Source organism: Megascapheus bottae, chromosome 9, assembly GCF_031878675.1.
Source record: "Megascapheus bottae isolate mThoBot1 chromosome 9, mThoBot2.hap1, whole genome shotgun sequence".
NCBI lineage: Eukaryota > Metazoa > Chordata > Mammalia > Rodentia > Geomyidae > Megascapheus > Megascapheus bottae.
Window position 1 is genome coordinate 13,629,661 of NC_143517.1, and position 144,179 is coordinate 13,773,839.

The 144,179-nt window shown below is 39.0% G+C and overlaps 1 protein-coding gene and 1 pseudogene across 4 annotated transcripts; one reads left to right on the forward strand and one right to left on the reverse strand.

The window, feature by feature from the left end:
• The first annotated feature begins 18,597 nt into the window (after positions 1-18,597).
• Positions 18,598-52,543, forward strand: Ythdf3 (YTH N6-methyladenosine RNA binding protein F3). Of its 4 annotated transcripts, XM_090338877.1 has the most exons (6): positions 18,931-18,960; positions 19,510-19,534; positions 23,587-23,725; positions 26,230-26,315; positions 37,824-39,422; positions 50,275-52,543. In XM_090338877.1, the coding sequence occupies exons 3-6, from the start codon at positions 23,668-23,670 to the stop codon at positions 50,296-50,298; spliced, it is 1,767 nt and encodes a 588-aa protein (XP_090195003.1). In that variant the 5' UTR covers positions 18,931-18,960; positions 19,510-19,534; positions 23,587-23,667; the 3' UTR covers positions 50,299-52,543. The 4 variants fall into 4 exon arrangements, with proteins under 4 accessions (XP_090195004.1, XP_090195003.1, XP_090195006.1 ...); XM_090338878.1 differs by lacking the exon at positions 23,587-23,725 and having other exon boundaries at positions 18,598-18,960; XM_090338880.1 differs by lacking the exons at positions 18,931-18,960; positions 23,587-23,725 and adding an exon at positions 19,319-19,384.
• Positions 52,544-63,605: 11,062 nt separating this feature from the next.
• On the reverse strand, positions 63,606-70,540 carry LOC150058800 (tetratricopeptide repeat protein 12-like; annotated as a pseudogene).
• Between the last annotated feature and the right edge of the window lie 73,639 nt (positions 70,541-144,179).

Below are 144,179 nucleotides of genomic sequence, written 5' to 3' on the forward strand. Positions count from 1 at the left end.
TGCTAATTCCTTCTAAATCCCTTATCTGTGCCCTAGTGTCCCCTTTATCTTACACCTCTGCTTCCTAAAACTCAAAAGCCAGAAAGACAATTCCCCCCTCCTCCTTCACAATCTTTTCTGTAGTCACATTCCTTCCCTAGTACAAACAGAAGAGTATAGCCACTTGTTGAAACTGAAAAACAATCAAGAATCAGGAAGGAAATGTCATGAAAAGACAAGAAGGGATTTGGTTGAAAATTGGTAAAGATTGTAGCATAATGCATTTATAAGGTAAAACTTGGGCTCCTCTTGTGGTTTGAATGTGAAATGTCCCCCAGAGGCTCACATGTTGAAAGGCGTGGTCCCCAGCTGGTGATGCTATTTTGGGAGGTGTTGGAAACCTTTGAAGCCTAGCTGAAGCATTCGGTCAGTGGGGGCTGTCCTTGAGGGCTTATATCTTGCCTTTCTGGTCCCTTCCTATCTGTCTGCTTCTCAGGTCCACGAAATGAGCTGCTCTGCTTAATTCTGACATTTTGACTTACCTCAGGCCCAAAGCAGTAAGCTAGTCTCCATGGAGAGTCTGAGAAGGAGAGCCAAAATTAATCCTTCTTTTAAGTTGTTTATGTCAGATATTTTGTCACAGTAGTGAAAAGCTGACTAGCACAACTGCTGAATAAAATGTTCACATGCCTTGCTAAAAGGCAAGTTTAGGATTATTTGCATATTCTTCCTAAGAGAGTGTAGAAAAGTATAATTAGCATGCTGCTGTACAGAACATCTGCTAGCAGTCTCTTAGGAAGAACTATCGTTGGGTAAGGCCTTACCGGGCTGCAGGCATTAAATACACGCTTCCGAACAACCCTGTGAAATGGGCAGAGATGATTCCACTTGAAAAATGAGGAAAGTGAGGAATTGTTTACTAACTTACTGAAGATGGCAGAGCTGTTGGATAGCTCAGCAGGGATTTGAAGCCAGATGTGGAGTGACAAATTCATATCCTCCATCTTTTTATGATCTCTCATAGAAATCTGGGCTCACGGTTGGTTCAATGTGTTCTTTATATTGTTTCTCACTTTTTATGATTTAAAAACTTCTCCAAAATGCACTTTCTTTAAAGATAACCTGATGTTAGTGAAGTAGTGTCATAAGCTAATTATTCATTTTCTAGGACTGCCCCTACAAGATGCCACCATTTAGATTTAAACAACATGAATCTGGTAGGTCACCCATAGCCTGTAATCATAGCTAATCAGGAGGCTGAGACCTGCCAGACTGGCCAGTAATCTCTTCCAGACTCTATCTCCAAAATAACCAGCAAAAAGCAGGGCAGAGTGCATGGCTCAAGTAGTAGAGTGCCAACTAAGCAATCAAGCTGAGTTAGTGTAAAGCCCTGAGTTTGTCATCTCACAGTTTCACAAAGTAGAAAATCAAAAGCAATGTGTAAGCAGAGACTGCTGTAACTGAAAACTATAGTAGAAAATCTCTCTTGGCTTCTTCCTAGTTGATGATTACTGGTAATCCTTAATTGTTTCAGCCCGCAGCTACCACACAGCAGGCAGCTTCCTATCTCCTGTAGCACCCTTCACTGTGTATTGGTATGCCTTATCCTCTTATATAAACACATTGGATTAAGGCTCACTGTACTTCAGTATGAGCTCACCTTAACCTATCACATCTACAACAAATAAGCTTACACTGGAACTTGAATGAGGCTTCCCCCTTGTGTCCTTAGTGGTGTTAGTAAGGACTGAACCCAGGGCTCTGCATAGGTACTGTAATACTTAGCTACAACCCTAGTCATGGGTTTTTATGTGTCCCTGTTTTTTTTTTACTTGCCAGTCCTGGGGCTTGATCTCAGGGTCTGGACAATGTCCTTGGGCTTTCTCAAGGCTAGTTGCTTGACCACTTGAGTCCCAGCACCACTTCCAGCATTATCTGTGTATGTGGTAGTAGAACCCAGAGCTTTATGCATGGCAGGCAAGCACTCGACCTCTAGGCCATACTCCTGGTCTTCTATGTGTCCTTTTGAGGGAAGCAATTCAACTCATAAGAGGTATGTTCTAAGTACTTAAGAGATTGAACTGTCACAGTTGAAATAGCACTACTACATCGTATATAGTAAGCAAATTCCCAGTGACAAACAACTCATAAAGTGAGAAAACAAACTGTTAGTTAATATGTCATATTTTTCATTATGTATAACCACATGATTTTGGATTTAGCAATTTTTTAAACCTAACTATGCAAGAAGTATATAAAATAATCAAAATATTTGAAGATTATCTCATAATAAATATTATTGGTTTTTTGTTTGTAGACCAGGCACTGGTAGCTTATGTATGTAATACTACTGCTCAGGAGGCTAAGATCCAAGGATTACAGTTCAAAGGCAGCCCAGGCAGTTTTTCGTTTTGTTTTGTGTGTTTTTTGCTCAAGGCTAGCATTCTGTTACTTGAGCCATGGTGCCACTTCCAGATTTTTCTGTTCATGTGGTATTCTGGAATCAAATCAGGACTTGGTGTGTGCTAGGCAAGCACTCTACCACTGAGCCACATTCCCAGCCCCATGAAACTACTCAAACAAGCTACTACCCAGCAAACTACTCAAAAAAGCTGGAAATGGTGCTAAGGCTAAAGTGGTAGAGCACTAGCCTTGAGCACAAAGAGGCTCAGTGACAGCACCCAGACCCTGAGTTCAAGCCCCAGGATCAGCAAAATAATAATAACAATAGCAACAATAATAATAAGTAAAAAAAATAAATAAAGTACATTTGTAAAACTTCATAGAAACCTAGTTTGATGAAGTTCTTTGTTTTGTTTGCTTGTTTGTGTTTTCTGTTTTATCGGTTTGGTTTGCTTTTTGTGGTGCTAGGAATTGAAACTAGGGCTTCATGCGTGCTAGACAAAAACTCTACCACCAGCTACATCCTCAACCCTTTGCAAAATATTTCCGAATGTAGTTTTTCACTTAACCTGAAAGCAATACATTTTCAAACAAACTGGTATGGAAAGTGTTGAATACTAGCACTATGTACAGCTTCTGAAAAGGCAGATGTGGGACCTAGTTTGTCCATTTTTGATTGTTCTAACAAAATAGTTGAGACTAGGTCACTTAGAAAGGGGGGAAAACCCTAAAAACATATTAGCTCACAGTTCTACACATTGGAGTCTGAGGTTCAGTGGCTTCCTCCGATGAGGATCATGTGCTCCTTCAACCCATGTGGACAGTTGAAGAGCAATGAGGTGAACATGAAGAGAGAAAGAAGGCCAGGCTCTTTATGGATACACATCCCGCCATGCTCCAATGAAGATTAGGTTCTGCTGCAAAGATAGTCCAATTCCAAACATGAGTTTCAAAGAGGACAGATCATCATCAAGCCATCATGGAACATGAGCATAGATTTCCTTGGTATAGTCTTGGAGTTCTTTCCCCAGGTATCTTGACACATTTTGATTTTTCTTTTCTTTTTGGTTGGTTGTGGGGCTTGAACTCTGGTCCTGGGTGCTGCTGTACCTGAGCTCTTCAGCTCAAGGCTAGCGCTCTACCACTTGAGCCACCACACCACTTCTGGTTTCCTCATAGACTTGCATGCCCGGGTTGGCTTCGAAGCACATTCCTCAGATCTCAGCCTTCTGTAGCTAGGAATACAAGTATGAGCCACCCCGGCACATTTGGATATTTTATGATACTTACTCTTTGCAAATGTCTTAAAGGGCAGATATAAAACCAAAACACAGATATAGTGAAGAACTAGATCCTGGTCACATGGCTAGTAAATGCTAAACTCAGATTACCAACTCAGGTAGCCCAATTCTAGAGCCACCAGTTCCTGGATCCAAGCCTGTTTTCTTAATTCCATGGCTTCCCTGAACTTGTGAAACCTTCCTTGACAGACTCTATATTGGAATTCTTATCATCCAGGTCTTTCTTATACCATTTCTAAGCAACATAAGCATGTTTATCAGGACAGCATACACTAATATATGACTGCTCCATTGATTTCATGCAAATGATTATCCCCAAGTGTCAGTTATTTCATGTGTAAAAGGAAGATACACTTGCAGGGAGGACTAAGTTAACTGATGGATATAAACAACATAGTGCACATCCCCCGTATGATAAGCACTAATGTTTATAATAGACTCATTTGTAGTATCATGAGATTGATAGGAAAGGATAATTAATCTTCACAGATAAGATTGAAAATGACTTTTCAAGAAAAACAATATTTGGGCCTTTAACAATGGGAAAACAGCCACGGGCTGATGGTCCATGCCTGTAATACTTGCTACTCAAGAGGCTGAGATATGAGGATCACTGTTCAAAGTCAGCTCACACTCAGAAGTCTGTAAGACTCTCATCTCCAATTAGCCACAAGAAAACTAGAAGCAGTGCTATGGCTCAAAGTGGTAGAGCACTAGTGTTGAGCTGAAGAGCTTGGGGACAGCGCCCAGGCCTAAAGTTCAAGCCCCATGATGGAAAAAAAAAAATAGGAAAACAGAGCCTGGAACTCGTGGCTCATGCCTGCAATCCTAGCTAATTAGGAGGCAAATATTTGAGGATCACAGTTTGAAGCCATCCTGAACAGGAAAACAAAAAACAAAACAAAACAAATCACTGTTGATGAGAAAAATTGCTTTATTTTTAAAACATTGTGTACATTAATTATTCTTCAATAATATTAGGCATATAAAGTTCATAAAATGGACCAAAAGACCTATCTTTTTTGAAAAATATGTGTGCTATATTAAACAAATACTGACTAGTTTCAGTGAGCCTAGCACATGTGAAGCATTTGGTAGAGATGGAGGTGAGTGTTGGGGGTGATGGCAGTAAATATAAGATGATCCTTATCCTTTGAAAGATTACATGGTTTCATTATTGTCAGGGACCAGGAAAAAGCACTTGGAAGACTGGCACTTTGTCCTGCTGAGAGACAGCCTCAGAAATGAGGTCCCTCTGCTGGGCTTTGTTTCACAAAGGGCAGCTTCAGGAAGACACATTCTCTCCAACTGTCTTATCTAACGGGAGAAATAAAATTGTCCTCTCCACCCTCACCACCTAGAGATTTCATCAAATAACCTGTCAAGATTAACTACTAGAGAAAGATGCTGAATAACTGTCACTGTCACCATTACAGAATCCATGGATTGGCCCCTCAGGCCCTTTGCCTTCTAAGTCCTCCTGAAAGATGGTCCAGCTTGCAGCCAATTGGCCATTCTGGCCACAAGGAACTGGGGAGCCATGCTTTGGTTTGGAACTGGAAGGACTGCAGCTACCTTCCTGCCTTTCACATCTCCTGCTGGGCAGTAGTTTGCCTCCCAGGGGTCATGCTTCTATGATTCCAGGACAGAGAGCTCTCTTACTCTATGTTCCATTCTTTCTTGGGGCTATCAAGTCATTAGAGTAAGACCAAGAAGATCTCTTTGTCAAACTGCTTCTAGAGTCATTCTGGGAAAATCAACTTCATGAAGTCCTACATTCTGGAATTCCTGCCATTTCCCTTTTCCTATAATATAACCACTGAGTTTCTGCTTCCATGCTCCTTCTCACTATGTCCCCAGAGTCCAGACTTCTCCTCTTCACTGCCCATAAAAGTGCCATCTACCTCCTCCATGCTTCTGAGTTCTTACAGCCCTCTGTCATTTAGCACATAAATTGTATTTTGGGGGGGAAACAAATTTCTTTCCAAAAGGTTGCCTAAAGTTTATTCAGAAAACTGAATGAGTCATCTGGTAGCTCTAGTTTTAACACACTATCATTTATTATTATTCAAAGCCTAAATTTATTATTTTGCACACTGAGTTTATGTTACTTGTCCTGCCTCCAAAGGATGATAATATGAAAAAACATGCTAAAACATTAGTCTAGAAATCATATATGTTACTATCCAACTAAGATAGTTTTTTATGTTTATGTTCACCAATCCTGAGACTTGAACTCTGGGCCTGGGTGCCGTCCCTGAGCTTTGTTTGCTCAAGACTAGCACTCTACTACTTGAGCCACTTCCAGCAATTTCTGAGTTGTTTATTGGAAAGAAGAGTCTCCTGGACTGTCTTGCCCAGCTGGCCTTGAACTGTGATACTCAGATTTCATGTCCCAAGTAGCTAGGATTTTATTTTTGAGGTAGTGTTTTGTTGTGGAGCTCAGATTGATCTCTAATTTATAATCTTCTTGCCGTCAGCCTTCCAAAATACTGGGATTATAGGTCTGTACCTCCATGCTTGATCCATTGAAACATGTTATATGATATGCCTCATGTTAATATATGTGCAGACAGGAAAAAAAAGCCTCCCTTCTCTCTTCTGAAAGTTCTCTGAAATTAACTGACAATAGATGTATTTGTAGGATATAAACATAGAAATTAGCTAATGTGCACAGGGTAAAAAATAATCAAGTACTAGAGTCATACTTAAAGTATGAAAGATCAGATGGTGTGAGCAATGTCCCCAGCCATGGAGAAAGACAGTGGGTTTGGATCCGGAGTGGCTTCATTCGGTTTCTTCCTCTGGTGATTCATGAAATTCCTGGTGAGAGGGTACAAGTATGGTGGATCTGAGGTCATGCTTTCTGACCCCCAATAATAACTAAACCACAGGATCTTTCAGAGGATAGAATCATCTCACATCTACTGCCATCACTCCCAGCACCAATCTACCAAATGCCTCAAATAGGTTGTCACAAAAGCCAGTCAATGTTTGCCTGTCATCTTAGCTACTCAGGAGGCTGAGATCTTAGGATCATAGTTCAAATCCAGCCCTATCTACTTCTCTACAGCTGGGGTTGTTTCTTATCTCCAATTAACACCAAAAATCAGGAAGTGGAGCTGTGGCTCGAGTGGTAGAGTGCTAGCCTTGAGCAAAACAAAGCTAACCCACAGTGCCTAGGCCTTGAGTTTATGCCTCAGTACTGGCACAACAGAAAAAAGAGAGAGAGAAACAAATATTTTTACCAATTGTTAGGTCTTGTGGTCTATTTTAGGAACCTTATATGCCTGATTTTATTGAAAAATATTGAATTGGTATACCCAATGCTAAAAATTGAGCATGTCTTTCTGATTTTTTGTATGATTTATAAAATACTTTCTGCATTCTTACAGTATCAAACTAATTTCTTGTTTATGCTACATTTCAAAAGAATGTCAAAGATTTCCCGTTTGAGGTTTCTAAGTTCAAAGAATTGAATTACTTTTGAAAATATTACTGGATTTCTTCAACATGTCTATTTTAAATTGCTTGCTTTTTTTTTTGTTTTGAGACAAAGTCTCATTTTGTTTTTGAGGCTGGCCTATAAACCCTTGGACTTAAGTATACTCTCAGTCTCAGCCTCCTGAGTAAGGAAAACTATAGGCACTTATCTCTGTACCCAGTTTACTATAGTTCTTAAAAACGATTGTTTGTTGCATATATAAAATTAAGAGAAACACCAACTTTAGTTAATAACATATAGTTAGTTTTTGGGTCTGGGAATGTGGCTTAGTGGTAGAGTGCTTGACTAGCATGCATGAAGCTCTGAGTTTGATTCCTCAGTACTACATAAACAGAAAAAGCTGAAAGTGGCACAGTGGTTCAAATGGTAGAGTACTAGCCTTGAGCAAAAGAAGCTCAGGGAAATGCCCTGAGTTCAAGTCCCAGGACTGGCAAAACAGAACAAAACACCTATCCTTAGCTTTTGACTCTTGGTAAATGTATTGACAAAAAAAAAAATCTTTGTTTTAGATCTTATACTGAGATAAAAAAATGTGTAGGGTGAATTTGCTTTCATAGTTAGGGCTTTTTGTAGAAAACTTCCTTGTTTCAAATAGCTCCTAAGCACAGTACAGAAATCCAACGTGTCTAGCGCAAGAGACTGTATTGTGCACGCAAAGCAAGTGAGTTTAGTTAGATTCCTTCAAACAGAGGTTATAGCGCTGTTGGCCAGGGGGGAGATCAATGTTAAAGAGTCAACCGCTCTACCACTTTGAGCCACAGTGCCACTTCTGGCTTTGTGTTACTTACTTGGAGATAAGTCTTGCAGACATTCCTGCCTCAGCTGGCTTTGAACCACTATCTTCAGATCTCAACCTCCTAAATAGTTAGGATTACATATGTGAGCCACCAGTGCCCAGCATAATTTGTTTGTTTTTATAACCTAATTATTTAAAGAAATATTATGGAAAATTTTTGAATAAATCCCCAGGGACCTATTTCCTCCAGCCTTAGCAATTATTAACTCATAGCCAATTTTGTTTCCTCCTTAATTCCTCAGTCTTGACTCTCCCAGGGATTTGACACAGTGTTACTTTCCTTAGAAGGAGGGGGGCAGGGAAACAAAACAATAGAAAAATAACCCCTGTAGATTACATGAGTCATGTGACATGTGGCCTACTGTTTGTACTGCAGTATAGGCCTAGGTTCTCTGTGTCACATTTCCTGTGGCCTTTGTGGTCAGGCTTGTTCCTAAGAGTAATGGATCCCAGCCTGTGGAGAACAGGTGCATCTTTGGATTTCAAGGATGATCAAAGCCTGGAAGAGCTGGAGAATGAGGACTACTGTAAGGAGGAACCTTAGGAACCAGCTAAAATGGAAAATTGTCCGAAACCTGTTCAAAAATTAATAGTAGACACAGGGCGCTGTGGTCCTATCATGAGCTGTGATTAATCCTGCCACCAAACCCACACTGCATTAACTTTCCTGCTTACTCTGGCCTTTCCTTAAGTACTCAGCTATACATGTAACTGCAGTACCTAAGTGCCTGCAGTAAGAAAGCACACATCTGTTGGATGCGGCTCAGAACTGCTCAAACTTCCAAGTATGTGGGTATACTATATATATTTCAAGGAAGAGCATTGTGTCTGTCAATCTCTCTGGGGAGGTGGGTTGGACTCAGTTTGGAATAGCTGGGATTTGGACAGCTTCTTTAGGATAGATTCCTTGCATACATATCTCCAGTACATACTGTGAAGAAGTCAAGCATCTCCCTGGCTTCCTTTACTAGTTTTCCTTGTTCTTTGTGTTCATTTTTCCTGAGATTTAATCCTAGCATTATAGGAATAGGGATCCCCAGGGAATGAAAGCATTTTTTTGGATTTTTGTTGTTGTTTTTATTTTGTTTTTGTGACAGTCCTGGGGTTTGAATTTAGGGACTGGGTACTGTCCCTGAGCTATTTTTACTCAAGACTAGTGATTTACCACTTAAATCAGAGTTCCACTTCTGACTTTTTCAGTAGTTATAGGTAAGAGTCTCAGGGACTTTTCTGCAGGCTGCCTTTGAACTCAGGCAAAGTAGATAGGATTACAGGTATGAGCAATCAGTACTTGACCATTTTTCTGTCCTTAAAAGTTGGAAGTATTCACCTTTGGAGCAGAGAGGAACACATATCTGGTAGATTTGCTTGACAAGAATCATCTTCCATTTCCATCACTGTATACTAGCAAAATTTCATGAAGGTAACATCTGTATCCATTGTACAAGAAGATGAAGATGAAGAGAGAGGAGGAAAAATGGAGAAGCTGAGCATAAAGAAGCACCCCTGCAATGCAGCACTCAAATGGCTGACACTGAAAGATCAGCAGTTCAGCCTTATCTATCTGAAAACAACAACAAAACAAAACACAAGCCAGTGCCAGTATATAATTCAAGCTACTTGGAAGTCTGAATACTGAAAGACAGAAGTTCAGAGATAGCTTAGGTAGTCCAAGCAGGGCCAGGAGTTTGCCCTAGTGGTTAGAGTGCTTGCCTAGCATGCACGATGACCCGGATTCCATTCCTTGGTACCACATACATAGAAGAAAGCTGGAAGTGCTGCTGAGGCTCAGGTGGTAGAGCTCTAGCCTTGAGAAAGTCCAAGGACAGTGCTCAGGCCCTGAGCTCAAGCCCAGGACTGGCAAAAAAGAAAAGAAAAGTCCAAAATAGCAAGCAAAAAACGGGAGGTGTAACTCAAGTGGTAGAGTGCCAGCCTTGAGCAAGCAAGCCATGTGAGCTCAAGGTCCCAGAGTTCAAGCCCCTGGTACTGGAAAGAAAGAAAGAAGGAAGGAAGGAAGAAAGGAAGGAGGGAGGGAAAGAAGGAAGGAAGGAAAGAAAGAAAAAAGAGAAAGTAGGAACCCAGGGACATGGTAAATTATATAGGACTCTAGGTGCTCACAGGCAGTGACCAAAGGAGGATCATATAAAATAACATTTATCAAGATGAACTTCAGGAAATAGAAAAAAAGAGATCTTTTCCCTCTGCTGTTGTTTTTGTTTTCTTTTTGTTTGTTCATTTATCTGTCTTTGGAAGGGTAAGGGGGCATAGAAATGGAGAGACAGGAAGTGGTGCTGTAGCTCAGTGTGGTAGTATGCTAGCCTTGAAAGAAAGAGCTCAGGGACAGTGCCGGGGTGTGTGTTTAAGTACCACCATGGACTCTCCCCACTAAAAAAAAACAAAACAAAACCACCAAACCACCACAAGAAATGGAGAGACAAAAAGTGGGCAGAGGCAACAGGGTACTCACTGGACACTATGTTGAAAATGAACTGTACACCCTGTGGGTGGAGGCAGGAGGGAAAATCTTGGAGAGAGCAACAGAATGGATGACACTGTCCAAAAAGAAATGTACTGATTACCTAACTTATATAACTGTAACCCCTTTGTATATTACTTTCATAATAACAATTACAACACTTAGAAAAGAATCTAGCTTATACTGGGTTACTCTTTCTCTGTACATATTAAATATTATCATGCCAACTAAAACTAGAATGAGACTTTTTACTGTTATCCTGAATACTGAATTCTGGGGAGGTAAAATAAATACTTTTGTTTCAGTTTGGTGGTGTGGAATTTAAATACAAATAGCTTATTCTTAATCTTTTTCTGTTTTGTGAGTGTAGTGTAGGAGCTCAGTGGAGAACAACAGCCTCTGTTAACTTTTGTTATCATAAAAGACAAGGAAAGACCAAGAAATTGTCACAAATTAGAGGAGGTCAAAGGAACATGATGTTGAAATGTAACACTAGAAAAGAAAAACAGCAGTAGTGAGAAAACTCTGGAGAGCCCAAAAGTCTATAGTTAATAGTATTTAGTATTTTACCATAGTGATTTCCTTGTTTTGATGAAGATATGATGGTTGTGCAAGATGTTATTTAGGGGAAGTTGTATGAGAAGATATATAGAAACTTTCTGTGCTCTTTATGACACTTCTGTAAATCTAAAATTACTTGAAAATAAATATAAATGATATATTTTGTTGTTTGTTTTGTATTGAAATCTAACTCTAGAGTATCTAATTCAGTAAATATGGTCTGTGTCCAGAGAATCTGCATTTGTAATGAGTTCTTAGGAGAAGTTGCTACTAGCCCCAGGGAAACACTGTGAAAAACACTGCTAGAGGGAAACCTAAGACAACATCATGTTTTCTGTTGCCTATTTTCTCTACATTGTACTTATCTATTTAGTAAACAAGAATGAGTGAGAAAGCAGTCATCTTTTCTGTTTCAAAATAGACTTATTTAGTTAATTTTGGCTTTCAGGTCTTTTTCAACTATTAATGACTTTTCCCTAAGTGTTATACAATATTGAAGGATGCTTCCTTTCAAAAACCCCTGATTGAATCAGGTAGGGGAGGAATAGGGAATGTGCAAGCAATGGGGTTAATGTGACTGAAGTATAAACATATACATGTGTGAAATACCACAGTAAAATCTCTTTGAATAGTTATCATACACTAAAAAAAAGAAAGAAAAACAATTGAATGACAGGAATGTAAACCAGGTCTTATTTAGGTTGTGGGTATAAGTGAGAGGGAGAAGGTGAATAAAGAGGGTCAAGGGTCAAGTATAGTCCATACATGGTTAATATGCTTTATGAATATAAGTGAAAATGGACTGATGAAGCCTACGAGGATTGGTTTAGGAAGGGGAAAAAAAGCAAGGAAGGAGCGAATGAGTCTGATTATATGCAAGCATGGGCATGTCAAAATGTAACTCTGTACAAATAAGTGATAAGTGTAGGGGAAGGCAAGGCACCAGAGGCTCATGCCTGTATCCTGTAATCCTAGCTACTCAGGAGGCTGAGATCTGAGGATCACAGTTCAAAGCCAGTCTGGGCAGGAAAGTCTGAGAAATTACTCCAATTATCCACCAGAAAATCGGAAATGGTATGAATCTAGCCTTGAGCTAAAGAGCTTAGGGATAGCACCCATGCTCAGAGTTCTAGCACCATGATTGACAGTAGATGATTGGAACAAGAAGATGTGGTATTTATACACAATGGAATTCTATACTGCTGTCAGAAAGAATGACATTGCCCCATTTGTAAGGAAATGAAAAGAGTTGGAAAAAAATCATATGATGAGAAGTAAGCCAGACCCAAAGGAACATAGGCTCAATGGTTTCCCTCATTTGTAATAATTAGTACACACCTAGGACTCTCCTAGCAGAGGATTACAATAGTTTAAAACCTAGATACATAAGGTCATATAGGAGGAGACTAAATGAAAGGATCTCCAGGATATGAAAACAAGAGCTTTATCTTGTGTGATTGCTGTTCTTAATGTACTATGCTATTTCTCTTTTCTTTTGTTGTCCTTTGATTAATCTCATATTGTTACTGGATATGACTTTGTTAGCTGGCATATTGTATATTACCTTTATTTGTTTATTTGAAATAGGAAAGGCAAGGGGGGGGGGAACAAGCCGAGGGGAGGGCATGGGAGAAGGGTAATGGGGACAAAACATGAGAAGGGGTTTCAATGTATGAGAAGTAATGCACCTACTATCTGGTGAATATAACTGTAACCCCTCTATACATTACAATAAAAAAATTTTTAAAAGCTGGCATGGTGGCTTCTGCCTATAATCCTAGCTACTCAGGAGGCTGAGATCTGAGGATCATGGTTCAGAGCCAGCCTGGGCAATACGAAGCCATGAAATGCTTATTTCCAATTAATCACTAGAAAATGAAAAGTGGGGCTATGGCTCTAGGGTAGGGCAGTAGCCTAGAGCTGAAGAGCTCAGGGACAGCTCCCACGCCCAGGGATAGGGCAGTAGCCTTGAGCTGAAGAGCTCAGGGACAGCACCCAGGCTAGAGTTTAAGCCCCATAAACCCCCTCCCCCCCAAAAAAATATATTTTTAGAAAAAGCTCAGGAGAAGCAACCAGACCTAGACCTAAAGTTCAAGTCCCAAGAGTGGCATGTGTGTGTGCAGGCATGTACACACACACACACACACACACACACAGAGGAAATGGATTGATCAGCTCTTAAATAGAATTTTCCAATGCTTGACTCCTTCCTTTGTTATACAAAGCTAATAAAACATCTGATAATTTTTGGCTAAAATGGTGGTCAAAATTCAAGAAAAAGTTTAAATACTTCTAAACAACATGAACCTATGAAATTACTGTGAACACAGTTCATTAATCACATTTTATTTTACTTCTTCCTTAGTAATAACCTTATTGACTTTTTTTGTTTTGCTAGTCCTAGGGCTTGAACTCAGGGCCAGAATACTGTCTCTGAGCTTCCTCAAGGCTAGTGATCTATTGTTTGTGCCACAGCACAACGTCTGGTGTTTTCTGTGTATGGGGTATTGAGGAATCGAACCCAGGGCTCGTGCATGCTAGGCAAACAATCTACCATCAGGCCAAATTTCTAGCCCTAAACTTCTTGACTTTTAACTCAGAACATGGCCATTTGGAATTCCTTTCCTAGCTTGCCTACCACTGAGTATTAGCAGAAGTGGAGAATGTCTACAAAACATCTTAAAAAAAATAAAACTGATGTGCTTCCCACAGACACACATACCTGACTTTCTGAGTAGAAATGTGATGATGGCTGGAAGTAATGCACCATATTGAACCCTAGGAGCAGCAGACCAAAAGTTAATCATATATAATCCCCTTAGCTTCAGTTGATTTTAGTTACTGTTTTCATTTTAGGGATCATGTAGTATTGTGGCTTAAATCTGTTAGGGAAAAGGATAGATTTAAAAGATGAGAATGACGGCATCTGACCTTAACAGGGCAGATCAAGAGTTATTCAGTAGTGACTTGGAGAGAGTCAGGAGACACCAGGTGTAAGGGGGAAGGAGTCGAGGGACTTAAGTAGGGTCATGGGTAAGTTTAAGGGTTGCAAGTAGCTATCGGGTTCAAAGTGTTTAGTTTATGGTGTAGGCCAGGTACCAGAAACCTATTACTATTATTATTATTATTATTATTATTATTATTATTATTATTTAACTCTGGCCTGGGCGCTATCCCTGAGCTCTTCAGCTCAAGGCTACCACCCTACCCTTGAGCCACAGCCCCACTTCCCATTTTCTAGTGATTGATTGGAGATAGACTCTTATTGCAAGGGCTAGCTGGCTTTGAACCTCAGATCTCAGCCTCCTGAGAAGCTAAGATTGCAGGAGTGAGCCACCACATCCAGCCTTAGAAACCTATTGTTTGAACAAGACTCCTGCTTAGCCAGATGTGTTCTGCTTCAGGAAACTCAAGCACTTGTCATCTGGTTGGAGAGGAGAGGTGTTGGGGAGTGGGCTTGGCAAGTTAGATAAGGATTCTGGGCTGGAGAATTTTAGGAGAAGGGCAGTCAGTGGGCCAAGCTGGAACAAGATTGTCTTCTGAGAACAAAGCAGATTCTCAAAATCTAAAATTTCCCTTGCAGGAATGAAGGAAAAAGAAAGATGGATGGTGAAGAATTTCAAAATAAAGTGAAACTATGTATGAAGCTAACACAAGAATCTAAAGGAAAGCTATTGCTCAACAGGTTGGGGAAGGGAAAGAGAAAGCAATGGAGAGGGTTACTCTCAGCAACATACATACTCGTCTGAAATACCATGTTTCAACTCCTTGTTGAAATTAATGCTCACTAAAATGATATGAATGACTAGAAAGCAAAACAGGCTCTGTGGTAGGGGTATCCCTCTCCATCAAAGTGGAGAGGGATAATATGGTTCAAGTAGTCTGTTTGCATCTTGGAAATAGAAACAAAAATGCAACGGGTTGAAATTGTTTGGAGGACAGGGAGTGGGATAGAAGAAAGTGAAAAGGAGTGAAGTTGCTTGGTATATATTTTATACACACATGGAAATGTCACATGTATGCTAATACAGAAAAGGAGGGATAAAATGTCCCTGGAAGCCTCATGTGTCAAAAGCTTGGCTGTCAGCAGATGGGCTTTTGAGGGGAATTTGGTTCAGGAGGTCTTGAATCATTGTATGGATTGAGGAATTCAAAGCAAAATGAACTGTTAGGCAGTTGGACCCTCTCGGAGGAAATAGGCATTCTGTGACAGGGCTTTGAAGGGTCTACCTTATCCCCAGACCTATTTTGATAACGGGAGCCTGGAGATCTGCCACTATAGAATACCTCGGGACAACCTTTTGTGTGGGAGAAAAACAGACAAATATCTTAAGTTTCTGCTATTTGGAACTTTGATGATACCTGCAGTTAAATTGCATTTTAATGGAAACCATTGTCACCAGAAGTTCTAATGCTACAGAGTAGAACGTCACTGTGTAAGAGCACAGGGATCAGTTGAAGGGGGTCTCCAATCCAGCTGGTTCTGTTTGATTTCAAGCTTTGTACTGTACTGTGTTGACCACAAGGCCAATTTTGTGTACAACCAGGGGCAGAGAACATTCTGCCCATAGACAGTCTAAGTCCTCTGCAAATGATTTGGCACATGGCAAGAGAGACAATCATACTTCTCTTACACTTTTTCTCAGTTACTCACAACCATCTGCCTATACTGATAATTTGAAATGATTGGCTGTTGGCAGAAAAGAGTTTCCTCATCCCTGTGTTTTAGATGCTAGAACAACATTTCCCAAAATATCTTCTTTGAGGTTCTGTATGGAGTACTGCTGTTTGCCATCTGCCCTTCAGCACCTACACACTCAGCTACACAAGCAGTCAGGAGCCAGAGGGTACCCGGACCCACTGGCTTGGAGCAAGTGGGGCGTGTCTCAGGACACCATTGGCTGAAGGTTGTCCCTATTTAATGATGTGACTATGACCGCTCGATCTGTGTTTAGTGAGCATGTTTGTAAAACAAAGATCAGATCTGCACCAAGAGTCTGGTCTCCGGAGTCAGTGTTCCTGGGATTACTCGTGGGCTCTGTCGCCATCTTACCCACCTCATGGATGTCCAAGAAGGACGCCCATAGTTCTGGAGCTAGTTTTAAGGGTTTCCAAAAGATTTATTAGAGGATTGAAGATGTTAGATCAGTAGTAGACTGCCTGCTCCACATACAGAAAACACTGAATTTAAGGGCTGGGAATGTGGCTCAGTGGTGGAGTGCCTGCCTATCATGCATGAAGCCCTGGGTTTGATTCCTTTGTACCACATAAGCAGAAAAGGCTGGAAGTGGCTCTGTGGCTCAAATGATAGAGCACTAACCTTGAGCAAAAGAAGCTCAGGGACAGTACCAAGGCCCTGGGTTCACAAGCCCCAGGACTGGCAAAAACAAAACAAAACAAATCAACAACAATACATTGAATTTGATGCCTGGTATTGGAAAAAAAATCTTAATATTAAATGACTTTCTATCACAGAGCTGTTAGCATTCTACTCCACCACTTTTGACCTCATTGTTAGGAGGAAAGACCATATAAAAAAAGAAAAGAAATTTTGTTGAAGGGCAGGAATGAAAGACACCAGAAGCTTATTTGGACACCATACCATTAGGCAGTATTATTACCATGGCTGGCTATACATTCTGGGGTCAAATTACTTGTGCATAAATCCTGGCTCTCACAGTGACTAATTAGTTGCTATTTGGGCTTATATCTTAGCCCTGCTGTGTGTCAGATTTTATAATAGCACTTATTATCCAAGATGCTGTAAGGATTTGAATGATTATCACTGCGCCTAACATTTAATGAATGCTCAATAGATATGTTTTTATATCATTCCAGGAATCACTTTGCAAAGGATGCCAGATTTAGCTACCTATAGCCACAACTGGTAGAAAGCTTACTCTGTGCCATGAATTTGAGACCTTTTGAAGTCAGGACAGAGCTAAGGCTTAGTTGAATTCAGTGATTTTCAAACTCAGGTTGATTGTGTACCAAATTTATGCTTCCTTGCACAGTTAATGGTATAGTGGTGAGTATAGCCGCTAATTAAGGATAAAAGACAGCCCTGAAAGCTTTCTCCTGTGCATTACCCCTAATGTCTCCCTTTTAGCGCTGTACAAGTAATCTCCAGAAAGCTAAGAAGGTCTGCATGGGAATGAAGGAAAAGGAAATTTGAGAGAATAAAAACAACAGCTGAAAAGGTTATGTGAATAGTGGGAAATTCCAAGGTTCTGCCTGGCCTAGACCTTGTAGCAAAGAATGAATGCGAAGCTAAGGGACAATGTCCAACTAGAACTTAACAAATGCCTCACAGTCGGGTACTGCTGGCTCATGCAGGACTCCTAGCTACTCAGGATTATGAGATCTTCAGATCTCCTTCAAGGCTCTTTTCTCCAATTATCCGACAGAAAAGTGGAAGAGAAGTTGTGGCTCAAATAGCAGAGCACTAGTTTTGAGTCGTAAAGTCAGGGACATTACACAGGCCTCTCTAGATGCTTCAGTGAGTCTAAAATATTGTTACAATGTAATCCAGAAAACGAATTCTACAATTGAGCAATTCTGTATCTTTTAAATTAGTAGTTGACTCGGGATAGCTTTGAAGCATTCAAAGGCCTTATTGAAATTACTTGTTTACATGGAAGGTACACTGCACCACTATGGCAAGCAATTTTATTTTTATTCTTTGCCTTTATCGCAAAAAATGTTAACTAAAAAAGTCACGTTACACCCGACAGGCTGAGATACGAAGATCTGTGTCCAAAGCCAGGCAGGGGAGGAAAGTCCATGAGATGTTTATTCAATTAATTGCCTAAAAAAAAAGCTCAAGAACGTTAGCCTGGAGTGCCCAGGCCCTGAGTTTGAGTTCTAGGATCTCTCTCTACCTCTCAACGTTACAAAACAAAAATACGTTTGTTTTCCTTGGCTTTTGCACCGTTTTTTTCTTTTTAGAGTAACGTTTCTATTTTTCTTTTACTAGAACTTTTAATTTTCCCTCCTTTCCCGGGGTTTACTGACTCCTAAAACGCAAAGGGCGGCAGGGGGGCCAGGGGACAGTAAGAACGTGAGGGCACACATCCCGTGGGGAAGGCTGACTTCAGAGACAGCCCGGGAAGCGTGTCCCCGACCCGCCCGGTGGGCGCCATCGTGCCGGCTCCACGCCCAGCGGCTCTCGCCGCTGCCTGTGAGCGACAGCCCGGCGATGCGAACCCCCAGGCGGCTGAGTCACCAAGCGGCCCACGCAGCCTCGGTCTGCGGGCCTCCAGGAACCCCGGTGAGGCCTGGGACCGGGCTCTGCCATCTCAGCCGACGGTCGCTTCCGGCCCCAGTGAGTGAAGGAAACGGGATCTGACCACCCTTCCAAAGCAGCAGGACCGCGCGGGTCCTAATACCAAAAGCAAGCCGGAGCCCCCAAAGAGCGGGAGCGAGCGCTGAGGGACGCCCACCACCGCGCATGCGCCCCTCCGTCCAGAGGCGCGCGCGCTCTCCCCCTCCCTCCCGCCAGCGTCTCCAGTGACGTGGCGACGCGGGGGCGGCGCTAAGATCTGTGGCGCGAGGGAGGGGGAGGAAGAGCGAGGTGAGCGCGGACGTCAGAGTCGAGAGCGGAAGGTCAGGGAGGCTCGGAGCGGAAGTGAGACTCAGGAGTCTGTCCGCCATTGTGGACCCGAGAAGCGGAGAGCAAGAAGGGGGAAGAGGAACGTGCAAGCGGAAAAGACGGGCCCTTTCCGCCGACTCCCGTGCGCGAGGCCCGCTTTTTTTTTTTTTCCCCTTCTCTCTCTCTCTCTCTCAGCGAACGGCTGCAGAGGCGGCAGCGGGAACAATCATTCGCCGAGGGCGGCAGCCGACTGCTGTGAGTGCACGGGGAGAGGCCCAGGCGGCGGCGGCGGCGGCGGCGGCTCCTCTCGGGTTGCGGTGAAGAATGTCAGCCACTAGCGTGGATCAGGTGAGGGAGCCGAGGCCCCAGGCTCGGCGAAGGCCTGGGCTCCGGAGCTCCACCCTCGAGCGGGGCTCCGGCTCCTCCCCGCCGCCGCTGCCGCCGCTGCCGCTGCCTCCGGCCCCATAACGGTGCCCGCCCGGGAGCGCAAGTTGCCGCGGTCCTGGCGCCGGGGCCGGGCCGGGCCGGGCGGAGCCTGCGCTCTGTCCCTGAGCCCGCGGGCAGGGGGCAGGGAGCCGGGGGCCGGCGGGCGGGCAGGCAGGCAGGCAGGCAGGCAGGGCCCCGCCGGAGGTGGGGAAGCCTCGATCCTGGAATGAGTCTCCAGACGGCTGCTCGGGACTAGGACCCCGATGGACTCGCATACGGAATCCGAAGGGCGGTGGGAGGTTTAACGCTGGAGGTGGTTGGAATATTGGAGGCTGCGGAAGATAGGGTGGGTTTTTACCCCTCCTACGCGGATTGTTTAAAATAACTTGTCTTGGGTAATGTCTTCCATTAACAACAGACTTTTTGTTTTTCTTCTTCCTTCTGTTTACCGCACCCTTCGACTTGCTACAGAGACCTAAAGGACAAGGAAATAAAGGTGAGTTTGGACATATATATATATACACACACACATATATGCACATACATATGTACAAGAGGATGTATACATGCATGTATGTATGTATATATGTATGCATATACATGTACGTATAGTACATTTCAGTGTTGCCCTCATGTTACTCTTCAATTATGTCAAGCTTTTTCCCCCCTCCCTCTTTTTCTTAAGGAAAGTAAGATCCAAAAATCATCCCTCACGGATAAGGCACTCAAAAGTTGGGGGGGGTAGTTTCTGGGTTTGTAGTTACTTTTAGGGAAACCAAAATAGTTAGAAGAAACTGCTTTGTCCGTTGTGTTATTTCAATTCAAGGAGGCATTGAAAATGTCATGGGTTTTTGTTTTTGTTTTTTAATTTTTCAGTTTCTTTGTGTTGTACAACTTCTTTCATAAATATTTGCCCATATGTATCCGTTACGTGTGTTCCTAAAGTGGACATTTTATTTGCCATATCTTGTTTGCCTTGTCACGCCTGGAATTCACATAAAGTCCCTTGTTACATTAATGAAGATCATGCTGTAAAATGCGGATTCCTAAGTCAGTTGCAAGGAGGCCACACAGAAGGGAACTCAACAATCCTATAGTCTTGCTAAATAGCTCTGCTTGCAAGGTGTGACTCAATCCTGCATATTACCGAAGACTGGGAAGGAAGCCATTTATGAGATTTTTCTATTAGGATCATATGATTTACTGTTGAGTACAAGTACTAAACCTATGACATTGTAAAAACATAAATGTAGTTTTTGCCTATTAATATGAACAATGTCAGCTGACTGAAACATGACAGTCATGTGACAGTAACTAGAACAAAAACTGCCTTCTTGGGATAGTGCCAATTAAATAACATTACAGTGTATTGTGTATTTATAAAGTTTTGAAACAGAATTTAAATGACCCTAAATAGATAAGATACTTCCTTTTTAAAAAAAAATTTCAAAAACAGTATTACTTAGAAAGTGAGATGTATAATAGCTTTTTAGATATAAGTTTAACATTTTTCTTGTTTTTTTGAAAAAATTCTTCCTAGAGTTTTACTTAAGAATTGGTGAATTTGAAAAGAAACAGGTTCTCTTTACCCAGATTGATTTCCTTTAATTTTGTACCACATTTTATGTAAGAATTTGCACTTGACAGATACTGTAGCATTTCATAATGCAAAAATTTATTGCACTAATTAAAGATGTTTTCTCTCAATACATACCTATAGAAATTTGAGTATTTCAGTTTTAATTTTGGAGTTTTCTGTAGTCTCAGGGGGGTGTATTACTTTAAAAAAATAATTTGTAAAATTTCCAAATGTAAGAGGGGTGATCCAGTAACTATTTTGCTAGTCTGTCCATAGGAAATATTTAGGTTTGGAGATTTGTTAAATGTGTGGTCATTATTCCCTAGCATAAATTATTTTATCCTAGATCTTTGGGGAAGTGGCACTTTGCAAGGCTATTTGAAATGCTAAGTGTCTTGTGTTACCTGCTCTAAGGTAAGTAAACAAATTCTGTAAAGTACTTGTTTGGTAAGGCCAATAGATAGACTATCAAGAGTGTTCTAATTTCTATGAGTTTGATTTATTATAAGATCATTTCATTTACATATTGACCTAGTGATCTATTTGATTTCACAGACAAAAATTCTCTGTAAATTACATTATATCATGGCTGATATTGCAGGTATAAATTAGTTACAAACTCAATTACATATTAGTAAGTATTTTGGCTCTTTATAAAATATAATTTATCAGTATTTTCTCTCATTTTGTTCGTCATTTGATCCAAGGATAAAATGATGGACTTGGATTTCTTTCTCTTCTCTCTCTTTTTTTTTTTTTTTTTTGCCAGCCCTCGGGCTTGAACTCAGAGCTTGAGCACTATGCTTGAGCTTCTTTTGTTCAAGGCTAGTGCTTACTACTTGAGCCACAGCCTCACTTTGGCCTTTTCTGTGTATGTGGTACTGAGGAATCCAACCCAGGCCTTCATGCATACTAGGCAAGCACTCTACCACTAAGCCACACTCCCAGCCTGGATCTGGATTTCTTAGTGTCTTGAATTCTAATACTTCTTGTAGCTGCTGATTTCCAAGAGAACTTGGACACATTATACCTTCTTATCACAGTTTTCTCTCTAGAAAGTAATAACTAGCCATTAATCCTATTGATAAGAGGATTGTTGTAATTACAGTGGTTTATTGTTTTAATAGCCATTGTAGTTGCTAGATTATTCATTTTCTAAGGTGGGGAAAGGGGGAAGAAGCTACTGGTCTGAGAGTATTAGTAATGAGTTGCTTTAATGTATTAATGCTACAAGTGCACAAATATACATATATATTACTGGTATTTGTATGCCTTTGAAGGAAAAAATTGAATTACAAGGCCAAGTCTGGGCTAGCAGTGACTTAATATAAGTAGCTGTGTATAAATGAGCAAAACTCTGCCTTAGCTGACTTGATGTTCAAGCTAGTGAAATTGTTTTGCAGTATTTCTGGTTACTTTTGTCAAAGCATAGCTATTTTCCTGAATTACAACTTTAGTATTCTTAGTTACAGTCTTGAATTCAAAATTTAGCAAGCTTTTGAAGAATGCATGTCCCTGAGAACATGGCGGCACTTAAAGCTTTGAAAGCATTATCATTTTCAGTTGATTTACTGTAATTTCACAGATGACTGTTTTCTGAATTACCTTCAGCTGACACTCTTGTTTAGTGTCTTTGATTTTTCTTATATCCTTATTTCACGTACTGAAGGAATAAAAACTTTTTTTTGGTCAGTCCTGGGGTTTGAACTCAGGACTTGGGCAATGTCTTTGACTTTTATCAAGGCTAGCGCTCTAGCATTTTAACCACAGCACCACTTCTTGCTTTTTCTGTGTATGTGGTACCAAAGAATCAAACCCAGGACTTCATGCATGCTAGGCAAGCATTCTACCACTAGGCCACACTCTGGCCCCAGAATAAAAAGGTGGGTGGCTTCTTCTTGTTCTGGAGTTTGAACTTAGGGGCTTGAGATTGGTGGGCAGATTTATACTACACGAGCCACAACTCTAACCCTTTTTTCCTGGAGGATTTTGGATCCAGTCCTTTTTGCAATAGTGTTTTGTTGTTTGTCTTGGCCAGTCTGGGCTGATTTTTTTTTTTTTTTTCCCCCTGAGGGATGGGGCCATCTTGTGTTGCTCTGGCTGGCCTGAACTTCAATGCTTCCAATTTCCTTCCAAATACCTGAAAGTGTAGATATGAACCAATGTGCCTCATACTTAAAAAGGAATTTTTTTTCCAATTTTTAAGTTTTGTAATCTTTAGTAATCTTTAAAGGGTTTTCATTTCAGCATATCAGTTTAGATACCCATGTCATCATTATTTTCCACATATTCTTAACTTTTCCATCTGCCCAAGTATCCTAGTTCCATTTTCACATAGGAACATTGTGTATTATGACTATATTTGCCTACCACTAAAAGGAGTTTTTCTGAATTGTCTTAAAGAGTCTTTGCTAAGACAAAAGTATTCTTAAAGTATGATTAAAAATTTAACAAATTATACTTATGTGAAATGTCAGAACTCTATTATACTTGGTAAAGATAATACCAGAAGATAGTTTGAAACTTAGGAGTATTTTTAATGACATTATTAGCCAGTAAAAAGTTTGCTTGCTACAATAAAACTGTGCTGTACCTTTAGTTGTAAGCACTGTGAATGCAAGGGTCACATGCTTTCTTAGGTTTCCATGTCTCCTTTCTCTTGTCCCTTAAGTTTATAATAAGCAGTACTGGAAAAGATAATAATCTTTTTCCTCCTTTTTCCTTCCCCTTCTAACTGAAGGACCATGTACTGCATCATTTTGTACAACCGCACTTTACAATTAAGATTTAATGTTTGAGAAAAGTAGTTGAAAATGCCTTATATTTTGGCAGTGTTGTTTTATCTTCTATCTTCTCCCCCAATAATTTCAGAGCTCTTTGCTATCATTTTAGGCTTCATTTTATTATTAATCCTCACAACATTCCTCTAAGGAAATAGAGGGTATATGGTATTGTCGCTGTTTTTATAGGTGGGAAAACATGATGCACACATCTTTCCTAACTTGATGTAGTCAGGACCAGAGCAAAGAATCACCTGGCTTCTAAGGCCCATGTTCTATCTTGATTTGACTCTGTTTCATAGAGCAGAGGAAACAGGCGAAGAATCATGTAAGTCATCTGTTCTTTTTTCCCCTGAAGAATTTTTACGGATGTGGAACTGGATTGGATTTCATTACTACCTTATATTTTCAGTCTCCAGAACATTAGATTGTCATTAAACGATGTTCAGAAAGTTTTCATATGTCAGTTGAGTTTTGTAAAGAAGGGTATTCTGAAACTCAATGACTAGTTAATTAGTATTTTATTTGAAGTCTGTTAAGTAGGTATTTTTTTAATATCAGCCACATGGAGTCGATAAATTTGAGGATTTAATCTATATATTAGCTCTTTTATAAATATATAGTGTTATTACTGAGGAATTTTTTTTTCTAGTAGTAAAAAGTCCATGCATCACTACTTTTGATATAGGAGTAGTAAAACCAGGAGGAAAGAACATGTATATCAGAATGTCTTGGACAGCAGTGATTAGGCCTGGTTTAAAATAGCACTGGATGTATATCTTAAGGCACCATTTTTATTTTTGTTTTTAGTGGGTTAATACATATTTAAATTCTGGAAGACATGTGTAGCTCAACCCTAGCTCTAATGCAGTCCTTTTCAAATATAATTAAGCTACAGTGGAATCAGGATCAAACTGACTTTCCGTTCAGGTGGCTCCTGAGGGATCATGCAGTATCAAAAGGTCTACTTTGAAGTTCACAGAGTATACCACTGCTCATTGCATGGCAAAGCACTAGGGAGGGGTTGCATATATCTTTGCCAGTGTTAACTACTAATTTTAAATGATGTAAGCTGGTGGCAAAATTAGAGATAGTGAAGATGTTACTACCTTACAGAAGAATACACCACTTAAAACCTTTTACCTTGTGTTTTTTCCCCCCTGTGGCATTGTAATATGCAGCATTAAATATTTAAATATTGAAACTTTTTTTAAAAAAGAGATTGACATTCTTCAAAAATTCAAACTTTTCTCATATTTCAGTAGTAATTTACATAATATTACCATATCCAGTGTAGTAATACTTACCTGCTTTTGTTGTATGGCTTCATGTTGAGTCCTATTTGGATCTTATTTTTAGTGTTATACTATCCAAGAGTACTGAATATTGTCATGAAATACTGAGATGACATGAATAACCTCTGTGAACAGGCTGCTCATCAGAGAGTTAAGAGAGGTTAGGTCACTACTGGAAGTCCCCTGTCTTTGTGATGGATTTGGAATTTCAAACAGGAATCTTGTGTTCTGTGCTCTGAGGTATTCTGAGTATTTAGAGTAACTTTGTAGAGCATTTATAGAAGTGACCTCTAAACAAAATGTGACATTCTAGGTTACTTTTGACTTTTTTTCATGTGTCTCTTAAGAGTATCATGGTTATCTTTGCTATGTTCTTACTGTACTTTCATGTGAGTCTTGCTAACTTGTTAGTCCCTTAGCCTTTGTGCATTCTATGCATTCTAAACACATTCTTCCTGCGTGCTTGTACATTTGATTTAGAAGTATGGTCTTTGTTTTGCTTTTAGAGATAATGTCTTACTATTTGGCATAGTTTTGCCTAGTACTCATTGTAGCTCAGGTTGGACTAAACTTGAGCATTCTGAGTCAACTACTTCCCATGTGCTGGGATTACAGGTATGTACAACCATGTTTGCCTAAAGTGACCTTTTTTTTCCTTGATGCTGGTTTTGAGGCTTGAACTTAGGGCCTGGGCACTGTCCTTGAGCTTTTGTGCTCAAGGCTAGTGCTCTACTACTTTGGGCCACAGGACATTTCTGGCTTTTTGATCATTGGAGATAAGAGTCTCAGACTTTCCCTGTCCAGGCTACCTTTGAATTGCAATCCTCAAGTCTCATCCCCCTGAGTATCCAGCAAGGTACTTTTTATTTAGATGTTTCATCTGTCTGTCTATTTATTTATTTATTTATTTGCCAGTCCTGGGCTTGAGCTCAGGGCCTGAGCACTGTCCTTGGACTTTCTCAAGGCTACCACTTGAGCCACGACACTACTTTCACCTTTTTCTATATTATGTGGTATCGAGGAATGGAACCCAGGCCTTTGTGCATGCTAGGCAAACACACTGCCACTAGGCCAAACTCCCGGCCTATTATTTTGGTGTCTTTAAAGAGAATATTAGCTACATTCTTTGAAGACATTTACTATATCAATTATTTCAAGGCCAGACATGGTAGTATACAACTATAATGTTAGAACTTGGATGCTGAGGCAGTAGAAGTCTGGTGTTTATGACACTTTGAATAGCTGTTTTCAACTCAAATACAGTATTAGGGAACTCTTTCCATCATTATTATGTAACTACAATATTGAAATTGGGTATTTTAAATTTTGAAAGGGGGGGCTTGTGTATATAGCTTATGTTGATATAATCATTGAGTTATATATATCACAGAATTTCTTAGTTTTCTGTGGCAGAAACATGTATTTAAATCAGTAGGTACTTCGTGAAATATAAACTCTTCTTTTTGAGTTGACTTGCAAAAAAAAGCTTAGGTTGTACTGTGACAGTTACTACTACTAATGCAAATATGTTTTTTAGTTTCAGTACAAAACGGTTCGATTCATCAAAAAGATGCTGTAAATGACGATGATTTTGAGCCATACTTAAGTAGCCAGACAAATCAGGTAAGTGTCCTAACGGTTTCAGATTTTTAGGGAGTTAAACTTTTAGTATTCACTTATTTTTCCGCTCATTACTTCAACTGATGAGACTATCCATAAAGTGAATTCATTTAGTATGCTTGCATGTGGATAACAGTTGTGGGTTTATAGGCCAGGAGAATTTTCCTTGGAGATTATAGGTAGCTGAAAGTAGGTTATAAAATATAAATAAATGAAGATGAACATTATTTTTATCTTTGTATATTATGTTTAGACTGTTTTGAACATTGAAATAGATTTTTTTTAGATGGCATAATGGGGGAAGAGAAAGGGAAACGGGAAGGGAGAAATTTTTTTGTTGTTGTTAAGGTAGTATATATTCTTATTTTTTCTTTTGCCTATCCTGAGGGTTAAACTCTGGTCCTAAGCACTGTCCCTTAGCTCCTTTTGCTCAAGACTAGCACTCTGCCACTTGAGTCTCACACTTTCCTGCTGGCCTGGCTGGCTTTGAACCACAATTCTTAGATCTCAGCCTCCTGAATAGCTAGGATTATAGGCATGAGCCACTAGTTCCCAACCGTATTTTCTTTACATGAGGTGTTCCAGTTTGATTTTTGCTGAAAATTACTTCAAGTGGGGTTGAAGCATAGCTCAGTGTTACAACAGTTGCATAGCAGGCACAAGGCTGAGTTCAGACTCTGGTGCTGCCAAGAAAAAACAGGAAGATTGAGCGGAAGGGGGCCAGGAGGTGGTAAGAAAGAGTGACAGAGGTGAGTCTGATCAAGGCACATGGGAAACACCCATGTACAATGAGTTGATGCTCATAAAAAATATAGAGGAAAATTACCACACGTTTTGGGCTGAGGTAATTTCCATGTGGTAGACCACCTGCCTAGCAAGCAAGAAGCTGTGAGTATAATCCTCACTATGACCAAAAATAAAAAAATCCCTGCAGATTCAAATACAGGTTGGAATAGTGTTAAAAATACAATTAAGGGTTGAATACTTCCGTTGTGGTGGTGATGGAGAATGGAGATTCATCAAAGTATTAATAGCTGGTAGTTTTTAGGGGTTTTGAGGGAGGGGTGGGAGAGGACTGCTATGGGACCATTACATCTTTGAGGTATACCCCTAGCCCCTAGTTTGCTTTTTGCTTTATTTTATTTTTTCAATCCTGGAGGTTATATTTAGGGCCAGGTTACTGCCCTTGACAAGCTTTTTTTGAGCAAGGCTAGTGCTCTACTGAAGACATAGCTCCATTTCTGGCTTTTTGCTGATGAATTGGAGATCAGAATTCACAGACTTTCCTGCCGGGTTGGCTTCAAACTCTGCTCCTCAGATTTCAGTCTTTTGAGTAGTTTGGAATACAGGTATGAGACATTTGTGTCTGATTGCCTAGTTTCTTGTTTGTCATTCATGGGGCTTGAAGTCTGGGCCTGAGCTCAAAGCCATTGCTTTAACACTTGAACCACAGAACCACTTCAGGTTTTCTGATGATTAATTGGAGATAAGAATCTCATGGACTTTCCTGCTCAGGCTGGCTTTGAACCTCGATCCTTAGGTCTCAGCCCCCTGAGAAATGAGGATTACAGGTGTGAGCTGCCAGTGCCCGGCTTGCCTAGTGGTTCTAAAATTTTGGATATTGTTTTACTTTAAGTATTGGAAAGCAGAATAATAGTATTGAGTAATGATTTGACAATTTAAACATTGGAAAACAGGATAATGGCATTGGGTATCAGTAAATTATGTATTTCCCTATTGCTAAAAGTACATCATTATTATAGATTTTAAAATCTTTTAATATTAACCAATTTCTTTTTAGAGAATGAAATTTGTTGCTTTTGTCTTAGGCAAAAAAATGATTTGTGGAAAGTACATTGTGAAATTTTTTGTCCTAGACTTTTTTATTTTTTCCAGTCCTGGGGCTTGAACTCAGGGCCTGTTCACTGTTTTTGGGCTTTTCCTCAAGGCTAATGCTCTACCACTTGAGCCACGGCACCATTTCTGTTTTTCTGTGTATGTATTACTGAGGAATCGAACCCAGGGCTTTGTGCATGGTAGGCAAGCACGTTACCAGGCTCCAGGCCCTTTGTCCTAGATTTTTTTAAGGTAGTGAATATTATATTTACAGAGCTTAGCATAGTTAGAGAAAATTTGAACAAAAAGTAGTTTTCAGTGTTTGGATTGTATTATTGCTTTCTGTCTTACAGAAAGCTGTGGTTATGCTCACTTGATCTACCTTTTGGACATTTGTTCAACCACATATTTCTTTCTGCTGTATTATATTCCTAGCATATATTAGAGAGGACTACATAATCCAAAAAATATTAACACTGGTGGCAGAATGTGGAACATTGTAGTCTTGAAGGAATGAAAACGAGTTCTTATTTATGTGCTAAGAGTTATGGAAGATTGCTTCTAAAAAGGTGGGGAAAGATCATTCATTGTAAATGTGGGAATATATATGTGTGTATGTATAAATTTTAAATATTTAGACTCATATAGTAATCTTGGTTAAAGTCTCTTACGTCATTGTTAGCTAATTTTTTTTTTTGAGGTATTCTGATGTTAAGGTATAGTACCTTTTCCTCTTAAAGAATTTTTATGATCATATAAACTTAAGAAATGTATTGAACTAAATAGTTGAGTCTTTTTTAACTGCTTGGCTTCATACTTTATATAAGGAGATACATTTAACATGAATTTGAGTGCTAGTATTCTAAAGGACGATATAATATAAAATTTCTTTTGACTTGTTCAGACTCTTAAGAAATTGTACATGGGCTATAAAAGACATTTGGGAATTACTACCTGAAAGAACTGTCTTATTTTATTTGGTAACAGATTGTTTACATTTCTTCATTATTTGTCACAAGGACTTAAAATGGTTTTTGTCACAAGAAAAGTTTTTGTCAGAAGAGTTTTTGTTATTCTGCACAGGCGTTTCAGGAACTGCCTAGGGGAGACCACAGGAAGGATTCCTTGATTCCATGGGTATGGTAACCCTACGCTTTTTATCTGTGTTTACGTAATACAATTCTTCATCAGATGTGACTTTTCTGTGAAAGAGTTTTTAAAACATGCTAGGAATAATATTTATCTTTGTTTTTTTGTGGTATTAGGGTTGGGACTTTAGGTGTCTTGTACCTGCTAGGCAGGCATTCTCACTTGACTCAGCCTTTTTTTTTTTTTTTTTTTTGGTTTAGTTGTTTTTCAGGTAGCATCTTTCTTTTTGCCTAGTGTTTCCTCAGACTGAACCTCTTGAGATGAGGTTTTGAAAACCTTTTGCTCCTGCTTGCTTTAACCTATAGTCTTCCCATTCCAGAGTAGCTGTGATTACAGATGTGAGCCTCTGCACCCATTATTAGAGCTGTTAATGTGTATTGAGAATTGAAATCAGGGCTTGTACATTGCTGAGCAATTAGTAACACTAAGCTACAGCCCCAGAAAATTGTTTTAAAGATTGTAAAATCCATTACTTTATGAATGAAATCAAATTATGTTTTTATTCATTGTTTTTATTAATGTGGGGTAAATATAAAAGCTTTGTTGTAATATGTACAATTGGAAAAATACATAGTTTTTATTGTAATTGACTTTAAAGAAAGCATTAAGTTTTATTGCAATAGGCCACGTTTTGCCTTCGGGTTTTTAGAAAGTTGTCCTTTCATGGTACCAAAATGTTCAGGAAATCTCATGTTTACAGAGTGGTACAGAATATTGAAAACTGGCTTTGTTATAGAGAAATACTGAAAATTATCAGAAACTTTGGTGACATTATATAAAAACTTTTTTTTTTTTTTTTTTTACCAGTCCTGGGCCTGGAACTCTGGGCCTGAGCACTGTCCTTGGGCTTTCTCAAGGATAACGCTCTATCACTGGAGCCACAGCACCATTTTCTGCTTTTTTCTATGTATGTGGTACTAAGTAATCCATTGCTACCTAGATAAAATATAGAAATAAAAAATGTAACTTTCCCCTTAGAGTTTGGTCTAATAGTAGAGTGCTTGCTTAGCATGCACGAAGACCCAGGTTTGATTCCTTGGTACCACATATATAGAAAAGCTACAAGTGGTGCTGTGGCTCCAGTGGTAGAGCACTAGCCTTGAGGAAAACCCAAGAACAGTGCTCAGGCTCTTAGTTTAAGCCCTAGGTCTGGCAAAGAAGAAAATAAAAAATGTAACTTTCTGAAGAATATTAATAGCAAAGTTTTATATAGCAAGTATTTTAAGTTACCTTATATCTCACATGGTTATTGTTGTATGTTTAAAGGTATGTAAGTATTTAATATGTTTTTTAATGCACTAGATGTAACTGAAGTAATTTTTTCTTTCTTTCTTTTTGGTCAGTCCTAGGGCTTGAACTCAGGGCTTAGGCATGGTCTCGAGCTTCTTTTTGCTTCAGGCTGACACTTTACCACTTGAGTCACAGTGCCACTTCTGACTTTTTTGTTTATGCGGTACTGAGGAATGGAACCCAGGGCTTCATGCATGCTAGGCAAGCACTCTGCCACCAAGCCACATTCCCAGCCCTGAAGTAATTGTTTAATAAAGCAGATTCTGTGAGATATACATTGTTTTTTATATTAAATCTTCATCTGATTGTAAATAATCAACAAAAATAAGTCTTTTGGTAGAAAAGGTATTTAATATCTGGCCATTGATTTAAGTTACTTTATATACTTAGATTTAATTCTTATCAAAGCTACATGTGTGTTAAAGTAAGTTCATGGACTTTCTGATTTTATATACCATATTCTGTGTATTGATTGAGCTGAGGGCATTCAGCATGGTAATCAGACATTCTACGTGGTTACATCCCAGACCCTATAGTTTTCAACTGCTGAGGTGTTTTGTGAGATTGCTTTTTTGTTTTTATAATTTTATTTACTTATTTACTCATTATTTTTGTCAGTCCTCAAGCTTGAACTATGGGCCTGGGCACTGTTCTTGAGCTCTTTTACTCAGGGCTGGAGTTCTACCACTTTGAGCCACTGTGCCACTTCTGGTTTTCTGGTGGTTAACTGGAGATAAGAGTCTAATCCTGGCTTGCCCCTTGGTGGCTCACACCTGTAATCCTAGCTACTCAGAAGGCTGAGATCTGAGGATCAAGGCTCAAAAGCTAACCCCGGGCACAACAAAAGGACCTGAAACTCTTATCTTTAATTAACCTCTGGAAAATGGGAAGTAGGGCTTGGCTCAAGAGTAGGGCAGTAGCCTTGAGCTGAAGAGCTCAGGGACAGGGCCCAGGCGGAGTTCAAGCCCCATGAACCACACAAAAAATAAAAAAAAAAATAAAAAAAAATCTCGTTCTGCCTGGGGTGGATCCTGGCTGTGATCCTCAGATCTTAACCTCTCTTATAGCTAGGCTTACTGACCTGAGCCACCAGCACCCAGCCTGTTTTTGAAATTTTAAATATCAATCAGGTTTTAGATTTTTTCTTTATAGCTTTTCAGAAGGATTTTTAAGAAAAACTCATGGCCTTAGTGGTAGAGTACTTGCCTAGCATGCCTGAAGCTCTGGATTCAATTCCTTAATACCACATAAATGGAAAAAGCTGGAAGTGATGCTGTGGCTCAAGTGATGGAGTGTTAACTTTGAGTAAAAGTTGCTTAGGGATAGTGTCCAGGCCCTGAGTTCAAGCCCCAGGACTAGCAAAAAAAAAAAAAAAAAAAAAGAAGAAGATACCAGCTAAACTGTGATAACATACAAGTTTGGAGAATATAAAGATATTGGTGAAGTTACCTTAGCTATGTTTATTGGAGAATTACGGAGAATTCAGAAAATAGTATTTTAGCTTTCTGTTCTGCCATTCCTTTTTGTGTGTGTGTGCACTATTCCTTTTTTGTGTGTGTATGACTTGATCTTGAGCTCAGGGCCTGGGTACTGTCCTTTAGGGTTTTTGCTCACGGCTAGTGCTCTACCACTTGAGCCATAGCACCATTTCGGGCTTTTTCTATGTTTGTGGTACTAAGGAATCAAACCTCTGTCCTGGTCTTGGTGCATGCTAGGCAAGCACTCTACCACTAGGCCAAACTCCCAACCAACATTTCCTTTTTTATCTTTGTCTTTGTATGTGCTCTATACACAGCACCACTTCCGGCTTTTTACTATGTATGTGGTACCAAGGACTCGAACCTGGATCTTCGTGCATGCTATGTAAGCACTCTACCACTAGAACAAACTCCCGGCCTCTCCTTGGGCTTTTTTTTCCCTCAAGTCTAGAACTCTACCACTTGAGCCACAGCACCACTTCTGCCTTATTTACAACCCCCTCCCCTCCCATGTATGTGATACCAAGGAATTGAACCCAGGTCTTTATACATGCTCAGCAAGCACTCTTACCACTAGGCAAAACTCCCAGCTCTCAAACTATTATTTGAGTTATATTAAAATGCCCTATGGTTAGACTATGATCATGGGATTTTTTTCTGTTCATATTTTCTTTAAAAGAAATTGATCTGTCTGGGGATGGGAGTGTGGCATAGTGGTAAAGTGCTCTGTTTGATTCCTTGGTACTAGATACACAGAAAAGGCCGGATGTAGCACTGTGGCTAAAGTGGCAGAGCATTAGCCTTGAGCAAAAAGTGCCCAAGGACAGTGCCCGTGCCCCACGTTCAAGCCCCAGCACTGGTCAAAAAAGAAAAAAGAAATTGATCTGCACTTACAAGGCTAGTGAACCATTCTTGTACATAAACAAACTCATACCACTTCATAATTGTGTAAATGGCCTTATTGTTTCATCAACAAAAATTTAAATGATCTGATAAAATCACTGTTACAATGGAAAGAATTAAACTTACATCCTGGAGACTATCAAATCCTTCTGTTACTTACGTTTGTAAGGGATGAGATTATACCATATACATTGTGAAAATAATTTGAAGCAAGTTACTTATATAAATACGCCTAGTTTTTTGATGTACTTAGACTGTATTTCCCATTTCTTTTCTTTTTCCTTTTTCCTTTTGATTGGTTACGGGGCTTGAACTCAGTGGGTGCTGTTGTTGAACTCTTTTGCTTGAGGCTGGTGCTCTGCCACTTTGAATCACAGCTCTACTTCTGGTTTTCTGGACAGAAGGGTCTCATAGACTTTCCTGCCTTGGCTGGCTTTGAACTGTGTTTCTCAGATCTCCGTCTACTGAGTAGCCAGGTGTGAGCCGTCAGACCCAACTATATTATGCATTTCTTTTTTTTAATATATTTTTTATTGTAATTAATAAAAGGGTTACATGATATTTGCCAGATAAATGGTGCCTTAATTCCCACACATTGATACCCTTTCACATGTCATGGTCCCCATTTCCCTTCCCCCTCCCCCGCCCCTTATTATGCATTTCTTAAAAGCAGATCATTAAAAAAGTTTTCAAATGGGAAGGAAGAATTTTGATGTGAACGCAGTATACCTACTTTACCTACTTTAGTTCTGCCATTAATAATTGTCATGGGACTGGGAATGTGGCTTATTGGTAAAGTGCTTGCCTAGCATTCATGATTCGATTTTTCAGTACCACATAAACAGACAAGGCCAGAAGTAGCACTGTGGCTTATGTGGCAGAGTACTAGCCTTTAGCAAAAGAAGCTTAGGAATAGTACCTAGACACTGAATTCAAGCCCTAGAACCTGAAAAGGCAACATCAAAAAAGATGTTTTATCACATACTTTTCCATCCTTTTCTGTAATAGTGTTTTTCTTTTCTGTATTGATTATATGTGTATGGGACGGGGTGCTTGCTCATGCTAGTGCTGTACTGGAGCTTGAACTCAAGGCCTGCATGCTGTGCCTTAGCTTTTTCAGTTAATTCTGGTATTCTACCAATTGAGCCACAGCTCTATTTCTGGCTTTTTGCTGGTTAATAGGATAAGACTTTTCTGCCTGGGCTAGCTTAAAACCTTGATACTCAGATCTCAGTCTCCTGAGTCACGAACGTTAGGTGTGAAACACTGGTGCCCCTTTCTTTCTCTTTTCTTTTTTTTCCCTTTTTGTCAGTCATGGGGCTTGAACTCAGGGCCTGGGCGCTGTCCCCCTATTTTTTTTAAATGCATTTCAAAATTAATTTTAGACTTGGTATACTTGCCCCTAAATAGTTGAACATGCATGTCGAACATGCTCCCTCTAGGCTTCTTTTTGTAGATGTCTTTAAATACATTTTTTTTGCACTGGTGGTACTATTGTAGTGGTTTACTTCATATGAATATTGTAAGTGTCCTTTGTATTTCCAGTAATTGAAATCCAGTAGAGATCACGAATATGGCTGGGAGTTTGGCCTATTGGTAGAGTGCTCACTTAGCATGCATGAAAACCTGGGTTTGATTCCTGGTACCACATACGAAGAAAAAGCTGGAAATGGTTATGTGGCTCAAGTGCTAGCTTTGAGAAAACCCAAGGACAGTGCTCAGGCCCTGAGTTCAAGCTCCAGGACTGGCAGAAAAAAAAGAAATCTCTGGAATATGTACAACTTGTTAAATTGTAACATTAATTTACAGGTTTGAAAAATATTTGCAGTAAAATTATTTAATATGAAATGTATTTGAAACGTGATTTTTTTTTCCTTTTGATATTAACAAGTAGCAGATTTAGATTTTTTTGTGTGTGAAAAAAGCGTTTTTTTGCCAGATTCGTTGGTTTAAATGTCGTTTATGAGCCTGGTTCTGGTATCTTCTCACACCTTAGCCCTAGCTACTCAGAAAGCTGACATCTGAGGATCATGGTTCAAAGCCAGCCCAAGCATACACATCTGACTGACTCTTATCTCCCATTAACCAGTGAAAGCCAGACATAGAGGTATGTCTCAAGTGGTGTAGAGAGCCAGCCAACCTTAAGTGAGAGAGCTAAGTAGATACAATAAGGCTTGAGTTCACTAAGGCGGTGTTTAAGACTTAGAGAGTAAGGGAGGGTGAGAGGAAAAGAAGGGAGAAAGGAAAGGAAGAGAGATTGGTAGGAAGAGAGAAAGTACAACCTGGGTCCTGAAGTTACTTTAATTTTAGAGGATATGATCATTTAAAAAATACAGTAGGGCTGGGTTTGGCCTAGTGGTAGAGTGCTTGCTTAGGATGCATGAAGACCTAGGTTCGATTCCTCAGTACCATATACATAGAAAAAAGCTGGAAGAGGTGCTGTGGCTCAAGTGGTAGAGCTCTATCCTCGAGGAAAGCCCAGGGACAGTGTTAAAGATACATTAGTTTTCTCAAATAGAGTAGACTTACAAAATGTAGAATGTGTTCTAAGTATTAATGATGTTGTGTTACATTTATGTTGATGTACAGTTTTTGAGCTCAGTGCTGTACTGCTGTACCACTGAACAGCATCCTCTTTTGGATATATACAAAGCAGCTGCAGAAGAATTCCAAATTGAGTTAAGAATTTTTATTTCTAGGAACTTTATATATTTGTTAAGCAATTACCTTAATGATATTGGCCCTTGTTGGGGCTACTGGTTGTTTTGTTATTAGTAGTAGTAGTAATTACTGTACATCCCTGGGATGTTACCTCCAGGTCTGGCTGCCTTCCCTGAGCTTTTGTTCGAGGCTAGTACTCTACCACATCAGCCATAGCACCATTTCCAATTTTTCTTTGCTTTCTTTCTTTCTCTCTCTCTCTCTCTCTCTTTTTTTTTGGATGGGTCTTGGGGTTTGAACTCTGGGTCTGGGTGTTGTCCCTGAGCTCTTTAGCTCAAGGTTACTGCCCTACCCTTGAACCACAATGCTACTTCCGGTTTATCTTTCATTCTTTAGTGGCTGGCAGGCTTTGAACCGTGATCTCCTCAGATCTCAGCCTCCTGAGTAGCTAGGATTACAGGTATGAGTCACCTGCCCAGCCATTTCTGATTTTTCTGTGATTAATTAGAGATTAGAGTTTCATGGACTTTACCACTGGGTTGGCTTAGAGTCATGCATAATCCTTAGATTCCAGTCATCTGAGTAGATAGGATTATAGGTATGACAGTCTGGTGACCATACTCAGGGCCCTGAGCACTGTCCTTGGGCTTTCTCAAGGCTAATATTCTGTCACTTGAGCCACAGCACCACTTGTGGCTTATTTTTTTCTATGTATGTGGTACCAAGGAATTGAACCCGGGTCTTCATGCATGCTAGGCAAGCACTCTACCATTAGGCCAAACTTCCAGCCCCTCTATAAATTCTTAAAATCTGTCCCTGGCTTAAAGGTCATCCCTGAAACAAATACTGACAAAATTTGTCAGATTTTGTTTTTTTTTACATAGTGAACCATTTGTAAGAACTAGCCTTACAATATTTTATATTTTTACATTGGCTTGTAGCAAATTTGAGTGAGCTTTCAATTGTAGAAGTAATGGTATTGGTGTCTTGACTTGTGGCATATTACTAAATACATAATTAGCATTCAAAGTGAAGTTGAGTCCCAGTAATTCTGGAAAAAATTTAAATGAAGTTATCATTCCTGAATTTATGAACTTGTGATAAGTCCGTTTTCAGTCTTACTGCATAAAGTTTGGGAAGTAGAGAACATTGTAAAAATTCATCTTATCCTGAAGAAGCCAAGATAGGGGACCGGGAGTTTGGCCTAGTGGTAGAGTGCTTGCCTAGCATGCACAAATACTTAGGTTCAATTCCTTGGTACCACATGCATAGAAAAAGCTGGGAGGTGTACTGTGGCTCAAGTAGAGCACTAAGCTGTAGAAAGCCCAAGGACAGTGCTCAGGCCCTGAACTCAAGCTCAGGGCTGGCAAAAACAAACAACAACAACAACAAAAACCCCTAAAACAAAAAAGAAGCCAAGATAAGGATTTTTGTTTTACTTTTCAAAGTAAAGGCAGTAAAACAAAAATCTTGCATCATGCTATAGGCATAATCTTGAATCTTTTTTCTCAAAATTTGTAGCTCTTCATTTTGCTTTTTTCTAGAACATAATTTTTATAGAAACTGGTATTTAGTTTACTGTAACAATATGAGATAACCAAGGGACAGCAAAAGAGATGAGAGATAACATAGTACATTAAGGACAACAATCGTTCATTATGGCTTTTGTTTCTATATCATAGAGGTGGTATTTAGTTTCCTTACTTGACATAGTTCTCAGCTTTAGGTTTTAAATGTATTATTTTAATATATCATGTACTTAAAGCATACTTACTATACCGGGTACCTGTGAAGTGTATGATTATACTTCTTGTAGAAATTTCAGTATTTTAAAATTGTGACAGTGAATTTTCCCCTTCGAACAAAATAATCCCTTTAAGTTCATAGCAGTTTTTTAAAAAATACATTCATTTACAAGTGTTTGTGCTAGTTTATGCCTATAATCCCAGCACTTGGAGGCTTAAGGCAGGAGGATCATGAGTTCAAGGTGAGCCTGAGCTAAATATCAAGACTGTCTCCAAACAACATCAACAACAAAATACTAGTCTACAAACCTTTTTGCAGTTATGATTGTATTTAGATTTTTATATAGTCATAAATACATTTCTTTTTCATTTATTTAAACTTTGATTTGAATCTTGTTTTTTTCTCTCCTTAGTTTATTTCCTACTAATTGTGTTGTTCTGTTTTTCAGAGTAACAGCTATCCACCAATGTCCGATCCATACATGCCTAGTTACTATGCTCCATCCATTGGATTTCCATATTCATTGGGAGAAGCGGCATGGTCCACGGCTGGAGATCAGCCTATGCCATATCTGACAACATATGGACAGATGAGTAATGGAGAGCATCACTATATACCAGATGGTGTTTTTAGTCAACCTGGGGCATTAGGAAATACCCCTCCATTTCTTGGTCAACATGGATTTAACTTTTTTCCTGGTAATGCTGATTTCTCTACATGGGGGACAAGTGGATCTCAGGGACAATCAACACAAAGTTCTGCTTATAGTAGCAGTTATGGCTATCCACCTAGTTCTCTTGGGAGAGCTATTACTGATGGACAGGCTGGATTTGGCAATGATACTTTGAGTAAGGTGCCTGGCATTAGCAGTATTGAGCAAGGCATGACTGGACTGAAAATTGGTGGTGACCTGACAGCTGCAGTGACTAAAACTGTAGGAACAGCCTTGAGCAGCACTGGTATGACTAGCATTGCAACCAATAGTGTCCCCCCAGTTAGCAGTGCAGCACCTAAACCCACCTCCTGGGCTGCCATTGCCAGAAAGCCTGCCAAACCGCAACCGAAACTTAAACCCAAGGGCAATGTGGGAATTGGGGGTCCTGCTGTGCCACCACCTCCTATAAAACACAACATGAATATTGGAACTTGGGATGAAAAGGGGTCAGTGGTCAAGGCTCCACCAACCCAACCAGTTCTGCCTCCTCAAACTATAATCCAGCAGCCTCAGCCATTAATTCAACCACCACCATTGGTGCAAAGCCAACTGCCTCCACAGCAGCCTCAGCCACCACAACCACAGCAGCAACAAGGACCTCAGCCACAGGCCCAGCCTCACCAAGTGCAGCCTCAACAGCAGCCGCTGCAGAATCGCTGGGTAGCTCCTCGGAACAGAGGGGCTGGCTTCAACCAGAACAATGGAGCAGGCAATGAAAACTTTGGTTTAGGTGTAGTTCCTGTCAGTGCTTCACCTTCTAGCTTAGAGGTGCATCCAGTGCTGGAAAAGCTAAAGGCCATAAACAACTATAATCCCAAAGACTTTGATTGGAACCTGAAGAATGGACGTGTGTTTATAATTAAAAGCTACTCTGAGGATGACATACATCGTTCCATTAAGTACTCTATCTGGTGTAGTACTGAGCATGGTAATAAGCGTTTGGATGCAGCTTACCGATCCCTGAATGGTAAAGGCCCACTCTATTTACTCTTCAGTGTGAATGGCAGTGGACATTTTTGTGGAGTGGCTGAAATGAAGTCTGTTGTGGACTATAATGCTTATGCTGGTGTCTGGTCTCAGGATAAGTGGAAGGGCAAATTTGAAGTTAAATGGATCTTTGTCAAAGATGTTCCTAATAACCAGTTAAGGCATATTCGCTTAGAAAACAATGACAACAAACCAGTAACCAATTCAAGGGACACTCAAGAAGTACCCCTAGAAAAAGCAAAGCAAGTGCTTAAAATAATTGCTACTTTCAAGCATACCACCTCAATCTTTGATGACTTTGCACATTATGAGAAGCGTCAAGAAGAGGAGGAAGCCATGCGTAGGGTAAGAAAATAGCAATTTTGTGTGGGTGAGGTCTTCACTTGGAAGGCAATACATTGAGGATATACTTTAATGCCTCTTCATTTTTCATAATGAATTAAAGAATTTAACCAGTTATATTACAAATAAACAACCCTAAAGTCCTGTTTGAGGTCTTTTACCTTGATTTTTGCTTGTTCTTGTTCTTCAAGTGGTATTGGTCATTGAGTCTTAATGATTGGTCAAAGCTAATTGAGTTGTACTTTAACTTTTATGAACTAGCTAGAGATTGTAATCACTAACCTTTTTTTCCCACTGTGGTTCTGGAGATCAAACTCAGGGCTTCCTACCTGCTAAGCAAGAGCCATACCTTCCAGTAGCTGATCTTAAAAATGAGTATCAGGAAGTATATTTAGAATTTGAAATTGAATACTTTTTTTTTTTTTTTTTTTTTTTTGCCAGTCCTGGGCTTGGGCTCAGGGCCTGAGCACTGTCCTTGGACTTTCTCAAGGCTAGCGCTCTACCACTTGAGCCTCAGCACCACTTCCAGCTTTTTTCTATGTATGTGGTACTGAGGAATCAAACCCGGGTCTTTGTGCATGCTAGGCAAGCACTCTACCACCAGGCCAAACTCCCGGCCCAAAATTGAATACTTTTAACGTAAACGTTTGGCTATTCATTTTACCTTTGCAGAATTTACAGGTTACTTACATAGAAGGGAAGTTTTTGTTTTGATGTTATTCCTGTGGTTTAACTTAACTCCAGGCCTGGGCACTGATGCTGAGCTATTTTGCTCAAGAGTAGCCACAGATCCATTCTTGGCTTTTTTAGTGGTTGGTTGTAGAGATTTCAGTCTAATAGACTTTCCTGCCCAAGTTAGCTTTGAACCACAATCCTCAGATCTTAGCCTCCAGAGGTGTTAAGAGTTACAGGCGGGAGCCACTGGTGCACAGCTTAAAAATAGAAGCTTAAATTTTTTAAAATATTTTTTATTGTAGTTAATAGAAGGGTTAGATTATATTCACTAGAGAGAAGGTACATTACTTCACAAATATTGAAGCTTTTTTTTTTTTTTGTAATTTGGTCAACTGGAACACTTGTAAGAAAACACAGTAAGGTAAATTAGATTCAGGAAACATAGACGTTAGAATTAGATTCTACCATTTGGTTTCTCATTTTCTTTTTGTTTTTTGTTACATCAACTCGGGGAAAATTCCCAGAAATTACAAATAGTATTAATTCCTGTGTTGTATTGGCTAGAATTTGATCACAGGAGAAAGACAGACTTGGAATATTCACTGCTCTAATATAATATTTTGCTCTAATAATATTCACTGAACTAAGAAAATTTCAAGTTTGGGGTCAATTTTAGGTGGAAAGAAAATGGCAGGTTTAGATTTTTTCATGGACGGTATATTTAAGTTTTTTTTTTTTCAACCTGGGTGTGGTTGTTCATACTCTTACAGTAGCTAATAGTGAAGCTGAAATCAAGAGAATTGCAGCTTTGAGGCCATTCAGTCACTAAAAGACTGTGGTAGAATACACTTGTCACACTAGTAGGTGACAGGAAGTATAAATGCGAGAATCATGTTCCAGTCTAGCTAGCCCTGGCAAAAGCAAGGCCCTATCAAAAATAGCAAGTGAGAAGAGAGGATGGGGGAGTGCTTCCTAGCAAATATGAGGCTGAGTTCCACCCTCAGTCCTATTAAAATAGCCCCTTTTGAAAAGAGGCAAGGGTAGAATTTGAAGCTTTACAGTAAATGACATTTGCTACTGTGAAAAGTCCTTTGTAGAAATTTAATATTAAAGCAGAAATTATCTGAATGAAATAATGTCCCTCCTTCCTTCCCTTTCTTTCCCTTCTCCCCCCTTCCTGGTATGAGAAAGGTATGCATGTCAAGAAATATTAACTTCCTTCTGCCATGTAACTTTTTGCTTTTCTTTCCTTCCCAATCTGAAAATTTGGTACAATTTAGTAATTTTTTTTTTTTTTTTTTGCTAGTCCTGGGCCTTGATCTCAGGGCCTAAGGTTCTATCCTTGGGCTTTCTTAAGGCTAGCACTCTACCACTGGAGCCACAGCACCACTTCTGGATTCTGTGTATGTGGTTCTGAAGAATCAAACCCAGAGCTTCATGCATGCTAGGACTAGGTTACGCTCCCGATCCAATTTTAGTATTTTAATATGCATTGTTTTAGTAGTTAACTTACTGTGTTTTAGAAGAGTAATTACTAGTGTGTGTGTGTTGTATGTTGGGTTGTGGTACTGAGACTTAAGCCCTTTTTGATGTTTTTGTCATACAAAAACAGCACTTTTCATGGGCTAAAATTCTGCAGTTACTTTTTTTTTTTAACTCTACAGGCTTTTCTAGAGATGCAATATTTTAAAAATGACTTGAGGGCCAGGAGTATGGCCTACTGGTAGAGTGCTTGCCTAGCATGAACAAAGACATAGGTTCAATTACTCAGTATCACATACATAAAAAAGCTATGGCTCAAGTAGTAGAGCTCTTGCCTTGAAAAAGCTCAAGGACAGTGCTCAGGCCCTAAGTTTAAGGCCCAGGACTGCCTCCCCCCTCCCCCCAAAAAAAGGCTTCATTCAGTACATTTTTATAGTTTTGTCAATTCCTTATTCTTGTACTACTAGGTAATATTCACTTGGTCAGTATGCCACAGTTCGATTGTTTCTAGTTTTTATTTTTTATTTTTTGCCAGTCCTGGGCTTGAGCTCAGGGCCTGAGCACTGTCCTTGGACTTTCTCAAGGCTAGAGCTCTACTACTTGAGCCTCAGCACCATTTCTGGCTTTTTTCTGTGTATGTGGTACCGAGAAATTGAACCCAGGTCTTCGTGTATGCTAGGCAAGCACTCTACCACTAGGCCAGACTCCTAGCCCCTAGTTTTTAATTTTTAAAAAAAAAGTTTAAATATAATTTTATTAAGGTGTTGTACAGAGGGGTTACCATTTCATAAGTGTACTTTTGATGGCTATAAGTTTATATATGTGCATATTTTAATTCTATTTTAACGTGTGATTTTTTTGTAACCACCACTTTGGTTAGCATGCAGAACAGTTCCGCTTTCTCCAAACTCTTGTTTTTGTAATGCCTGACTTTTGGGGGCTACTGATATTGTGGTGGAAGGGTGGAGGGAGAGCTTGAACTCAGACCTTGAATACTGTCCCTTAAGATACTTCGTTGAAGGGTAGCACTCTACCACTTGAGCTACCGTCTTTCCTTTGTTTTTTTTTTTTCCTTGAGAGAGCTCTTAAACCATTTTTTATTTCATCATATATTTATGTTTTTATATTTATGTTACCCCATATTTGGAAAAATTTTCTGGCCCAAACTTGCAAATCAAGTAGACTTAATACCTAAGCATTGTTTTTAATTAATCGACTCATAGGTTTTTTGAGGAAGGGGGTCACCTCTGAGGCTTGAGTTTAGGGCCTAGGCACTAGCTTTGAGATAGCCTTACTATCCTTAAGCTTTCTCAAAGCCATAGCTCTTGAGCCACATCACCACTTATGGCTTTTTTTTGTGTAAGTGGTACTGAGGAATGGAACCCAGGGCTTGGGGCACGCTAGGCAAGTACTCTATCACTAAGTCATACTCCCAGTTTTTTTTTTTTAATTCTTTTGTTTCTAATTCTTAAAAGCACTTCTAATTTTATGTTCTTTTTACATAAGAATTCTTTCAAGTTATAATTTTGTTTTATATTTGAAATTGTTTCTGTCTTTGAATTGTTCTGAGATTGTTTCAAGTATTTTATTCAAATATATGAAAATTACATGCTAAAAATCTAAGAAGGAAGATCTATACAAGTACAAACTGGCATGGATTTCTTTTGTAGTTTCAAATATCACTAAACTCTTTACTCTGAAATAGAAGGCCTAATATTCTAATCTTTAGATAAGTAGACAGGATACATCAGATAGCTCCTCCATAGGAGACTTGACTGCAGAAGTAAGGTGGAGAACTTCATTTGTCAAAATAGGAATCAGTCAATTACAACAAAAACAAAAATCCCTGTAATTGATAAGATGGCATTAGTTCCCCTCTCCTTCTCCCTTGGTCATGGGGCTTGAACTCTGAGCCTTGTTATTGTCCCTGAGCAGTTCAACCAGTGCTCTACCACTTCAGCCACAACAATACTTCAGTTTTCTTGTGTTTAAATTGGAGATAAGAGTCTCACATTTGAACCTTGATCCTTAGTTCTCAGCCTCCTGAGTAGCTAGGATTACAGGCATGAGCCACTGGCTCCCAGCTTTAGCATTAGTTTTTGAATGCCTTTGACTAAGACAAGTGTCCATGGAAGCCTAGCTACTCAGGAGCCTGAGATCTGAGGATCATGGTTCAAAGTCAGCTTGGGCAGAAAAGTCCTAGAGACTTCTGTGTCCAGCTAACTAGCAAAAAAGCCAGTGTGGAGCTGTGCCGTAGTAGAACAACAGCTTTGAGTGAAAAAGCTAAGGCCCTGAGTTCAAGGCTCACAACCCTCACCCCCACCCCCACTTACACTCTCGCATAAACACATTTGAAAGTTTCTGTTACCATAAATGAGTTCAAACTATAAATCTCAATAGTTGGGAAAAAGCCTGAGGATTATCAATTCAAGGGTAGCCTAGGCTATATAATGAGTGCAAGGTCCCGAACTAAACAGAACGAGCCTGACTGTTTCATAAAAAAAGAAACAAGCAAAATTGGGGTATGGGTCAGTGGTAGAATGCTTGCCTATCATGTACCTAGATTCAAATCCACACTGTAAAAAAAAAAAGTTAAAAAAAAAAAGGAAAATAAAACAAATGTGGAAGAGAAAAGAAAGCTACTGTAACCAGAAATAGTTTCTGCTTCTGGATTGGTAGGGTTATAAGTAAAATGTGGTAGTGCCTCCGTGCTCATAAGGAGATGGGTTTTTCCTATTACTCCGTAAGTCTTAATATGATTTTATTGGTCACATGGGTTCCCTCTTTGATTAAATACCACTTTTCTACTGGATCATTTGTCTTATTCTATGCACTTATATTGTGTGTGTGTGTGTGTGTGTGTGTGTGTGTGTGTGTGTGTGTGTGTGAGAGAGAGAGAGAGAGAGAGAGAGAGAGAGAGAGAGAGAGAGAGAGAGAGGGAGGGAGGGAGGGGTGGGGGTGAGAGGGAGAGGGAGAGATTTACAGTGTCTAAATTCAGACCTTTGAGCCACAGTGCCATTTCTGCCACTTTTGGTTTTCTAGTGGTTAATTGGAGATAAGAGTCTCACAGTCTTCATTGCCGGGGCTGGCTTTGAACTGCAGTCTGCAGATCTCAGCCTCTTGAGTAGCTAGCATTACAGGTTTGAGCCACTGCACCTGGCAGGATTTCTTTATATTCTTAATATTTTTTATCTATTCAAATAAATTCTTCATGTCTTTTCAGAAATGATAATTTTTTAAGTTTTTCTTGAAAGCATTCCTTGAAGGGTTATTCAAAGTTATGAATCTTTTTTTATAATTAGCATGGTTTGTGTCTTAACTCCAATTAATCACCAGAAAATGGGAAGTGGAGATGTGACTCAAAGTAGTAGAGCACTTGCTTTGAACAAAGGAGCTCAGGGCTAGCACCCTTGAGTTCAAGTCCCATGACTGACCAAAAAAAACCTTAAAGCATATATTTTTCTGTCTTTAACTTACAGGTAAGTTTAAGTATCAGTTCAGAAATATTCTAACTCCTGAATGTTTTCCTCTCTTTTTCCATTTTGTTAATGCAAGTAACATTATATTCATACAAGAAATTGTGTATGAACTTTGATTGACTTTAAGAGCCTTTGTTACCAAGTCTTTTTTTCTTTTTGAAAGTTCTACAAGCATATACCTTGATTCACGTCAACTTGTATCACTGTATATTTGGATACTGCAAGATCTTTTTTAAAAATGTTTTTTTTTTTTTTTTTTTTTTTTTTGCCAGTCCTGGGCTTTGGCTCAGGGCCTGAGCACTGTCCTTGGACTTTCTCAAGGCTAGAGCTCTACCACTTGAGCCTCAGCACCACTTCCGGCTTTTTTTTTGTATGTATGTGGTACCAAGGAATCGAACCCTGGTCTTTGTGCATGCTAGGCAAGCACTTTAACCACTAGGCCAAACTCCCAGCCCCTTAAAAATGTATTTCTTCATTCATTAGATAAGTATTAAGTATTACCAATAGCCACCAAAGATAAATGTCTGTACTTTGTAGAATTCAGTCTGCTTTGGAAGATAAATACATATTTTTTCAGTGTTTTTTTTTCTAGTTTTTATTGTCATTTATTAAATTCTAAATACTGTAAACATTTCATGCCTTTATAAACAAGTACATTTTAATTTTCTAATTCTTCTGGTTGCAGTTTTCTTTAAAATAGCATTACTTAGATCTAGGCAATTGTGGCTGATGTCTGTAATCCTAGCTATTGAGAAGGTTGAGAATTGTGGTTCAGAGCCAGCCAGGGCAGAAAAGTCCATGAGATCCTTATCTCCAATTAACTACCAGAAAACTGAAGTGGAGCTGTGGCTTAAAGTGGTAGAGTGCTAGCCTTGAGCAAAAAAGCTCAGGTCCTGAATTCAAGCCACTTGACCAACCCCCCCCCCCCCCCAAAAAAAAATTTACTGAAATAGGGAAATAATAACTATCAAAACAAAATTATAGCATATATGACCAAATATATACATACATGTGTGGTTTTTGTTATATTTGAGAGCTTCATGCAAGTTATATATTTCTTTAGTTAAGATTTTTAATCATTCAGATTTATAGAAGTTTTGCCAATATAACATAGTAGACTGTATCCTTTATTCAGTTTCCCAGAATACTAGCATATACATGTTGATTGGTACAGTAATTTTCAATTAAATTATAGCCTTTTCCCAGATTTTCTATCTTCCCAGTATTGTCATTCTCTGGATGAAGAAACAGCCTGGCCATTAGCATATCACTTAGATATTTTCTTCTGTCTCTGTGTACTCCCTAATCTATCATAGTTATTCCTTCTTTGATTCTCATTATATCTTTGAAAAGTATGTAATGAATTCAATTTGCCTTTTGGATTTCTTTTCTGCCCTTCTTACTTGGGGTATGGAGTTTGTTGAGAAAGAATATCACAGAAATCAATACTTCTCATTACATGTAATTTCTTAATGTTGATACTAACTTGTTTAAGTTATTGTGTACTATGTTTCTATACATGCCCTCTCTGTATACTCTTATTTCTAGAATTAGTCATTGTAGTTCACATTCAGCAAGTTGAGAATTTAAGTTCCATCTCCTGGAGTCCTTGTTAAAGTATTACTGGGTTTTTTGTTTTTTTTTTCCCTACTCCTGGGACCTGAACTCAGGGTCTGGGCACTGTTTTTAGTAACGCAGTTTGGTCTTGAACTTGATAAAGGTATGCTCCAGTTTGCCCGGTTGCTTCCTTTTTTTGTTCTTTTACTTTCTGAAATACTTTTTATTTTTGATTTGTCCAGTTCTTTCATATTTTTTCTTTCTGATTTCTACCTCTTTCCTTGGATCTTTTCTTGGATTTAATATTCTGCCTTTACAAATATGGAAGTAATTGCTTGCTCCTTTGATTCATGTACAGATTTTTTTTTTCTTTTGCCAGTCTCGGCTTGAACTCAGGGTCTAAATACTGTTCTTGGGTATTCTCAAGAAAGGAATCTCTATGTGCAATCACTGGCGCATAGATTTTAGATCATAATTAGAATTAAGCTGAGAGTTTGTATGTCACAGATAAAAATGTAGATGATATAACTTATCTATAGAGTATATATTCCATCAAAGATTTTTATGTTTGTTTAGTTAAGTTTATATCTCCAAGACCATGTCCATAACCCTGGGTACCCAAATATTGACTCATCGCTCTTGTAGTGTTTGGATCTAAGATCCACATATCAAGGAGACCATGTGCCTTTTCCTTTGGTTTTGACTTACTTTGCTCAACATGACATGCTCTGGTTTCATTGACTTCCCAGCAAATACCATTATTTCATCTTCTCTGTTGGCTGTGTAGAATTCCATTGTATGTATGTACCACATTTTTTTGTATCCATTCATTTGTAGTGGGGCATCTGTGTTTCCATTGCTTGGCTATTGTGAATAGTGCCACTTCTGGCTTTTTCTCTGTATATGGTTATTGAGGGTCTTCGTGCATGCTATGCAAGCACTGTATCACTAGGCCAAACTCCTGGCCCTTCATGTACAGATTTTTAAAACTTGAAAATCACATTTCTAGGCTATAGAAAATGTATGTGTGTTTTATGTGTGGAGGGTGTGTTGTTTGGTCTCATGTATTTGCTTTGCTGATTTTCCTTTTGTTCAGGTGTTCTGTGTTTTCTTCAGCAAATTTCTTATCCTTACTCTAAAACTTTTCTCATTTCCATTGTGATGTTTTGGAGGTATTTAAAAGTGTTTAATCCCCAAGAAGTGAGATATGAACTCAGCATTGTACTTGCTAGGTAATTGTGGTTCCACTAGCATCATTCCCCAGGGCCTTCAAGTGTGATCTTAGATATTTCTTGCTTTTGGCTGGGCTGATTTTGAACCTTGAATCCTTAAATCTGTAATCCTTAATCTCCTGTAAGGTATGTCTTGAGTTTTCAAATATGATTAAGATTTTCTTGCTCATTTTACTTCTAAAGTTTATTTTAAAATGGGTTTTTGGGGCTGAGAGTTTGGCCTAGTAGTAGAGTGCTTGCCTAACACAAAACCTTGGTTTAATTCCTCCATACCACATACACAGAAAAAGCCCAAAGTGGTGCTGTGGTAGAGTGCTAGCCTTGAGAAAGCCCAAGGACAATGCCAGGCCCGGAGGTCAAGACCCGGGGCTGGCAAAAAAGAAAAAAAAGGGGGGGAGTAGGTTTGAAGAAAACTGATTCTTTGGCATTTATGAATACATGGTTTACCATGTATTTACTTTTTTTTTTTTTTTTTTTTTTTTTTGCCAGTCCTGGGGCTTGAGCTCAAAGCTTCAACACTGTCCTTGGACCTGGGCTTTGTGCATGCTAGGCAGGCACTCTACCACTAGGCCATGCTCCTGGCCCCTAGTTTTTGCTGTTGTTGTTGTTCTTTGTCTGTATGCACTGTATGAGAGTTGAATATGCACTTGGAATTACTTGTCATAGTTACTGGTTGATGTTACTAAGTAGTTAAGGAACTAAGAGAAATGTTAAGTTTTCCCATTCTTCAGACAGGTATTTGGGGCCCAATTATCAGTCTTTGGACAGATAGTCTAGGTGATTTTGGTACTTCAGACAGATATTTGGGGCTCGATTATGAGTCTTTGGACAGATAGTCTAGGTGATTTTAGTACTTGTTACTATTTCAGGGCCACAGTTTGACATTGAACAATATGGTACAGGTTACTTAATTTGCTTCATTGGTAATTAAGTATACTAGTCATTGTCAAAAATCATATTTGATTAGTAATAAACATGACATTTTTTTTCTGCCAGTCCTAGAGCTTGATCTGAGGGCCTGGGCACTGTCCTTGGACTTTCTCAAGGCTAGTGCTCTACCACATGAGATATAGTACCACTTCTGGCTTTTTTCTGAGTATTTGGTACCAACAAACCGAACCCAGGGCTTCGTGCATTCTAGGCAAACATTCTACTATAAGACAACTCTCCTGGCCCCAACAACACTTTTTTTGTGTATGCCAGTTCTTGAATTTCAGGGTCTGTGCATTGTCAGTTTTTATGGTAATTAATTGGAGATAATATGAGTCTCACAGACCTTTCCTGTTTTGTGGAGTGATGACTTTGTTAGAATGGCTTGTAATTGTCAATTGTGTCTATATGGTTTTTTTTCTTTTTTTCCTGGTACTTGAACAGGGAGTTTTAACTAGATGAGGTCTTGGATAGCACTCATCTATAATTTGTCTCAGAAAGACTACTACTTTGGTTTGTATTATTCATCTTTAATTGTACATAGGGCTTTCATTTTAACATAATCAGTTTGTGAGAATAATGCATCTTGATCAACGCACCCACTTTTTCCTCCCTCCCTCTCTTTCCCCTCTTTCTTTTTTATTTTTTTATACTGTGAGTTGTTTCATAAGGCTCCAAAACAACCAAGAAACCATCGTAAATTTCCTTTAGCACTTCATCATATTCTATGTTTCCATGTGAAAGGTTCTTTAGTATGTTGAATATGAAAATGAGAAGTGGGCTGGGCACCATGGTTTGTGCCTGTAGATCCTACCTACTCAAGAGGCTGAAATCTGAGGATTGTGGTTCAAACCTAGCCCAGGTACTAAATTCTTATCTCCAGTTAACCACTAGAAAACTGGAAGTGGCCCTGTGGCTCAGGGGTAGGGCAGTAGCCTTGAGCTGAAGAGCTCAGGAACAGTGCCCAGGCCCATAGTTCAAGTCCCAAGACCAAAAAAAAAAAATAGGTGGAAGAAAAATTATGTTTAAGTTTTAATAAATATCAGTTCTTATTTAAATGCATCTATTTACCCTTCATTTACTATCACCTAAGCCAAGTAGCTTCCAAGTGTCTATAATTCATTTGAAGGACTGAAGCACATTATTAGTGTCCTCACTTTAAATCCCTGTGACTGACAGTTGGGTTATGAGAGGGCCTTAACCCTTCTGAGTTAGGCCTTAGTGTTTGTGGGTTTTGTGCTCATTTGCTATGGTACTAAAGTGTGGATTCAGGTCCTTGTACTCGTTCTATTACTTGACTGTGGCGTGCTTTTTAATTTAAAATGTGGAACAAAAGTATGTTGTTGTAATTATTCCGCTATGATATATAGAAATAATAGTAACTGATTATTTAAATTAATATTTGAAGAACTTTGTGTAGAGATAATTTACATTATATGTGCATATAATTTAAATTTTAGCAGATTTTGTTACAATTCTTTCTGTGTTTTTTTTTTTCAGGAGAGAAATAGAAACAAACAATAATCGTATGGAGATGTCCTATTAAAATTACAACACTAATGATGTAGACTCTGGAAATGCCTAATAAGTCAAAGAAGACGTTATTAAAGCTTTTTTTCTGCTTAAGGTGACATCTTTGAACACTTTAACACAAATTGACTCTTCTTGTAATGGTTTTCATCAGCGCATCTGCCCTTATACTCTCACCAAACACACTTGAGAACTGTAACTTTGTCAAGCACTTTCTGTCCTGAAGCTTTTACCAGTATCTGCTGTCTTTTGTAATTATGCATCCTAGCTTAAGGCACAGAAGACTGAATGAATGCAAAGATTCATTAACTCTTTGAATTTGTTAAATACTAACAGTTAACCATTAGAAGTGGTTCAATGATGTAAGAGTCACACTGCTTCAACTTTTTCTTTGTTGTAGTTTTTAAATTGTCAATTTTTAGCTATATGACAGATTAAAAGCAAAATAATCATGCCATATTTAGTCCTGAAGTTCAAGTCTAAATGTTTATGTGGAAAATTATTGTAGTAAACTTCCAATATGGCAAAGCAACCTTAAGCTCTATTTTAGCCAAATGAAACATAATCTGAAATTATATTAGAATGTTTCCCTGTCTTCAAACTGTTTGGTGTAACAATATTGATATGCAGCTTGGTGGATTGCACCAAACAATGCACATTCTTCTTCCCTCCTTTCCCTGATTATATGTACACTGAGAAATGTGCATTTGTCTGAGGAATTATTTTGTTTGCTACCACTTAATGAATCTCAAAAATTTGAGTAAATGTACCTCAGTCTAATCAGACTTTTTATGACCTTTATAACTACATTTAAAACCCTAATTCCTATTTCTGGGTGTTTGCGAGCCTGATTGCTATCATGAAGTAAAAATTTATTACTCTAGGTATTTACTAGTTAAATAAACATAGTTCTTGTTTAGCAAGCATATACAGCTCCTCACCTCTTTTCTCCAGCTTTTGCAGTGTCCTGGCATCTTTAAAGTACTTTGAAAAATATGGCCTTGATCCATGAATTAAATCAGTATCTAAGTGAATGTGTTGATGTTTTATTGATCAGATCTATATAAATGGGAATACAGCATATATCTGGGTATTCTTGTAGTTATCTTTATAACATCTTGTTTTTTTCATTAATTACATATCAACATTAATTTTGTATCTTGAAACAAATTGATTTTGTATAATTGAATGTGTTATGCGTCTGTATTAACTGATTTGATGGCATAAGGTTATAATAATAATGTCCCTTCCCTTATATACTGTTCCAAAAGGAGAAAGCTATGTAGAATGAATGATATGTTAAAGGTGAAAATAGCAATACAGTAGATTTGGATACCTTGCATTACTCCTTTTATGTTTACATCATGTTTAGAAATGTTTTTATTTGCTATGGTCTCTGATTACTTCAGCTCAAAAACCTAGTGACAGATATTTGAAGCTTTCATTTATATAATTTTTTGTACAATATTTTCTTAAAAATGTACAAATACTGTACAATTTCACTAGAATACAGTATTTGTAGATAATTGTAGCTACTTCACAATTATTTGATAGTAGTCCCAGTATAGTTTTATCAATGTTTACTGAAGGGAACATCAAAAATGTTAACAATATAAAATAAAGACTTTCTTCAAGGAAAATTGCACCTATTTTACCTATTTGAGACTAAGCCATGAAATCTTGTAACATGTCTCTTAGCTATTTATAATGAAAATCGGCATTTGGGTATAGTCACCACAGCAATGTTCTATATCCCTAAGATTGTATGATAAGGACATATCAAAGATGACTGTTGTCATTCTGGAAAGTCCTATAAGCGAAAACTGTAAAAGGGTGACCTTGTAGGAAGGAGCTAAGTCCTCTCCCTAAGGTTCTCTTTTTCTTGGTGCTTTATTAGCAACTCTGGATATTTTTATAAAACTAGTTACATTACAAATGGATTCAAACTTGTTTAATTTATATTGGTTTCTATGTAAGAAATGTCATGGAAACACCCAGCAAGCAGACTGACTGCAGTAGACTCAGACCTGTCCAGTGTAGTTAAGAGTCTATGCACGGTGAGGAGTACATCCCAGTGCCTTTAACCTGGATTTCTGATCTTAAGTGGAATGGGTGCAGCATTCCTGTGGAAAAAATAAGATCTTTACAACTGATAAATTTATGGTTTTCTCATTTAAGTTTTCCTCAAAGCACCAACCTTCTCTTCCTTCTTGGTCAGTCGTTCATTGTGTTACAAGATTTTTTTTCTTGTAAATGAAATTATTACAGATTGTCTCCAGAGCACAACTAGTGGAAAGTTGTTTAACTGTGGGGACCAAAAGGGAGAGAGCCTGGGCTCTACAGGAGGAGATATAGAGTCAGGTGTTTGAGTAATCATGATTTAAGACATTAACCCCATAAATTTTTTGCTTAATGTTTTTCAATTTTTGGTTGATTGGTTCTTATTTTAAAGCTACCTTCTGTGGCTGTTTCATTTTGAAAGGCATTATAGTTTGTATATTTAACAGAAAGGGGGGAAAATATAACCAAAATTAGTATTCTTTCTCTATACACATTGGTACTTGAAAATTCCTTTAAAAGACAAAAAAAAAGAAACAACCCACCCCAGCCTTTTTCGTACTTAATTCCTCATTTTGACGTCAGTGATCTTTCTAATTCAAAAGCTGTGTTTTTTTCTGAGTACCATGCATGGGGGTTAAAATATGAAACAGTTTTCAATAGTGAAAAAAAAAGAATCATTTTAAGGCATTTTAATCACTTCAAGTGCATTCTGCATCCTTTGGGGGAAAATAAGTTTGAGAGATTTAAGAGAATTGTGTTTTCATTAAGTTTTGCATATCTTTGTTATGCCATGTAAATTCCCTTTTTCATATAATTAAAGGAAGGTTATGATGGAATGATTAATTCATTTACATCCACTTGTAGCAGTTACATGAGAATTTGAATTTTGTCGTGTTTGGGTTTGTTCATTCCTGTGAATGATGGTACAGTTAGGTGAGCTTTTCTGTTATGGTACCCAAACTCACCATTGGTCCTCTTTTAATCTTTGAGGGTTTCAATAAAAATTGTTCACTCATATCTGTGTTCTTTCTGTTTTATCTGTATAAATTTGTGTATTGGTTTGCTAAAACAAAACATTTTTTGCCTTCTATACTGTGGATTTTTCTGACTGCCATACTTTTTAAATATAAGTAGACTAAAAATTATTTAAATTAAGCTACTTAAGTAGGGAATTAAAGAGAAAAGGGGACATCAGTTTAATACTAAATACCAAACTTAAAGCAAAAGAGCAAAAAGAATACCTGCTTGTTTTTATGTGGTAGAAGGAAGTGAAATCTGTTGTCTGGTAACCAGAACTTCACACTAGGTCTCAAGGAATGTTTTCTAAGATCCCATTAGCATTAAAGTTTATGTCAACAGGACCATGATTTTGGATAGGGCATTGATCTTAACTGAAAAGCATTAATTGAGATGTATATTTTGTTTTTGCCAGTCATGGGGCTTAAACTCAGGGCCTAACCTTGGGCTTTCTCAAGGCTAGAGCTCTACCACTTGAGCCACAGCACCATTTTCAGCTTTTTTCTATGTATGTAGTACCTAGGAATCAAACCTGGGTCTTCCTGCATGGTAGTCAAGCACTCTACCACTAGGCCAAACTGCTGGCTCCCGGAAGCTTATTTTTTAATAGTTTCGTAAAGGGAAAGTTGACAGGTGAATATGCTTAGAGTTGAAGCCATTTGGAATCTGAATCCAGAACTTACATTTCTTTGAGATGTTCCATGTAGTAATTCCTTCTAGAAACTTGTATTTTTTTCTTTTACATTGTATTTTATTTGAAAAACAATGTACAGAAGGTTACCTTTACATAAGTAAGGTAATGAGTATATTTCTTGTTGAACATTGTTTGCCCTCTTCTTCATTTTTCTCCCAATTTACCTCACTTAGCCTTTGTATTTCTTTTTGTTTTAAAGGGTAATTTTATTTTTATTTTAAACGTTACACAATGCTTTGTTCTGTTTTTTAGTACCACATCCAATTGGTGGGATTCTTTTTTTTTTTTTTTGGTGTTGGGGGGGGTCAGTCCTTGGGCTTGAGCTCAAGGCCTGAGCAATGTCCTTGGGCTTTTCAAGGCTAGAGCTCTACCTCTTGAGCCACAGAGCACCATTTCTAGTTTTCTATGTATGTGGTACTGAGGAGTCGAACCCGGTCTTCTTGCGTGCTAGGCAAGCACTCTACCACTAAGCCAAACTCCCAGCCCAGTTTTTGTATTCTTGAAATCAGAAGGTTTACTGAACAATTGAAGCTACCTGTGCTTTCTTGCCAGTGCATAATCTTGATACATATTTCACCTTTCCTGGTGTATTAGTGATAAACAGACCTCTCATGTATCACCTGTATGTGATACTGGTAAGTTAAATCCTTTATAGTAGCTCACCAAATTCAGAATTCATCTGTCCTGCAATTTTAGTTATGTAGCATTTGGGACTAAACATATTAGTACCAGATGAACTAAAAATTGTGTGAATATAATGCAGTATTTTAAAAGGGGTATACTCTCCACTCCTTTCTGCCATCCACTTAGCTCTTCATAGGAGACAAATTGTTGAAGTATCATTTAAAAACTATTTCAGTGGTACCCAGTAGACAATGTTGAAAATGAACTACACAATCTATTAGGAGCCAGTGGGGGAAATAGAGAGTGAAAGTGACATCGATCAACAAGAAATGTACTCATTACCTGACTTATGAAATGGTAACCCCTCTGTATGTCATGTAATAACATTTTATGTTTGTGTGTCAGCTGTGGGGCTTGAACTCGGGGCCTGGGCGTTGTCCCTGAGCTCTTCAGCTCAAGATTACTTCCCTACCCCTTGAGCCACAGTGCCCCTTATGATTTAGTGGTAGTTAATTGTAGATAAGTCTCATGGACTTTAGTGTCTGGGCTGGCTTTGAGCCACAGTTCTCTGATCTCAGCCTCCTAAGTAGCTACGATTATAGGCGTAAGCTACCACACCCCACCATAATAACATTTTTAAAAAAAATTGTGTTTCTTTTATATGAATTAAATTATTTGTGATATTTCAATACAAGCCTATGAAGTAAATACATTGTTCAAGTGGCTGGCACTGTACTACTTAAGCCATCTCTGGTATTTGATGATAATCATCCAGTTGGAGAAGATATTTTAAGGCTGGCATAGAACCTCCCATCTTCCAGGTCTCATAGCCTCCTAACTAGTTGAAATTAGTCCTAGCCACTGTGATTTGACAACTCTACATTTCTGACACATCTCACAATGAAATTAACTCTACTGGAAAAAAATCTTAGAGATGGGTAATATCCATCTTGTACATACCTGTTGTTTGTTGTTAGTGTCCTTAAGGCAATCAAGAAGTTGAAGAACCATGCACTGAAGGTTTTTTCCTGTTCAGAGATTTTTTTAAGATTTATATAAAGTCATAGCTGTATAGAGTATGGCTTATTCTAGCAATTGTGCTGGATCATTGGTGGCTCACACCTGTAATCCTAGCTATTCAGGAGTCTAAGATCTGAAAATTGTGTTTCAAAGCCAATCTGAGTAGACATATACAAGAGATATTTATCTCCATTTAACCAATAAGCCAGATGTGGAGATGTGGCTCAAGTAGTGAAGACTTTACCTTGCTGGGGGAAAGCCAACAGCCGAACAATTGCACAAGGTTCTGAGTCAAGCCCCAGCACTGATAAAAAATGAACACACACAAAGCAATGACAAATGTGTGAAGGTAAGTTTCACAACTAGTATGAATTTTAGTAGCCATGTTTTCTTCAAATAAGTTGAATAGGATTGTCAAGGTTTTATATTCTCTTTGAAAATCCTTTAGAAATTGGTATTTGGAATAGCTTTGCAGAAAAATTAGGTCGTCAAGTGTTTGTTACCCTGTACCCAGCTCCCTCAAATCCTAATGTCTTGCAAGTTTTGGTATCAGTAACTAAATTGCATATATTTCTCTCTCAAGTTTTTACCTACTATCCCATTTCTGATCTAGGATCTCATCTAGAGAACTATGTTATTTTTAATTGTCTTCTTAAATTTATTTTTATTCTAATGATTTGTTGGAATTGTTTCTAATGACCTTGATAATACTACAGTAGTTGAGATACTTCATAGAGCGTTACTTATTTCAAATGGGTTAGTAGTTTTGGAGAGGAAGACCACATAGGTAAGGATCTTTTCATGTCATGCTGAATATATGTACTAGCAACAATAACAGCTCTTGATGTTCAACTTGAGTACTTGGCTGAGGTAGTGTTTGTCAGTTTTCCCCACCATAAAATTTAATATTTTTTGTCAGCTTTTCAGAAAAAAAAGCAAACCCTAGATTGGTTGAGTCTGAAGGCATTTCCAGAGGATTTGGTGCTACGAGGAAGACTCAGACTGAATGTCAACATCACTCAATATACTGAGGTCCAGATGGAATAAAAAGTAGAGGCATTGTTAGCTTCCTGACTACCATGGTGTGAACTACTGAGGTCTGCCTTAGCCTTGCATTCATCATCAACTGAAATCATGTACTATAACCTCTTAAGTTGTTTTTTCATGTATATGATGAGCACTGTATAGCTGGTCATCTGGTCTCAGCTTTCTGGATATACATCTAGCAAGTTCTTTTTTTTCTTCATACAGTACTCCCACTTGAGTGTAGAATTCTACCTCTCATCCTTGGTATTTTTAAAGGAGAATACCAGAATATTCTACTATTCTAGTAGACATACTAGTATTTTTTCTGTTTTGATATGTCTTTTCTAAAACACTCCCCATCACTTTTCCCCACTCTTTTTGGTAACAGAATAGTGGAAACTCGGAGGAAATAGAGGCTCATGCCTACTATTAGATTATTTCTGCTTATATGTGTAGACAGATTTTTTTTTAATTTCTAGTTTTAAATCTTTATTGTCTAGCTCAAACCCTAGGTACATAAGGCCATATAGGATGAGGCCAAATTAATGAACCTCAAAGACATGGAAACAAGAGCTTAATTATGAGTGACTTATTCTTAATGTATGTTTCTCTCTTGTGTTGCCCTTTGGTTAATCTTATATTGTTACAGTATCCCACTTTGTTACCTAGTATATTATGTAGGTGTTTACTTGTTTATTTGAAATAGGACAGGAAAATTGAGGGGAAAGGGTAGGGGGAGGGAAATGGAGACAAAAACATAAGAAGGGATATCAGTATACGAGAATGCATCTATCTGGTGAATATAACTCCTCTAAAATTTAAAAAATATGGGTGGGGGGTGTGGGGGGAAGGGAAACGGGTACCAAGACATGTGAAAGGGTATCAATGTATGTGAATTAATGCACCTTCTATCTGGCAAATATCATGTAACCCTTTTACTAATTACAATAAAAAAATAAAGAAAATAAATTTAAAAAATATTTTAAAAATCTTTTTGTTGTCAAGGTAATGTATAGAGAGGTTACAGTTACATTTGCCAAATAGTAGTAGGTGCATTACTTCTCACATTGATACCCCTTCTCATGTTTTTGTCCCCATTTCCCTTCTCCCATGCCCTCCCCTCATCTTGTTTTCCCCCTTCCCTTTCCTATTTCAAATAAACAAATGTATATACAATATACCAGGTAACAAAGTCAGATCTAGTAACAATATGAGATTAACCAAAGGACAACAAAGAAGAGAAATAACAGCACATTAAGAACAACAATCACACAAGATAAAGTTCTTGTTTTCATAGCCTAGAGATCCTTTTATTTAGTCTCTTCCTATATGACCTTGCGAATCTAGGTTCTGAGCTATTGTAATCCTCTGCTAGATGTGTACTAATTATTACAAATGAGGGAAACCATTGAGCCTATGTTCCTCTGAGTCTGGCTTACTTCACTTAACATGATTTTTTCCAAGTCTTTCCATTTCCTTACAAATGGGGCGATTCCTTACAAATGGCAGCAAAGAATTCCATTGTGTGTAAGTACCACATCTTGATCCAGTCATCAACTGAGGGGCATCTGGGTTGGTTCCATATCTTTGCTATGGTAAGTAGTGCTGCAGTGAGCATCGCGCTAATGGCTTTAGTATGTCCTTGTTTCTGGACATTTGGGTAAATGCCAAGGAGTGGAATTGTTAGGTCATAGGGGAGCTCTATGTTTATAGACAGGAAATATATTAAAGACACTGAAGATGTAGTAATAGCTTAAGTTTTAGGTCATAGAGAAAAGCCCTAAGACCTAAATCTTCCAGGTAGAAACTGATAATCATTCTCTTAAGCCTGAGGAAAAAAAGGCATTTTTCAATAGCATAGTACCTCCTCCCCCCATCCCCTGCATAATTCTGGGGTTGAACTCAGTGCCTGGGCACTGTCCTTGAGCTTTCTCAAGGCTAGCACTGCACCACAGCATAACTTGTGGCTTTTTCTGAGTATGTAGTACTGAGGAATCCAATCTACATGCATGCCAGGCAAGCACTCTACCACTAGGCCACACTCCTGGCCTGGTACCTGTTCTTTTGATGTAATTCATACACACATTTGGCACAGTGCACACAATTCTTGGGTTATAGATACTAGACATTGTGATTAGATAGTAACATGTCGGTCACCTCAGAAATAACCATTTTGTGTTAGATCATTCTAAATCCTTACTAGTGATTTTGTAATATTCATTTGTCCACTTTATCATGTGGTTCATAAAAAGTTGTTCCTATTCCATTGCATCCTTGTACACATTAACCATCATGTCTAATCCTTTAGTCCCTCGTTTTCTTTTTATACTTTGGTAGCTATTTTTATAGTCTATATGTGAGATCAGTTCTGGGTCATCCACATCAAAGTGGGATTAGGCAATGTTTTTATTTCTGTCCCTAAGTTAATGAAAATCTTGGAAAATTTCTGAGGTTAGTGTATAATATACTAGCCAAGAACTTTGGAGGCTGGTAGAAGGTTCACTACTTAATAAGTTTTGAACCTGGATTTAAGTAATAGAAGAAAGACAATAAAACTTATTTTAGAAAGATTAAAGTTAGGGAATACCACTTACTTAGCACAATCCCTGGGTCCATACCAAGCCCTCAAGGCTTAGTTGTTAACTATCCTCTTTTTTTCACGGAGAATTTAAGATCGGTTGATTACCATGGAATATTTCTTTGCTTGTTTGATTGTGTTTCTGGTCATTCAGGAGTTGGTCTGGGCATTGTCCCTGAACTTGTTGGCTCAAGGCTAGCACTCTACCTCTGAGACACAGTGCCACTTCCAGTTTTCTGGTGGTTATTTGGAGATAAGTTTCATGGACTTCCCTATCTGGACTGTCTTCAAACAGCTATCCTCAGATCACAGCCTTCCAAATCACTAGGATTAAAGATATGAGCCCTGCATAGCTAGCTATTGAAGATTTTTTTGTGTGGGTGTGGAGGGGAGAGGTGATTGTTATCCATGTGCATCTTAGAGGCTGTAGTCTAATCAACCCATTTCGTGATTGGTTGACAATGATTCTTAGAGCAGTCACATCCTGAATAAAGTTTCATTAAAGTATCATTTGATGAACTTTTAAAATGTTTTTGGTGGTTATCAGCTATCTCCCTTTTTTTAATTAAAAGATTTTATTAATACTGATCTTTTACATCACATTTCAAATGCCATATTTAACAAACTAGTATTCAAGAAGGTAATCTAAATACAATCACTGGCACATAAATTTTAGAACATATTTAAAATTAAGCTGAGTCTTTGTATGTCATAGATACGTATCAATCTATATAATACAACATGTCTGTAGAATATATATCCCAACATAGATTTTTATGTCTATGTAGTTATATTTCCAAGACTATGTCAATAACCTTGGATACTGGAATACTGAGTCATCTCTCTTGTACTGTTTGGGTCTAATATTCACATATGAAGGAGACCATGCACATTTTGTTCCTTTGGTCTTGCTCAACATGATTTGCTCAGTTTCATCCACTTCCCAGATAATGTCATTATTTTGTCTGTTCAGCCATCTCTTTTCTAAGTAAAGTGTAACAGTGTATCCTGCTAGAGTAGGTGGCAAATTAAAAGGAAAAGAAGCAAAGGAACAAGGATTATGAGAAACCTTCAAGGCTGGGGGGGGGGGAAGACATTTTTACTTTGCTTATTGCAGATATGCCTCAAAGTACATGCCGTTTAAATATGTAAAATAAAAAAAGTTCTTCCTTATGACCTTTTAGATTGCAAGTACTAATGCTCACATGCCACCTCCATATTTTACCAATGAAAATATGCAACTTCAAATGTTAGACTAGTTGGTTTTCATGCATCCATTTTACAGTTAATATGTTCTTAACACTTTAGTTTAGATTTTGCTGGTCCTGAGGTTTGAACTCAGGGCCTGGGTGCTGTCCCTGAGCTTTTTTTGCATAAGGGTAATGCTCTAACACTTGAACTATAACTGTTTCTAACTTTTGGTGATTAATTGGAGATAAGAGTCTCACAGACTTTCCTGCCTGGACTAGCTTCAAAGTGTGATCCTCAGATCTCAGCTGCCTGAATAGTTAGAATAAACAGACATGAACTACTGTTATCCACTGTTATTAACCATTGTTAATATCTTAACCTTAAATGTACTCTTTAGGTCCCAATATATTTCCCTCTTTGCATGAAAAAGGTTGACATTTTTCTGAATATGATGGTGTGTTTATAGGATTCGTAATGACTGCTATATCTCTGCAAATAAATGGGATAAAGATGAAATATTCAAACCATTTAGAAAATGTAATATGCTGACCCTTATATATTTATGGACAATATCTGAAATTGTAAGATGTTTCCTTTATGAAATTTTTGCCTGGTAACAGTCCTGGTATCTAAATATGAAGTCCATAGGAAAGGGAAGGAGGGAAAACAAGATGATTGGGAGGGGGTGGGGGAGGGAAAGAGGGACAAAACATGAGAAAGAGTATCAATGTTCGAGAAATAATGCACTCACTACCTGACAAATATAATTGTAGCCCCTCTATACATTATCTGGACAATAAAGTTAAAACAACGACAACAACAACAACAACAAAAACAAAGCAAAACCCCATGAAGTCACTGAAGCCAGGACGGGTCTTGGCTACTGGCTGCTGAATAATTAAACCATTCCTTTCTTTCTCAAAGCTTGTGTGAACCCTGCCCCACTGCCCTCTAAGTGAAGGAAAACTATCTGAGGAAGAAGTTAAATACTTATCTTGGAGTCAGGTATCCTGGGTTTCCTAGCTAAGTTTGTTTTATTTTAATATCCTATTGCTTCCTAAGCAATATTTTAATGCCATTCATTAAGAACAAAAACAAATGGAATGCATAACAACAGTGTGTAGAATAAGCTACTTTTTAAAGATCATTCTTGAGTTTTGTAGATAACCAGATAAATTTCACAAAAAAAGATTTTTTTTTTGCTAGTCCTGGGGCTTGAACTCAGGGCTTGAGCACTTTCTTTGGTCTTTTTCCTCAAGGCTAGCGCTCTGTCATCACTTGAGCCAGAGCACCATCCTGGCTTTTCTATATATGTGGTACCAAGGAATCAAATCTGGGTCTTCCTGCATGCTAGGCAAGCACTCTACCACTAAGCCAAAGTCCCAACCCACAAAAGGTAAAATCTTTGCAACAACCATTCCAATTTGGAGAAATCATGTCAGGAGGGCACAGGCCCCTATAACTTGAGTTATCTACTGCTATCCAGTAATTTCCGCGCTTTCACTTTCAGATCTACCGTTTTAGGACTTTGGTCTTAGTGGAATCTCCAGGAGATTTGTTATTAATATCAATAATGTCTAATTTGTGAGATTGAAATCATATATATGATTTTAAGATTTTTGAATAACAACAGGTTGTAGTATAGTTGTCAAACTTCAGTCTCAGGACCCCTGTACAATAAGCTATTGATAAACATAAGGAACCTATTCCTTATGTAAATTATCTGTTGCTATGTACTAGTAGATATTCGCAGTTATTATGTAGTTTTTACTTGATACAAAGCAGTGTATGCCCATCTCTGCTTCTACATTCATTGGTTGCACAGTCACATTTTACCCATGCTTCTGAGTGAAAACACCATACGCCTGTGAGTGAATGTAAGTGAGTCTTTAGTATTGTTTCAAATATCTTTAGCTTTTGGTGATGGATAATTTGGTGTTGAGCTCTTTGGTATTTATTCAACTGGACTCTGCCCAGTAACCTGCTGAATACGATTCACTTTGATATTAACAAAAAGATTAAACAAAAGCAAAGCTACAAAAAGACAGCAGAGGGAGCTGTTGAGATTTGATTACATTTTCCATTGTCTTTTCTGGGTGTTTGCTTATTTATTTATTTATTTATTTATTTATTTATTTGTATGTTATGACTCGGGTTTTCCCATCTCAATCATTAATGTGAAGGATAAGCTTTATCGTATAGGGACTTCGAGAGATTGAAAAAAAAAGAGGCTTTCCCTGTCTTCCTCATTTCAACCCCATCCATCACTCTTGTAAAGGTGGTTGATTTAAGAAAAGTGATGATAATTTTATGATTGAAATGACCGTGCCTGAACCACCATGCCTGTCCCTCACTTTTGGCCTCTGGAGACCTCTGCTGGACTTCAGAAATCTTATTATCCTACTGCTTTCAAAGGGCCTTGCTCTGTGCTTTCAATCTGGAGGATTATGAAACCTGAGAGAAGTCTTTTCAAGGAGGAGGATACATTTGAATGGATGTGTGTGTGTGTGTGTGTGTGTATTTGTATGTACTTGTGTGTGGGTGTAGTATATAAATAGGTGGCATTTAGGGGGAGGGAGGTGGTGAAATTGTGTCCCAGGCCTTCTATGTTTTGTTCCTCTTCAAGCCACATTCATGTGTATCAACCACTTCTGCCCCTGATATTTTTTTCCTGTTTAAAAAAAAAACGCGAATCAGTCATTTTTCTCATTCTACCTGATGTCTGCATGCCTCCTAGCTCAGTCTCAGAGTCCTCACTCTAGGTTTGCATCCTGTACTTCAGATGAGTGTGCACACATAATCTCTCCTTACCCCCTCTCTTTCTGCAGGATTTGTTTGAACTCAGCCTTTCCTTGTGCTTGAACTTTCCCTGTTTTTCTTTAGCTTATTTCTCAGGACAGAATGCCCTAATTTTGTTCCAGGCCTGTCTTTGGACCTTATGACTTTCCTACCTAGTTCCTCTGCCTCTCTGGGTTTACAGGCATCTGTTCCAACATGCCTGATATTCTTAAGATCAGATTCTCAGTAACTTTTTTTTGGCTATTTGAAGGGACTTTATTAGCCCGTAGCAACAACCCATAATGTGTGGGCGGGTGTTTGTAAAACAGCACACAGTTATACCATGTCCTTCAAGAATTATTGATGTATTTCATCACAGAGTTGAGGATTTCCATCCCGTGATACGCTTTTAGCTGACTGGCAAACCTGGGCTCAGCTGTGCACAGCTTCCCCAGGACAATGCCTGCGTCCAGCTACATGGATGTCTTCTGTGAGTCACTGGCCCCAGCTTCAGCAGCATTGGCACCAGGTCTGTCTTCAGCAGGGAAGAGGCGGTACTAGGCACCTCCATGCAGTTGCCAAGGCAGAGGGCAACATTGCCCACCAGAACCTCGTCCATTGAGTGAAGTACCTTCACCAGAACGCTGAACTTTTTGTCCAGCCTCATTATTTCCTCCCATGCCTCATGGTAACTGTTGGTTCAGATAGCGAGGATCTTTACTGCAAAAAAGTGATGTGCTCTGGCCTCCTGTCTTCAGGAATTTAATCATTTTTCTTGGGGTCATTCTCGGACATCTAGGAGGGGGTAAGGTGGCCATGGAGCCCACGAATAATCCCAAGAACACAGACTCTGGAGACCAGATTCTCAGTGCAGATCTAATTTTAATGTGCTCACTAAATACAGATCGGGCGGTGACCACCACGTCATCAAATAGGGACATCCTGAATGTGACTTTCAGCCAATGGTGTCCTGAGACACACCCCACTTGCTCCAGGAGGGAGGGGCCAGGCACCCTCTGGCTCTTGACTGCATCATTGAGTGTGTACATGCTGAAGTACAGGTGGCAAGCAGCAGGGTTCCTAGAGCTACCCCACAGTTCCCCCTTTTTCTTTATTTAAGGACACTTTATAATGGAATGTAAGATGGGGCCTAAATGGTGTGCAAAAACCATGGGTCCTGCTGCTGTGGAAATGAGCTTGGTGGGCCAAAGAGGACTAGGGATAGGTGGGTTAAATGGGAATCACAGCCCCCATGTCCTCCCCAGCATGCTCTGAGGAAAGATAATTGTTCATAATCATATCCTGGTCCCGTGCTTGGAAGTGAAGTTTATTACTCTGGGCCTCCACAGTTTGAGGAGAGTGTGGAGGCAGCATTTGTGGCATCCATATCTGGCAGAGCAGTCATCCAGGGTGGTTTTTCTGGATAGGTTGGTGTCCTAGGCTGTACTGGTGAGGTCACATAGGTGGAGGCAGGACTCAGGTCAGCTGGCTGTGGCTGGCGGCAGTGTCACTAAGAGGCCATTTTGTGGTGGCAGGAACTTGTAGATTGCCTGCTCCTGAAATTTGAGAGTTAACAGTTATGTAAAGAAGGTGGATCATGTGCTGTCTGAGAGGGCGGAAGGGTTCCGGGCCTATCTCAGAGGTGGCCTTATTTTACATCACAAACCATAGCCATGCCCTCCAATTGGGCAGCAGGTGCCATCTCAGTTAGGTGCGGACCCAAGAACAGGAGGTGAGCACTGGGCCACGAGTTAGGCCTCCTTTTACAGCATAGATCTCCATTTCCCTGATGTGACATGCTCCACATCTCCCCCTTATTTAGCAGGTGCTTGCCTTACTTGAGAGTGTGCCTGTCTTAGGTTATCCCCCTCTGGGGATCTTACCCCACTACCACTCTAGCTTTTCAGGCAATTCACCTGTAGTGTTGGCAGACACAAATGGAGATTTTAAGTGGGGAGACGGCCAATGTCTGCAAAAGAAACCCTTTTATTCTCTGGTCTACACCTGTACATCCTGGTGAGGGCTGGAGCCAACCTCATAGGGTTCCCAGTTGGTGTCTCGTTATAATGGCACAAGTGAGTCCAACCCTCGCCCCATTGTTAACAGAGGGGCTGGCTCCTGCTAGGTGTTTGGACAAGGGGCAGGGGGTTTTGGTGAGGTAGCATGCTTATAAGCAGGGGAAAATCTTTAGATTTGGAATTTAAAAATTCAATGTAAATAAAGCATCAACAAGCTTATGTTGAGGCCTAATGCCTTAGGTACCTGTATCCCCCCATTTTTATTTGTTTTTTAAGGGGGCCTAGGGCCAAGAGTAGGCTAGCTAAAGTCCCAGGAGTGGAATCTGGGTGAAGATCCATCTTCTGTAACTTCTTCAAGCTAACTCAGGGGCGTTGTCTCTATACTTGGCCAGGGACCCTAAAAGCTTAGCCTATTTTACAGATTGATAGGCACATAGCCTCAGATTCATAAGCTTCTTTCCTGAATTTGTGGCTGATGTCAATCCAAAATCTGCTCAGTTAGGCTTAGAGCAAAATTAGGATTGTAAACTACCCATATTTTTGACAATCTTAGGTTTTAACTACCCACTACTATACTGACAAGTTCCTGCCCAGGAACACAGGCATTAGTAAGGCATGCTTACCTGGAACTTGGTAAGGGTCAAATTTACATCTGAATAAGGATCTGCTATTCTTTTCTGTGGGCCGGTTGGAAACTGTTACAAACTTACAAGGGTCAACTGAAATAGCAATTAAACAATCATTTTTTTCGCCCTAATTTTCTTTTTTACTCTTTTTAAAACCCCTTTTCCCAATTAAATACATTTTAGGGGGCAAGTTAAGAAATACTAATCACATCACCCACTTTACCATCAGATTTCCAGTGTCAGTCTGCAAGGGAGAGGCAGGATGAAGCCCTGTCCTTTCTAAAAAACAGATAGGCAAGGTTTTTGAAACTGATAAATTCATATTTAAATTTCTGATACTTATCTTCAAATTTAAACTCAAGGAAATAAATTCCAAGTTCCCTGATGCCTTTTTGCTAAACAGAATGCAATGTTTACAATGTAAACAGCTCTATGCATTACAATACTAGAGTTTAATGTAGTTCCTCTTTAAAACAATACAATAATCCCTTGAGGTATTTGACTTTGATTGGAGTTTAGACTTAGATTTAACCAACTACCCCTTTTTTGTATGTTGGATTCAAGCATAAACTTGTATATTTGTATACAAGTATAATCTTAAACATGTTCACTCACACACATTCACATATTCACACTCAAACATCTAAAAGTGCGCAAAATTAATATCGGCTGTACATTTTCTGAAGTTTTAACAAAGATGTGCAAGCGCACACACACAAAAGCCACAAGGATCCATATTTAGGACTGGTACCAATTTCAAAGACAAAACCAGACAAGAGAAAATACCCAAGGAAAAACATGACATGGACAAGACAGAGAAGCAGAGACTTTTAAGTAACCCCCCAACTTTTGATGGCATGCCTGGCCTTAAACTAACAGAGTGACAGAAAAGACCATGGGGCCCTGAACTCAGGGCGCCTCCCCAGTGGAGATCTCGGTTCCCTGGTAGCTGACCGGTGGAGGCCATTCTCAAGCAAGAGGGAAAACAAAACCACAAGAAAATTGGGCTGGGTAGATAGTTGTCTTGCCGGTGGGACTCAAACCCACACGTCCTCTCAGATGTGCCCTGTTATCGAAAAGAGCCTAGAAGGGGGTCAAGGCGTCCCTTGACCGTACTCTGTTTTAGGCCACAGTGCACTTTCAAGAAAAAATACAGGGGGGTCGACCGACTTCTACTTACCTCTGGAGGCCTTTGCTTTTAACCTGGGCATCTTTTCCGAAAAGGATTGTAATAGGAGGGGTGGTAAAGGAACACCATTGCTTATAGAAAAAGGCAATCCTTTATCTTAATAGCATAAATATAGGAATTGATGAAAGACTTGGGAACCCTGGTTGGGTGGCCCCCATGGGCATTACTGTGGGGAGATCATGAAGAAACCTGTATTTGAAACTTGTATTTGCCTGGCCCTTATGATAACAAAAATGGGGACTTCTGAAGCTGTTCCTGTATTAATTTTAGTAGCTCCAATTGCTTTTCCCGCCAATAGGCCACTGCTCCACTCATACGGAGTCATGTGATTTCCAAGTTAACTGTAGGGGGAAATGGAAACCGTGGGAGACTGTAGCCCCTAGAATTGGGGGACCAGTTTTATGCCAATTTTCTCATAGATAATGCAGTTAGCGTCTGTCTGTCTGACGGAGGGTAAAGGAGACCTGGGGAGTAAAAATTACTGGGAACACTTATAGAAGGCCATGTTGAGGGTTCAACTTGGCCTCAAGTAAAGGGAGCATGGGAAAGGATTACTGAGGGAAGGGCTCCCCACCCCAGGGGATTCCTGAGGAGGCCGAGGGGCATAAGGGAACCTCCATGAAGGACCCGCCAGGATGTGGGGGAGGTCTGCTTTCATGTTAGAGCTTGAGATCAATTAGAGATGGATAAATTTGCTGGCCCGCGCCTTTATCTACAGGGGCAGGTTGGCAAGGGTCGGTGGTCGGTCCCTTATCTACGGGTGCCACAGCCATCGTGGGTGAGGCTGCGCCTTTATTTACAAGGGCAGTGGAGCATTCTTCCAGGGGGCCCCGGTCTCAGTAACCGGCACCTGAGCCAAGGTAGCTGAACCCCAGAGGCAACTCAGAATGGCGGCCACAATGGGGTAGAGACAAGGAAGCAAATTACCAATGTGCCCCTCTTTGTGACCCTGCCAGGCTACCGTTTCCCATGTGGACTCATCCTGTACCCTGCCTGCAATCCCCCACAGGCAGAGAAACAGAACAGTTTCATAAAACTGCTCAAGCTTTCTTTCAGAAAAGTGAAGGTGCCTGCTCTCCAAGATCCCTTTCCACATAATTACTTGAAGAGGTCCATTTACCTGCTAGTCGTGCCCCACGTTGGACACCAGTTGTTAGGTTCCTTCTCAGACATCTAGGAGGGGGGTAAGATGGCAACGGAGCCCACGAATAATCCCAGGAACACAGACTCTGGAGACCAGACTCTTGGTGCAGATCTAACTTTATTCTACAAAATTTGCTTGCTAAATACAGATCGAGCGGTGGCTGCCATGTCATCAAATAGGAATGTCCCTGAATGTGACCGTCAGCCAATGGTGTCCTGAGACACGCCCCACTTGCTCCAGGAAGGAGGGGCCAGGCGCCCTTTGGCTCCTGATTGCTTGTGTTGCTGAGTGTGTACGTGCTGAAGCACAGGTGGCAAGCAGCAGGGTTTCTGTAGCTACCCCCATACATTTTCTTCACTGTTCTTGTCCTCAGGGCTTCTGTTTTTTTTTTTTTGTGATGTCTTTTTTTTTTTTTTTTTGCCAGTCCTGGGCTTGAGCGCAGGGCCTGAGCACTGTCCGTGGACTTTCTCTTGGCTAGAGCTCTACCACTTGAGCCTCAGCACCACTTCCAGCTTTTTTTTTTTTCTATGTATGTGGTACCAAGGAATCGAACCCAGGTCTTCGTGCATGCTAGGCAAGCACTTTAACCACTAGGCCAAACTCCTGGCCCCCCTCAGGGCTTCTTGAATGATTTTTCAGAGACGAAGGAAGAGTCCGGCTTAGCACACCAGCAGCTCTTGTCAGGATTCCTCCATCCCGGCTGCTGAGTAGAAATAGGCTCTTCCTGCAAACCTCTATGGTCCATGCCTCTGAGACAAGGGGGACTTGGAGACACAGGTTCATGACAAGTCCCAGGAGGGTATATATGACATCTCGGAACAGGTCCTCCTCACACTTAACCAGGAGGCCCAAGCAGGCATCTGGGAATTCTTCGTAGGCTCACATGTGTCTCCAGGCAACGGACTTGGCACTGAGGTTCCCCAGGTTGACACATTGGCAGAAGGCGGAGGTGCTGGTTAACATGGGGTCTCTCCTCAGGACACCTGTGAGCATGGGCAGGACTTCTGGAAGGCTGTTCTGGAAGCAGACCTAGAATCTTTCTTCCAGAAACATGTCTGTGAGCAGTCCCATGGTGGTGTTGGCCTTTTTATCTGAGAATCGAGAAAAAACAGCAGGGCCTCCAACAATTGGGCCAGGTCAAGGTGGCTGATGATGAGGCTCCGTCTTGTCTCTGTCTGGGTGAGCTGAAGAGGCAGGGTCAGGCTCTGCTGCGAGATGGCCAGGACAAGGGAAGTCAAGAAAGACAGCAGCACTCTGGCCGTCTGGATGCATCACAAGGAGTCGTTGGTTTTCCTCATTCTCGTGGCACACTGCCAGAGCTTCAGGACAGACACACAGACGGCCTCTTCTACTGCATCCTTTCTTGTGGCGAATAAGCACCTGCTTAGGACTTTATTGTCATTAACGATGCTGACTCCACCGTGGATTCTGAATAAAGTACATTCTGTGCACTGCTTCATCGTTTCCATCAGGATTTCAATTCCCCTTGCATAAAACAGGGGTGCCTAGTCGGGCTTGGAAAGGGTCTCCAGGAGATTTCTGGTTGTTACAGCTGTGTTCTTTCCTGAAGCCAGAAATTCATGGGCTTCTTTCTCTTGAAGATCTGTCTTTTCCTGAAGATCAACTTGCCGCAGGTATTCTTTCATCTGTGTCTGCAGCTTGGGGTTTATTCCTAAGATCTTCTGGTAACACTCCCTAGCCTCCTTGTAGTTTTTCAGAGCCAGGTGGGCTTTCCCCATGTGGAAGTAGGCCTTCGTGTAGGTTTCATCACACTTCAGAGCCCATTCACAATCCACCAGCACCTTCTGAGTTTACTGTAAGCCTGTGCTCGTAAGCCTGTGCTCGGTTGGTGTACAGCACCTTCATGTCCTTATTTTCTCCAAGCCCATGCCGTAGTGCTTGAAGGTGAGTTCATAGTCACCCTTGCTGGAGGCTTCATTCCCCTTCTCTCTTAGGGCATCTGCTTGCACTTTGTTTTCCATTCTTCTCTTGGCTCGCTCTTTTGCATCCTTCTCCACAGATGCCAAGAAGGCCTTTGGGTTTATTTCATCTGGAAGCTTGTGGAGGGCTGATGAAGGTTTTGTTGGTGGTGATCTGACGTTCGTCCTCCTCTGGGTCTCCCTCCATCAGTGGCAGTCGTTTTGCTGTCTCCAGGACAGCTTTCTGCTGCACCTCTGGGTCATCAGGATTCATGTCTTGAATTAAATTGGTGATTTCATCCACATTTTTAAAAGAAATTTCTGCAAGTCTTTGTCTTGATACTCAGCCATGGTAGACCAGAATCCCTTTCACCTCCTGAGTTGTACTGGAAATCTCTCAATAACTTTTTGGCTAGCCTCAAACCATGGTCTTTTGAGTCTCCTCCTCTCTAGTAGCTATGTTATAAGTATGAGCTACCATTCCCAGCCATAGTCACAAATCTTAAACTTTACTCTGGATTCTTCTTATAGAAATTTTATTTTGTCTGCTAAAGCACACATATACAAAATATGGATCAAAGGGGATACTTTTTAAATATTATTTGTTATAACAAAATTTTAAATTATTCATCCAAAACATAAATTGTGGAACTTATAAGCAATAAATGTAGCTATTAATACTCATGTGAAAAGATACTAGAATTTTTCTTAAATTTGAAAATCACATTCAATGGTAGAACATTTGCCTACCATGCATGTGGCCCAACACCACAATGACAAAAATTCCCACAAACCAGGAATGGTGTTACACTCCTGTAGTCCTGATATTACAGTCCTGTAGACTGAGGCAGAAGGAACTTGAGTTTATGGATAGCCTGGACTACACAGTAGTAACCTATTTTTAAAAAATGATTTGCCTTTTGTCTTTATACATAATTTAAGAACTTCATTAACAGCATTTATTTCTGAAGTATTTTGTTAGACTTGCTTAAAGGAAAGAAAAATGAGAATTTTTTCCTTTTTTTTGCCTTGTGCCTTCCTTTGACTTTCAGTATTTACAAAATGCTTATAATATATAAATTTAAATAGAGGAGTGTACTGTTCTTCTAAGGTTTAATTCCAGACCTCCCTGAAGCCTTTCATCATCCCATTGGTGTGATTTAGATGGTATTCCTTTGTGGTCACTAGTTATAATCCTCTTCTCTAGATGACTTATTTTGGTAGAGGAGTAGGGGTTTTGGTGTCAAATATGATTAAGTTTAAGTTCCACATACCACAGGACATAGGTGAGAAGTTTAAACTTCTTCAGCCTGAGTTTCTTCCTCCTGAGCATGGGAATTTTGATGCCATTCTCCAACAGGTTTTGTAAAGGTCAGAGTGAGTTTATACTTAGGGTAAAATGATGGTGACAATACCATATTCAATGGAAGGTATAAAGCATTGGTATTGTGATAGCTTGCCTTCTCTGAACTTTATTCTTCAGAAGAATCTACTTGTAAAGACCAAAAGCTTTGTTGTGACTCAGAATTTCGGAGGACCCGTGAATTTCATGGTTTTTAGGAGTGATATGAGGATGCTTTGTGTCAATGGCAAAATTGCTCACCTGTGGCCAGGTTGCAAGGAGAGAAGAGGAAGAGAGGGAAAAGGTGGATTGGGGACACAGAGAAACACATCGAGAGACACATAGAAAAAGAAACACACAGAACAAGAGAGGAAAACCCCACAGAGACACAGAGAAACAGACAAAAATCACACAGAGAGACAGAAGAAGAGGACTTTTCTCCATTCTTACAGCTTTGACCTTTATTATTGTTTATTTTCCAGTCCTGGGGCTTGAACTCAGGGCCTGAGCACTGTCCTTGAGCTTTCTCAAGGCTAAAGCTCTACTGCTTGAGCCACATCACTACTTCTGGCTTTTATATGGTATGGAGGACTAGAACCTGGGTCTTTGTGTATGCTAGGCAAGCACTCTACCACTCGGCCAAACTCCCAGCCCTTTATTGTTTTTTATATACCAAGTTTTCAGGCTACACTAGAGCCACCAGCATGACTATGTTTATTGTAGCATTATTTACCATTGCCAAGATATGGAATCAACAATACAGATGTCCTTCAGTGAACAAATGGATCAAGGAGATATGGTATATATACATAAAGGAATTTTATGCGTCCATCAGAAAGAATGACATTATCCCATTCATAAGGAAATGGAAAGTCTTGGGAAAAATTATACTAGGAAAAGTAAGCCAGACCCAAGGAAACACAGGCTGCAAGGTTTCCCTTATTTGTAATAATTAGAATGTGCCTATAAATCTATAAGTAAACCTAATGGATAGTAAAAGACAACTAATTATATTTGGACATGATTAATAAAACAGCATTCTAAATGTTCACACATGGAGAACAAAGGAACAAAGCAAAATATTCTTAGGAGAGGATCACAAAGGCTCAATAGTAACCATAAGAAATGAAGACAAGATTTTTTTAAAAAATTTATTGCGCTGTTGTGTGGAAGGGAAGGGTAAGCACAGAAATGGTGGGATGAAGTGTGAGACATTAGAGTGGGAAACCCACTAGACACTATGTTGGAAATGAACTATGCGACTTGGTAGGGAGAAAGAAGTTGGGAGGGGAAAAACTGGGAGAGAATGAGGGAGGGAGTGACACTGTTGAAAAGGAAATGTACTTATCTGACTTATGAAACTGTAACCCCTCTGTACTTCACCTTTACAATAAAAATAAACATTCACACTCTCACACGTATATGTATGTATGCCAAGTTTTTCTTCCATGGCACAATGGCATTTTCCAAACTTCTGTGTCAAATGCATTATGTATAATGGTTCTCAGCTAATTAGTTGGATAGCTTGACACTCTAGCCAGCTGACATGTTTCCAAGAGCCTTGAGTGGCTTAGGTCAACCTAATGGAGGCATCCAAGGACCATGTTAGGGGAAAGCACAGTTATAGAATATTCAGAGTGATAATGTGATGTTTTGATTCCAACTATTCAGATGGTTTCCAGTTGTACTTGGCACTCAGGATGTGAATTTACCTGACCAGCAGAAAGCAGAGAAGAGTGATCAAGAGTGTGTTCTTGTGCCTGCCTCAGAATGGGTGGTCCTGTAATTTGAACAGTTTCACTTCAGGTTTTTTATTAAAGAATTTATTAGCATCGATTTTTACATCATATTTCAAATATCATATTTAACAAACAAGTATTCAAGAAGGGAATCTCTATATGTGAGTTACTTTTTAAGGGGATACTTCTCCCATGATTCCTTTCATCCTGTTTCTGTTTTGGAACAGGAAATAGCGTTCACCCTCTTTTAGGATCTCAACATAAATTTTTGAAGGAACAAATAATGAAAGAACCAATCTGTGACATTGCCCCAAGTCTGATAATAGTTCCAAGCTTCTACTTGTACATCAGTTATTGAATGAACTATCAGCAAACTGTTTCTTCTACTTCTTGAGATGAGCTTAAATGGCTGTATCACTGATATCTGGTTTGTGCCACAGCTGCACATGTTTCTGACATAGTTCAGATGCTTATGGTAGCAGGTGCTGAAATCATGTGAAAAGTTGATGCACCAGGAGAGGGAAACACATGGCAGAAATAGATCCTATAAAAATTCAGTGCTATCTGCCTTCCATTCCTTTCAGCACAAGCCACAAGTATGATTCGCTTAGCTCTCAGTTTCTTTTGACACTTCGCTTTTTATCAGCAACAGAGAATGTGTTGCTTTATCTTGTTTTAAGCCTTACCTGTCTTCTCCCCTAGGAACAAATTAAATATCTAATTTTTCAGGCCTAAGATTGTCACCCCAGGAAATGAGCCAGAGAAAATGTGTCTGCACAAATAGCTGTGGCAAAAATCTGTTCCTAGGAAATCATATTGTTCTAGCCAGAACCAACTAGAGAGGTCAGATGACAGATTATCCTGGCCAAAACATTTGCCAATCAAGTCAATGTGGCAAGTTCTATATCCGGTGGCTGCTTTCTTTTTCTTCGTTTGTGATTGGTAGTTTTTAGTGAATCCTAGAGGTTTTGGAATGTTGTAATTTCATTTTCTTTTGATTTTAAGAATGTTTAAAGTTTCTCCTTGATTTCAGTAATTACACATTGTTCATTTAAAAGCATATTGCTCAAGCTCCATGGATTTGTCTACTTTTGCCTATTCAGGTACCAACCAGGCCTGATCATTCTTAGTTTCTGAAATATGATGAGATCAATAATGTTCAGAGTGGTATGACTGCAGACTATTTGTATATTCTCTGGAGTTTCTCTTGTTGCTGCTTTTCCAGTTTAATCCCATTATGTTCTGATAAAATGAAAGAAATGATTTCATTTTTTGCATTGTTAAGACTTTCTTAATGGCCTAAAATATGATCGATTTTGGAAAACATTTTCATAAGCTACTGAAAGGCATGTATATTCTGAAGTTATTTAATGAAATATTCTGTAGATGTTTGCTAAATACATTTGATATATAGTATAGTTGAGGCCTCATGTTTATTTAGTTATATTCCCTCTGGTCAATCTATCTATGGGTGCAAGTGAGATATATTAAAGTCACAAAATATATGGTATATTAGACTATCTCTTCTGTTTTTTGTATCTTGCATATGTCCTCTATGGTCTTCACTAGGCTGATGATGTAGGCAAGAGTAGATAGGTATTATCTCTGCCAACTTATATTTTGCCTTCTTGAGCTATGTGCTTCTTTAAAACAGCAAAGGCTTGGGCTGGGAGTTTGGCCTAGTGGTAGAATGCTTGCCTAGCGTGCATGAAAACCTGGTTCAATTCTTTGGTACCACATACACAGAAAAAAAAGCCTGAAGTGGTGCTATGGCTCAAGTGGTAGAGCACTATCCTCGAGAAAGCCAAGGAGAGTGCTCAGGCCTTGAGTTGCACAACAAAATGTTATGAGTGGAGCAGACGTGGCAGGTCCTCCATGACAAATTGTCTTCCATAGCTCAGTCCCTGTGTGCAACCACAGGTATTTATTCTGTCTCCCAACCTTCTTAATTGGTTACTAGAGACTCCAGTCTGAAAGGACAAATGAGTTACATTTGAGTTTCCAAGTCCAGTTCTACTACATACATTTTGCTTACAGGCTTATTTCAGTGATTTTCTACAAGGATCACACAGGCCACAAGGTAGATGCTGGCTGGAGTAGGGATTTATGTTTCCCACAGAAGCAAGTTTGGATATAATATTCTCAAGATGGCTACACTTAGAATGCATGTGAAGTGTGTCCTGTGTACTTTATCCTGTATAGAATCACACTTTTACGTTGAGAAATGCAGGGTCATTTTGTAATGCTGACCTACTATGCAGCTCCAAGTCTAGCTAAGTTTACACCCCCTTTCTGTTCTACAACCTTCTCTAATACCTCTCGCTAGTCACTGAGGTTACAACCATACCAATGGCCTTTGAAGGCTCAAGACTGATGTGCTTTTTCTTGCTATTGTTCTGATAACTAGATTCTTACTAGGTTACTATATGTTCAGTATTAGACTTCAGTGTATTTCTCAAGTCACCCAGTGCTGAGAAGCTATTTTCTGACCGTTCTGCTTTCATGTTGTGTAGACAGTGGGAAGGGCTGCTTGCTAAAATCAGCCATCTTGGTCCCACTACATAGTGGTGCTGATGGCTTTTTTTCTTTTACTGTAAATGCTCCTAAGTTTCAGGAAGGTTCCAGATTGAGGGAGTTGCTTATAGAGAGATGACAGTGAAATAAAAGCAGTTAGCTAGGCTTCCAGTTTCTATGATACATAAAAAGACAAGATGAAGTTAGAGAAGGAGAAAAGCAATTCAAAGTCAAGATGAATTTAAGGAAGCAAGAGTTTTGAGAAATGCAGCTCCTTTCAGTTATTCTTTAAGGCTTGGAGAATCAGTGTCATTGGATTCTGTTTTGATAGCCTCAGCTGCTCCAGATATTGTATCAAATCTGTTGGCTTTGGCATATGTTATTCTGGATATTACTAATCTCCATTATTTTTGTGCCCATCCTGGGGCTGGAACTCAGGGCCTGGACATTGTCCTTGGGCTTTCTTCAAGGCCAGTGCTCTACCTTTGAATCACAGTGCTATTTCTGGCTTTTTCTGTGTATGTGGTATTGAGGAATTGAATCCAGGGATTTGTGTATGTGAGGCAAGCATTCTACCTATAGGTCACATTCCTGGCCTTGCAAATCTCTATTTAAAAAAAATAATGAGGGCCAGGAGTTTGGCTTAGTGGTAGAGTGCTTGCCTAGCATGCACAAAGAACAGGGTTTGATTCCTCGATACCACATACATAGAAAAAAGCCAATGCCGGAAGTGGTGCTGAGGCTCAAGTGGTAGAGCTCTAGCCTTGAGAAAGCCCAAGGACAGTGCTCAGGCCCTGAGCTCAATTCCAGGGCTGGCAAAAAAAATAGTTTTGTGCCAGGCGTTGGTGGCTCATGCCTGTAATCCTAGGTACTCGGGAGGTTGAGCTCTGAGGTTCACAGTTCAAAGCCAGCCTGGGCATGAAAGTCTATGAGACTTTTATCTCCAATTAACCACCAGGAAACCAGAAGTGTCGCTGTGGCTCAAGTAATAGAACACTAGCCTTGAGTTGACGAGCTCAGGGACAGCACCCAGGCCCAGAGTCCCAGGGTTCAAGCTTCAGGACTAAAAACAAAACAAAACAAAACTTGCATAAGAGATCAATATTAATTATCTTTACTTGGCTGTTTTAATACACAAAGAATGGTCTGCTTTCTCATGCTGTTTTCCATCAATAGATGAGTTGAGATGTGAATCAAATCTCTCTCCTTTCAGAGGACATTTCATTGCATTAATGGCATCATGTGGAAAGGCCTTATGTTAGTTTCTATTTCTGGGTCACATATGACTTCAGACTTAAAATAGTAAGGCAGTGCATCATTATTGAAACATACTGTGGTCAGAAATGAAAAGAACAGGCTGGGGTCCTGCCATATCCATCAAAGGTGAGTCATCTCAACTACCCAGAGATCTCCCAGACGGCTCTCTTTATTAAAATATTCACCAAGGCTCCCTTATACCACACTGGGGAATAAGGCTTAATAAAACAGCATACGGCCTCTTTGGGGACCATTTAAGATCCAAACTGTAGGAGACACAACTTTTGGATAGTTTTGTTGCCTCTCTCTATGTGCTAACACTTCCTGACACTTTTTCTTTCTTTCTTTAAAAAATTTTTTTATTGTTGGGGTGATGTATAGAGGGGTGACAGTTACATTCACCTGATAGTGGGTACATTACTTCTTGAACATTGATACTCCTTCCCATGATTTTCTCCCACTTTCCCTCCCCAACCCCCTTCCAACCATCTTTCTTTCTTTCTTTCTTTCTTTTTTTTGTTTATTTTTTTATTGTAATTAGTAAAAGGGTTACATGATATTTGCCAGATAGAAGGTGCATTAATTCACATGCATTGATACCCTTTCACATGTCTTGGTACCCATTTCCCTCCCCCCACCCCCCACCTGTCTTGGTTTTCCCCCCTTCCCTATCAAATTTCACATATCCAAATACAAATAAATTCAATATATCAGATAACAAAGTGAGATACTATAACAATATGAGATAACCAAGGGACAGCAAAGGAGTTGAGAGACAACATAGCACATTAAGGACAACAATCATTCATTATATGGCTTTTGTTTCAATATCCTGGAGGTCTTTTCAATTAGCTTCACATTATATGGCCTTATGTATCAAGATTTTGCTCTATTGCAGATCTCTGCTAGTAGAGCCCAAGGTTTCTACTGATTATGACAAATGAGGGAAACCATTGAGCCTAAGTTCCCTTGAGTCTGGCTTACTTCACTTGATATGATTTTTTCTAAGTCTTTCCATTTCCTAACAAATGGGGCGATGTCATTCTTTCTGACAGCAGCATAGAATTCCATTATGTACAAATACCACAACTTGTTGATCCACTCATCAACTGAGGGACATCTAGGTTGGTTCCATATCTTTGCTATGGTGAATAGTGCTGCAATGAACATTGTTGTGCTAGTGGATTTAGTATGCCCTTGTTTCTGGATGGTTGGGTAAATGCCAAGTAGTGGAATTGCTGGGTCATAGGGGAGTTCTATGTTTAGCCTTTTGAGGCACTGCCATACTGCTTTCCATAGTGGTTGAACAAGTTTGCACTCCCACCAACAGTGTAGTAGTGATCCCTCCTGGCCACATCCCCTCCAGCATCTGTTGTTATTAGTTTTCCTGATCCTGGCCATTCTAACTGGAGTGAGGTGGAATCTTAGCATTGTTTTGATTTGCATTTCTTTTATGACCAGAGATGTTGAGCATTTCTTCATGTGTCTATAGGCCATTTTTGTTTCTTCTTCAGAGAAGACTCTCTTTAAGTCTTTGGCCCATTTTTTAATGGGATGGTTGTTACTTTGGAGGTTAGTTTTGGAGTGATTCAATTTTTTGAGTTGTTGATATATTTTAGATTTGAGGCCTTTGTCCGTTGTTTGGTTGGTGAAGATTTTCTCCCACTCTGTAGGCTTCCTGATTAGTTTACTAGCTATGTCCTTTGCCATACAAAAGCTCTGCAGTTTACTGCAGTCCCACTTATCCAGCCTTTCTCTGATTTGTTGTGATTCTTGGTCCTTATTAAGAAAGTTTCGACCTGTGCCAAGGAGGCCTAGTGTATCTCCTATTCCTTCCTGTAATGTTTCTTTCTTTCTTTCTTTCCTTCTTTCTTTCTTTCGTCCTTTCGTCCTTTCGTCCTTTCTTGTGGGTCTTGGGCCTTGAACTCTGGGCCTGGGTGAGGTCCCTGAGTTCTTCAGCTCAAAGCTACTGCCCTATCTCTGGAGCCACAACCCCACTTTCCATTTTCTATTGATAAATTGTAAATAAGAGTCAAATGGACTTTAGTGCCTGGGCTGGCTTTGAACCAAGGTTCTCAGATCTCATTCTCCTGAATAGTTAGGATTACAGACGTGAGCCACTGTGCCCAGCTCATCTTGTTTTTGGTGACTCACATAACGTATATACTTTTATTTGTTTCTTTGAAATAGGAAAGGGAAGGGGAAAATCAAGGCACTATTATTTTTATATAGTTAAATTGTTAGGAATATATTCTGTCCCATGTGACAAGGTTCAAATGTGATACTGGTTTGTTATGTATGAATCCACTCAAAGCCATGTGAAGTTTTAAATTTGGTTTTATAATGTCCATGTGTCTCTACTTCCTTTTCTACTTGGCCTTTTCTAGTTAATATCAGAAAAGGGTTGGGCTGAGAATATAGCTCAATGCATTGTCAGGTCAGGAGCTTGCCCATTGCACTGAGGCCCTTGAGTTCAGTTTCCAGGACTGAGAAATCAAAAGCTTAGGTTTGATTTACTCTCATGACTAAAATCTCCAAACTACTTAGTTCCTTTCATTGATTGAAAAGTACCTTCTGCTTGAGAACATTCTCCCCTGAGCCCTTTGGCATCCTGTTTTAATTTGAGTTGATTGCTTCCTGGATTCTGCAGCTAGTTTGTGACTTCTGAGATTTATTTCCTATGCACAGCTACTTTAATTTCTTCTTCTTTTTAATTCTTGGCTCTGCTCTTTCATATTTCTTGGATTTGCTTTTCGATTAGCTGGATGACATAATCAAGTCAATCTATTTTCATATAAATATTTGCAAGTAAATATTTTCTCACAAAAATTAAGTACATGGTAAAATTTAAGGCCTACTTTATTTTCTGGTCACATTCATTGACCACAGTCTTGTGACCTTTATCCTTCTGAGCCTAGCTTAACTCGTTTACTACAATGTTTTCTTAAGTCCATCCATTTCCTTGCAGATGACACATATTATTATTCTTCTAGATGGATAGCTGAGAGACTTTTCTCTTTGAAGTAGGACAGAAGTCACTCTGAGTGTCCAATTACCAAGAATAGCTCACCAGCCCTTGGCTTCTTGGTCCGTAAGAGGGAAGAGAGGGCACTTTTCATAGGTTTTCTGTTAGATGCCTGTTCCTCTGACTAGATAGAATCACCTTCAGATAACTCTGTTCACACACTCACATCAGTTTCACCAGCCCGAAGGATGGGATTCTCCCCAGGGTCCTGGATTTCTGATGACTGTGGGCTATTATGTAAAAGGAAGCTTAAGTAGTAGATTTGTAGTCATCGTAAACTTTTGATTTAACACTGCGATATTCCTCTCTCTCTCTCTCTCTCTCTCTCTCTCTCTCTCTCTCTCTCTCTCTCTCTCTCTCTCTCTCTCTCTCTCTCCCCTTTCCTCACACACATGTAACACACACAAAAATGTCTCTAGTAGTCTAGAATTTTAACAATAAGAACAGATCTACAGACCTGTGTTACTGGAAGGTGATATGATAGAAACAGAACAGAAATTGTGTATCTCACTGAAGTGAACAAACGAAATAAGTTTTTTTTCCCTCTTACTACAAGAAGTTAGAAAATAAAGTAAATGCTTAATTTTCATCGCATGTAAATGTTTAATTTCATTGAATGTAGCTGGAGGGCAAACAAATGTGACATGAATATATGCTACCAGAGTAAGCTAAGCCCCTATATTTGAAGGAAATGATAAATAGAAATTAGAACAATTTAGATATCAAATTAACATTTTAAACAGTTCTTCCACCATTGAGTGTCATAGAATGATTTTTTGAAGCAGCATTTGGAAATATTTGTGACTCTATCTACTGGAAATATCAGGTAATCCAGTTAATAACTGAGTTTTCTATGGCAGCAGCCTCCTCAGACTCTGAATCTGTTTTTATATTAGCAGCTCATTTTGTAGTTATGAGATGTTAACCAAAGTTTTAATAATAATGACAATACTATGTTCCATGCCCCGACTATGAAAAGAATGCTGAACTTAAGCTATACAGAACCTATTTTAGACTATAATTAAGCAAGAGTCATACTAAATAAACTGAAGTTCTGGAGACATGAATTAGGTTCAAATGGGGAATTTTCCAAACACACAGAGCTAAACATCTCCTTTTCTGTCTCCTAGATTATGCCAAATTAGTTTCAGTTTGTCTGGCAAAGTTGCAAGTGGAAAAGTTTCAGGATATATTAACAATGGTTCAGTTAATTACTTGAGGTCAAAATCCTCATCAGGAGAATCAGCAATGGCAGCTGTTGATTAAACTGCTTTGACATCAATAAGGGGAAGGACAGTGGAGCATACAAAGTATGGGAAATGGGAGACTTGTCACATGATCGTGCAAGTCAAGAGGGAAAGGCAGAGAAGAAGAAAGGGAGAGGAAATGGGAAGGAGAGAGGGAGAGGAGAGAGAGAAAAAGAGAGAATGTGTTTCTGTATGAAGTCTTCCTAATTTAACCTTCGGAGTGTTGGGATTACAGATATGTGCCACCAGTTCCCCAGATTTTCTCCCCCCCATCTTTTGCCAATCTTGGGTTTGAACTCAGGGCCTGAGCACTGTCCTTGGGCTTTCCCAAGGCTAGAGCTTTACCACTTGAGCCATAGCATCACTTCCTGCTTTTTCTCTGTATGTGGTACTGAGGAATTGAACTGGATCTTCCTGCTAGGCAAGCACTCTACCATTAGGTCCCCACCCCGACTTTCTTATTTGAGATTGAGTGTTGAAGTCAGGGTCAGTGGCAGAGGGGCAAGAAATGTGATATTTCAGGGGGTGGGAAGGAGAAGCTATCTTAATCTGATACAGCTAAACTGAGAAACAACTGCAGCTCTTGTTAGCAGAGAAAGGATGACTGCTAGCAGCAGATGCTAGAAAGCAACTTGGAGTGGCAAAACCTACATTCGAGGAAGCCACCTTTTCAAAGAGAAATTTTCTGATCTGATTAGGCTAGAACTTGAATCCTTCAGCTTTCCCCAGAAGCAGCAACACCAGCTTTGAGGTGATTAACAGAGTTCAAATCAAGTCTGATGAGCTAGGACAGCAGGTAGACAGAGAGTGGACTCTCAGATCCACACCAACCCAGTGTTGGAGCTAAGACAGAAGAACAAGTTTAGGCTTACACAATCATTCCCTCAAAAATAATCATAAAACAAGAGTCACAAATCAACATTTGGAGATAGTTAATCTTTTTGCTCTTTCTGATGAAATACAAATCTATAATGATTTAAAAAAAATGAAGCTAATGTAGATTTTCTGGATTTGTCAAGAATGTAAGGTCTGCTGAATGGAAACTCCATGCAGTTCAGGAGAAGAGGGTTTATTGCGTGAGGAAAGAGCAGACTCCTGCCGCCGAAGATGGAGTCGGGTGAGCAAGAGAGCTTAGGGGGGGAGTGAGAGATCATATGGGGGCAGGGTGTAGACACAGAGGAAGTGGATGTGATCTCAGAGGATGGGGAAATATCTCAGTGGGGATCTCCCACTACCCCCAGCATGCCAGTTGCCCGGGATACAGGTGCTGGGCCAGGATTTCCAGGGTGCAGTGAGAGAGAGCCAAGGGAAGAACTCATTTCTTCCAGTTGGACCTAACAAAGAACTTCTTAAGGGACATGGTTGACACAAGTTATGAAACTTTTTATTGTTTATGACACTTTTTTTTATGTATGTGGTACCGAGGAAAGGAACCCGGGTCTTCATGCATGCTAGGCAAGCACTCTACCACTAGGCTAAACTCCCAGCCCTCTTTTAATTTTTTATTACCCCATTTCTCTAGCTCCATTCTATACCAAAAGACAGAGGGGAGGGAGGGAGGGAGAGAGAGGGGAGAGGTGTAGGGAGGGATGGAGGGAGAGAGAAAAAGAGAAAGAGAGAGAATGTTAAGTAAATTGTTATCAATCACAAACAGAAATCCTTCAGGTACAGCTCAAACTTGATTATATCCAGAGGAAGAATTCATCAATGGAAGTTGCCCACTGGTGTAAGGGACCTCGTGGAGTGAAGTCTGAGAAAGGGCTGCTCTACCCTCAGGTTGATTGGAAGGAAGGAACTTTCCACCAGAAGGGTACACCTGCAGACAGTGGCAGGACTACCAAAATGCACTTAGGGAAAAACCCAGACTGCCATGACTGTACCACTTGCTTCTTGGGCAGGGAACCACAATCCTCTGCTCTTGTGATCTGCACAAACTCCATACAACTATGAGGTGTGCTTACTAAAATGAAAAACCCTTCTTAGATGGATACGTTGTGCTATTTGTTTTTGTTTTTGTTTTTTTTTTTTTGCCAGTCCTGGGCTTGAGCTCAGGGCTTGAGCACTGTCCTTGGACTTTCTCAAGGCTAGAGCTCTACCACTTGAGCCTCAGCACCACTTCCAGCTTTTTCTGTATATGTGGTACCAAGGAATGGAACCTGGGTCTTCGTGCATGCTAGGCAAGCACTTTAACCACTAGGCCAAGTTCCTGGCCCCTACGTTGTGCTATTTGATTCGATGGTTTCCTATTCAGCTTCACAGTCTCACACACCAGTCCCTAGTTCACACCTCCTGACTCACATTTTCCTGAGACTTGTTCCTCTTCCCCTCCTAACAGTCGATGATTTTAGCTCACAGTGGGTGTGGCATCAGCCACATTTTTGTTACCCTCCCTACTAGCACCTGCTCTTCCTCCTTTTCTGTGTTTGCTAGGCAATCAGAATGTTGTCTACACAAACTAACTCCAGCATCAGTGTGCTGGATCCTGTCTGCTCAGGAGTTTCATTCTATTTCCTATCCTATACATTTTCAGGCTTTTGTATTTAGTTTTGCTTTTGCACTTTGAACTCAAGGCCTCATGCTTGCTGAACAGGCACTCTGCCAAGTGAGTGTTCCACTACACCTTTTTGCACTGATTATCTTTGGGATAAGGTCTCAATTTATGCCTGTCTGCATAGACTGTAATCCTATCCATGCATACTACTGTGCCCCTTTATTGGTTGAGATGGACTGTCATGAACTTCAGCCTTCAGCTGCAGTATCCTAATCTCCTGTCAAGTAGCTAGAATCACAGGCTTGAGGCAGTGTTCCCCACTGAGATAATTTCTTACACATCATTAGATAACTGATTCAATATACTTTCATAACAATGTGAAGGAGATTGAATAAAACCATCCATTTTATGGCACATCTTTACCTGTATTATCTCTCCTTAGATCAGCTGTGAGATCACTTTAAACTGACTTTGACAGAGTCAGCACAGTTATTGCACCCTGAGATTTTATGTGGGCTTGTGTCAGTTATCAATTTATTGACTGCCAGTTACAAATTCATCTTTCAATACCTGCTGCACCATAATGAACAGACTTGCTTTATATATCTCCTCTTGACAGTGAACATGGTGTTAAGCTTTTTTGTAGAGGGTGTTGGAAAGACATTTCAGAAAGGAAGGGACTTTTTTTGCTGATCACTGATTTAGAAGTGTGGAATTCTACAGTTCTTTGCCCCAACCCCAAGCACAGGCTATACAGTGCTTCAGTGGCCTTTCAGCCCTGCCCTGGACTGATTATGTATTCTTTACCTTGTATATATAGTTTATTTATGTACATATTTGTGAGAAGGTGGGGTGGGGGAATCTAAGGAAAAAGGGTGAAAAAAATGCAGCACTGGAGCACACTGGACAGTGATGTAAGTGAATGACACAACAACTTGTGGGTATGGAGGTGGGAGGAGAGAATGGGAGGGAATGTGGGAACAGATGACACTGTATCAAATGAAATGTGCTCATTACTGGACACATGTAAATATGACCCCTCTGTATATAATCCCTACAAGAACAATAAAGCAAATTCTAAAAAAACAATATAAACTTACAAGTTGCAAAACAAAAAGACAGAGAGAATTTTATACAGAAGCCAGGCACTGGTGCCTCATGCCTGCAATCCTAGCTACTCAGAAGGCTGAGATCTAAAGATCAAGATTCAAAGCCATCCTAAACAGGAAAATCTGTAGATTCTTTATCTCCAATGAACCTCCAGAAAGTCAGAAGGGATCTGTGGCCTTGAGCACAATAGGGATAGTGTCCAGACCCTGAGTTCAAGCCCTAGAATTGGTACAAAGATTGTAAACATAGAATTTAATCATTATTAGTCAATTTTAATTTATTGGTACTCACAACAACACTGTTGGCTGGTTAGTTATTTCCTAGTAGTCTTTTTTTTGTGGATCATGGGGCTTGGGCACTGTCCCTGAGCTTTTCAGCTCCAAGGCTACTACCTCAATCCAAGCCTCTCTTCCCATTTTCTAGAGGTTAATTAATGTTACAGAGCTGACAGTTACTTTACTTATATGAGGAAATGGAAGTATGGCACATGAATATGAAGCAGTTTTTTCATTGTACCTAGATGCTCTGCCCCAACTTGGAGAAAGGGTGGAAGGAAGGTGTGAGGCTGGATCTTTGAGGACTAGAAAACTTTAAGTTGTAGAATCTCTAGCTGTTTCAATCTGTAATGTACATTGGCATAACATTCTGAGAACTTATTTGAATAGTCTTAGGAATCTTTCCATAAGCTGGAAGCTGGTGGCTTACACCTGTAATCTTAGCTACTTAGGAGCTGAAGATCACAGTTCAAACCCAGTCCAGGGAGGAAAAACAGGGAGACTCATATCTCCTATTAACCACCACAAATCTGGATGTGGTGGAGTTGTGGCTTCAAACAGCAGAGCAATAAAGCTCAGGGATAATGCCTAGTCCCTGAGTTCAAGCCCTTTGATTGACAAAAAAAATCTTTCCATAACATTTTGTGAGCTTTGGAGGATTAAAAATGTGTATTATTTCTCTTCTTCTTTTTCTTTTTTTTTGCTAGTCCTGGGACTTGAACTCAGGGCCTGAGCACTGTCCTTGGGCTTTCTTCAAGGCTAGAGCTCTACCACTTGAGCTATAGCACCACTTCCAGCTTTTTCTATGTATATAGTACCAAGGAATCAAATCTAGGTCTTTGTGCATGCTAGGCAAGCACTCTACTACTAGGCCAAACTCCAGGCCCCAAAATGTGTATTTCTCAGGAAAAGAGGACATAGGTAGGTTTAGATCATGGCTAATTTCTTGAGGTCATTTGTTGATCAGTCCAGGTGTTCAGGATGTTTATGGAAGGCTGAGATCATGAACTGACTAGAGAAAGTAGGCTGATACCCTCCCACAAGGCAAGGGTCTAAGGAAGAACAAGCCAACAGTTAGGCACCTACGAATTCCAACCCATCTTAAGATGTGAATAATACTGATTCAGTGACTATGAGCTAGATAGTTGTGGACAGAATGGATTTCTTGAAACCATTGGCTTAAACAAGGAATCAAATATCTGATCAGAGAAAGTATAGGTTCAGAAATTCACTGTGAATTCCTGCTCTAAAGCTAGCTTTTCAACTTTGATCATATGTATTGGTCCTCTCCCAGCCTCAGTCACTTTATCTTATCATGGGGAAGTAAATACTTATTTCATAAAAATGCAACTCTACTTATTTAGAATTATTTAAAATTATCTTTAGGTAATTGTAAAAAGAAGTTTTAATGCAATATGTCAGTTTATAAATATAATGTGCCTTTAGAAAATAAGTATCTTTAAGGAGTTGTACAAAGAGGTTTCAATTCAATGTGTTTCATCTTTTCCATGCCACCCATTTCCTCAAGTTAATTGGTTCCATATTAAGTATTATTACTATATTCTCCCACTTTTCCTTTCTCCATTAGTTTGCCCAACCACATCTTGAACCTCACAAACTCCCCCAATGAAAGAGGTTTCAGCTTTCTGTATTCATTTTGGGTGTACTGTGCCTTCGTGATCTGTTGTAAGGCATTTAGGCTGTTTCTATAACTTGGGTATAGTGAATGATGCAGAGTAAACATGGACACGTAGGTGTCTTTACTGTATTCTGATTTATAATATATTGGATAAATGCCCATTCATGTTATTGCTGGATCAAAGAATCATTCCATGTTTAGTGTTTTGAGGAATCTTCAAACTGTGTGACTCCAGTTGAACGAGTTAGATGTTAAGGATAGTTCTCATGGAATAGGCACTCATCAAAATGCAGCTGAGATGGTTATTGATTGGGGATATCAGGGTCAGTCCTTACTCATCCTAAAGTAGACAAGGATGAAGGAGGCAGCTTGAATGAATGACTAGATGAAAGATAAACATATAATGGAAATAGATTATTAAAGTGATACCAAACTGAATTCAAATTTTTAATTTTTAATTTTTGTAGGTCATGGGGCTTGAACTCAGGTCTTAGGCGCTGTCCCTGAGCTCTGTTCCTCAAGGCTAGCACTCTACCACTTTGAGCCACTGCTCCACTTCCAGCTTTTTTGTGTGTTTGTGGTTCATGGGGCTTGAATTGAGCCTGTGCTCTGTCCCTGAGCTCTTCAGCTCAAAGTTATGGCCCTACCCCTGGGCCTGGGCATTGTCCCTGAACTCTTCAGCTCAAGGTTACCACCTTACCCTGGAGTCAAGCCCCACTTCCCATCTGAACCTTGATCCTCAGATCTCAGCCTCCTGAATATCTAGGATTACAGGTGTCAGCCATAGTGCCCAGCACACTTCCAGCCTTTTGATGGTTAACTAGAGGTAAGAGCCTCATAGACTTTCCTGCCCGGTCTGATTTTGAGCCTTCATCTTCAGATTTCAGCATCCTGAGTAGCTAGGATTACAGGTGTGAGCTACTGCGCTTGGCTGAATTCAAGTTGTATATCAGCTTCGCCCTATAGACTTTCTGTCTATATTAAGACTACTTTTCACAGTGTGTTCTTCATCTATTACTCTCTAAACATGTAACACACTTACCATTTTTAATTCTTTGATGACTTCTTATGCTAACCTCAGGCCTTGAAGTATATCCATCATTATTTTCCAAAGATACTTGATGTTAACTTGGATTCTGATGTCATTATAAATTGCTGAATGGTTGCAGAAACCAACTTTTGACCTTGATGTTTTGAGAGTCTGATATCCCCTGTTGTTTTCTGCTTGTCTTCATGGTGTATCAACAATTCCTGAGATTTATAAAAGTGTTTCAGAAATAGTTTCTATTGTGTTATAAACATAGCCTCTGTCTTTTGTACCTTACAAGATGTTAGGGCTTTTGTTGTTCTTTTGCAAAAGCCAGCTCATCTTGGACTGAGCAGTTTTCTTTTAGGAAATTCTTGTGAGCTAATGGATTATCTTAGATTTTATTCATGCTGCAAATTCAGAAAGTAGATATACAAGCTTAGAATATTTTCATATAGCTAGGTAACATTCTGAGCTATGCAGACAACTGTCTTAACTGGCCATAATATGGTTCTTTAAAAGGAGGGAGAGACACATAGGTCTGTTACTAATAACAGGTACTATAGACTGGGTAGATGAAGGAGAGCTTCATTTTGGTTTATGGCTCAGTTCTAAGGGTACAAGGGCACATTTGGTGATCTTCATAGCAACAATGTCGTGAGACAGTACAGGGCATCACAAGTCTTGAGAGGAGGAGTGTCCGTGAATCCTAATCAAATCAGTCTCCTGTGTACTCTTAAGATGAACCCATTAACTCAGGATTGCATCAGTCACAGGAAGGAATCCATCTATTCTCAGGACAGATCCTTGATCCCTTCTCAATAGCATTTCCCAGCCCTCTCTTCCTTCTTATCATAGAAAGTGTTGAAGTTCAGTATGAATTTTGGACAGGACATTCCCTATTCAAATCACAGCAGGAGAGAAGGAAAATAAAAAGGAAACATAAAATGTAAGAAGGAAAACCCCTCCTATTTTTAGCCACAATTATGTAATATCTAATTTTTCTGGGAACTGTCAAACATTGAATCTTGACACTAGCGATTGAAGTAGTAAATAAATGTCACATATAAATGTGAAAAGGCTAATGCTGAACTAAACTTCATCTTTTTTTGGTCTTTGTTTCTTCCCCTTACTTTCTTTTTCTTCATCTTTCTCTTTCTTCTAAGTTTTAACCATATATTTAATAATTCATACGTATGCACACATACACTATATGCATACACACATATTGTATCTAAACTATAAAATGTGTTCCTCTAATAATTTTTAGAGCTAATTTTACTTTTCCTTCGCCCCCACTGACCCAGTTTCTCCTTTCCTCTTCAACATAAGCATTCCTAACCTCTTTGAATCTCTCCCTACATGCTGTATAATTGAGCAAACTAAATATAAACAAACACACAAGGACACAAATAGAGGGATACTTTTAGTTGTTTAAAATAGGTTTATATTATTTCTACTTTTTTGCATTTCTTCCTCTCAGTCAGAAAATAAGAATAATATTTCAGATATTGGCAGCTCACACTTGTAATCCTAGCTACTCAGGAGGCTAAGATTTGAGGATTACAGTTCAAAGCCAGGCTAGGCAAGGCAGTCCATTAAACTCCTATCTCCAGTGAGCCAGTAAAATCTCTAACATGGCTCAGGTGGACATGTGACTCAGGTGGTAGGACACAAGTTTTGAGCAAACATGCAAAGTAAGAGTATGAGATTCTAAGTTCAAGACCCAGCATCAGTACACTCCCACCCCCATATAACAATTCTAAGGGAAGGCCAAGAGTTTAGCCTAGTGGTAGAGTTTTTTTCTCTTTCTCTCTCTTTCTTTCTTTCTTTCTTTCTTTCTTTCTTTCTTTCTTTCTTTCTTTCTTTCTTTCTTTCTTTCTTTGTTTCTTCCTTCCTTCCTTCCTTCCTTCCTTCCTTCCTTCCTTCCTTCCTTCCTTCCTTCCTTCCTTCCTTCCTTCCTCTCTCTCTCTCTCTCTCTCTCTCTCTCTCTCTCTCTCTCTCTCTCTCTCTCTCTCTCTCTCTCTCTCTCTCTCTCTCTCTTTCTTTCTTGAACTCTGCCTAGGCTCTGTCCCTGAGCTCTTCAGATCAAGGCTACCACCCTACCCTTGAATCAAGCCCCACTTCTTGTTTGCTAGAGGTTAACTGGAGATAAGAGTCTCAGGTCCTTTTGTGCCCGGGCTGGTTTTGATCCTCAGATCTCAGCCTCCTGAGTAGCTAGGATTACAGGCATGAGCCACCAGGGTCTGGCTTTACCTTTCTAAGGAATAACACTATTTGAATTCTCCCTTGAAATGATTATCTTTTAGTCAATACACTTATATATATTTGCAACCTGCCCAACATATTTACTTACAAGTTTATAAGCTAAATCTAGCTGACACATACAAGGGAAAACATGCATGCTGTGTCTCTCTGGGCCTGACTTACTTAGGCAACAACCTCAAAAAATATACTTAGGAATTAACTTAACCAAGAATATAAAAAACCTCTAATAGTGAAAACTTCAACATTTTGAAGAAGGAAACCGAAGAAGACATAAGGAAATTGAAAGGCCTTCCAAAATGACAATACTGCCCAAAGAAATCTACAGATTCAATGCAGTAAAATCCCTTCATTATTTCTTAATGAGAACAGCAAAAGACTAAATAACAAAAGCAATCCTTAGCAAATAAAGTTGGAGGAATAATAATACCAAACTTCAAACTCTATTACAGAGCTATATTAATGAAAACAGCTTGGAATTGGCACAAAGAACAATGGAACAGAAAAGAAGACCCAGAAATACACTCACACATTTACAGCCATTTAATATTTGATGAGAACCCCAAAAGAGTGCTGGCAAAACTGGACATCCATATGCAGAACACTGAAACTGGATTCCTATATATCATCTTGCACCAGCATCAATTCAAAATGGATCAAAGATTTCGATGTAAGACTTGAAACCATGGAACTACTACAGGAAGGAGTAGGTGAAACATTGGGGCCCCTGGGCATGGATAGAAACATTCTGAATAAAGATCCAGAAGCATAGCAAATCAAAGAAAGAATCGATAAATGGGACTGTATCAAACTAAGATGTTTCTCTTCAGCAAAGGACATAGTCAATAAGCTAAAAAGCCTATAGAATGGGAGATTTTGCCAGTATCATGTCAGACAATGGATTAATATCCAGAATATACAGAGATCTAAAAAAGTTAAATCCTCAAAAAATCAACAACAATAAATAGGCAATAAGGTAAAGAGTCTTCTCATAAGAGGTAAAAATGGCCAATAGACTCATGAAGAAATGCTCAACATCTCTGACTAAAGGAAATACCAATAAAAATAACACTGAGATTCTTCCTCACCCAAGTTAGAATGGTCATTATCAAGAAAACAAATGATAACACACTGGCAAGGATAATAATACATTGTTAGTGGGAATGTAAAATTACTCAATCACTGTAGAAAACAGGTTCTTCAAAAGTTATACAGACAGCCAGGAATTTGGTCTAGTGTTAATGTGCTTGCTTAGCATTCACTAAGAAGACCCAACTTCAATTCCTTGGTACCTCATACGTGGAAGTGGTGCTGTGGCTCAAGTGGTAGAGCCATAGCCTTGAGAAAGCCCCACGACAGTGCTCAGGCCCTGAGTTCAAGCCCCAGGACTGGCAAAAAAAATAAACACAGAATTACCCTATAATCCAGCAACTGTACTCCTGGACATTTACCCAAACGATTACAAACCAGAATACAGTAAAGTCATCAGTGCAACCATGTTCACCATAGCCAAGATATGGAATTAGATGCCCTTCAATGGGTGAATAGATTGGTATTAGTCTTTTAAAGAATCCATATTTCACAATATAGATTAGTTAAACAAATGAGTGAGCATTTACTTGCAGTTATTGACCATTTCAACTGTAGGTCTGCAAGTGTATTTTGGGATCTTTTTTTTTTCTGTTCCACTGGTCTTTATGCCAGTTCCAAACTATTCTCATTACTCTATCTCTGTAATAGAGTTTGAAGTTTTATATGAGATGTGTGGTCTAGTATATGTCCAGTAGAAATAGTGCATTAGGTGGTGTAAGCATATTAAATTGTAGATGTTGTTGTTTTCTAGGAATATTATAAAATTGATATTCACTATGTAGTAAAAGAAAGTATCTTTCCCTCCTATTCTTGCCAGTATTAAGGTATTTATTTTTGCCAAATGTGACATGTCATTCTCTCATTTTGCTTTTTTTTTTTTGCCAGTCCTGGGCTTGAGCTCAGGGCCTGAGCACTGTCCTTGGACTTTCTCAAGGCTAGAGCTCTACCATTTGAGCCTCAGCACCACTTCCTGCTTTTTGCTATGTATGTGGTACCGAGGAATCGAACCCAGGTCTTCGTGCATGCTAGGCAAGCACTTTAACCACTAGGCCAAACTCCCGGCCTCAGTTTGCTTTTTTGTATTTATTTTACTATGAATAAATTCTAATGTCCTTTCATGTATTTGATAATTGTTTAATTTTACCCTTCTGTGAATGGCCTATTTATATTCTTTGTCCATACTGTTGCATATTAATCTGTAAGAGCATATAGACACTGTTTTTTCCAGTTATATGCATGTTACATATACACATATATGTATATTTGTATATTGTATATATACATATATATGTATATATGTGTATGTGTATATATATTGTATTTAAATAAAGATTTTGCCCTGCATGGATTATCTGGTGGACAGTAAGTTATGACTTAGAGCAGAAACATTTCTGAGACTTTTGCATGCTTAGGATCCCACCTCACCTTCCTGTGTGTGTGTTCTGGGGCATTCTCTAAAACCTGATTCTCCAGTGAAGGTTTTCTCACATGTAATACATGTATTGGATTTCTTTCCTGTGTGTATTCTTTCTTATGTTTTGTGAGGGTCTTTATGGAAAATTTTAACACATATATTCTATTAATATGAGTGACACAATTTCATGCTTAAATGAATCCCACTTTGGTTGCATTTGTGGCATTTCCCCTCTGAATAAGCTCTGTGAAAAACTGAGAGCCTCACACAATGTTTCTCATCGAAATTTTTCTCCATTTTTTACATCTATGCTGATTCTACCCCCTGGGGCATCTCTTGGGCAATGAGATATGATTTGTCTCAGCCTTCCCATTATATTTCAATGATGTCATTATCTTAGGATCTTTTTTTTATTGTAATTAGCAAAAGGGTTACATGATATTTGCCAGATAGAAGGTGCATTAACTCACATACATTGATACCCTTTCACATGTCTTGGTACCCATTTCCCTCCCCCCCTACATCCCCCACCCTATCAAATTTCAAATATCCAAATACAAATAAATTCAATATATCAGATAACAAAGTGAGATACTATACCAATATGAGATAACCAAATCTTAGGATCTTTTTATGTAAAGAAGATGGTATGTGCCTCGTGAAGCTAAGATGGTAGGATGTCGTAGAGATTTTCAAGGTCCTTCTAGTTGTTTTAGAATTAACTTTTTCTTGCTCCTCTAGGTGTTTCAGGTTTTTTTTAGGTTATTTACGTGCTCTTCTTCTGTCTTTTTAATATGGGCTCCTAGTGTGATAAATTTGCCTCTTAGAACTGCCTTTGCTGTGTCCCATAAGTTCCTTTGTGATGTCTCTTGATTGTCATTATATTCAAGGAAGTTTTTAATTTCATTTCTGATCTGATCTGTTACCCAGGAGTTATTCAGAAGTGTGTTGTTCAGTTTCCATGTGATTGAATGTTTTTTGACTTTGACTGCATTGTTCAGAATTAGTCTGACTCCACTGTGGTCTGATAGAATGCATGGGATTATATCAGTCCTCTTGTATATGCTTAAGTTTTCTGTATGAACTATTATATGATCTATTTTGGAGTGTGTTCCATGTGCTGCTGAGAAAAATGTAAAAAGTTTCGCCGTTGGGTGGAAGACTCTGTGTATATCTGTTAAGCCCAGCTGGGCTATGGTGTTGTTTAAGTCGATGGTGTCTTTGCTTAATTTTTGTTAAGTTGACCTATCATTTGTTGAGTGGTGTATTGAGATCTCCCACTATGATTGTGTTTGAGTCTATCTTGTTCTGTAATTTTAAGAGAGTTTGTTTGACGAATATGGGCGCTCCCGTGTTGGGGGAGTAAATGTTTATAACTGTAATATTATGGGCATGGATTGTACCCTTTATAATATATAATGGCCGTCTCTATCTTTATGTACTGATTTTACTGAGAAGTTAATTTTGTCAGAGATTAAGATTGCTACTCCTGCTTTTTGCATGGTGCATTGGAGTGGAAAATTCGTTTCCATCCTTTCACTTGGAATTTGTTTCTGTCTTTGGCAGTGAGGTGGCAGAGTGTTGGAGGCAACACATGGATGGGTGGTGTTTCTTAACCCAGTCTGCTGCTCTGTGTCTTTTTATTGGATTGTTCAGCCCGTTCACATTTAGGGAGATTATGGAGAAGTAGTCAGTGTCCATTGTCGTTATTTATTTTTACTTCTAAGTTCTTTCTCTCTCTTTTTTCCCCCTTTTGTGTTTAGTGAATTATAGATATTTGCTTCTTGATGGGGGTTCTTGATGTTCTACAATTTGTTCTCGATTAATTAGAATTTTTTGTAACGCTGGTTTAGTGTGCACGTATTCATAAAGCTTCTCTTTGGAGTGAAATATTCTTGTTTCTCCCTCAAATGTAAATGCTAGTTTTGCTGGATATATCAGTCTGGGTTGGCAGTTGTTGGTCTTCAGGGCATCAATGATGTTTTTCCAAGCTTTTCTTGCATTTAGGGTTTGCGTGGAGAGATGTCCTGTAATTCTAATTTTTTTCCCATTGTAGTATAGCTCTTTCTTTGTTTTTGCAGCATTTAAGATCAATTCCTTGGTATTCGGGTCTAGTGTCTTTACTATGATATGTCTAGATGAGTTCCTTCTAGGATCTTACCTGTTTGGAGTCCTGAAACCTTCAATAATTGAGTATTTTCCCTTTTGAGGTTGGGGAAGCTCTCTGCTATGATTTTGGTGAATAATGGTTGCATTCCTTTGTCCTGAAATTCTGCGCCCTTCTCAATCCCTATTATACGAAGATTAGACTTCTTTGCTGCATCTGCCAGTTCCTGGAGCTCTCTCTGGTGGATTCTGACTGATTTTTCCAAGGTGGTGATTCTCTGTTCCAGCTCTTGTGTTTTATCTTCCTTTCCTGATGTTCTATTCTCCATCTCAGTCAATCTGCTGCTTAATGCCTCCATTTTTGCTTGAAGTGTAGACACTGAGCTGGTCATGTCTGTTGTGAGGGTATTAATCTTTTCTTCTATTTCTCTTTTGAATTCGAGGAGCTCTTTGGTGATTTCCTGCTTATGTTCCCGGAAATGTTTTTGGAATTCTGTTTGAATCTCTTTAGTCATGTCCACAATCATCTCCTTGAATAGGGTCATGTTTCGTGTCTCTTCAGGTGTCATTTCTTGGGATGGTGACATCTCTCTTGTCCCTTCGCTCTTGTTGCCTTTTGGGCTTTGTGTGGGACTTTGATTATTTATGTATGTTGTAATTCGTCTTTGCACTCTCTTAGGCATCGAGAACTGTTGTTGTAATTCGCTCTGTGGCCAGTAGGTGGTGGTCTTTACTTGGATTGGGACCCGTGGTTCTGGGAATCTGTGTAAACCTGTGGTTCTCGGCCAAACTGATTTCTCTGCTGACTAGGTCAGAGTTTGCAGTTTTTTCAGGTGTTCGGCCTGTTCCCAGAGGCTGTGTGCTGCTGCACGACTAGCTCTCAGCCCAACCAGTGGTCTCACAGTGGGCTGTGGGTTGGATCTGCTTGCTTCAGTCTCAGCGCGCTGGGTGGATGGTTGGTTTTCCTGCGCTGCTTCCAGGGGCGGCCCCCAGCCAAGGGTCTGGAGTTTGGGAGTTTCCAGGGACTCTCAGGCAGGCCAGCTGGTGACCACTCAGGAACAGTGCTTTTTATACCTGTGGTCACAGCTAGGTTATCTATATTTAGGAATCTTGGAGGTTTTGATCTGGGAGATCTTCTATCCAGTGCTCTGCTCCTTGCTCCAGACTGAAGACCATCCTATGTTGGTAACACAGATAATTTCTCCACCTGAGCTCTTCCTTTTGTTAAACAGAAATTCACAAGTGGCTTAGAGACGGGAGGAGTGTGATCCAGCAATTCTACATCTGCAGACAGAGCTAAAGACATAAAATCAGTATGTGTTTAGTTCATTGTGAACATGTTCCATGCTCCTATTCATTGTCAACAGTTAGGAGATGGAAGCAATCCAGTGAGGTCAGGTGGTAACACTTCTCCAGTGTGATGCATCGCTCTACCATCTCTATGAGTAGGCTGAAGCTGTTTCCATTCCTCCTGGGAGAAGTCTGTCACTGGTCCTTTGGGAAATGGCTCACAAACGGGACTGAGAAGACCACAAAAGTGTCTCCATCACCTCCTCAGTGGTCACTAACCCTGTATGCTTTCATCTGTGGGTGGGCCAAGTGTTCGCAAGATTTGGCTAGAGCCATTGATAAAGGGTACTGGGTAGTCAGGCTGGAAGTCTATCATTAGATTACAAAAATACTTGTTTGGACTACCCTTGGCATTTACTCTTTAATATGATCTTCAAGATAATTATAATGAAATTAAAGATCTTTTGACATGGTGAATTTCCTTGATCTATAGAGTATTTTCAACACTTTTCTTGTATTCTTCCCATAAAACACATAATAGACAACACTCTTATTTATCCAAGGTTTCTAGAAATGAATTAATTTGGACATCAACTTTAGTTGTTTAATCCCCTTATCTATAGACTCTTCTTGTATTATCATCCTAAAACAATCTTGAGTGCTTGGGTAAAGTATAGTTAGATTATCATTATATTAGTTTTCCTGTACTCAAATAGTTCTGTCAAAAAGACATGAAGTGGTCTTATGTGGTTTTATAAATACAGACTGGATAATTTGGCTTGGTGTCCTTTTTTCCAACATATACAAAATTGATTTCTTTGTCGTGTTTTCAAATAATTTTTGCAATACCAAGATACAAGTCATTTTTGTGATTAACAATTGATGCTGTCCCCTCTGGAGTTTGACTTGCATCATTTCTTATAGCTCTTGATGAATATAATAAATCAAAGATACCTTCTCCAATAATTTGTTCCCTATAATGCCAATAGGATTATTAATCTTTATCATTGTTTGTCTAGACTCCTGTGTCTGGGAGTGGGTTATGATGTGCCTGAATTGTACATTAATCCCCTTCTAGTTTGTTTTGAAGCTTATTAACTCAAATTTATAAAGCAATCTCTGTTTATATGCCACTGAAACAAGAATATTATACCGATTTTTTCACAGGCTCTATGCATGTAATTGGTGACCAATAAATGATTTTTAAATGAGTTAGCTATTAAACTAGCCAGATGTAGATGAGGGATGAGTTACATGGCAGACAGAAGTACACTGAATTACCTATTGGTAATTACCTATTGGTAGTAAGAAATAATCAAAATATGACAATTTTGGCAGTGTTCTCTGATATCTTTCTATGTTCTATGACTCAGTTATTCTCTGCATTTTGTTAGTGTGATATGAAAGTAGTAATTTCTTATTAGTTTCAGGTCCTGTCAGCTAGACACTGTATTTATTGAAAAAGATGTATCTTTATCAATCAACAGAGTGGTCAGTCCGAGCATACCTATGGTGCTTAGTGAATGTTTCTAACTTGTAGATGTGGAGGGATAAGGCTAGTCTGGCTGTTCTAGGAGGATTTAGGCAGCCTTAATAAAATTAAACTTTGAATCCAGTTTTCTTGCTATGAAAATGCAGAAGTAACAATTGGAGGTTGAACATTGGAGTCAAATCCTTTAGAAAGCCAGAATATATGAAACAATTCCTGATGAATCAATATTAGCTTTTAGGAGCTGAAAAATTCCCTCTTTTTTTTTTTTTTGCCAGTCCTGGGAGTAAGCTCAGGGCCTGAGCACTGTCCTTGGATTTTTTTCTCTCAAGGATAGAACTCTACCACTTGAGCCTCAGCACCACTTTTAGCTTTTTCTAAGTATGTGGTACCAAGGAATCGAACCCGGGTCTTTGTGCATGCTAGGCAAGCACAAAAATTCCCTCTTTTAAGGACACAGTATCAGGGAGCTACTGACCAGCTTAGGAGGCACCTTCTTTTTTGTGAATGCCCAGACAAAGGTGGGGGTCTATCATGGGGTCTCTTCCTGAGGTCACAACTCCAGGTTAACGCCTTTGGGTTCAGTACTTTGTTGTTGAAGATGTAGATCAGAATAAATGGTGATTTCCCATTCTTTACATATTTGACTGTGAGTTTCTTTTGTTCTTGGTCATTTAAAATATAATAGGAAATATTTTGCCTTTCAAAAAGCAAAACTCACAGTAGGGAGAGTTATAAAGAAATTCCTTTCGGGCCGGGGGTTTGGCCTAGTGGTAGAGTGCTTGCCTAGCATGCACAAAGACCCGGGTTCGATTCCTTGGTACCACATATATAGAAAAAAGCCAGAAGTGGTGCCGAGGCTCAAGTGGTAGAGCTCTAGCCTTGAGAAAATCCAAGGACAGTGCTCAGGCCCTGAGCTCAAGCCCAGGACTGGCAAAAAAAAAAAAAAAAGAAATTCCTTTCAATATTTATGTGAGAAGGAAACAAAATGCATGGCTGATTTTGCTTTACATAGAAGTTGAGTGGGAATTCAGAGTTTGGGTATGGACATGAATTACATTCTCTTCAAATCTAACCTACATTGCTATACAGCAAATTGGTACTGTCAATGTTGTGTTTACCAAGTTTAGGTATTATAGATATTCATAGTTAATCTTCACAACAGATCTGGGAGGTAAGTAAATTATCCTTATATTGCAGAAGAGGAAACCAAGTACGGAACAACTTATTTCCCAAACGACAACTCACTAGGAACAACTTGTGTGGCCTGGGTCTATGATAAGGGAACTCTAAAACACATGTGATGTTCATTTCCATTTTGTACTAACAAAATAACATAGGCAAGCTTAGCAAGATTATTTTTCTTTGGAGCTATAATCATTAAGCTAGGACCTTGTTCTGTACAGTCATCAATAACCCACTATCGAATATATTCAAAGAATTTCTTGGGTTGTAATTCTAATAAAAAGTTACATTGCAAAAGTAATTATTTAATTCCATATTTACATTTTATTTATGCAACAGTATGCACACCACTAGACTTCAAATTGTTATGTATCTATAAAGGAAATTATGATTTTTGAAATACAGGAGATTGGTTCACTTGGCCACCAGATGGCAGCAATGTAAGATTTTTAAAATCTTGAAAATAGAATGTGCCCAGTGACTAGATACTTAAATTTGATCAATCCAACCTGTTCCCCACTAAAACAAAGCACCGGGAAGAAGGTGTGTTTCACTTTGACACAGACACAGAGAAAATGAACCTTTTCTCTGAATTATTGGAAATCCAAATTAACTTTTAATATATGGACATGTTTACAATAATCTCATGTTTTCTTTCTTTTTTAATTCTGTAATACAATAGATGCAAACTTAGTTTGGTTGTACTCTTTGAGCAGTAACTTTGAGTTAGATTATGGACTCATTGATAACGGCCATATATTTTAATAATATAGTATATGAGTTAGTATATACTAAGTCTGCTTAGTATTTAATTTTAATATATGCTTAAATACTGAATAAAATATAATAGTAACAGAAATAGTATTAATAATCGAAACACCAATCTATCATTTTAAAAGTGTTAGGAATAATTGATGAAGCATTTTCTATTATACTGTTTCATTTTGCAATCAAATACTGATAGATTGATTGACATACAGATTCAGAAAAATTTCAGAGTATTCAGGAAATCATTTTCTAAGTGTTTCTTACTTTCCTAGATAATTATTGAAAATGTCATTGTGTTCAGTTACAAAGTTTCTTGTTGAGGAAGGATGACATTTTATTAATACTAAGTCTGAGAGGATAATCTGAAAGATGATTCTTTGGAATAATTGTATTAAGAATGCTAAAGTCCCAGCAAGATAGATATTGAGTGCATTACCACTTGAGTCCTATGTCGGCTAACAGGTTTTGCTGGTTAATTGAAGATGAGTCTCAGATTTTTCTGTCTGGGATGACTTTGAACTGTGATCCTTAGCTCTCACCCTTCTGAGCAGCTAGGATTAAAGACATGAACCTTTAATGACCAGCTCAGTGTTTTTTTTTTTTTTTCTTCTGTGTAGAAAGTACTAAATTTGGGCTGGGAATGTGACTTAGTGGTAGAGTGCTTGCCTAGAATATATGAAGCTTTAGTTTGGATTCCTCAATTAAACATAAACAGGAAAAGCCAGAAGTGGCACTGTGACTCAAGTGGTAGAGCACTAGCCTTGAGCAAAAGAAGCCCAAGGACAGTGTCCAGGCTCTGAGTTCAAGCCCAGGACTGGCACAAAATAAAATAAAAGGAAAGAAAAGACAATGCTAAATTTAATGTAGTCTTATTTGTGAATTTTTGTTCATGTTTGTGGTGTGATTGGAGTCATATTCAGAAAATAATTAACAGAGCCTATAATTTCAAGGGATTTCCCTATGTTTTTCTATAGTAAATTTAAAGTTCCAAGTGTTATTTTAGGTTCTTTGATCCACTTAGAGTTAGCTGTTGTACTGGGTGAATGGCAGAGGTAATGGTTCAGTCTCCTTTAGGGAAAAACCAGTTTTCCCAGTGCTATCTGTTAAAGAGACTGTCTTTCCTCCAATGTGTGTTTTTAGCTCTTTTGACAAAAATCACACAGCTGCACTTGTCTGCTTTAATTCCTGTGTCTTATATTCTGTTCCATTGTTCTTTATGCTTTTGTGCCATTACCAGTCTGAGTTTGTTATCATGATTCTGTAAGATAATTTGAAGTGTGGCAATGTGATAGCTCCAGTGTTGCTCTTTTTACTCAGAATCACTTTGCTATTCATGATCTTTTATGCTTCTATATGAATTTTCAGATTGATTTTTTATTTCTTTTTTTTTTTGCCAGTCCTGGGCTTGGACTCAGGGCCTGAGCACTGTCCTTTGACTTTCTCAAGGCTAGCACTCTACCACTTGAGCCTCAGCACCACTTCTGGCTTTTTGCTATGTCTGGTACCAAGGAATCGAACCCAGGTCTTCATGCATGCTAGGCAAGCACTCTACCACTAGGCCAAACTCCCAGCCCTTGATTTTTTATTTCTGTGAAGAATGACGTTTGGATTTTGATGGGGATTGTGCTGAGCCTGTAGCTTGCTTTTGGCAGAATGGCCATTTTCACAACATTGATTCTGCCAATCCATGATCTTAGTAGGTCTTTCAGCTTTCTGATGTCTCTAATTTCTTCTTCCAAGGTTTTATAGTTTTCATTATGCAGGTCATTCACTTTCCTGTATAATACCCTAGGTATTTTGTTGTTTTTCAGGTCATTGTGAATAAAATTGCACTCATTTCTTTAATAGTTTGTTAATTATTAGTATATAAAATGCTACTGGTTTTGAGTAATGACGTGATAGCTTGCTATATTTCCAAAGGTGGTTTTTCAAATTTAGGAGTTTATTGGTGGAGTCTATAGGGTTTGTTATATATAGTATTATAACATTTGAAAATAAGGCCAATTTCACCTTTTCTTTCCTATTTGAATCATTTTCTTTTTTTAATCCTGGCTTCAATTCAGAATTTGGGTACAGTCCCCAAAGAAAATCTATTCATTACCTGACTTATGTACCAGTGCCCACCCCCTCTGAATATCACCTTTTTAATAACAATTAAAATTAAAATTTAAAAAGTTGTAATTAAGCATGACTATATATGGAGGGCTTCTTAGTCAACGTTATCCCTTCCATCATTTTTCCCATCTCATCTGCCCTTTTCCCCTAGAAACATTTGTTGACTTTCATTTTCTTTATTAGATTTGTACCTGGACTATTCTGTTTGCCCTGTACTTTTAAAATCATACACCCTCTCCCACTAGCCACTTCTAGACATACTTATTTTTCTTTATTTTCATAAATTTTTATTGTAATTAATAGAAGGGTTACATTATATTTATCAGATAGAAGGTGCATTACTTCACATACATTGATACCTTTTCTCATGTCTTGGTCCCCATTTCCTTCCCCCTCCCCCACCCCTCATCTTGTTTCCCCCCCTTTCCTATTCTATTTCAAATAACCAAATAAGTATATATATATACAATATATCAGATAACAAGGTGAAATACTGTAATAATATGAGATAACCAAGGGACAGCAAAAGAGATGAGAGATAACATAGTATGTTAAGGACAACAATCACTCATTATATGGCTTTTGTTTCTATATCCTAGAGGTCCTTTCATTTAGCATCATACTATATGGCCTTATGTATCTAGGTTTTGTTCTATTGTAAATCTCTGCTAGAAGAGCCCAAGGTTTCTACTGATTATGACAAATGAGGGAAACCATTGAGCCTATGTTCCTTTGAGTCTGGCTTACTTCACTTAATATGATTTCTTCTAAGTCTTTGCATTTCCTTGCAAATGGGGCAGTGTTGTTCTTTCTGACAGCAGCATAGAGTTCCATAGACACACTTATTTTTCTATTTTATTGAAAAGTTTATTCACTTTTGCTTCAATACTGAGTTTAGTATACTTTAGTCAGTTACATAGGTCATATACTTCTTTCTGTTTACACGGGCACTTGTATTCTGGATGAGAGAGGAAGCGTGCTCTTTGTTTTTCTACTTTGTTGACTTAGATTATTCTGCTGTATTTAGTATCTTTCAGATCTGTCCAAATGCAAGTGACATATTTTAGTTCATCATGATGGTTGCTTAATATTCCAATGAATACAAACACACACACACACACACACACACACACACACACACACACCCCATATATTAGTTTTAGGGCATCTGTCTGGGATGTTCCCATAATTTATGGATATTGGTGCACAGGTGCTGGTTTTTGTTTTGTTTTGTTTTTGTTCTGTCAGTCTTTTGGATAAATTCCTAGAGGTGATATCATGGGGCTGTAGGGTAGTTCTATGTTCAATTTTTCTTTTTCTTTTTTTTTTGTAGTAATCTCCATAATAATCTCCACAGTAGTTGTGTTACTTTGTATTTGCCAGCAGTTCAGTCCATTAGGCTACCTTCTTCCCTGCTTGCTTGAAGAATTTGCTGAAGTTTGTATTCTGATAATGTAGGCTTGATAATCTCAGTGTTGTTTTGATTTATGTTTCCTTTAGCGCCACCAAGAATGTTGAGTATTTCTTCATGTATTTGTTGGCCATATATACTTCTTTTTTTTTCTTCTTTTTTTTTAATTGTAATTAGTAAAAGGGTTACATGATATTTGCCAGATAGAAGGTGCATTAATTCACATACATTGATACCCTTTCACATGTCTTGGTACCCATTACCCTCCCCCCCACACCCCCTACCCGTCTTGGTTTTCCCCCCTTCCCTATCAAATTTCAAATAACCAAATACAAATAAATTCAATATATCAGAGAACAAAGTGAGATACTGTAACAATATGAGATAATCAAGGGACAGCAAAGGAGATGAGAGACAACATAGCACATTAAGGACAACAATCATTCGTTAGGCCATATATACTTCTTGTGAGAAGTGTTTATTTAGCTACTTTATCAATTTATTCATTAGGTTTTTTTTTTCTGTCAGTCCTTGGACTATGGGCCTGGATGCTGTCCCTGAGCTCTTCAGCTCAAGGCTACTGCCCTACCCCTGGGCCTGGGTGTTGTCCTTGAGCTCTACCCCTGCCCACTGAACAACAGCACCACTTCTGCTTTTCTGGTGGTTAATTGGAGATAAGAGTCTCATGGTCTTTAGTGTCTGGGCTGGCTTTGAATTGTGATCCTCAGATCTCAGCCTCCTGAGTTGGTAGGATTGCAGGTGTGAGTCGCTGCTCCTGGATTCATTAGGTTTTTGATTATTTGAAGTTTTTGTTTTTGAACTCCTTGTATATTCTGGTTATTAGATCATTGCTTGATATATAGCTGGAAATAATTTTCTCCCATTCTTCGTGTTGTTGGTCATGGAACTTGAACTCTAGGCCTGGGTACTGCCCCTGAGCTCTTTTGCTAAGGCTACTCAGTAGCTTTACCATTTTGAGTCATAGCTCTCCTTCTAATTTTCTGATGGTTAATTGGAGATAAGTTTCATGGACTTTCCCTACTAATCTGTGATCCTCTGATCTCAGCTTCCTGATTAGCCAGGATTACAATCGTGAGCCACGGGCATATAGCTTTACACTACTTTTTATTGTCCCACTTGTTTATATACTCGTTTCAATTTTTATATCTAGAAATTTATCAATTTTTTCTAGTTTTTTTCCAGTTTTTCTGAATAGAGGTTTTCATTATGCTTTGGATTTCTTTGGTGTTTGTCGTGACATTCTTTTTAAGATAATCTTTAGTTTTATTATTTTGAGACTTTCCTTTTCTACTTCTTTTGGTCAACCTAGCTAGAGGTATAACAACCTTATTTATTTCTTTTAAGAATTAAAAGTTTGTTTCATTGATTCTTTGTATTTTTTGTAGTCTATTTCCTTAATGTCAGTTTTAATTTTTACATTTTCATTCTGTCTGCTAATTTTGTTTGTGTCTGTTTCTCTGAAAGTTTGAGGTGTGTGATTAGGCTATTTATTTAGAACTTTTTTCATTTCTTTTCTTTCTTTTCTACTTTAAATATAAGCACTTGGAGCTATAAACTTTCCTCTTAGCACTGCCTTTGCTGCATTCCAAAGTCTCTGGTTAGTTGTGTTGTTTTCATTTTCAGGAATGATTTGTTTTTTCTCTTTGTTTCTTCAGTGACCCAGTTATCATTTTCAATGTGTTGTTCATTTTCCATGTGTTGGAATAGTTTCTGTAGAATCTTCTGCTGCTGAATTCTAGTTTAATTCCCTTATGATTTGATAGGATACTGTGAGTTATTGCAATTTTGTGATATTCTCTAGGGCTTGCTTTGTGTTCTATAATGTATTTTGGAGAAATTTCCATAGATGGCTTGGAAGAAGAAAGTGCATTGTGTAGCTTCTGGGTGAAATATTCCATGGATATCCCTATTGCCTGTGGTAGAATGGTTTCAACTCAGGGTGTGCAATTTGGCTACAATAGCTGTCATTGATAAATCACAACCTTGTATTTGTGAAAATTTTTAATGAAGACTGGTCACACTGTTGCTCTAATATCCTTAGACAAATACTGATGGAAAGATGTATCTTATCTTGGAAGATCTTGATCAATGAAGGTGGAAATTGGAATGAAATAGTGGAGAATAATAATAATAATTAATAATATGTATTTTTTCAGTCCCAGGGCTTGAAGTTAGGGCCTGAGCACTGTCCTTGGGCTTTCTCAAGGCTAGTGCTCTACCACTTGAACCACAACACCATTTCCAGCTTTTTCTATGTATGTGGTACTGAGGAATCAAACCTGGGTCTTTATGCCTGCTAGGCAAGCACTCTACCACTAGTCCAAACTCATGGTCCCATATGTATTTTTTTTTTAACAAGCGGAAGTTTATTAAAAAGTAAGAGCAAAGTCATGATAGAAAATATCAGAAACTCTCCCATCTGGAAAGGGGGAGTAAAGAGGAATCCTGTTATTTGGTTTTATAGAGGAGGAAAGGAGCTGGGCCAGGAGTTTGGCTTAGTGGTAGAGTGCTTTCCTAGCATGCATGAAGACCCATGTTCTATTCCTCTGTACCACATACATAGAAAAGCCAGAAGTGGTGCTGTGGCACAAGTGGTAGAGCACTAGCTTTGAGGAAAGCCCAAGGACAGTTCTCAGGCCTTGAGTTGATGCCCCACGATTGGCAAAAAAAAGAAAGCAAAAGAAATCAAGAAAAGAAATGGTAGAGCTACACCTAATAGGAAAGATTAATGAGAAAGTGGAGTAAGGTAGTAGAAAATATCTAATTAACAATGTGTTGAGGTAGAGGTAAAGCTGAAATGAAGAACTGAATAGATAACACATATATACATACAAACAAAAAATAAAGCAGCAACAATAACTAAAGGGGGAAAAAGCCAAACAAAACTTAAAACAACTGGGCTGGGAGTGTGGCCATGTGGTAGAGTGCTAGCCTGGCTAACATACACAATGCCCTGGGTTCAACTCTTCAGTACCCCATACACAGAAAAAGCTGGAAGTGGCTCTGTGGCTCAATTGGCAAAGTGCTAGCTGTGAGCAAGAAGTTTCCAAGGACAGTGCCAAGGCCCTGAGTTCAAGCCACATGGTTATCAAACAAACAGACAAACAAAAAAATCCCCTTAAAACAATGGATATAATACAAACAACCAGAAAAAACCCAAATGATTTAGGCTAGTCTATTTACTATATAAATAAGGAAGAATTAGGGACAGGGTAATACAGTAGAGAAAATGTGCACATTATAGAATGTCTAATTGTAGATGTAAGGTAAGCGTAAATGAGGAAGGCCTATAGAAAGGGGAAGAAATATGATTTCAAATTGGTTACTGAAAGGCTGATGTTGCAATTAGATATGGTTTGGAGAAAAAGAAGGGAAGGAAGAATAAGTAAATGGGAGGAAGAAAATGGGCCATATTAAAAGGTAAATCTTAAAAAGTAAATGGCATATAGTAGATACACAAAAAATGCAGTTACAGAAACAAAAATTAAAACAGATCAAAACCAGCCACTAAGACACACTTGCAAATAAACATCAGTTTTTAAATGGGTCGTCCTTTCATTATGTCCTTTCTCTTTGTTTCTCTCCTGTTCTTTCATCTCAAGTTCTGTGTCTCTTGCTCTCTGTTTCTGTGATGTGCAAAAGGCAGTTTTTGATCCAGACTGGAAGGCTCTGTCTCTGTCTCTCTCAGCAGTCAGCACATAAAGCTCCAGGGCAGGTCTTAGATATTGAATACTACACAGACCTATGGTTCAAAGGTTTTATTTTTGTTTACTTTTTGCCACCTTGACTTGGGGTTATCTGATTTTCTTCTTCCTGGAGAGTGTAGAACCAAAGGCAACTGCACCATGTAAAGGAATCCCAACGGCCTCTAATAGTGCTCCTTTTCTGAGTCCATGTAAAGGGCATCCTGGTTCCTTTAGGGCTTCCTCCACTTTTTATAGCCAGATTTCCCAAGCCTCTGATATTTAAACTGGTGATTTTGCTTCCTGATGTTTAAGGTTCTCTGAAGGTCCCTGTCTACAACTGACTTATATCCAAATTATATGGCAGAACATCCTGTGAATCCTTGAGTCCTAGTTGCTCTGTATCTCCAGGATCCCAGACTAATGCACTTCTAGCAAGAGCTTGTTTCTTTCAATATGGTGACTGTCTGCCACTGTTTGAGAAGTGCAGGGCCACAGCCTTGCTTACCAAGGCTGGCCTCTCACATTAGGGCAGTCACTGCCTCATAGACCTCTAAGACAATAGGATTTAGGCTTTTGAGTTGTGTAGGCATTTCCTAAAACTAGAGTTGAAAGTCCATTGGAAGAACCATCTGATTTTTACCTTGTATTATAGTCTTCTATTTTCCCTCCCTCAAGCAGGGAGAAAAGTCTGTCTTAAAACTGCAGTTTTTCTTCTGTGTGGCTATTTTCTTGCAGCTTTCTGCCATCTCACTAACTCTTTAACAATATATATATATATATATATATATATATATATATATATATATATATATATATATATATACGGGCTGGGAGTTTGGCCTAGTGGTAGAGTCCTTGCCTAGCATGCATGAAGACCCAGGTTTGATTCCTTGATACCAGGTACATAGAAAAAAAGCTGAAAGTGGTGCTGAGGTGAGGCACAAGTGGTAGAGCGCTACCCTTGAGAAAGCCCATGGACAGTGTTGGACAGTGTTCAGGCCCTGAGCTCAAGCCCAGGACTGGCACATATATATATATATATATATATATATATATATATATATATAAAATCTTTAAGTAAGTGTACAAAGGAGTTACCATTTAAGAAATCAATGAGAACACTGCTTGTTGATCAGTGTCATCCCTTTCGTTGTTCTCCTCTTTGCTTCCCAACCCACACTTCAATTTTCTTAATTTTATAGGCTGTGCATTGATATTTTATCTGCTGTCATTAGTCTATCCTCTCCCCTTAGCCACTCCCCACCACCCAGGTTTCTGGTTCCCTTCCTCCCTTTCTTCAGTATCTAATCACTTCTGCGACACCAGATACTTCACACTCATGGAGTGAAAATAGAAGCTGCTGCTCTTCTGCTATCTTGCTATTGTCTTGGATTTGCTTTTAATACTAGATATTGGACTTCCTTTCAACTTCTCAATTCTTATTGTGGCCTCTGGGCAAATATAAGCAGCAGAATTAAGCCAACCTTCAGGAAAGCAGATGTATAATTGTAGATTGCAATTTGCAGGAGTTACCCCGCCGTATTTCCCCCAGGTCAAGCAAAACAACAGGTTTGTGCTCATGTGCTAGACCCAGGAAGGGCATTTTGACCCAGGGCTGCCTGAAAGTTCCCTCAGTCCAGGCCCCATTCTGGGCCAGGTTAAGGATGTCTAGCCTTGGCACCTAAGAGAATGTATTTTGTTTTTATTTTTTTCTTAATTTTCTGCTTCCTTGTTAAGACTCACATAAGCCCAATGCCCAACTTATTCCCTCATATAACATCAGATCCCATGGGAAGGTTGCCTGCCCCTTGCTGTTTTTCAATAAATAATCCTCATTTGTCGAGATTGAATCCAGCCTGTTTCTCTTTCATTTTCCTAGTACAGCCTTTGTACCATGCTCTGAGTATCTTGACTCCTAGGAGAACCCCTATGCTGAGAGTTAATCTATCTCTCATATGCAGCCACTAGTGAGGTTTCTTAAGATGACAGACAGTATTCTTGGACTAGAATCAGTTTTTAAATTACAATTAAAAAATTAAATATCACTTAATTCTGCATTGAGTATTAAACCCAGGACTTAACAGGTTTCCAACACATCTGAGAATTCATTAGCGTTCCTTTTCTTTTGTTCTTTGACTTTCTTGACTTCACGCTCTGTGAACCAATGTTTTTTAAGCCATGCAAGAAGATCTAAAAGTATCTGCCTACAATACTTATTTTTGAATGCAAAGCAATTCCTCTCCCCAGGCTAGTGTTAATTATACTGTCAGGTTGCAGTGGTAGAATTAACTCAGTTAAAAAGGAAAGCAAGAAAGAAAGGAAGAGAGGAAGAAAGGAAGAAAGGAAGGAAGGAAAGAAGGAAGGAAGGAAGGAAGGAAAGGACAGAAAAGTTAGAAAGAAAAAAACACTCCTGATAACTTGAAGCAAATTTTTATTGTTAGGATCATAAGAGAAATGCTTGGTGGTCAGAGAATACAGTTTCCATATGACCCATTCTAAGTGTATCCTGTGTGTATGTGACAATCAGTAATCAAGGACTAGTGAGGCTGATGTTAATAAGCCTTTATCTGTTTGGCTACTTCTCTGAAATTCTCCACTGATATCTAAGTCAGGGTAATGGCTTTATAGGGTGGGAAGATTTTGCCTTCTTTCTTTGCTTGGGGTTTTTTACCCTGTGTCCAATGACCCAACCATGAATCCTACTGCCTGTAATCTTTTTTTTTCCATATATTTTTTATTGTAATTAATAGAAGGGTTACATGATATTTGCCAGATAGATGGTGCATTAATTCCCATACATTGATACCCTTTCACGTGTCTTGGTCCCCATTTCCCTCCCCCCCTCCCCACCCCTCATCTTGTTTTCCCCCCTTCCCTATCCAATTTCAAATAGCCAAATACATCTGATATATCAGGTAACAAAGTGAGATACTGTAACAATATGAGATAACCAAGGGACAGCAAAAGAGATGAGAGATAACATAGTACCTTAAGAACAACAATCATTCGTTATGTCTGCCTGCAATCTTACCCCCCTCCCCAATCAGTCCATCTGTCTTGTCCCTTTGCTGCTGTGAGGGCTGCCTTCACTACTGTGAGAGACGCTACTTCCATTCCCTGCATAGTGTTCTTTCTCACTCATTGGCCTAATACAATGATCTCCAGACTTGTGGATTTGGAATATTTAACAGAGAATTTTGAGGGCCAGCATTTAGTTGCAAGTATTTTATTTAGATAAGATTCCAAAACTTTGCCATTTACTATTTCGATCATATCATAGATAATGATATTTTAACACCCTAAAGTCAGGGAGGAATAAAGTATAATCACCAGATATAATAAAGTTACTAAGACAGGACCAAAAGGAAATTTGCTGCCCCCATATTATGAGGAAGGAGCTCAGGTGATGGGAAATCAAAGGCCTATGCACTAGGAGTGGCTGGAGAAGTATCTCTCTCCTTCTCATTCAAAGCTTCAGAGGGTATAGAAAGGTATATTTGTGGCTAGGTACTGGTGGCTCATACCTGTAATCCTAGCTACTCAGAAAGCTGAGATCTGAGGATCACAGTTCAAAGCCAGCCTAAGCACGAAAGTCTGTGAGACTCTTATTTTCGATTAACCACCAGAATACTGGAAGTAGAGTTGTGAGAGATAAAGTGATAGCCTTAAGCAAAAGAGCTCAAAGACAGTGTTTAAGCTCTGACTTCAAACCCCACGACCAACAACAAAAAAGAAAAAGAAAAAAAGAAAGATGTATTTGTGAGGTTAGTGAAAAACAATGAGACAGAAAAGACAGAGATGGAGGAAAGATACAGAAGTAAGATGAATTTAAGAGCTAAACCTTCTAGGGAATAGCTAACTGTGCCTGGGGTCTTTACTTTCTTTAAAAAAACACGGAAATGATTATTTATTAGTAAAATAGTACAAGGAGTTTTCATTGTGATAATTCCATAGATGTATACAGTGAGTAAGTTTACTTCCTCTATTATTTCTTTTTTTTTTGCCAGTCCTGGGCTTGAGCTCAGGGTCTGAGCCTTGTCCTTGGACTTTCTCAAGGCTAGAGCTCTACCACTTGAGCCTCAGCATCACTTTCTGGCTTTTTTCTATGTATGTGGTACCGAGGAATCGAACCCGGGTCTTTGTGCATGCTAAGCAAGCACTCAACCACTAGGCCAAACTCCCGGCCCTATTATCATTTCTTTAAGGAAGGTACACTCACATTCCTCATTTATAACTAATTTGAAATATAGAGTGAATTTGTATTAATTCCATCCATCTAGTGGATCATAGAAGAACAGAACTTATTCCTCCTATTAGATAGTAACACCCTGCCTATTGAGCTACCTCTTCCCCTACCATCACTCTTGTGAATGCTATTTTGTTATCAGCTTCTGTGAGATCCACTTTTCTAGTTTCTATTTTCAAAGGAGGTCCTGGCTTTTCAAGATGGGCAAATGATACAAATGGGCTGCGTCAGCCTTGTGCACCCACATTTGCATCATGTAAATCGTACTCTAGTTTCTCATTATTGTCATTTGCTGTGGATGGATCTGAACACTGGTGTTCAAGAGAACTGATGTTGTCTCAGGGAGCTTTGTCCCTGATGATTCCACTTCTCCTTTCACATGGACATGACTCTCCTGGTTTTGGTGACTGATATGTGGGTGCCAACCTTGACTTTTACAGTTTTATGTCTCCAAGTGCGATACATTTTTCTCCATCACTTTTTTTCCCACAAGTTTTGCATCTAAAGGTTGTTGATATTTCTGCTTTTAAATCTCCAAAGAGCATCCGAGGAACACTTGAAAAGTAACCCTTTTCATGAAAGTGCTAGAAATCCTCTTTATTGACCCCGCTAAATGTATCACAACAGAGATTCCTTCACATTTCTGTCTGCCTGCATTACTCTGTCAGCCTTACCAATCAGCTTCTTAGGTGTTGATGTCTTTTCTCATGAAACAGGCCATGGAAAGAAGATTGGTACAGAAGGTTTCATGGGCTTTCTAGCTCACTCTTCTCCATCCATGCACTAATGATGTCTGTCTCTTGGCATTTAATTTAGTCTATTTTGCCTTCTCACTCAGCACCCTCTGTCTAGATGATTATATTTCCTTTGATGGGTTTGTTACTATTCACAGGATAAAGATGCTTAGCCCCAGGTTCCGACCATGGATGCTGCCACGTATGCACCTGGCTGCTGGATGGACAAATCCACCACGTGCCACCTTGATCCGAGTGTTCAACAGTTATGCCACTCAACCCTCTTTGGGTTCAGTTCGCTTCAAATTAAAATGACATTTGAATTCACTGAGGCAACAATGCAGAATTCACTGGATTGTGTGTCTAGACTCAAGGTGCTTAGCAACTTCCATGCTTGGACCCTTGCTCCATTCAATTTTCTGGTGCTTCTTGTGTGACATCTACACAGCCACTGAAAGCGCTGAGGCTTCCATTTCAGAATAGAAATCGCAAGAGGAAGAGTGCCTTTTAAGTGCTCTATTTCAGGCATCCAAAGATAAACCCATAGTTTATCCTACATGTGAACATGGCTAATCGCGAGTCACTATAGTATTATAGTGATAGTGGTGTATTATTGCATATAATAAAATCACACTAGTAATTAATTTAACCTAGAAGAATAAATACAGATTTATAGATAATTACTATCAGGAAGCACATTTTATGTGGCTTGTACCATGTGTGACATCACCTGTGCAGTATCTCCCCCATGCAAGTACTATTTTCATTCCCATTTTTTATTAATTTTTAATATATTTTATTGTAATTAATAGAAGGGTTACGTTATATTCGCCAGATAGAAGGTGCATTAATTCACATTCATTCCCATTTTATAATCAAAGCCTGAGTCCAAAAGATTGAGAAACTCATGCAAAGTCTCATGTCTGTTAGCAAGAGTATCCATGACTGCAATCCAGGCAGTGGTTTCCAGTGTCTGCATTTTATGTGGGCTCACAGAAAATACTCATAGAAGGTGTTATGAGGCTGTGACCTTACTTTTAGGACATGGAACCCAGTGTAATCATTGAGAAGAGAGTGCCAGGATAAGGGCTCATTGCATGTGCTCAATTACCCTGCCTCACTAGTGTGTCTCCCTGTGCCAACTCAGAATGCATTGTTTATGTGTGTGACTGTTTGTTTTACCCATGTTGTGCCCCATGACAGTAATAGGAATCCTAAACATAATTGGAGGAGTATAAATGATGTATAGTAAGAATCAGTTTTTCTTAAATGGCTGTAGAATTCTTGCTTTCAGATTATGGTCAAAGTATTTTTTTAATAGTCTGCCTTTAGCTCTTTAAAAGAATATATTCCCCAATTATTGTGTTATCATCTTCCTCCTCATCACCCTCCATATCACAAATCTCTATTATTTCTCCTCCACTGCAAGTCAGTCAGTCTAAAAGGCATCCATTTCATGGACAATTATTACATATTATACTGATGCAGAGCACATTTAATGACAAGAAATAAAAAGGATTAACTGTCACCGCACACTTGTCAGATTTGATAGTCTAGAGAGTTTTATTTCCCTGTTGTGCAGCGATGACAGTGTAAAGTCTGAAATGTGAGCCACTATATTCATTATGTACCCAACTCATCATCTACTGGCTTTCCGGGGTTGTTGAGGGCATATCAAAGTATAGAAGACGTTTCTCCTGAAAAAAAATAAAACAAAACAAACCTACAACTATTTATTTTTATGTTGTTTATGGACACAATAGATGCTTAAATTATAATAGAGAAGAAGGAGGGTTCTTTGGCAGGAAAAAAGATACATGATATTGAATATTCACACCTGCTTATCTCAACTCCTCCACAGGACATCAGAAAAAAAACCCCACATTTCTGCTCATGGTTTCCTGGGACTCAGGGAAGCTGAAAGGAGGTGGAACATGGGGGCTTTTTATCTCATTAGTAGCAAGTGTCCCTTGCTTGTCAGGGAAGATTATCACTGATACTTAAATCACTGTACTCAGAAGGGTGTTCCTAGCCAGGCGCTAGGAAGGCTGAGATCTTAGGATCACAGTTCAAAACCAGCCTAGGCAAAACAGTGTGAGATCCTTTTCTCCAATTAACCACTAGAAAACTGGAAATGGCACTATAGCTCAATGTGGTAGAATATTAGTCTTGAGCTGAAGAGCTCACAGCCAGCCCTGAGGCCCAGAATTCAAGAAAAGAAAGAGGAAAAAAAAGAGTGGAATTTCTGTTTGATGGTATGGGTTAATGGCTGTAGGTTAGGGAGAGAGTTCACTCCCCCAGAAACTAAGAGGTCTTATCTGCTTCCTGAGGCAGTGTGGGCCAGTGGGAAGGGTCCAGACTCTAGCTAGACATGTAGCTTGCATCCCTAAGAAGAATGCAGGCTGTCTGTGGTAAATGATGCTAAGTTTGAACAAACTGAAGCTTTAGAGCTTCTTTAACTGGTCAATGAGAAAGATGTGGCTGTTGTTTTCTGTTTCCTCTGCAAATATCGGACTGCCACAGCAACCTGTTTAATTCTCTTCTGCTTTTCTCCATGGGAACTACACTAAAGTCTCTTGTCCTGTAGCTTGTGATGTCACTGATCCTTCATTTGGATGAAAAGCAGGATTTCTATATTCAATTCACTTTTGTTGATATCACTTTAGCCTACTTTGAGATATGAAGCTGCTTCTTACCAGCATATCCAGAAAAATCCAGAGAACCAAATGTCAAGCTAGGTGTTTTACTAAAGTTTTCCACCTTAGGAAGAGGAGAGATCTTTTGAAGAAAAGACAAGTGTATTTGGTGTTGTTAAATGATAGTTATTATCCAATTACTGTATGATTGAAAGTGGCCTTTAAAAAAACAAATTGTGATCCTGGAGTTTGAACTCAAGTTTCTGTACTAACCAGGCAGCTGTTCTCCTACTTGAATTATACCTCCATCCCCCCCTTTTTTCTTAAAAAAAGGTTTTGCTTTTGCCCAGGGTTAGCTATGGACTGCATTCCTTCTATCTATTTCTTCTTTGTATCTGGGATTATAGGTGAGGGCCAGAATAAATATCCTCTTCTTTCATTTGATAAAAAAAATCAATTTGTTGAATGGAAATGTGAATTTTCAATGGTCTGCCATGAATTGTCATGCTATTGGAATACATTTGAAGACCAGGAACATGATGCATGCATTGGGAAGTGATGTCATGATATGCGTCTTCATAACCTTGCCTCAGCGAGGGAAACAAGCCCAGAGAGCGGGCTTGCTACAGCAAGTCTGTGGCAAGTGTGAAATAATGAAATACTTATCTCAGCACATTTTGACATAATTGTCGGTGGCACAGGGGACTTTGATATCAGTGATAGGGTAATAGACTTACAGACTTTGAAAATTTCAAAGTATGACTTGAAGACTTGATATTCAGGTGAGTAAGTATATTCATATGCAAGGGATTGTTTAATAAACTTGCTATTTTTGACAATAAGAAGTGTGTGATCTTACAAACATTCTATAAAATGTACAGATGGCCATCTTTTCATATCATATAATTTTCTTTTTATTTTCTTTTATTTTTTTTTTACCAGTCCTGGGCTTGAGCTCAGGGCCTGAGCACTGTCCTTGGACTTTCTCAAGGCTAGAGCTCTACCACTTGAGCCTTAGCACCACTTCTGGCTTTTTTTTTCTATATGTGGTACCGAGGAATCGAACCCGGGTCTTCATGCATGCTAGGCAAGCACTTTAACCACTAGGCCAAACTCCCGGCCCCTTCATATCATGTAATTTTCTGTGTATTTTTCTTTAATGTGTTTGACTTCAAATAGGCTTTTCTTGTTTGAATCACGGATACTGCACGCAGTGTAGTATACACTTGTATACACCTACGTGGATTCTCCCTTGTTAACAAGAACTGAGTTTTGGATAGAAGACTCTCAATATTGATGAGAAAACATGATGTGCTGGAATGAGTGCATCTTCAGTTAGTCAGTCATATTATGCTGCATAGTATAACATTTTAAGGTGCTGAATCCAGGAATTAGATTTGTTTTACGAGGCAGGCTTCAGAAAGAACAGATGTGAAACACTAAGCCAAACGAGTGCGTGCGTTTTCCGCATCTGTCCCTTTCATTTCTGTATTTTTTGCTTCATTATCTGTATCGTTGAAATGCTGTATCTGTCACATGCCAACAGATGGCAATATTATAAGATCTTCTTTAAAGATGTTTAAAATGAATGGCATTCCCTGTTGCTTTCAGATTAGTCAGCTGGAAGAAATGAGATCTTTATTGGTTGTCTCTTTGGTACTATGAAATCTTGCCTTTCCACATTTTTCATTAAATAGTAGAAATGTTTTTCCACTTCATCACTTCTTCAGGACTATTTCCCCCTGCTTTGCTTAACTTTTAATTTTACTTCTAAATGATTTTTTCATTCTATAGTAGGTATAAATCTAGATACTGCTAATAATAAATACAATGATACCATCCAGTGTAAGAATAGGAAATGGACTTAGTACCAGTGGCTCACACTTGTAATCTTACCTAATCAGGAGGCTACAATCTGAGGAGTGCAGTTCAAAGCCAGTTGGGTCACAAAAGTCTGTGAGACTCTTATCTCCAATTAATCATGAAAAACAACCAGAAGTAGAGCTGTGGCTCAAGTGGTAGAGTGCTAGCCTTGAGCACAAAAGCCAGGGGTAGCACCCAGGCCCTGCATTCAAGCCCCATGACAGACCCCTCCCCAACAAAAGAATAGTACATGTTTAACATCTTAAACATAGCAAACAGTTTATGCCAAACTTCCAGCACAGCAGCCTAAAGGGGATAAAGTACATCCAAGCACAGTAGTTACCTGTGGGTGTGGCATGTATGGGGCAATCTTAGGATTTGGATGCACCATAATCTCTGGTATCTAGCTACTAAAACTGATCTTGAACCTTTTTCTCATACTGTTTATCACTCCATTTGTCACACTTACTAGGTTGTTCTACTGTGATCTGTTTCTATACCTGTCCCAGACTGGGCTTTCATACTTGAACACTGCTGTAGCTCACACATGGATGACAACCATTTCTGGAATGACTCCGAAAATTCCTGATGCACCTTCTTGCTTACTGCGGAAGGTTCTCAACTCCTCACTCATGTTCAAGTCCAAGTATTTTCTAAATTTCAGGCCTGAGTTTATTACTCTTCCTTTCAAGAACCTCCAAGAATGAAAATTAAATATCCTCACCTGTCACTCCAGAAAGATGCTAGCTCACCCACTTCCAAATAAGCTGTACATCCATCACTCTGAATCAGGAGCCATGGATCCTGCCCAATTCCCAGCACCTCAAGTCCTTTGATGCTTACCTCTGCTACTTATTTCTTGTCCTTTTCATAGTACCGTGTAGGTTTTGCAAAATCTGATTCAAATATCCATCCATCCATCCATCCATCCATCCACCCCCCCCCACCCATCCACCCCCCCATCCATCCATCCATCCATCCATCCAATGTATCAGCTTTCTATTGCTATGAGAAAATATCTGAAAGAAAATGATATAAGAGAGGAGAACGTTTATTTTGGTCTATGCTTTTAAAGATTTCAGTTGAACATCACTATCTCCACTGCTTTGAGCCATGGGCAAAGCAGAATATTATGGTGATGGAGAAAATGTGGCTGAATAGGAGCCTGCTTTCCTCATGGTGACCAGGAAGCAGAGAAAAGTAGGAGGAATCTGGAGGTCGTCAAAGACATAATCTAGTGACTTATTTCCTCTAAGTAGGCTGTATTCATGAACAATGCATTGAGTTCTTCAAGGATTATTGATAAACAATATGAACTCTTCAGTGGATTATTTCATTGACGAGGCTAGAGCCTCATGATCCAAACACCTCTGAGTGGCTCTGTCTAACACTTGATTCTCTGGGGATCAAATATTAAATTTAACTTAATTTGGTCAGGGATGAGCCATAACTTCCTACAAACATGCTTTATATTTTCGGTTAGTTACTAGTCCAAGACAAACAGAGTTAACTAATACCAGTGGTTCAAGCCTGTAGTCCTAGCTGTAATCAAAGACTGAGAGCTGTAGGATCAAGGTTTAAACCCAACCCGGGCAGAAAAGTCTGAAAGACTGTATCTTTAATTAACCAGTAAAAAGCTGAGCTGGAGTTTTGGTCAAGCAAGTCTAGTAAGTATGACGCCCTGAGTTCAAATCCCAGTACCAAAATAAAAAGAGAGAGAGAAAGCCTAAAGGTAGAGAAGAGGAAATTAATTAAATAAGCAAAATTTATTTAATAATCAAAAGGCAATTATTTCATTAATTAGAAAAGCAAGATTATGAATAATTTCTGGAGAATGTTTATAATTATTGTATATTAAAGGCTACTCCTTTAGTGCAATATTTAAAATAGTATTACTCTGGGCATATATCATCCCTGATGTCATCTTAGTGTCTTTTTCTAATTGTTGTTCATGGGGCTTGAACTTTGGCCCGGGCATTGTCCTTGAGCTCTTTAGCTCAAGGCTGGCATTCTACCACTTGAGCCATCGTGCCACTTCCAGTTTTCTGGTGATTAGTTGGAGACTTCTGTGCCTCAGCTGGCTTTGAACAATGATCCTCAGATCTCAGCCTCCTGATTAGCTAGGGTTACTGGTGTGAGCCACCTGCACTGGGCTTCTTATTGTCTTTACTGTGCTTTGAAATTAGATTCTGGCACTCCTTACATTCTTGTCCCCTGATGCTTTATATGTCATTTACTTCAGTGGTTTAAGATTACCCATGGTCTTATTTCTAAGGAGGAACACATAGACTTATCAATCATTGGGTATACCAGCTGCTGTAACATGATTTGTCTATATAATATTTTTAGACTAAAAAATAGTGAAATTCGAGAGCTTGTATGAAAAGCAACAGAAACAAAGGTTTATTTACTCATGTTTGTTTATTTCTGTTTGTATTTATTTGTATTGGAATTTATGTCTGCCACTCTGTGGAGGAGCACAAGTTGAAATATTCTCCAGTGTGAAACTCTTTTGAACAACTGGATTCAGTAATAGCCAGAACTGTATCTGAGCTAAGGGAGATCTCGTTTATGAAATTTTGTTAGTCTTTAGAAAAATATGACGTATAGAGTATATATTTTGCCTTAGTATTCTTACTAAGTTTAGTGATGAAAGATGTGCTCGTTTGCTGGCAAAAAAAAATGTGCTCCTAGACGCACTGGCTTGTGGGTGCACTGGGTGTTTGCCATCTATAGTGACTGAGTCACCCAGAGATTAGCAGTCTCTCCACGTTCAGTAAGGCCCAGATGGCAAGATGTCAAGAGCCTACATTATTGTTTAAGACTCCACTGTGTTTTGGTTGGATAAGGGTTTTTCACATTCCTTCCGTGTTCTCTGGAGAGGGCTATTGGATGAAATGTAGCTCTTTTGATAAAATTATGGCCAATAAAATCATATCTTCCCTCATACATCCTGGAAGATGATTGCATCTTAAATTTCTTCTAAGAGTTCATGTACTGAAGGCTTGATTTGAAGCCCATGGTACCAGGGAAGAGAACTGGTAGACAGTGAGGCCTAGTGGAAGGATGGTAGGTCATTGGGTATGTGACTGTAAAGAGGTAACAGGACTCTTCTTTCTATCCCTTTGGCTTTCTGACTACCATGAGATGTTGAGACCTCTTGCACCATGCATTTGTGATGTGGTGTTTGCCTTGCCATAGATCCAAAGTGATAGGGTCAAGTGATGCTATGTTGAAACCTCTGAAATCATAGGCCAAAATAAACCTTTCTTCCTTGAAACATTTTTCTTTGTATTTTGTCACAGCAATAGAAAGCTGACTAACACAAGTACCCTGCCTTTTTACTAGAGGTGAGATCTTAAAGGAGTTGGATGGCTGATTGACTCTACCTTTTTCTTTACTGGACAAGAAACAGCCCTATTATTCTGAAATTAGTCATGGAAATATGAATGCTTAATTTGGGCCAGCCTGATTAGTAAAATAAAGGAGGTAAGGCAAATCCTTAACAAAGTATCAATCAGTTGAAGAATTTGTTTTTTCCAAAGCAGTGCAGGGATGCACATTGTCAGAAGGATGCACCCAGGAAACCCAGTCAGACACACTCATGAGATAATCATGAATCCACAAGTTCATGAATGAGGGCAATCTATTTGTGAAGGCAAAGTTCTCATGCCTTCATCACCTCTTAAAGGTACCATCTCTCAATACCTTTCAAAAAATGAAATTTCCATATGAATTTTAGTGGGAAACACTCACACCATAACAAGGATTGTTCTACTCTGTTGCAAGATCAAACTTCATGCTATCAATAGGAGTTGGCTGTTTGCCAGCACTTTAATTAATTGGCTTGCTGGTTAATTAGGAGGAACACAACAACTTGCATTATTAAATGGTGTCATCAGGTTTAATGGCTCTGTGAGTGGGGTTTCCCTTTGAATCAACCCTTGATTTTCAACACACATATTCATTTTGATTTGAGCTAAAGTTGAGCTAGGTTTGCAATTGGGTAAACCTGGGGCAAAATACCTACCATCATCCTCTGCTTGGTACGAGTGTCTTCAGGTAGTGTAGATGATGGTGATGGTGGGGGCCTCGTGGTCCCCTCTTGCTTAGCTCAGCATGTTCCTCCCCTAGGCAATATCAGACCCATTCAGTAGAGATAGTAGACAATTAGCTACCAATCCCCTATACCTGGGAAAGCCCCCTGGGGCTGAGGTAGGCCAGCAAGGTTCTCCTACACCTTATAGTCCTATAGGCTACCTGAGGTGATCAGGGAGTGACCATATAAGATCCTTGTAAGCCCTACAGGTTATATAGATCACCTCAGACAATAAGTGGGGCTTCTTCTCACATGTGCATGTGTATGAGCAGGAGTCTGCCAGTCCCTTTCCTGGCATTAAACTTCTTCCTTTGTTCCCTGTACCTGGACATCTGCGTGGTTTTTAGCAAAGTCTCTATATTATCTAACAGTAGAGTTTTGACCTACTGCCAGCTATGTTTGCTTCTCTCTCCAAAGACATGTCATTGACCAATTCAGCTTACTCCTCAATCCATCTCCCACTTTATAAGTTTTATGAAAGATTCTTGTGTATGTTTAGAGCTGAAAACTGGCACGTGGGCGCGACAGGGGACATATTTGCTGCTTATGAATTTAGGTTTTCATTTTATCAAATGATGCCACCCCTTCTCTTCTCCAGTGCCGCTCAGCTGGTGTTCCCTAGAGTCTGTATTGATTACAAAAATACACGCCACAGGCGCAAGGTTTTAATTCCATTAACTTCCCTAAGCAACGGATGTTTAAAAGAGAAATGTTGATTAAGTAGATGCATGAAAGCTAGAAGTTTGGAGGCCAATGTTTTCCTAAGCAATAACTACTTCTGTGCTTCTCTAAATGTTTTTTCTCTGGGGCTTTACCTATTAATTTAGATTGGAGGCTCACTTTGTATTTTTCTATTTGCCTGTGTAGTTTGTTTATGAACAGTTTGTTTATGAAAACTATAAGTCCTCTTTTTAAATAAGATTGGGATATTATTACTGCTCATAGCAATCTCCAGCCTGATTTAATAATTTGCATGGTACAGTTTTTGTAATTGAATTGTGTGAGTTGTAGATAATGTTGGGGTTGGGGGAAGGGCTCGTAGCTACCTGTTGTCCCAAAGCTCTGTTCATTCCCTCCAAATAGGAAGCTGGAGTTTACAGAGGGATCACTTGGTAAACAAGAATGTTGCAGCAACACACTCTGGAACCAATGGGGGAACAGTTAAAGGCTTGGATAATGTAATAATGTCACCCATAGCTCTGGGTGTACAAACTGCAGATTTATGCAAGTAATTAATAGTGTCTTGGCAAGAGAGTCAGTAGGCTTTTCAAAATGAATCTTTCTTTGTGTCTTTTGATATTTAAAGAGCTGTAATTACAATGGCAGAGCTTTGAATTCTCCCCCCTCCACCCCATCCTCTTATACACACTAATTTATGGACCAATCCAGTATTACAGACAAGCTAATGAGAGAACCACACACTCCTTTTATCATTTTTTTTTACAGTTTCACTTGTGTGGATGAATGTAAAGTAGTTAATGCTATAAATAAGTATAATGATGTATCTCTTCTCCCAACTGCCAGTTGTTGATGCTGTAGTCTCACACAATAGAAGAAAAGAACTGGAGTTAAACCTCTCCCCCATCTCCCTTCTTCCTTTCTTATGCACCAGTTAAGAAATTCAAATGTTGCTGCCATTATGAGGTGTTTTTTTTTTAAGATTCAAGCTGAATTTTTATCCTTCCTCTTTATTTTTAGAGTCAGAAAAGTAGCTATATAACTTTGGCACTCAGCTTAGGATTTGCCAGTTTCAAGGTTTAGCATCCTAGCACCTCCTTCACTGTGAGAAGAGGTAAAAAAGATACTTATTGGAGCACATAGATCCCTGTTCTTCAGTATGCTGAGGCAGGTGAGGGAAAATTGACAGAGTTTTCAAATATTCATGAAATCAGTTCAGCTTCTCATGGGAGAAGGAGCAAATCCAGTTCTTGCGATATTTTGAATGTCTCTTTTTAGAGTCTGAAATGCTTTATTTTTTATTTTTATTTTTTTGGCAATGAAGCATACTAGAACATTTTACCTAATAGCCTGCCAAGTACATACAAGGCCAAGGCCAGGGCTCATGGATTTCCAGAACATGAGCCACACAATCATTGTATTTTACCATTTTCTGAAGCTATTACAATTTACCAGAGGCTGGATAATGTGTGAGGAAATTCCAGTTATATCACAGTTGTGGAACCAAAAGTTCAAGACTGTAGCCCCATGCCTTTACCTTTTGGTAAGGTCCATCATGACAGATGTGATATGTGGCATATGGGAACACATGTAATAGAGATTACACAGTGAGAAAGGGATGACAAAGGAAGAGCCATGCTCTTCTATGGCAACCTTCTTTTTGGATGATGTATCTTCATTTCTTCTGAGGGCAGCACCCAGTGTTCTCCCACTAGAATCTCTTTTTTTTTTTTGCCAGTCCTGGGCTTGAGCTCAGGGCCTGAGCACTGTTCTTGGACTTTCTCAAGGCTAGAGCTCTACCACTTGAGCCTCAGCACCACTTCCGGCTTTTTTTTTGGTATGTATGTGGTACCAAGGAATCGAACCCGGGTCTTCGTGCATGCTAGGCAAGCACTTTAACCACTAGGCCAAACTCCTGGCCCCACTAGAATCTCTTAATTCCCACCTCCCAATACCAACAAACTGAGACCAAGCCTCTGATCTATGTGCTCTTTGGGCATAAATGACATCTTTGCTTATGCTGTTCTTTTTCTCTCTATTCTTTTCTTATCCCCATTTGTATTTTCATTTTGTTTTCTATTTTAGATGGCATCTCATGGACTTTTCAACTCAGCCTGTCATGGAACTGAGTTTATCCTGATCTCAGTCTCCTGAGAAGCTAAGACAACAGGCGTGAGCCACCAGCATCTGGCATAGTTCTCTATGGAAAGATGAAGTAAATGCATGCTTACGAATGAAGACAAAGCAACATGAAGGTGTAAAGTTACAAAATTCATTTCTAGGGGATTCAAAAGTAAGGATTCCAAAGTTATTTTTTTCAGAGTTGATGGATAATTCAGAAGTAAAGAGTTAGCTTTTTGAAATGTTTTTCAGAGTTGAAGAGAATTTTTTCAGGTGATGTCCAATCTACAAACTAATTGCTCCTAACTCTAGAATAAGGAAAAGCACTTGTACAACAAATATTCTCCACCTCAGGATATAGACAGCAACAATCCATAATGAAAGAGTTATTACTTCAGTTGGTATCACTGAATGAAGCATTCCCATTCTCCTCCATCAGACAGACTTACCCAAAGAATAGGGTTGTCAAGTCTTTCATGAGAATCAAGAACCCAGTATCATGCTTCCGATTAACTTTTTAAAAATTTGCATTAAAGCCAGGGGCAGTGGCTCATGTCTGTAATCTTAGCTACTCAGGAAGCTGAGATCTGAGTATCAAGGTTCAAAGCCAGCCACAAAAGATTTTATACAACTTAGGGTGATAAAATAAAATGTCATAGACTATGTAGTTTACAAACAACAGAAATTTCTGGAAGCTTAGAAGTCCATGTTCACAATTCTTTATAGTTTTGGAAACATATACAATCAAGGCAGCAACTCAATGTGTACTGAAGATCTGTTTCCTGGGAAAAACTAGCTCTGTTTAGCCATATCTTTATCTAGTAGAAAGCTCATGGAATCTGTCTAGAGATTCAAGTGGCCATGTATCTCATTCCTGTGATCCCATTCCTCACCCTCATGATCAAATCAACTTTCTAAGGTTATATTATTAGCAGGGTAACCTTGAGAATTGAATTTCAACACATGAGTAGTTAGTAAGACAGTAATTCAGAGCATGCTAAGGCTCTTGTTAATTATAGAAGTTGGAAGATTTTGGGATGTTAAGGAGAGTGGTCAGGAAAAGTAGACACTAAAATTTGAACAAAGGAGGCAAAGGAAGATATTTTCTGGAGAAATGCAGAAGAAATAATCAGAAAGACTTCCTGGGAACAGAGGGAAGTCTTGAATCTTTGAGACTCAATCAGGAGACCATATTGGAAAGAGTATAAATAAAAAGAATAGTAGGAGATAAGATGGCTGTGTGTGTGTGTGTGTGTGTGTGTGTGTGTGTGTGTGTGTACTTGTGCATGAGTGCATGGGGGTGCAAAGACAGATGTACATATAGGTTATGTGGGACTTTATGGCCTATTGTAAAGTGATGGTTACTCTGAGCTGGTAAATCACTGGAGGATTTAAACAGATATACTATAATTAGGCAAGTCAATTTGAAGTATTTCCTGTTGGAGAAGCAGGACTTCAGAACCAATGTTTAAGGTACAAGCCAGCGAGACTAGAGGGTATTCAAATGATCATTTTTGGCTAGGTATACACATCTATAATAGCAGCACTTGGATGACTGAGTCAGGAAGAGCACGTGTATGAGCCTAGTTTAAATTATATAGTGAGACTGTAAAAAAAAATAATATTAAGTGAAGTAATCCAGACTCAAAGGAACATAGGCTCAATGGTTCCCCTCATTTGTCATAATCAGTAGAAACCTTGGTCTCTCCCAGCAGAGATTTGCAATAGAGCAAAACCTAGATACATAAGGCCATATAGTATGACGCTAAATGAAAGGACCTCTAGGATATAGAAACAAAAGCCATATAATGAGTGATTGTTGTCCTTAACGTACTATGTTATCTCTCATCTCTTTTGCTATCCCTCGATTATCTTATATTGTTACAGTATCTTACTTTGTTATCTGATATATTGGATATATTTGTATTTGGTTATCTGAAATTGGATAGGGAAGGGGGGAAAACAAGATGAGAGGTGGGGGTGGGGAGGGAGTGAAATGGGGACCAAGACATGAGAAAGGGTATCAATGTATGTGAATTAATGTACCTTCTATCTGGCAAATATAATGTAACCCTTCTATTAATTACAATAAAAATATGTGAAAAAAGAGACAAAACCCACCAATAAAAAAAGTAAATGGCCAGTGACGGTGCCGGACTAGTTAGAAGCATATTGGAAGAGTCTGCATACTGGAGAAGCATAGTGGAAGAGTTGAACCCTGGCAGAGTGCAAACGAAGGAGAGGGCAAGTTGTGCTTGAATTTTGCATGTACTATGATGGTTAAGCAGCAGCGTTTGTTAACAAATTGGATATGGAAGTATTAGAGAAGGTAGGAGCTAGAGACAATTCCAGAGTCCTTTCATCTGGACAGGTGAATTTAACCAATATTGGAGATGGGTAATGCTGGAAGGAGAAGTTCCAAAGCATTTCTGTATTCAATTGGACTATTAGTCATTTTGTGCTAATCTACTGTTGTAGATAAATACCTGAGATCAACAGTTTTAAGAAAGAAAAAAATAATTTGATTAATAATTTTACATGTGTCAGCTTGTGTTTGCTTAGTTCCATTGTTTTATATCTGCCACAAGGTAGAAAATCTTGGGAGAAATATATAGTAGAAGAAACCTGTTTACTTCATGATGGCTAGAAAGCCAAATGCCCTTCATCGGAAACTTGCCTCCAATGAACTAACTTGCTTCTATTAGATTCCACCACTCCCACTAATATCATAGGCTGACCTTTTTCTTTTTTGGCCAGTCCTGTGGCTTGAACTAAGAGCTTGGGCGCTGATCTTGGGCTTTCTCAAGGTTAGCACTCTATCACTTGAGCCACAGCATCAGTGCTGACTTTTTCTGTGAATGTGGTACTGAGGAATTCTACCAGAGTTTTGTGCATACTAGGCAAACACTCTACCACGAGGCCAAACTCCTGGCCCCTGACAAGTTTTTTTTTGAAAGTATTTCCCAATGGCTTTTGGAAGAAACCTAAGATACAAACTATAAAATATTTAAAATTGAGAGAGAAGCTGCCAGTTGAAAAATGTGTTTGAAATTCAGGTTGAGATCTAGACTGAAAGTAAATTAGAAATCCAGTGAATATATACCACCCTAAAATATATTTTGCTACTGTAGTTATACAAAAGGCTTTCCACTCAACAAAGCAGTTAGGAATACAATAAGGTTTTGGTACATGTGATGCCATTCTCAATGAATAGCTGGTTTTTAAAGTCTTGAGCCTGGATTGCATCAAGTAGGAAACAAGCGGAGAAGAGAAGTTGCTCAGCAAAGAGGCCTGAGAAATAGGAGTAATTGAGCTAGAGAAGCTGGGTGGGGTGAGTTAAGCACCAAGAAGAGACACTCCATTGGCTACGACAGTCCAGGAAGAGTGGATCCCTGGAAGACAATAAAGATGCTGGTTCAATGAGATCCATCCATGGGGGACAACTGCTGGCTGTTTGGGAATGTTGTTTGCTCAGATTCTGCATGAAGCAGATAGAAATTCCTCATTTGCCATGCCATATATATTACAAAGGGAAAAATCACTTCATGGTAAACATATTGAAAAGCAAGTATTTTTCCTCTACTAAAGGCATAGTGAATTCTTTATCTTTTTTCTTTATTATTCTTTGGAGGAATTACTAGAGTCAACTAAGCTAAGTTTATATCTTTTGTATATATCCATACATATTCACATGTACATATTCTACATGTACATGCATGGTTATACATAGATGTGCCTATACTGTGTTCATGTAATAAATATTAGTTTGCTTTGGATCAAAATGTGGTATTTAAAGTTAGAAAACCAATGATAAGCATATATTTAAAAATTTGATGACAGTATGAATGATTTCTTCCCTTTTCTCTGCTAGTACTGGAGATGCCTGCTATTTTTACAAATATAACCATACGCTGCTCATTTTCTGGGGTTATTTTTTTGTATTTTATTGTACATTTTGAAAAAGAATCAATTTTTTGCAAGTGCGTGCAATTCATGAAGCAAGTGGGACCTTGTTCTGGCTGATCCCTAAAACCGTGCCTACTTCAAAATTCTAAGCAAAATGCTTATACCTATGGGTGGTGTTAAGTTGGCTAAGGGTAAGGAGGCAGCAGCCTTTTAAATAAGCTGGATTAACCCCACTGCCAATTCTCTTAGGAAAGAGACAGCTCAGCTTTATGGAGCATATAGGTCACCAACAAAAGTTAGATTATAAACGTCTTCAAGTTGCAATCATTCCATACTGTGAAGGAATTGGATGTGATTTAGGCTTACGAGTGAGAGAAATTAACTTTCAGTGAAGAACCATGAAAATCAGCACTATTTCATATAGTTTAAGTAGATAGCTATTCTTGGTTCAGTACAGGCATTCATTCAGTTCAGTTTCCTCAGGTTCAGAGGTAATGGAAAACTCATATTTTTTTCTTACGAATTCTATCAAATTTGTAAGGGTCTATTATTTTTGAAACTATTTCTTTTTCTTGAGTTGCATACCTACTAATTTCTCACAGCCAATTGCAAATCTTCCCCTGTCTGTTGTAAGAGAAAGTGTAAGATGGGAAGATGCCAGAGTGGCCTTTTTTTCACTTTTGAATCCTTTGCCTTGTGTTTCAAAAAGAGTTTAATGTTGGACAGACTTCCCAGAGTATTGAATCAGAAATTTCCTTGTCTACAATGAGCCATTTCTTACTAGAGTATTGTAAACTGAACCTATTGGGAAATGTCCCAGCTGACTTCATATCAGTTGAAAATGGGAATGGATTAGATTTATCAAAATTGTCTGCGAATGAAGACCGATTTTTATGGGTAAATTGGAGTTAAGTAAATGTCAAATATTTATGTTTCAATTAGGGTCAGGACTTGGCAAGTGGATACAGAAGACATGAATCAACAAAATCAGATCAGTCAGCACCCAAGATTCCAGAAGAGAATCCACAGATTTTTTTGTTTTCTTTTCTTTTCTCTTTCTTTCTTTCTTTCTTTCTTTCTTTCTTTCTTTCTTTCTTTCTTTCTTTTTTTTTTTTTTTGCTAGTTCTGGGCTTGAGCTCAGAGCCTGATCCCTATCCTTAGATTTTTCTCAAGGCTAGAGCTCAACCACTTGAGCCTTAGCACCACTTCTAGCTTTTTTTCTACATATGTGGTACGGAGAAATCGAACCCGGATCTCCATGCATGTTAGGCAAGCACTCTAACACTAGGCGAAACTCCCCGCCCTTCAGATTTGATTTTCACCTTGGCTCTGGGGACCAAAATGTTTGCTCTGTACAGGACCTTGTTACTACCTGGTGGACTACCTGATTATTATGAGTGTGTGAATTCAGCTGCACGTGATGAATTAGAAAAAGGTTCCTCAACATAAAGGTCCTTCTGAAAGGTTGTAGCTATGTAGGTCCAAGACTGTATGAACTATTTTTTTTGTAGTTTCATCATCTCTATTTTGTCTTTCTTTCCCTCTCTTTTAATTCCCTTTCCCCACGTTGGACCAGTACTGGGGCTTGAATTCATGACCTAGTGCTGTCCTTAGCTTTTTTTTTTTTTCTCACTACACCATTTAACTTCCAGATTTTTGATTGTTATTTGGATAAAGGACCCATGGACTTTCTGACTTGACTGGCTTTGAACTCTGATCCTCAAATCTCAGCCTCCTAAGTAGTCAGGATTACAGGTGCAAGCTGAAGGTTGTGATCCAGGCTGGATTCCTCTGCTCCCTGGGTCTCCCAGTGGTTCTCCTGCCCCATTCTCCTTTAGATAACTAGCATGAGTTACCATGGCAAACTGTGCAGCATCATGTTTCTTTGCCCACTGGATGCAGGTTTTTGTTCAGGGATGACACTCTTTTATCCTTATTGGACATACTCCTAGAATGATTCCATTTGTTCCTGTTATTTCACTCACTGCAAATATTGGTTAATGGTATCCACACATGTGCAGTTTATCTAGACTTTCCTCCTCAGTTCCAGATTAATTCATCTGTCTACTTATGGCGCTGCCATGTGGATGTCCCAAGGTGGTTATCCCATCTCAAAGGAAACGTGTATAAAATCAGACATAAAATGTTTCCCTCCACTTACTCTAGCTTGTTCAGCAACTGTGTTTCTAGTCATTTATTTCTCTCATCAGCAAGGAAACTTCCTTTCTTATCAATTTTCCACAGTACAGGTCTTAGGTCTTTTTTTTTCTTTGAAAGCTGGAACATATCTTGACTTTTGTTCTATAGCTCAAACAAATGCTGGCAGTTGTCATTTCATGTTGTATGAAACTCATACAACAAGATGGGCGAATAATGAAAGGTGTGACATTGATCAAGATAAATTGTGCTCATAAACTGACATGTTGAACTGAAACTCCCTTGTACCATGAAAGACAATAAAAATTTCACAAAGACAAGAAGATTGAAAAACTTGCTTACAATGACTATAGACATAATGTTTTATTACATAGATTAATATGTATCTATGACATACAAACCATCAGCCTAATTTTAATTATGTTCTAAAATCTAAGTGCCAGTGATTGTATATAGAGATTCCCTTCTTGAATACTTGTTTGTTAAATACGTCATTTGAAATATGATGTAAAAATCAATGTTAATAAATTCTTTAATAAAAATATAATGTAATAAAAAGATTGAAAAAGAAATAAATGCTTACAATAAGAGAGTGCTGGAAAAACTACTCTTGTAGAAAGTTTCAAAACAGACCTATCTGATTCTTGAGTAGCTGCTTTTAAGTATTTTTATTTATTTATTTATTTATTTATTTATTTATTTATTTGCCAGTCTTGTGGATTGAACTCAGGGCCTGCACTGCTCTTGGGCTTTCTCTAGTCTAGTGCTCTACCACTTGTGCCACAGCACCACTTATAGCTTTTTCTATGTATGTGGTACCAAGGAATCAAACTCAGGGCTTCGTGAATGCTAGGCCACACTTTTGGCTCCGAGTAGCTGCTTTTGGAAAGAACCTCTTATGGTATAATTGGGCATTTGTTCTTGCTCTAAAGCCAACGACTGGTTCTCTTGAAAATTGTCTGAGTTTTCCCTTATATGGAGATTCTGTTACCAGTACTTCAGGTCTGTTGGTACCAATAAATAACACTGCTGAGGTTCCAGTGAAAGCGGTTTAGGGCTTGATTCAGAGGAAAGCACAGGGACACAGCATTTGGAAGATGTTAGGATTTCTCTCAAGGAATTTGAGAGGAGGTAGGAAAATTTGGATAGACAATGAAGAGGAAAGAAAAGAAGTGGAAGTATTTAAAGCTCTTCCTTCAGCTCCCACCAAATGTACTGAAGTCCTGTGTTGAGTTGATGGAGTAGAAATGAGTTAGGAGCCAAAGAACTGCTTAAAATATTGAAGCAAACTCAATCCTCAGAAACCTGCAGAACAGGAGAAGAGCAGAAATAAGACCGATCCTGGCTTTTCAGAGAGGTAAGTAAACCCAAAGGCACAGGAAAATGTCAAATGGCTGGAGCAGGTTGTGCCTGCCATTCAATTTACATCAGTATTCTTGCATTCTCAGTAACTTCGTATTTGGTGCAGGAGAGGATGAATCAGATGTTACCAAAGGTAGACAGAAAGCTAGACAGAAATGCAGGATTTAAGACTTGCATGCTTCCTCTCATTTGCATAGTAAATGTAGGGCTGCAGATGGCTTCATGCTATTACAGCTGCTGAGTCGACTTACATTGGCTGCAGAATTCTATTGCCCTTGCCACAGACACGACCTTGATGCGCTGATTTCTGGAGGCTTCTTTCAGAAATCAAAGGCAAAAGCAGGATTAATACAAACTATAAGTTAATATGTGTTTTAATAGTCTGTCAGATTTCAAAAGCAACTGGAAATCTTTTCTTAAAAATTGCAGTTAATATTTCTAAAGGTCCTTTTGTCTGTGGCTCTCAATTCCATGTTTCCATTTTATGACTTGGGTCTCACTGGCTTCTTTTCTGTTTTTGCTATGTAGCTCATCATTTTATGTTCTCTCTTCTTTTGACACTTCTATTCTTAATAAGGAAAGATGAAAGAAAGAATACCATGTCTACCTGTTAAAATAAATTATCTCTGTATCAGCATGCTTCGCACTTCCCATAATTTGTGAAAATGTAACAGTTAGAAGAGCAGTGCACAGCGGCATGTCTGGAAGTCTGTCTGAGATCACACATAGCCCTTGTCACATTTAGGGGCTCCCCAAAGACCCACGAAAATGCTGAGCATTCAAACAAGAGCTTGCTGGGAAAGGTTAAGTGAATTGGGATTGTTCATCCTGTGTCATAAGAGAATTTGCTAAAAATAATATTAATGTGTTTTAGACAAAGTGATATGTTAAAGAGGGAAACCACAACGTCTTTAATTTTTTCCCCTTTTTTTGTGAATCTTAAAGGGTCATGCCCTTCTTAGCTGCACTAACAGATGTTCCTTTGGAGACATTGGTGTTTCAGGGCTTTTCCAGGGTCCTAGTAGGAAAGGAATCTGCACAGAGGTTTTCAACAACAAAGTATAAAGAATTTATTAACTATAAAAGTGAGTCAGAATTATAAAGGATTATCAAGGAAGAAGTAAAGATAATCACACCCAGATTGCAGGAGTGGTGAACAGATGGAGTAGATCTATGCCTGGGACTATGAATCCTGAGGTAGGGTTTTCATGAAAGTGGCTGTGGGTCATGGAAGGACAGGCAGGTGATTGCAGTCTTGATTTGTTGGAACTTGCTGGAAATTCACACTTGGAACCAGGGGAAATGGTTGGTGATGAGGAAGTTTCTCAATTGTGTCAGAGACTTCTGGAGAGGGTGGTGCTAAGCAAAGCTGCTGGATGCTGGGAAGCAGTGGGCTGCTATACATACAGGAGCTGACCACGGAAAAACCAAGTGCTTTCTGAGCAGAGCTCTAAGATGCTTCAGGCACTGCAGTTCAGAAGAACTCAGATGCAACATAATATTTAATACCTATCCTGTGAAACTAGAAAAATTGAGAGGAGGGGTAGGGTTTGGAGGAAAGGGAAGAATGATAAGTGATGATATAACTTAAGATGCATTATACTCATAAACAGACACATTGAACAGTAACCCCTTTGTATAATTTCTTAGACATAAAAATATAAGAAAAAAAGTGATCTGAGAAAGCATGTCCTGACACTGGAATAAAACTATTTCTTGTGCTATCTCTCTAGCTCCCTCTATTGACAAAATCTAAAGGCAACTTAAAGAATACAGATCCATTTTTTTTTTTTCCAGAGCAGACAATGAAGGGTGATTTGGAAGGTGATACACTGCTAATAAATATAGATATATTTTGGAGTAATTGGCAATATGTAAGAGGAACTAAACAAAAGAGTACTAACTTTGATTGTTGCTATGTGGTCTCTCAGGATGCAGCAAGGAGATTTGATAAAGTAACATAGAAGGAATAACATGGAATTCAAAAAAAAATCTGTTCTTGTTCTGCCATTTTTTCTATTGACATTGCATCTTCTTTGGGAAAGCTGGAGGGGTGTTGAGGCTATGCACTGATTACCAATATCATTGCCAGTTTGAGGAAAATGCATATCTCTGCCGAATCTTCTATTGGTATAAATGAATATTAAAAGACACTTGAGCTGTTGGTTTTGTAGAACGAATTTTTAGTTGCTTGGAGAGAAAATCCTAGCCTATCAAGTTTTGGTATTTACATTTAAAATACCCTTTGCACATTAGTCATCTGTGTCAATCAGGTGTCCATGACTAACAAAATAACCAAGAAAATATCTCTAACAAGGAAAACTTTGATTTGCTCATTTTCAGACTACAGTTGGTTGGCCTTCTTGCAAAGCAAGACATCATGGAGAGCGAATCTGTTTACCTCATGGTAACTAGGGAACACAGAGAAGGAGAGGAGGCCATTAGCTTCCCAGTGCCACACACCTCACTTCCTTCTACTGCACTCCATCATTTAAAGGTTCCTGCATTACCCAACCTCTCTACAATAACACTGGCACTTTCTAGCAGGGTTCTTGTGAGAACTGGTAGACAATATTGTGATAAAAAGCTTTTGGGGGCCGGGAGTTTGGCCTAGTGGTAGAGTGCTTGCCTTGCATGCATGAAGACCTGAATTTGATTCCTCGGTACCATATACATAGAAAAAAAGCTACAAGTGGTGCTGAAGCTCAAGTGGTAGAGCTCTAGCCTTGAAAAAGGTCCAAGGACAATGCTCAGGCCCTGCGCTCAAGCCCAGGACTGATTAAAAAAAAAGCTTCTGATAAATATTCTTACAAAAGGTTTTGGTTAATTTACCATCTATTCCTCAAACATAGTTAATGTAAGGCCAGAAGGTACAGAAGGCTTGAAGATTGTGAAAAATATAGCTAATGTCAAAGGTAACACAAAACCTGGTGGTCTTGGCCCAGAAATAGAGATTGCTTGGTGTTAAATGTATTTATTTGTGGACTATGTAGACTGTTAATTTGTGTATGTGATCCTGATGGATCAAAGTTTGGGCTACTTATTTCTAGAAACAATAGTGTTTGTTTATTAGAAGTCTTATGAGATTTGAAGTTATACACAAGCTTACATTTACCAAGGCTCACTCTAAACATCAATGTCAAACAGTACATTTTTGACTAAGTAATCGTTTACTAAGTAATATAATTTTACTAGGCATCATTTAAGCTTGCAAAGGTCACATAATTGAATGAGTGCATATTCAGGATGGAAGCTCAGCAGTCTGGATTTAGGTGCTGTGTGCTCAGTGTCTCTATGCATTATCTTGAGGCATGTGTAGAGGGTCTATCATCTTGGAGCTTACAGTTTAGGGTAGAGGGAACAAAGAAATGCATAAGCTTAAATAAAAATGCTACCAATGAATATCATGTCTTATGAAATACTGATATTAATATTGTATAGCAGAGAACAATGGGGAAGAGATAGCTGTGATTCTTTTAAGAGGAAGGCCAGGGAAACTCTCTGAGAAAAGGGAATTTAAACTTTGAATGAGAATATGTTTATAAAAGATAGTTTGAGTATCCCCTTTCATGCAAAAATAAAACACTTTGATGTATAAACAAAACGTTCTCTTGTAAGGAAGGTGGCTTACACTTGTTCAGGTAGGAGCTGTGAATAGTAAAGACTCTACTTCTTGAATAATCGTCATATACATACTTACATGCTTTTAGCCTATACATGATATCTTTTATTAGCTATTTACATGTACTATCACTTTTTTTCCTTTAACAATTCATTAGATTTTTAAAAGTACCATCCTAGTTCACACTGGCTTTGCAAAAGACTTCTGGAAATTCAGTGAGAGTCAGAGATGACATTGCTTGTGCTTTCGATTTCTAAATCACAGCCCATTCCTTTGGCAAACTTATCATTTCTAATTTAATGGGTAGTCTTCAGTAATTGAACCATTTTTTGGAAAGATATAATAGGAGTTTAGGAAATCATCACAGATGACAAAAAATTATAAGAAATAGGGGAAAGGATATAATACTTCTTTTTTGCTTATTTGGTTGTTAATAAAAATAATAATAGGAGAATTGATATAACTGTCTCTTTTAAAAATCATTATTTAAAATGTCCTTGGGAATGTCATATGAAATAGCAGTTGTTTTAGTGTGAAAGAATTTCAAATACAGTAATAAAAATTGGCAACTATGGACTGTGCTTGACAATTGCTCTGTGGTGATATGAAAGCAATGTAGTCACAAATGTTTGAGGCTATTTCATGTGGAAAAGAGAAATGAAGCCCCACTCTGAGGTAAGCATGAGTTGATCCTCCTCCCTGTAGTGTGTGGTATTCATTGATAAGGGTTATTTATGATGGTTATACAAGCCAACTGCAGGATGACCTAGAGAGCTTCGTCTTCAGGCTCTTGAATGATCCTGGCCTCCTGTGTGGGGGATGGATTTAGTGACTCATTGCTAACAAACAGAACATGGCATAAATAAAGGAATACCTTTTATTTTTAAAAATTAATTCTTTGTAGCCAGGTGTGGTAGCTCACACCTGTAATCCTACTCAGGAAGCTGAGATGTGAGTATCAAGGCTCAAAGCCTGCCCAGGCACAAAAGGATCTGAGACTTTTATCTTCACTGAACCTCTAGAAAACAGAAAGTGGGTCTTGGATCAAGGATAGGATGGTAGCCTTGAGATGAACAGCTCAAGGACAGTGCCCAGGCCCAGGGGTAGGGTAGTAGTCTTGAGCTGAAGAGCTCAGGGAAAGTGCCCAGGCCAACTTCAAGCCCCATGACCCACCAAAAAGGAAAATGTTGATGCTGTGTATTTCTTACAACACTCTCTAGACTTTCCACGAGAGGAAAAATCTGGTCTTTAAAATAGCATGCACAACATTCCTAATTTAAATTCTGTAACACCTTTACATATAAACGAATATCACTGGGGCTTTTACATTTGGAAATCATATTTATGGCATGGGCCACGGTTATAATCTCTGACTAGAATTGAGAAGTTGAAGTCCTTGCCTACTAGGCAAGGGAGGAGGGAAAAAATGCTTTGATTCTATTCCAAGCAGTACAAAGCAAGGAGAATAAACAAATCACAAGACACCTGTTACTTTCTCAGTAAATCACTCCCTTACATCAGTGATCATGTTGCAGGGATTAAGTTATAAATGGAGTAGTGATAATACACAAGGCGCCTATTTGGCATGTGTTGAGAAAACAATGTTCAGCTTTTAGCTCGTGCTTTTGGGCTGTCTCCATGCTCCCTGCTCTGCTCTCTTATTTGTGAAGTAGCACCAAGTTCTGCTGCTGTGGCATATTTGAAAGGACAAAGCAGACAGATGGATATTACGGAAGTAAGTTATCTTAATTTAGTCATATCCACACACACGTTTACACGCATGCAATTAGAACTGTCCAGCTTATTCCTTGGAAGGAGTTTATTTAACATTGTACAAGTGTACAAAACTAACTTCCACAAAGATTAAGTGGCTTGCTTAATGTTTTGCAGCTAGTTGGTGGCTGCATTTGATTAGAAATGATGAATTATTTGGCCTTCTTTTCCAGGCCTTTTGTCTATATGGGGCATCTGCAGTTTCCATGTCTATTGATGGACCTGGTATTTCTATATGCTACATCATTCACAGTAGTTAAGGTGTGAGAGTGGGTCCTGGGTGTGTGAAGTCTTGGAGAGTGACATTCATATCTAACCTTCTCAGGTTTCTCCAGCTGTGCTGGGGTGTGAGCATGGGGTAGCAGGCATTGGTGGGCAGTGGCAGGTTGATGTGTAGAATGTAGAAAGCACCTAATGTTCTGAGATATGTATTATTGATAGTGATTGAAGACAAATGCCACTGCTTTCTTGACATTGCCATAATAATAGTAGCAGGGGGATTAGAAGAAAATGATGGATGGTGCAAACAATTTGCTGAGGCCTTAACAAAGGCAGCAACATGAGCATGACTGAATAGAAGCAGTATAGCACAGAGCATATTTCTTTTTTATTGTAATTAATAGAGGGGTTGCAGTTATATTTGCCAGGTAGAAAGTGCATTACTTCACCCACATTGATACCTCTTCTCATGTTTTTATCCCCATTTCCCTCCCCCACTTCCTCTCATCTTGTTTTCCCCTATTCCCTTTCCTATTTCAAATAAAGAAATATACAATATACCAGATAACAAGATAAGATACTGTAATAATATGAGAATAACCAAGGGGCGACAAAAGAGATGAGAAATAACGTAGTACATTAAGAACAATAATCACACATTATGTAGCTATTGTTTCCATATCCTGGATCCTCATCCTATATGGCTTTTTGTATCTGGTTTTGAGCTATTGTAATCCTCTGCTAGGAAAGTCCAAGGTTTGTACTAATTATGACAAATGAGGGAAATCATTGAGCCTGTGAGGTCTGGCTTACTTCACTTAATATGTTTTTTTCCAAGTCTTTCTATTTCCTTACAAATGGGGCGATGTTCTTTCTGACAGCAGCATAGAATTCCATTGTGTATAAATACCACATCTTGTTGATCCACTCATCAACTTAAGGGCATCTGGGTTGGTTCCATATCTTTGCTATGGTAAATAGTGCTGCAATGAACATCGTTGTGCTACTGGCTTTAGTATGTCCTTGTTTCTGGACAATTGGGTAAATGCCAAGGAGTGGAATTGCTGGGTCATGGGGGAGCTCTATGTTTAGTCTTTTGAGGAACTGCCGTACTACTTTCCATAGTAGTTAACAAGTTTATGCTCCCACCAGCAGTGTATTAGGGATCCCTCCTGGCCACATCCCCGCCAGCATCTATTATTAGATTTCTTGATCCTGGCCATTCTAAGTGGAGTGAGGTGGAATCTCAGAGTTGTTTTGATTTGCATTTCTTTTATGGCAAGAGATGGGGAACATTTCTTCATGTGTCTATAGGCCATTCTTATTTCTTCTTCAGAGAAGACTCTTTAAGTGATTGGCCCATCTTTTAATGGCATAGTTGTTTCTTTGAAAAATAGTTTGGAATGATTCAGTTTTTTTAGCTGTTGATATATTTTAGATATGAGGCCCTTTTCTGTTATATGACTAGTAAAAATCTTCCTCCACTCGGTGGGTTTTCTATTTAACTTGCTAGCTATGTCCTTTGCCATACAGAAGCTCTGCAGTTTAATGCAGTCCCATTTGTCCAAACTTCCTTTGATTTATTGTTTCTGGGTCTTTATAAAGAAATTTTCGACCTGTGCCAAGGAAACCTAGTGTATCTCCTATTTCTTCTTGTAAAATTTTCAGCATATCTGCTTTTACCTCAAGGTCTTTGATCTGTTTGGAGTTAATCCTGGTGCAGGGTGATATAGAAGGATCCAACTTTAGTTTTCTGCAGGTGCTTAACTAGTTCTGCCAGCATCCTTTGTTGAAGAGGTTGTCTTTCTTCCATTCTATTTTTTTTGGCTCCCTTATCAAAGATTAGGTGGCCATAGGTCTGCAGGTTGATTTCTGGGTCTTTGGCTCTATTCCATTGGTCCTCAGGCCTGTTCTTGTGTCAGTACCAAGCTATTTTGGTTACTACAGCTCAGAGAGCGTATTTCTATCTGAGGAGATCAAATCCAATTCAAGCTTGGCTTTTGTTAAAAGGAACTAGGTTGGGTAAGGGTGTATGGAAGTTGGAATGGTTGTGTATTTCTGCTGAGATTGTAAAATGGTATAGACTTTGTAAATAATGGTCTGATAGGTCCTAAAATATTGAACAGTGAATCTCTTCTTGGTCTTTGGGTTAAGATGAAGTATAAAGCTAAACAATGATTTATCATATGATTTAATATTCTGCTTCTGGTTATATAGCCCAAATAATAGAAATCAGGGACTCCCACACATATGTATATAGCCATATTCACTGCAGCCTTATTTATAATGGCCAAAAGGTAGCAACAACTTAAACATCTATCAATGATAGATAAATAAACACAATGAGGCATATGAAGACAATGAAACACCACTCAGACTTTTAAAAAGAATAAATTAGGATAGATGGTACAATGTTAACATATTTGAAGGCCTATGCTAAATGAGATAAATAATACAAGAATAAATATTGTGTGATTTCTCTTCTACAAATTATCTAGAGAAGTTAGACTCATAAAACAGAAGCTAGAATGGTGTTTGCTGGGAGAAGGTGGGTAGATGGAAGTTTATTTCCCAATGGCTATGGCTTTTTTTTCATCTAGAACACAACAAGCATTCAAGGAATGATTGGAAGAGATGGTTGCATAATGTTTTTAGTGTTACTGAATTAAATAGCTAAAATGACTAAAATGGTAAATTTTATGTTGGTATGCTTCAGTGCAATGAAAAAGAAGTATTTGCTCCTCTTTCTTCCAAATAAATTCTGAATGTTTATTCACTCTTCACTTCTATTTTGAATTCAGTTTTCGATTCTCTGGGAACACTAAGAATCCAGAGTACAACTGGGACTCTATTATTTAACTGATTAAATCTTTTATTTTTGAAGACAAAGTCTTTCTATATAATCCAGATTAGCTTTAAATTTGCTATGTAGCTCAGGCTAGTCTTGAATTTGAGATTTTCCTGTTTTAATCTCCCAAGTGTTAAAATTATAGGCATGTGTCATAACATTTGGCAACTGTTACATCTTTACAAGGAAGAGTTGGGTCATTATACATGAAATCCTATATAGATTTGTGCACTACAGTTTCAGTGGACAGATTTGGGGGAATCAAATGGGAAAAATGTACATATATCACAATCATAATCTCATAATAATGCAATACTTCACAAACTGAAGTAAGAAATACATGTAAATTTGTTTTTCAGCAGTTAAAATTGAATATTAACTTTCTATTCTAGTCTCTTAGGGCTTTAAAAATGTAATTTCAACCTTTATGGATTTTCTCTCCTTGTCATTCTGGCTCTATCCTGTTTCTGGGGGACTTAAAGTATGCCAGGGAACTGGGAGGAAGAGCAGTACCAGCTGCCATCTGGTATCCACTGAGACATCGTTTAACCCAGCTGGGCCTTGGCTGATAGTCCATGAAGGTCACTGCAGAATCCTCCTTGGCTCCTGATCACCAAGCCTCTTCCGGTTCAGAGTGCTATTGTAGTCCTTCAGCGGCTGACCTTTCCACACCACTGTCAAGGGCACATGGTCATCAATTTCTAATGTCCTCTAGGCCCTGGTCATACTGTTACTCTGGCCATTCCTGGGAACAGAGCCTCTTTTCCTAAACACTCTTGCACAGGCCTAAGGCTAGAGAGAAAGACTGGAATACTTAGGGGATGTCTAAGTACTTAGTAATATGTAATCAGTGTACTAGTAATGAGACATTACATGGTTGCAGATAGTCACAGTCTTGATGTTCACTTTTCTATGACTTCTTTCACTCTGAAGGAATAAGTGTGGCAAAACAATAGCTGTGAAATATTACTTATTGTCCTCAGCTCCCTCTCCCACCATTCAGTTATACCATTCCATGTTTGTTTACCTAAGGATATTAGGAAGTGTCTCAAATGCAATCAATTCTTAGTTTTTGAGTGCCAAAGGCTAGATTTATGCTGCCTAATATAGTAGACAGTAGCTCATAGTAACTATTTAAACTTAACACAAATGAAATACAATTTAAAAAATAGCAGCCATACTTAAAGTGGTCACTAATTATGACCAAGTTATTGCATTGTCTACTGTATTGCATGCGCTGTATTTTATTGTTTAGAGTTACAGACCAATTCTAACATGACTGAAACTGGATTGGACTAAGATTGCACTGAAGCTTTCAGCTTCTGAGGGTTAGAAAGAATTATTTGGCTAGAGGAACGCAGGAGATGGTTGATTTACCAGAGCTGGCATCTGCATGTCTGGTCTATACTGGGTAAATGTGACTCAGTAATGGCATCCAGGAGACTTGTGAGAGCTGAATGGTTTACATAAACCACCTTGTTTCCAATGAAGCCTTCACTATGACTGCTGGAGGAGTCGTGTCCTGTGCTTTCCTATAGATATGAGTCACAGGAAGAACTATTGATCCATGTCTGGCTTCCATGCACGGACACTGTTAACCTGAAATGTGATGATGTGGGTGTTACAGAGAGCACAGTGAATAATGGTCTAAATTAAGAGGATTATAAGCCAGCGGGTTAGAACCGTTTATTTAAAAAGGACTCAACTAAGCCACATTCAACTCTAGAGGACTAAGTCAAATCACCATTAGGAATCTTCTTTCAGATATTATAAAAACATTGACACTTACACATTTCTACTCTTTCAGTTGACCAGCCTTCCATTTGAAGGTTGGGTGGCTAGGAAGTAAGGATGTGTATCAGTGGGTGGATGAAACATGGGGAAAATGTCTGCTAGTTTCAAGTTCTATTCCAGTCAGTTCTGTTGAGCTCGAGTTCTTAGATTTCATTATGGGGATCAAACTGATTTCAGATTGTCCCTGAAAGATGCCTGCTTTCCTTAATTCACATCTCACCGACCTATTCTTCCCCTGTGTCAAGAAGCTAAAGATTTAGCTTTACACTATGCTAGATTTTAGTCTCTACAAAGCTGTTATCAAGAGAATCACACAGTGGGTGAGAAGAGATTACCAATGTAGGTCAGATCACTCGGGCAAAAGGAAACAAATTTAAAAAGTCCCTAATAACAGAAATTATTGTGCATAAACTATTGAAAGGTTGACTGTAAGTTCTTAAATGATTTCAGATGGGAATTATTATGGTCTTGGCTTTATAGAACAAACCTAAAATTGCTTTGTGAAATGAATTTCATCAATGGTTTTGTTTCTCCTTTGCATAATTTCATTTTGAAAATAGTGCTTTTCTTATTTGGGGACTTATTTTCATTAAACTCCAGAATTTGGCCCCGTGTCACTGCATTGACTGTCAAAGGGCACAGGTCAGAGCTTTCACCAGTAGCAACGTCTGTGCTAAACCTTGATGCAGTGCAATGTGTGCTGAAACATTGCTGAAAGGATTTAGAATACACAGAGACAGACTGAAGGCTGTTGAGCCACCTAGCCTTTTGTATATAAGCTAAAATGTCTATCTCAAATATTTCAATTAACCTCTGTTTTGTGAGTAGTGTGTGCTTGTGTGTATGTGTGTGTGTGTGTGTGTGTGTGTGTGCACGTGCACGTGCACGTGCACATATGTTTATGTGTTTAAAAGTAAGCGATGGAAAATAACTCTGACCAAAGATGAAAAGAAAGGTTTATGTAAATAATACATGGGTAGCTTTTGCAAATGGAGAAGCTAATGAGAAATTCATTTCTAGGGACCAGAGAAGCCCATGGAGTTTCAGCAGCAGAACTGATAGCTGTGGAGCTCACTCTTGTGAGGCTGTGTATGTGTTGATTCAGTGCCTATGCACTGAAGACTGCTATTGTTTCAAGTCTAAAATTCAATGAAGAGAATGTTTCTGGTGTGCTGGAGTTAGGTGTCTCTACGATTGAATTAGTCATAGCCAGTGACCAAATCAAGGGTCTGGTCTATGGGAACTTGAGGATCACTCCTAATTTGCAACTACCACTTCAGTAGGTTGGCATCTGCTATCTCCTTTTTCTATCTCCAGATTAATTTTCTGGTCCCCTTCTCTGTGTCACTGAAAGATGACTTTAGTTAGTGCATCGCCTACTCATCTTTAGCAAATCTTCTGGTATTAGTCATCTTCCTATCACTATAACAAATACCCTGTGACATTTAATTTATAAAGAGATAGAATTAATTTTGGCTCAGTTTTGGCCCTACATATTGAGCCTGTAGGAATGTAGCACATCACTGCAAGAATGTCTGGTGAAGCAAACTACTGTCTCCTCCTACCTTACGGCCAAGTCTTACAGGTTCATTTACCCCTCAATAGTGTCAAGGTGAAGACTAAGATTCCTCCTTTGGAGAACATGTAACATCCAAACTGCAGCAGGCACCAGCAGGAAGGATTGAGGACCAGGACAGAGGGACATCAGGATGGTTCTTTCCTACATTCCTGAGTGTAGAGATGCTTCTTCAATAACTACAGCCCAACTGGGTTACTCTTCCTCCACATATTCATGCTAATAACCATGTCCTTTCAGCTCCAGGACACGGACCAACTTCCTAATGCCCCTAGATTCTGAGGGTCTCCACACTCCTTATATAGGTCCTCTGCACTTAAATTCTTGTAACTTCTTTAAATCCATGAATTCAATCATTCTGAGTGACTTCTGGTTTATTCCAAGGAAGTCATACCAAAAGAGAGTTGGGTATGTGGTTGACATCATACAGACTTTCATAGGATTGCAGAGATTTGCTAGAATCCCAGTAAGGGAATGTACATGAAAGAAATTTTAAAAGAAAATACTTTGTTCTGCTGGCTGGTTTAGGGAACATAAACATGACTTTGCTTGGCTAGGGAACATGAACATAATTGAGGAGCCACTCATTTCTGATTCTGAATCCAGGTGAATCTAATGCCACAGACTGGAGCCCACCTGGGGAAGCAATAATGAGTTATTCACTCTGATACCATGCTGAGTTTGGAAGTGGGAAGAGAATGGAAATGGGCCAGCTAGAATCACACTCAGGACTTGGAAGTTGGAGATTAATTTCTCTTGGAGTTGCTAATTGGGTAAAGCTTACATTTTGATTTCTGACTCCTTATACCAAAGCTGTATAAAGAAAAGAAGAAAGGAAGAACTGAGAGTGACAGAGTACTGAATACATCACCAGAATCTGTCCATGCCTATAGACAACTAATTAGGTTTTCATTTTTATTTTATTAATTACACAACCCAATGGCTTCCTTTTTCTGTTTTAAGCCAGTTTAAGTTGGGCCCCACTTGCAATGGAAAGTGTTCTAAGAAATACACAGCATCTATCTATCTATCTATCTATCTATCTATCTATCTATCTATCTATCTATCTACATATATCTATATTTTTTTTCCTTTTTTTTGTGTGTGTGGGGTTATGGGGTTTGAACTTGGCCTGGGCCCTGACATCTTCAGCTCAAGGCTACCACCCTACTCGGCCCAAGCCTCACTTCCCGTTTTCTAGAGGTTAATTGGAGATAATAGTCTCAGGTTCTTTTGTGCCTGGCTGGCTCTGAACCTTGATCCTCAGATCTCAGCCTCCTGAGTAGCTAGGATTACAGGTGTGAGCCACCGTGCCCGGTAGCATCAATATTTTCTTTCTTTTTTTGTTTGCTTCTATTTTAGATTGTCCCCAAGGGAAAATATTTTTGTTGGGGAGATCTTAGATCCGGATATCTCTTTTTCCTTCTGAGCAAATGATGTATTTTATGTACTCAATACATTTGGCAAGCACTAGGTATTCTACATCAGATATAAAATACAGAACTTAATTTTGGATTCACTTGCAGGTAGTGTTGAGGACTTTACCCTACCTATTTTTTAAAATGTTAGTCATAACTCTATCTTTTTATGTTTTACTTTTGTTATTATTCTGTCCTGATTCCATCATTTAGTTTTTACTTCGCTTTATCTTGTCTTACTTTATTTCTGAGCTTGTCTAATTTATTTTTAAGCAAAGGCAGTATATAAATAAACAGATAGACCAACTGACAAGAAAATTCTGTGGGATGCTGTTTACATTTCTATTGTCAACGGAGAACATCTGTTTCTTTTGAGAAGATATCTCCTAGAGTATTACAAACACCACTGCCTGCCTCTAAGAGATAATGT

What these genes read in the sequence shown, in the direction of transcription:
- Ythdf3 (XM_090338877.1), top strand. Translation starts at nt 23,668, where the DNA reads ATGTTCTATCTTGATTTGACTCTGTTTCATAGAGCAGAGGAAACAGGC. An exon ending in TAAGTAGCCAGACAAATCAG is followed by an intron (nt 26,316 to 37,823) that starts GTAAGTGTCCTA and finishes TCTGTTTTTCAG; the next exon opens with AGTAACAGCTATCCACCAAT. An exon ending in AGGAGGAAGCCATGCGTAGG is followed by an intron (nt 39,423 to 50,274) that starts GTAAGAAAATAG and finishes TTTTTTTTTCAG; the next exon opens with GAGAGAAATAGAAACAAACA.